A 144,179-nucleotide genomic window follows, 5' to 3' on the forward strand; every position below is an offset into this window, starting at 1 on the left:
ATTTGCTGCGGAGCATGCTGACCGACTACTTCACATCCAGAGATCCTACACTTACACTTCCAAGCTAAACAGAGACTACAGAACTTTGAACCAAGAAGGCCCACTGCAAGCAAAAGTATTTGTCAGCAGGCCCAAAAATCATTGGCAGACTATTCACAGCCAGACCCAGGTGTTGATTCTGGCCTGAAACCCTGTGCCAGAAAGATCCAGAAGCAGTGCTGTACCCAGAGAAAGCAGAGCAGTATCCAGAACCAGAGGCCAGAGATCCAGAGTGAACCAGATCACTGTGAAGTGCCGAGACCAGAACCGGAGTCCAGTCCAAAACCTGACCAGATCCGTGGGGAGGCCCATTTCAAAATCTATTGCGAGTACCTAGCAGAACTGTGCAGAACCAATTCAATCTATTTTAAATAGAACCAGAACTGCCTCCTAACTGTCACCTGTCATTTTCTAGCTGCAAGCTGTAACCTGTCGCTTTGAACTTTTAAAATTTCAAATCCAAAAACTACCTTTATTTAATCGTCTGTATCTCTGGAACCGTTTGGGCTAGGAACTTGGTTCAACTTTCCTCTGAAAGCTTAGAATCTCAGCTTTTCAACAAGCTTAGAACCGACTTGCTATACTTCTGCCGTAATCACGATTCTCGTACTCGCGAATTTTGCCGCGATTTGCGATTTGGCCAGATTTCTTTACTTGTAAAAAGATAGCTGCTTTTGCCTGAACTGCTAAATTTCGTTTGCCTCTTAAGAACCATCCCTGAATCATTGCTAGAGTGAGCCTGAACTCATTAACTAGATATCACTCACCATGAACCTCCTGAAGGGAATTAAAAGCATTTTCAGCATATTTCTCACTGCATTGTCACCATATTCAAAGCATTTTGCCTGTGTTTCAAAACTCCTATCTGTTGTATAAGCTGCTGGGGGGAATTTAACTGAATTCTCTTTGATTGCATTCCTAAGAACTGTCATCTTCATCTCCTTACATTGCATAAAAGGGGGGTGAATTGTCCAAGAAAGTGATTACATTTTGCTGAAACCCTAGCAAGTTTTTTTTTTCTGTACTGCATTTTCATTCCACCTTGCATCCATTTGAAACCATAAAAGTATTGTTGCCATCTTATCCATCCTATAACCACTCATTGATTATAAAGAAGTGTGCTAGTGCCAGAGTATCCATTATTGATTACTGCTCAGCTTAAGTGTGATATTCAATTATTAATTTATTATAAAGTGTGATATATATATGTTTAAATTCTCACAAACCTTTTAACTTGCAAAACAGAACCACTTCTTGGCTCCGTGGGATTCCAAGAGAGGGGTGTTCTATAGGGGTAGTCATCCAGAACTCATGAACTGGACATAATATATCAATAAGGGTTTCCATTCAGTATCCCAGACTAGGCATTGACTTAGCTGTAGTGCTGGATTGAATTCTCACAGACTTCATTGGTAGAAGTGTTGCTACCATGGGAGCTTCCACCTACAGATCAGGCCAGGGATGGACAACACGCGCAGTTACAGTTCACCACCGAGGTCACTCAAGCTTAACTTCTGGGAAACAGGGAGACCAAAACCCCAAGTTGATAAGGGCTAGGTAAAACTTTATTTCATATAGAATTGTTTATATAGAAGTGCATGTACTACATATTTTCCTGTAGCAGGGAGGATAAACTCGAAAGCTGCAACAACAAAAAAAATATACTGAAACAGCGAATCTTGCTCTTTCTTTTGCATCCGCCATGATGCGATGGTTAGCCACATGTCGAAAGTCCATTGTCCTTGCGATGGCTGGTGTGGTCAAGCATGAGGTCTGCTTAATGCTAGGGAGACATACCATCTATAGTGCCCTGTGGAGGGAGAACAAAAAAAAAGTCTTGTTAGTTTAGCTGTCCAAGGGTCCTGCGTCGGTTTAGCACTTTGAGAATATTTTATGTAGCAATGAGACCAGATTACAGAAACCAAAACAGGGAGTCCGGAACCACGCATTGGGGCGTTACTGGATGGAAGGTTTTGGAGTCAAAGCCAAATTAGAACCCATTACTCCAGATAATCCTACAATTTATGCACACAACTGTACATGTGCATGGTCAATTTAGGGCATGCACTAACATACTTATAAATTACCCTCGCACAGTAAAGATGAAGTACTTTGGCTAGGAGGAGAAATCGAGCACAAGTACCCTGAGCCACTGGTAGTTGGGAACATCAGTTTCAAGGGCTCATCAAGCCGGGGCAGGAATGGAGCCCCTCCAGATCACTGCTGTACAGATCTGGTAGTCCTAGGGCCATACGAAAAGCTTCCAATTTCCTCAACAGCCAGGCAGATCAACTTGAACTTCATGCAGAAGGACAATTGGCTGTGCCAAAAACATAGAAAGTTGCTACTCGCATCTATAAAGAAGCAATAGTGGATCCATAGCGCTCCACAAAATTCTATATATACTGGCATCAAGACCTATGACCACCGGCACTGCTGGGAGGGCCAGAGAGCCGGCACCCCTCTACCTCCCCGGTGTCCAGTGCGCCCCCAGCCTCCCGCTGGCACCCTATTAGCTGCCTCCTCTGGCAGTTAAAGCTGCCTCTGCTACGGTTCAGAACTCTTCACACTTTCCCAGTCAGTTTGCTGGTTGTTTGATTTTCCCCCTTTAACAAAGGGAGTGTAACGTAATGTTATGCTTTGCTGCTCAGCCATCCAAGTCACATGGAGCGATAAGCACATTTTAGAATCCCTGAAATCGAAGGGGAAGGTGGCAAAAGCCATGATCTACATAGCCTTGGTGCCAGTCCTCCAATCACTGGTGGCGCCCGACAAAGCCAAACTCAGCAACATGCGGGTTATGGGTGAAGTTGTACTGAGAAGGGAGTCCTTACCCCATCCAAGATCAGTTAAAATTAGTAGCACTTCCCAACTCCTACACCAACTGCAAGTCAAGAGAATAAGGAGCAATGCTAGACAGGCCCACACCACTATAGAGCAAGGGTGAGCTGGCATGTTGGGGGGGATGATTGGAAGTAAATTGACTGCCGTCACAAACATGCCCTAGCCATAAAGTCTGCAGTTGCCACCATCAGTTGCCTCAGATCCTGGCCTGTTAGCCTTGAGAGAAGGCACCCAGGATGCTGGCCTGTTACTTGCAAGGACTTTACCCTCTTCCCTACTTCAGCCTTTGACCCAAATTAAGATATTTTTCATGTGCCGTCTTTGCCAACCATCATCTAGCCTTGGTAGAGATGCCAACCCTTGGCCTCGGACTTGCCTGTTTCGCAACCCCAAAGATGTAGCGGGAGTAGATATCCTTCCTCTTTGATCTCCGCAAAATTAGACCCAGCCACATTTTCCTGACGCCATCTTGCCTGTCGCCAGCACAAGGGAACTTCATTTGGGAAACTGCAAGTAAGCAAAGGTAACTATTTATAGGAGCACAGAAAGAGCAAGCCACGTACAGAGTGCAATACAACCATTTAAGCCACGCTCACAAGTAAGGGCTTCAATGTGGAGGCCAGCATAGCATTCCTTACAATCACTGCGTCACAGCAAGCGCAGTGTAGCCTCACATGAGTGGAAGAGTTTGCCTAGGAACTCTCATCACATCAGTATACATGCTCCTAGTCAGAGAGGCGCCACCAAATGTGCTGCAACGTTAAGGTGGCACCCTAAAGAACCATCTATTGGTCTCAATGTGACAACGTTAAGGTGGCTCCCTAAAGAAACTGGTCCCAGAATACATTCTGCCTCCATAAACTGGACTACAAGAGCACTAGAAACAATGGTTGGATTTCGTGCAAATATCTTCAGACTACAGAATGCACTTGATCTCCATGTTTAAGCTCACAGAAAACCACCGCCACAGAAGACTGCATGCCATGGACCATATGACCAAATACTTTCCCACTCAATGCCCCACATGACTACATATGCCAGAATGCACGGCCTCCAAGGACTGAGCTCCCACTGACTGGATTAGTACTGTAGCCCAAGTACAGGCTCTCAGCACCTTGGAGCTAGTGATGCCTAGGATATTGGGAGGTGGCGAGGGGAGGAAGCAGCCCTGTGCCAACAATGTAACAGTTAGACCCAGGGCACAGTTCAAAATATTGCAAATTAAAATTCTGGGTGGAAATAAAAAAGTCCTTTGCATCTAATACATCGCAAATTAAGATGTTTTGCATAAAGGCAATTTTCATATCAGGAATTCAGTGCCACAGGAAAGCTATTCACTGGTACAACAGTGGGGCTGTGTAGGTAAAGAAAAGGGACCTGCTGCTGTCACTTTCTTGGTCATTGCCTTCTATGGAGCCATTGTATGCCACTAGGGCAGTGCCCATATTGCGAATGGGACAGCACACAGGTGCAGTCTAGTGGTCCATGAACAATTTGGCTCCATAAGGAGGGGTGGGGGGGGGAGAACCGAGTACACAAATAGAAAAGCTCCCATTCATTAGATGGATGTGCGCTGCATACATTCAAGTAAAACTAGTTCAGACATTTAAAAAAATGTCTATAGTACACATTTAAGAAGTCCCAAATCACGAACGAAGACAAGCATTCAGATCTACACAAGGCATGCGTCCATGCCGCTTGTATACTTGCGAACACATCCGCGCCACAAATCACAAATGACATCTTCATCCTCATATTCAAAGGTCAACGTGTGACTGCATGCGAATGCAAACTCTACACTTCGATGCTTTTCTTCATGCATCTGTCTAGCACAGTCCCAAATCTTACACACAAACGTGTTCTGCACTCGTCTGGGTAATGCCATACGCAACCAGAAAAAGCGTGACATCACTACATTTGGCCCAATTTTCAAGGCATCAACCGTCTTAACCTTCATGTAGAATCTGCCAGCAAGGGTCTGCCCCCTTTGGCTCTCCAGAGGTTTGGCTACCACTCGCACCAACAATTAAGGCGGAGGAATCGTGGGGGGTTCTCGTCCACAACAGACCTGCGAGATCCAAAACGTATGCTACACTCATTTTCCCACATCACATGAAGTAAGAGGGTCTTGCCATCCTTTATGTAGACAGGCTTTTGAACATTATGGGCAAACCTTATCCAACACATTTCATGAACACATTTCGGTCTCTCCATCAGGTCCATGACAAGAACTGCTTCTATGGAGCACTTCCCTCATCCTGAACCACTTTGTCTGCTGTACAGAGGACTGTGAGAAAGCCTAACTGGCAAAAAGCATTGAACCAGCCAACACCACAGAAGTTGCACGGGGTGCGGGGGGGGGGGGGTGAGGGGGACGCCATTCCTCTCCAGAAAGAATCCCTAGACCAGGAAGTGAGGAAGGCCAGACTAATCTTTAGAGCTGGGATTTCAGCATTACTAGAAAGTTACTGGCATTGGAGCATGTGCCATTACTTGGTTTGCGCAATAAACACCTCGGTCCACTCATTGAATGGCGATCCGTCCGCTTCACCAGTCATGATTGGAATGCACCCATTTCTCCTGGATGAACCATCATTAAAAGGACCAGACCCAATTCCCTAGATATTTGCCACACGACCACTAAACATGGCTCAAATGCGTAGGAACTAGCATGCAGTGTCCTGTGCAGGGGACCATTGCAGCATCACCAAGGAATGACCAACCCAGATACGGCTAATCACAATACCAGCCCTCCAGCTAGTCTGAGAGACACCTACCCCGCACAGAGCCATGCCCAGGAAGCCAGAACCTTAGCCTGCAGCAACGACTGTATGCACCCCCCGTCCCCATCTTAGCTTCTCAGTGCAACCTAGCAGTGCACCCCCCCAACACTACACATGCCTGCAAGTCACCACGCGTCCAGGCCCCCATGGGTCGAGACATCGGGCTACTAGCCAACATTCCTCACCACCATTTCTACACAATTCACATTTCTCCCCACCCCGTCTCCCATACATCTTGCGGCAGTGTGAGGGGGACCCTTTAATATGAAAGTCTAAACAGCATTTCACATCGTACCTTTGAATTGTGACTGGGCATTTAAATAACATTTTAAACTGCCGTTTGCAAATGACAGATTTATTCTCACACTGGCCACAATACAATTAGTTCATTCGTTTACGAACTACGATTAAGGAGGCTTCCCTCCCAGAGAGCAGAACATCCGGCAATTGAACTGCTCACCCAGGACATTTCCTGATTGTTTTGGGCAGTTGGCACGTCTTGGTCAAAGCCTCCTCCCCTCAGAACGGAAACTCGCCGATTAAAAAGGCACTCGTCAGAGTCAGACGCGTTATGATGGGATTTCAATGGAGGTGAACGGTAGAAAACGGAAGACCAAGTAGATTAACATTTGAAATATGTTCTTGTTAAAGATTTTGACATGGCGAGGGCAGAGTTGCAGGAGGCGGTTCCTGTGGGCTTCAGTGGATGGTCCGAAGCGGGAAATGTAAAGAAAGGCAGAAAGAAACAATAGCTTTGTGCTGGTGTTAAAACCTCAGTAATGGAGCTGACAACGGAAAAATCAGCCCAAAATGGAGGAGGCAGCAGGGTAACCCCTGCGGGGTCATGCCGCCGGGACCTGGGACCCTCCCCCCGGGGTCAAAAGGCGAAGGGCGGAACGGCGCCAAAAGGTCTGATGGTCCAAGAGCCCGCGAAGGGCTGAACAAAGGAAAAGGGGCGGGGCTACCTGGATTTAAGCAGGTAGGACCGGGGTGCCGGGCATCACGCTCCTGCATTGGAACCCGGTCGCCGCCTCGCAAGTGGAAGGAATTTCGTTTTGAACCGACAACGGACGTAGGAGAGCCCAGCTGACCCGACGGAAAAGAAGCGCGACGCAGGCGGAGAGGGAACGAGCGCAGTGATCGGCCGGGGGGCAGAACAGGTGAACAGCCCCAGCGTCGAGAAAGACTGGGCCCAAGCGCTGCAGCAGACAGACGCACGGCCCCCAGGGAAGAACGCGCTTAAAGAGAGGAGCAGAACAGATACAATGGACTTGGCAGCATTTATGGAGATGGCCAGGGTGGCGGCGGCAACCCATGGTCCGGACTGGATGACAAGGATGGTGGCCCAACCGAGCCAGGAAGGGCCCAGTCAGGGAGTAGAAAGTTCCCCCCTGATGTTTCAAGACAGCGGCAATGAAACAGTGATCGAGGCGGAGATCCACGGCGTGGAGGAAGAGGATGAGGGAGAGCCAAGGGAACAAGAGGAAAAGGACAATGACGGCCAAGGCCAAGGCGAGCAAGGAGCAGGCCAGCAGCAACAAGAGACCGCGGCAAAAGGGGAGGGCGCAGGAGGATGCGGCCTTAACGGCTCCTACACCTGCTGAGGCTCCAGGGAACCAGGTGTGCCCACCCAGCACTCCTGTGACCAGAACGGTGGAGGTCGCTGGCGGAGGAACCACATCCCTGGAGGCAGTGAAAGGTATGGTGCTGGAATGCATGCAGGCCTGGGGGAAGAATGCGCATATAGCAAATGTTATTTCTGATTCTAGCATGTTGGGGGGAATGGCGTCTCAAGTGGCGATAGCTACGCAACCAGGGGCACCACAGGGGCCGGGGGGGCCATGGTGCGGAGGCGTGAGTCAAGGCTGGTCACAGCCAGGGAGGCTAAGTCAGCTGCCACAGATGTGGGGGATCCCACCCGGGGGTTTTACAGCAGTCGGGCTGCCTAGTGTGGGCCCACCTATGGGGGGCGGGCAATCGACACAGAGTACGGGGCCTCCGGGGGGACAGGAATGGTTGAGCCAAGGGCCGAGGGCACCTCGGAGCGAGGAGATGGTCCAACAGGCGACGTTAGGGGTACCTGCGGCGGCTCAGGCGACTCAGAAAGGTGTGGGACCGCTGCCGGCGGTGGGACCGCTGCCGGCGGTGGGCACGAGCAGTTGGGAAGCAGGGGGGATATGGGGCCAAACAACCCAGTATGGGAGACCAATGCCTGGGTTTGCACCGATGCGGGCTACGGTAAATTCATTGGTGTGGCACATCCCGTGGGGGGTTAAGGAGAGGTTGTGGAGGAAAGAATTCATCGACATCTTTGACCTATTGGGGATTGTACCCACGGGTGGGGGCCTGAGGGAGTGGTCTGAAAAAGAGAAGAAGAGGGAGAGAGTGCACCAAGGTAGAGCGCTCCATTAACAACTGGCTAAAAGCGTACAGGATGTATATGTCAGTCATGTTAGAGAGATACCCGCAGGATGCACTGGCGATGATTGCGTACGAGCAATATGTGCATGACTTGTACCAGAAATATGGCGGCGAAGGTTGGCTGGATTATGACCAGGGCTTTAGGTTAAAAATGCAAATATGGCCAGCAATGTCATGGGATGAAATGGATGTAGGGGGGTATATGGACAAAGTGGTCCCCTGCAGGGACCCCCAGGAAAAACCCCAGGGGGAAAGATCCCGGGGGGGGGGGGGGGGGGAGAGGCAGGGGCGGGTTCTCGCAACAAGGGAGAGGTTCCTTTCGCGGGCCCTCTCCCTGGGTGTACCGAGCAGCAGCTCACCAGGGGGAGCAAGACATCTGCTGGAGGTTCGCAGAGGGCTACTGTTCATACGGAACGGCATGCAGATACAAGCACCAGAAGGGCGGTGGCACAGGCCCCCGCAAAACCTCACCGGGAGGGGCCAAGGCCGGGGGTGGGGGTAAAGCAAAGGAGTAATCAAATGGTGATGGACATACCGGCAAAACAAGGCATTGTTAAGGGCATGGTGTTTGACAATTGTGTGATTAAAGGGACCCTGCCTACACCTGTTAGCCTGCGTGCCATGACTCCATTCCTAAATATGTACCACAACAAAGCCGACGCAAAATTGTTATGGTAAGGTTTCAGGTGGGGCTTTAGGATCCCGGGGAAGGGCGCCCCAGGGGGGAGAGAGGCGGCCAACTTACGGTCTGCAATGGAGAATCCGGAAGTGTTGGAAAGAAAGGTGAACAAAGAAGTGGGGCTGGGGAGAGTGGCCGGCCCATTTACCGAACCCCCCCATGAACAACTTGGTGGTTTCACCCCTGGGACTGGTGCCCAAAAAAGAGGGACAATTCCGCCTGATACACCACCTGTCTTTCCCCGAGGGTCAGTCAGTGAATGACGGCATCCCGGAGGAACAATGCAGGGTGCATTACGCCTCCCTGGAGGACGCAAATCAAATGGTAAAGGCAACAGGAGAAAGGGCGTTGTTGGGAAAGGCGGACATAGAATCGGCCTTCCGATTGCTGCCAATCCACAAGGAGAGTTTCCACTTGTTGGGTTTTAAGGTGGGGGATAAGTATTACTACGACAAATGCTTACCCATGGGTTGCGCGATTTCCTGTTCTTACTTTGAAACGTTTAGTTCCTTTCTGGAGTTTACGGTTAAACTAGGGATGAAGGGAGGGGGTATATTGCACTACCTAGATGATTCTCTTCATTGGGAGGGAAGGGACGGACGAATGCGGGGCTCTGATGGAAACATTCCAAAAGCGAATGAACAGCTAGGGGTCCCCCTGGCACCGGGGAAAACTATGGGTCCAGCAACATTGACCTTTTTGGGGATTGAGATCGATTCAGTCAAAGGAGAGTGCAGGCTCCCGCAGGACAAGGTTCAAAAATTGAGGGGCCTGATTCAAGAACTACTGGGGAGGAAGAAAGCAACATTACATGAGTTACAGTCACTGGCAGGGAACCTCAATTTTGCAGGCAGAGTGATCCCGGCAGGGAGAGCATTTGCCAGGAGTGTGGAGTTGAAAACTGTGGGCTTACAACACGCCGCACAGCACGTCCGATTGGGTTCGGAGGTTAAGGAGGACCTCCGGATGTGGGAGAGCTTCTTGGCGGATTCCAACGGGGTGGCAATCTGGAGGGCGGATTGGGCGAGCAGCCAGAAGCTCAAGCTGTTTACAGACTCATCTGGGTCACTGGGTTTTGGGGCAATCCTGGGGGGCAGCTGGTGCGGCATGGCATGGCCAGAGGAGTGGCACGATAAAGGGGTCACGAAGGACATTACGCTGCTGGAGCTTTTTCCCATAGTGGTCGCATTTAAGTTGTGGGGAGGGCAGCTACAGAATGCAAGGGTCGCCCTTTGGTCAGACAACCTGGCGGTGGTGCAAATTATCAACACGGGGGCGTCCAGCAACTTGAGGGTTCTTAGGCTCCTCAGGGAACTCACCAGAAGCCTGTTAACATTGAACATCGAGGTCAGGGCACGGCACATTCCAGGAGTAAAAAATACGGCAGCTGATTCTGTCTCGTTTACAGTGGGACCGGTTCCGAGACAGCTGCCCCGAAGCAAAGGAAGAGATGACCCCATTCAAAGAAGAGTGGTGGGGGATGATTGGGGCGACCTGACCTCGCTGGTAGAAACTGCCTTAGCCCCAGGTACAGCCAAAAGGTACAGGGCGTGTTGGGACCGTTTTTTGGAGTTCCAGGAGGAGGTGCTGGCAGGTGGCCAGGAGGAAAACCCGGTGAGGGCATTTATAGGCTGGTGCTGGAAGACTGGGAGGACCCGGGCGTGGGTGGGCCACCACTTGGCGGCCATAGCACATTATGCAAAAGGGGGGAAAAGGACCCCACCAAGGAGCACTACGTCATGCTAGCCATGAGAGGCTGGGCTAGGCAAACCATAGCAAAACCGGACGAAAGACGGCCTATCGATATTGGGAAACTGCACGGGTTGGTTAAAAATCTGGGGAAAGTGTAGCGGGGAGGCGGAGAGAGTGCTCTTCACGGCGGCATTCACGGCAGCATTTTTTGGGGCCCTCAGGATCAGCGAATTGGTACCAGAGAACAAGGCTGGCAAGGGGAAGGGGTTCCTGCGCGTCAGGGATGTCCAGGTGGGCAGCGGTCAGATGGTCATTTTTGTAAGGAGATCAAAGACAGACCAGAAAGGTAAAGGGGCGGCGCTGACCTTACAGGCAATTCAAGCAAGCAGGGTTTGCCCAGTGGCGGCGGCGAGCTTTATGGAACTGCGGCGGCCTTCAGGGGCCGAGGCTCACGCACAGTGATGGGTCCGCAATGAGCCGCTTTCAGTTCAGAAAGGTGATGGACCTGGCCTTGGTTAACATGGGCTCGGCAGAGGGCCGGTTTGGGACACATTCGTTTCGGATAGGGGCCGCCACCACCGCGGCAATAGGGGGTTTGGGGGCGGAAGACATCAAAAAACTGGGTAGATGGTCTTCAGGATGTTACAAGCGGTATGTGAGACCGGAAAAAATGTGAGTTAACAATGGCGTTCCCTCCATTTCATTTCCCAGCAGGACAGCAAAAGGACCCACGCACAGTATGGGTGGTGGGGCATTCATTCATTTCAAGGGCAAAAGCAAGCTGGACGCAACAGCAGGAGGTCTTGACGGCCGGAGAGTTTGAGATCGAGTGGCATGGGGTGCCAGGGATGAAATGGGCTCAGCTGGAGGGACAATTGCAAAGGCTGCTGAAGGGGCGGCGGTGGCCGGACGTTTTGGTGGTACATTTGGGAGGAAATGACCTGACCAGCCTGGGGAGGGGAGTCTTGCTAAAGGACATTACAAACTCTACAGGAGATATCGGCACAAGTGGGGGAAAAGGAGATCTGGTCTGAGGTGATCGCCAGGGCTCAATGGAGAGGGGCAGAGAGCCACTCGGCAGTGGAGAAATCAAGAAGGAAACTAAACGGGGCCGTTGCCAAATTCTGCAGGGGCAGAGGTTTCCATCAGATCAGACACGCCCCGATTGACGGGAAGACGCCCGAGTACTTCTTGGCGGATGGGGTGCACCTATCCAGGAAAGGAACGGAGCTCTTTTTCTGGAACATTTGTACCAAACTACTGGAGTTGTGAGAAGGTGGCGAAAGGGGGAGCCACGGTGGGCGGGAACCCACCGGTTGGCGTGGCGGTGTTTGGGCAACCAAGCACAGAGGATAGACTCCGGACGAGCCAGAAGGAAACGGAATGGGTCTTCCGGACCAGCGCCTCTTGGGGGCCTAAAACGGCGGGGGCGTCTGGTAGGGACAAGTAAGGCTCAGCTTCCCCCAAAACAAACGGCGCTCTCCCCACCCACGGACACCTGCACGGGCAGGATAGGAACAGGTACAATGGGTCGGGGGAGTTGGGGGCCTACTATACCAAGGATAGGGGGAAGCAAAGGAAATCCGGCAAGCAAGCGCCACACGTACAGAATGAAGTTCACAAATGTGTACAAATACTTCTGTTGTCATGGAAATAAAACTGCGGCCAATTTTGCCAATTCGAAATCTTGTGTCATGCCATTTCATGGGGGATAAAAACATTGTGTGCATGCGCAAAGATAATTGGGAATAAAGGCATGGACGGCTGCAGGGGTTACCGTTTTAACTAAAAGCTGTTTTTTGCAGAAATTTAACATGGCTGTAACAGGACATACCTCCTCTCCCTTCCTCCTCTCCCTTCCCACACATTAGTCCAAGTAAATTGTCCTACATACTGTTTCACTGGTTTGTTTCAGGATTGTAAATATGCTTTTCATTATTGTACCTTGTTATATTGGAAAGCGCTTTGGATTAAAGCGCTATATAAACCTAACATAAAATGGCAAGCTTTTGCATAGTCTACATTAAATTGTATGGCAATCTATATTGGTTTGGTATTCCTTATGGCAACATGGTGCACTCGTGTTCACTTCTGAATCCAAGAATGAAACGAGTTGGGACACTCCCAATTGCATTTCCTGACGTGAGTGCTAACTCCCACGTGACCGAATGCAGGTGTGACTGAAGGCACAGCACTGACCGCCTAGCAAGCTACCAGTGTGAGGCGTACAGGGCCAAAAATCAACACCTAGTAGCTCCTTGGCCTTAAAGCTGGGAGGGTGAAGCCAATGGCACGACCTCGTCCCATCTACCATCTTAAAATGTAGTTCACGAATCAAAACCAGGCTAGACAGAAACACAGGCTTGTAGTACATTTACAAAACATGTTCATACATGGACTACCTGATCGATCGACCACGAACGCAACATTAAAACACTTAAATTCATGTTCATAAAAAGACGTTGCTGGAAAATACAACTAGGATGGATCACAACAGCAAGTCATTTTATGAAACATGGAGACATTCGAACAGTAAAGATCTCTATTCCATACGTGTACCAAGCCAGAGACGGTAGCAGAGATTTCGTATTCCATACGTGTACCAAGTCAGTGATTGGTAGCTCAGGAAATGCGATCAGGCAAGCGGGCAGGGAAATCCCACTGTATGATTGGGAAGGCGATCCCAGCTTGCCAACTACAGAAGGTTTAGAATGGTTCCGTACCAGCTGTTCACGCCCAAAGACCTGCAGTTACTCAGTCTCCTGCAATACTTCGACATCTGCAATGGCATTAAGGGTTTCCCCACTGGCAATGTGGTCTCAAGTCAACAGTTCTCCAGCCAATGATGAAAGGGTCCACACAGACACCCACCATCACTCAATCTGCAACCCCAGCCTTCATGAAGGACGGACCACCATTGTGTACAGTCCTTCCCATGTACTCCCACCTGAATGGCGACCCACTGTAAGAGGCAGACAAGTTCTAATCTCTTACTGAGTGCAGATTCTTTGCGCAATGTCTCATCGGAGGATGTGTGCAGACTGAGCAAGTTTAGATTTTATTTTAGTGTGAAGTGAAAGTACCAGTCCCCTTTACACCGGCTTTCCCTGGCAGCGACCCAATGAAAAAGTTGGGAATGGCGGGCAATTATGATGCCAATTCCCATCGGCTCACATGGCCCTCCGAGGGCAAGCTCTGTTTGCATCAGAGTATGTAGAGGATTCGAGGCCCCATTGCCACCCTCATACCAACACTAATGGCAATCAGCCTGGCAAATCCTCGCGTCCGTCCAACACCAAAATGACTGCAATTAAGATATTCTTTCTTGCTTCCATTGGTTCTGCAGATTTAGGCCACTATAAACCAACCTCTGACTTGTAAATCCGTGCAAATCACCACAGATTTGCAGCAAATCCAAAAACAGCAAGGCTTGCATTCACTGCACTTGCAAGGTCAATGGTGGTACAAAGTTGTACTGCACCCACCATTTCCTTAACCGAGTGTGATGCTAATTGTCATGCTATATTGAAGCTTACGTTGATGTGGTATCCAGTCAATACATTTAGTGGTAGATTTCTGAGTGGACCATAGAGAAAAAAAACACCGAATACATTAAAGGGTAGTGGGGTAAAGGGGCTGAAATGGGTTGGGATGGTGTTATAAGGGTAAAAACTGAGGGCCAAGTGGGAACCCCCCCACTTTTTAAAAAAAAGGTGTGCTTTTCAGTATTTTTTCCGAGCGGAAATGTACCACTCTGTAACCCTGATCTGAAGAAAAAAATAAAAAATAAGATATATACATATACCATGCATGCACAAACTTGACCAGGGCCCGTTCAGATAAGAATCAGGGACTGCCGCCACGCGAGCCCCCACCCACCCCCTCCAAGCAAACTATATGCATATATTCCCTCCGGGGGTGATGTGCAGATCATTCCTGTTGTCTTGGCAACTTGGTAGGATTCTGCATGGCACTACAACTTAGTCCTATTAATTTGTAATTCTTTTAAATGCTACATGTCCATGGGTCTCTGAGCACACAAATAACCAAACAATAGGTTTGGGAGTCGGGTAGAGGAGGAGAATAAGCCTGCCGAGTTAGAGGAGAGTTTGGATCATCTTCCTTGGTAGTCTTCAGGAAGCATCTCATGGCCGGTGGGAGGGCATACCATTGGGAGTCGGGTAGAGGAGGAGAATAAGCCTGCCGAGTTAGAGGAGAGTTTGGATCATCTTCCTTGGTAGTCTTCAGGAAGCATCTCATGGCCGGTGGGAGGGCATTCCATTGGGAGTCGGGTAGAGGAGGAGAATAAGCCTGCCGAGTTAGAGGAGAGTTTGGATCATCTTCCTTGGTAGTCTTCAGGAAGCATCTCATGGCCGGTGGGAGGGCATTCCATTGGGAGTCGGGTAGAGGAGGAGAATAAGCCTGCCGAGTTAGAGGAGAGTTTGGATCATCTTCCTTGGTAGTCTTCAGGAAGCATCTCATGGCCGGTGGGAGGGCATTCCATTGGGAGTCGGGTAGAGGAGGAGAATAAGCCTGCCGAGTTAGAGGAGAGTTTGGATCATCTTCCTTGGTAGTCTTCAGGAAGCATCTCATGGCCGGTGGGAGGGCATTCCATTCTTGTGGTGCATGGATTTCAACACTTGTTCTGCCATACATTTTAGACGGTAGCGTTGATACAATGTGTTTTTGTTGCAGCACAGTACACGTGTAGGTTGTTAATCAGGTACTGTGGAGCTGCAGAGTTCTGCCATTTGTGAGTGAGGGAATGGGATCTTATGCAGATTCTCAGTTTAATTGGTAACCAATGTAGGCTCTTTCTGAAGGTGGAAACATGGTCCTGCTTGGAAAGTCCAGGCATTGCCCGACAGCACCATTCTGAGTATAATCGGTGCAGGTTGACTTGAGAACCAGTGAGCAAGCCATTACAGTACTCCAATGTGATGTCCAAGGAGGATTTTTTTGGTCAGGCCTGAGTTGGAGTAATTTGATCACATACAATTCGGAGTCAAAAATGAAAACTAAGGTTTTCATAGATTTACTGACAGGGATCAGATTGCCAGTGCTATAAAAGTGGCAATTTAGGATTATATTCAGAACCATTTTATTAAATGCCTCTTCACCCCGCCCAAGCTTCCTCACCATTCCCGTCCCACTGATCTTGTGACGTCCTCCTCAAACCTACAAACCACAGCCACACTACCCAGCAACAATGCCACACCTAGTCTAGCCCCACCCATGCCTACTGCCAGCCACACTGGCTGGCTCCCTGAAGTTTGAGCGTTCCAAAAAGGTGCGACAATTAAACATGTAACATTAGACACAGCAAACGTTTTTTACCTGCAGTGTTGAGAAATCGGTTTAGTGTTATTTGCCTGCAAACAATTTGGAGAAATGTTTGCAACTACCGAGTGCTTAGTGCCTCCTTTTTACTGCATTCTTGCCTGTAAATAGAAAATAAACTGCAAATACCGACCTTGGCTTTGCCAATACTGGTTTCTCCATTGGTGGGCGCTTTAACACGTTTATTCTTTATATTGTGTTCAGGATTCTATAGCTCAAGGGTCTACACCCTTTGGGTCTCCATATGTTTTGAACTACAATTCCCCATCATCCCTAACCAGCATAATCAATAGCCAGACTTCATGGGGACTGTAGTGAGAAACATCTGGAGAGTCAATGGTTGCAGGGCCCTGATGTAGCTAGACCAACAGACTGAGGATTGCCCACCCAGCTAGGTTATTCAACGAGCCTCGAGTCATTACCCAGTGTGACACATCTCCCGAAATCCCTTCATCGTTGTGGAGATCTTTAAACAAATGTTTCCAGGGCATTGAACAGGAATCCACTGCATTGCTGGAAACTTTTTATCTATAGACAAAGTTTGGCCCTGCTCCAGACAGTCGCAGACGTGAAGGTACGTACCTGAAGTGACTTGTAAACAGAGTTTAAACAAGAGAGATAATGCAACCACTATAAAAGATAGAATAAGTCACACCACACACGTGGGGTGAAATGTAGAGTGCCCTCACAAGAGTTTGGAAAGGCTATAGATCTGGTTACACAAGTAGGATGCGCATAGGTAAAGTTAGGTTGCAGTATACATAGGCAGGGAGCAATGTATGGCGGGATGCAACGCACGAGACACGAAGAACATGGTAGCGATTGAACCAGAGTAATGCCATGTTAAACAGAACTGTGAAATAGGTTTAGGCAGACGCTCGGGTGTGGGGGCGTATCCCAAATTACCTCAACCCAAGTGGGTCCACCACCTTAGTTGGTCGGCCCACTTAATAAACTTGCTTTACGTATAACTAGTCCGGGAGCAGTTACATGGCGCTGTGGAACCAAACTAACCAAAGTCTCAAAGTGCCACATCAGTTGATACATTTTTGCAACAGTTAACACTCAATACTTTATTACAATCCACCCCACAAGCGATTGGACAAAACCTCTCCAGACCATCCCATCTTTCTCCAATTCCTACATTCTCATTGGTAGCCATTATCTTAACTACCATCTGCAGCTCATGTGTACAACCCCTTTTAGGATTTGTCTGGGGTAGGTCCTAATATCACCCACTTAACATTTGTATGCAAACAATTAACTGGCCCAAGCCCTTTTAACCTTAACTCTTAATTGCACATGGTCCGCATAAGTACTCAAATCGATGTGAAGGCTGAGTAAACCAGTAGCGATCTCATCCACAGATCCCCATGCTAATCTAAAGGACTGCCATTTCAGTGCACACGGCACATCTTGAAAATACAATTGAAACGCCTGGGTTTCAATTACTTTAGTCTCATGCATTGACTCACCCCATGTTTTACTGCTGGTCAAAACAAATAACAAAACCCTCTCAAGATCCCATGCATCGATGTGATTACATCTACGATATTTATCAGACCATAAAGACTATTGCCGGATCATTCAGCTGAGATGACCAATGCAAAGGTCGTAGTTACTTATTCACCCCCCTCCTCTGCAGAACCAGTCTCAAAGTCGACCCCTGACTGACGTATTAATCAGTTTCTGAAAAGCCCACTACAAGTCGATTCATAAATACCCTTTATATGTTTCCTCAGTGTTTCTCATGTTTAAAAACCCCTTTCCTTCATAGGGATTCTTGCAGGACAGGCCCCCTTTAACGCATGCGCATTATACAAACTGCTCGTGGGCACTCCATAGCACCTTAGGTCTGACGTTTGGCGGTTTTAGCATTGGTCTTCCTGTGCGTGAGCAAAGGAAATGTGTAGCAGGTTAAAACATCCCATTCACATTTAACTATACTGAATATGAAATGATCACCCCAATTTGCTGCACTCCCAGTCACAAATATGGCACGTGCAACAAAAAGAAAAACTGATTGTGGGGACCTTTCCTGACCACCCCAAAACAAGTGTCAAGGAGAGTAAGAAAAGGGCCTCCAGCCGCCACCACCCCATCTTCAAAACCACCACATTTTACAGAAACAGCATGCAACTACAAAGTAACTATTGGTAGCAGTGCGATAGCTACCGTGCTAGACTGCTGAATAAACAACGCAGCATACATGAGCTAGGATAGAATAGCTCAATTACACGAAAATGAGCCTTGAACAGTGGTCCTCTACCACGTGATGGTACAAGGATCATTTACTCCTAGCACAACTGCACGCACTATTTTCATGGTGCAGACAGGGACAGCACCAACCAAGCCCACAAACAAAATTGGCTGATGAGGTCTCAGGCCTGGGAATGGGAAGGGAGTAATTTCAAAACAGATTCTCGCAGTATGTGCAGCTCTCCTTCCTTGCCACATCAATGTGCCCAAGATAGGATGAACAAACCGACCAATTAGGATTTTGTCATCCAAGTTGGCTGCATCATAGTGCCAAATAAATAGAATTGTAATATTTTTTTAGTAGATGAACCATCAGTTAAATATCCAATAGTAGCCTTTCCCTATAGGATGTATAGAGGTTAGTGTTCTCACTAACCATGACTGATGGGTTTCCATTTAGAAGCTTGCTTTTTACGTTCGGATGCTTGAGAATCTCCCCCACTGTTCGTTTCTTAAATGAAGCCGAGTGTCTTGTGCATGCCACGGGACCACTCTGGTGGGGAGTGCGAGGAAACATCCTTCAACATTAACTTTTAGTCACTCGAGTTATTGATATCGATTGGGACCACCTTAACACTTGGACGCGCTGCTGAGATTACCACATCAGGTTTGTCTTGGGAGGATAGCTCAGGGGCAACGTGCTCGCCTTGGAAGCAAGACAGAGCAAAACGGGTTTGAACCCCAGGTCCGAGCTTCGAAACCTCCGATATTAAGCGCGTTATCACATACCAGTGTCTGGTGGAGGGTCGATATCTCTTGGACATGTCTCCCTGGACAGCAGAGTCCACACAGAAGAGGTTGGCAGGAGGGCATGCAGATGGAGGCTGGATGCCCAATGGGATTGCGAGTAGCCCTGTGCACAATACTACCTGTGGGGAGGGGCGAGATGAAGTTATAACTTGAAGAAAAACAATACTGGGGGCGGGGGACATCTAGTAGGGCGTAAAGCCCGGCATCCTTCAAGGGGCAGTGTGTTCGTGTGGTGGTAGCATAGCAGTTACGTTTGTTTGGAGGCAACAATGGAGTATGTGCACTTGTGACGTGGTGCAGAAAGATCTGGTGTTGTGATGTGTTAACATTGTAAGGAACTAAAGGGGAGGGGTGTGAACATGGGAATGTGTATTTTACGGTAAAATTGAACAGTTTATATTGCTCTAATGCTATACACCCCCATCGCTCATGTGTAAGTTGCTCCCCATGTGGCGAACATTACCATGTGCAATGGGTCAAAGACTGGCAAAATGTTTCAGCCTTGGCTTCAAGGAGGGACACAAGCTTGCTGCAACACATACATACACACGTTGCATAGAAAGGGAAACAAATGGCAAAACAGATTAAGCATCCTTGAGCTATGGAAAATTTTGGAGGAGGAGGTTAAAAAAAAAAATATATAATAATAAAACTGATAACTTGCATAAAGGGCGTGTGCAACCAACCACGCCACCTTTTAATCCACCAGGGATTTTGTCTAACTATGCCTGGGTTATACCCATTGCGAGCATGCGATACAAACAAAAGTTCACCCCCTCCTGCCCACCCCCCAGAGGAACAAACTATTGGTGCACAAGGAAAGAAGGCACCACAAAATAATTGAAAAGGGTGCAAGGTGTGAGAAAGGGGGGCAAGAAGCAGGAATTACCCCACAGGGCAAAATGATGGGGAAAACGCTGAAAATTATAAAACAAACTAAACTATTGGAAAGAGCAGACAAGCTAGAGAAAAGACGACTAGTGGGGGGGGGTTAATGCTTGCATCGGTAGAGGGTTGACAGAAGACAGCATTAGCAGAGACATAAGAAGTGCATGTAAGGGAACGTCTTGAAAGTGTATGCAATAGGTGACAGACAGGGAGAGGGAGAAAGTGAATGAGGAGGCAACACAAGCTCCTCAGGCATGTGTTGCTGCAACGCCAGAGGCAGGGCTGGACTGGGAACCAAAAGAGGCCCTGGAAATAAAGTTCAAAGTGGCCCCATATGAGACATTTTCAGCAAGCCCAATGCTTTTCCTATGAGAACATTTGGAAATACCACAGAAAAGAGGCCCAGGGTGCAGAGGCCCACCGGGAAATCTCCAGAGTGCCCTATAGGCCAGTCCAGAGTGCCCTATAGGCCAGTCCACCCCTGGCCAGAGGGCGTATTAATAGAGCAGCAGGATGACACAAATACATAGCGAGTTTCCCCTTGCTCCCAGGGCTACTCGTAAACTCAGGAAGGAAAACGCCATATGTAAACAGATTAAGGAACTTGCCAAGCCATCTGGCAAGCAGTGAAAGGAAAGTAGGGCGCGATTTGAGTCCGTACAAAAAGCGGGGATGACGCAATTATCTTTGCTCCAGAAAGGGAGGGGGCTGGCTCATATAGATGGCCAGCTTAAGGACTACATTACCAGCAAGAAAGTAGATTTACGAGTTGGAAAAGCAAGACCAGAATGACATGGCAGATATTGGCATATATTGGGGGAACAATCATAACATATATGGCAAACCACCACACACGATGCATCATCCTTTAAAAATGCTGAGCAGACATTGTCCCAGACAGACATGAGCACGATGACGACATGCAAAACTCGACTGAATGAGGACCCAGCTGCGTACATACAGGAGAAGTGTCGTTTGGAGACGAGAGCAAACTGGGACAAGATGTACACGTGTTTTATCATACTTTATGTCAGTCTTCCTGATGTGGTGCAAAAACAAAGTAGCAATTGAGGCAAAACCATGGCCCGAAATACAAATCAACACAAACAATTGCCAAAAATGTCACTAGAGGGGGTGATTAATGTCGGGAAGAGCAGCAGGGGCAGGGAGGTCAGCCGCCAGGTACCAGCAGATATTTTGCAAGGAGAAGGGACAGTATTATCCCAGAGGGAGGGGGTATGTGCCGAAAGGAAGAGGGTATGGCACACGACTTGGAGGGGGATTTGATGGCATCAGGGCACGATTTGAGGGTTCCAGGGGGATCAGTAGGACAATGCTGGGCATGTGGAATAATGGGGTATTATTCACGAACATGCAGGAGCAGTGCAGCAGGGATGGCAACATTATGTTGCAAGAGGGGGGCCTGTATACCCCCTCAGCATACAGTGCTTATGACGCACTACAATTGCAGCAGCAGATGACAAATTCATTAGACAACAGCCATCATTTCCAAATGGTAGTGAACAGCTACAGGCACAAGGAATGCAATACACACCACAGCCACAGGTATTGGTATCCCATATACAGAAACTGCAAATAACAGTCATTGGATGCATTACAGATACAAACAGCAGTTTGGACAGTGGAAAAAACACCAATACCCAGAGTATTGGTGAGTAATAGTTGTGGGAGGAAGAAGTTTCAGAGCTGGGATGAGCATGCATTCACAATAGAACAGCCCACAGACCGGCTTGATGTGTCCAGTACCATCAGTAACTCCCAACCCAAATCAGAAACCCCTGTTGGGAGACAGAATATTTTCCTTTCTAGTAGACAACAGGTTAATACAAGGGAGTTTCCAATGTAGACACACAAGGATTCAGAGGCTATGACAAAGGTTAATTTACAGATGAATTTCCCATAACTTTAGGTGAGCATACATTGGCTGTGCCATGGTTATATTACCGGAGGATACAGTAAACATATTGGTGAGGGACTTAATGAGCAAAGTCAGTATGATCATTTCATTTACTAAGGAAGAGACACCAGGTATTCATTATGTAAACGCAAAGGACTTCATACAAGCATTATGGCCAAATGAAACCAAGGAGCACCATTGACTGCAGATTCTAGCCAGTAAAGGTGTTAAAATAGCTCATGTGGTTAAAAGAGATTGTCGAGCTTGCCTGCAGAGTTTCTATTCAGGGAGGTGTCCATAGGACGCCACACAGCGACTAACTCATGTGGCATACTTATCTGAAGACGATGTTATTGCATGCCATTTGTAGCTACACTACAAAGAAACCCCATATAATATTGGTTAAAACGGTACCAACCTTTATACAAGACTTGTCAACAACCCCTATGGATGTAGGATTATTGAAAGGGGTTGGAGAAGAGAAAATTGAAGAAAGGAGCCATTTTACCCAGAGGAAACCGTACCCAATTTCTAGGCAAGCGAAGGCTTCTACAAAACTATTGTGGCCTTAGTAAAGCAAGAGATAATAGTGCCCTCTGAATCCCCATGTGCACCCTGTGAGAATCAAAACAAAAGGGGTTTTTACACAATATTTTACACAGTTTATAACATTGGGGAGGTAGAATTGCCAGTTGTGCCCAACCCAGCTACCATTTTGTGTAACATTCCACCTACTGCAACACATTTCACAGCGATTGATTTAAAAACACTTTTCCATCCCCTTAGACAAAGATTAACAGAATATGCTTTACCTCTAGGTCGACCAGATTACAACACAAGAATGCCACAGGGGCACTGTGAATTCCATACTGTTTAATAGGGTGCTGCAAAGGGACTTCACAGACTCCCAGTACCATACAAAAAGTAGATGACTTAGTGTGTACCACCACAAAAGACGAGTCCAGGACACTCGTCCAATCTGCATCCCTTTCTAGCCAACAGGGTCAATAACATTGACAAGGAGAAATTGTAGTATTGTCAGGAAGTACTTTATTTGGGCCAGTGAATATCAAAGGGAGAAATGCGACACCTGTAAGAGCAGATACAATATGCCACAACCAGAGAGAGTCAAAGAATTACAGCCATTTTTGGGGCCATTACTGCCATGCTTGGATCTTTGACTACAGCAATTCTGTTCAGCCCCTGGTAGGACTAAAAGCAGCAGAGAAAAGAAAAGTTGTATAGTATGACAGATGCATTTGATGAATTGAAAAAAAAAAAATTGCAGCTCCCGTTTGGGGAACACCAGATAACAAAGTTCTATTTACCAGTTCCCCATTCAAATGGGAACGAGATGCAGTCTTCCCAAAAAACTGGATGGGACACAACCCATAAGCCTATTACAGTGGGATTCTAGATCCAGTGATTAAAGGACCTTATCCATGTGAAGACGCACTAGCTGCAGCAGTGTGCAATAGAAACAACCTCCTCACGGTCATGGAGGGAGGTGGGGGGTATTGAGTGGCGTGTGCACAACGATGGAAGTTTCTGCACATTCACACCAACACAATTAGCAGAAAAGGAGCTTGACATGAGCAATAACATCCTTGAAAGACTTTTATACACAAATGGTGCAGGAGACTGGCACAACAGAAGAGGACTGGTTGGATTACTTATTCTCGTGGATTCCTACCTGGCTGGGTAATGTTGAAACTACACATTTAAAATACTAAAAGCAGTACTAGTGTTAGTACCGATTGGCCTCTGTCCTGCAAATTATATTGAAAGGGCAGGAAAGAAATAGTAGAGAAACAGAATAGTGCTAGGTGGAAATCTTGACGCATGTTCACACTCAAAACAATCCTGTATGCAAGTCATAGAAAGTCCATTGGGACTCCAGATTTGAACCCAGTTATACACTCAATTATACACAGCATGGGTTCGACTGAAAGAGATTTAAAGTGTTTTACATGTGGCCGAGAGGAATATGTGGAGCAGGGAGGTAGCCTGAGGGGGTCTCTAGGGTGTGGATCCTGAAAGGAGACCCGAGAACAGAACACAAGAGTATGGTCAATAAATTGGGGGTGGGGGTAGTGTGATGCAGATAAACCCAATGTTTGGCCAGGCTCCTCACAGAGGTGAATGTATGTATAAGCTGACAAGTGACCTATAAACAGCCAATTTAAACATGAGGGATAATGCAAGTGCCATAAAGGATAGAATAAGTCGGATAGAGTAAGTCACACAATACAAATAGGGTGAGAAGTAAAGTGCACTCCCAAGAGTAGGGAAAGGTTGCAGCATATACAGAGTTACACAAGTAGTGTAGAGATGATATGATTGTGTATAGGCGCTATATAAATAAACTATTTGTTTCAAAGCGCTTCAAGGCAAGGGAGGGAACAAGGGAAAAAACAATGACATTCTTACAGGCCATGAACAGTAAGGATGTGAAATTAACTATCGTACTCGGCCTGACGCCATTTCAGATAGTGCAAGAGCTAAAACATAGATAAGGAAAGGGGGGAGAGAGTGGGAAGGAAATGGAAACAGACAGGAGACTACCGTACTAGGCCTGACGACATTTCAGATCATGCTGGAGGGGTTTGGGGAGGAAAAAACCAGTAAGGGGAGGGAAGAGGAGACAGACGAGGTTACTATCATACTAGGCCCAAGGACAATTCTGATAGAGTAAGTGCATAGAAGAAAGTAAGGGGAAGAGATAGGAAAAGGGAGAAGGGAAAGGCAGAGAGAACAGTTAGCAGTCAAAAGAGTGAAGCAAGAGGAGTGAATACAATTGCAGAAGTCATTAGTAACACAATGTTGCAAGCCAGGATACTAGATAAAGATGGGAACAGCATGATTCAGGGCCCCATGAGTACAAGATGCAAAAGAAGTTCAGCATCAGAGTTGAGAAAGGGTGACGCACCATGAATGAAATCCATAAAAGTCAAATCCAGCATTGTCCACAAGACAGTGATGGTGAAACCACTCCTGCAGAAGTAGGCTTGAGTGGGGTGAGGGGGGAGCAGGGTAGAAGAATCAAGCAAAACAGGCAACACCTGTGTGCGAGAATGGGGGGGCACAAGGGCACATCACAGGGGGACCAGAGGGAGTAACATGTTGGTGCATGCCTACCTGCTGTCTGAACTACCTATTGCTACCTATGGGCATAGGTAGCAATGGGTTGCAGTATGGGCAGGGAGCAATGTATGGCGGCATGCACCACAAAACACATAAAATGGCAGCAATTGAAAGAGTACCACCATTTTAGACAGAAAGGCCTGTATACTGAATTCTGACATTGGAACTGCATTGCAAAATAATCCCCAAGTTTGGCAGATACTCGGGCATCAAAGCCAGTAAGCAAAGCACCCCCAGCAGAATCTAAACCACTAGATTTATTCCAGAAGCACAGCATGCAACTCTAAAGGTTAGTTTCTATTGGTAGCAGCGAGATGTACAGATAGCTTTTGATCTCCAGGTGCAAGGAGCTACCATGCCAACCGGTTGCATAAACAGTGCAGCATACACCGGCTAGGATAGAAGGAAAGCTTAAAAAAACCTGATCTCTAGAAAGCGCAACTGCTATATCCATGATGCAGACAGACGGGGTCCCTGCCAAGGCCTCAAACAAATTGGCTGAAAAGGTCTCAGAATGGGAAGGGAGTAAACTTCAAAACTGAATTCTAGCAGTCATTCCTTACCATGCACCCTGGCATCACAGCGTGCCAATGGTCAGATAAGCAACTACCAATTAGGATTTTGTCCACCAGGTTGGCTGCTTCAAACCATAGAATGATAGTAAGATGAAATTAGGAGGAGCCATGAGTTAAATCACCAATAGCAGTAACGTTTGCTTATAGGATCAGACATGTGAATTAAATGACACCATTTATGACGCATTCCAATTTAAAAGCTTGAGTTTTACATTTGAATGATCGAGAAGGATTCTGTATTCCCAGCCATTCATGTGTGAATACAGCCGAGTGCTTGTGCGCTTGCAGTTACTCTTCGTTTTGTCATCTATTGATTGGGACCACCTTAACACATGGTGGTAGCGCCCTTGTTGCAGCTGCCTGACAGAATGTACCACAGCACACTACAGATCATAGGTCATAAGGCCCTGTTCCAAGTAACATGTCCCACACAACCATCTTGCCACCAGGTACCCAATAGCCCCCCTGCTGCCCTGCGCATATTAGTTCTCTGGCCCATTACATGATTGGGATCAAGAATGAACATGTTCAATGCTTCTTACTCTCATTGTGTAAGAGGCTTCCCTTTGGCCAGGAGCCTCAGTACCAGGGTGCCGAGCCCAACCAGTGGCCAAGCAAAGGGTAACTGAGTAACAGTACTCAGTTAGCCTCCCTCTGCCACATCCATGACCACCATCCGCTCAAGTTGGAGGTCAAGAGTCTTCACCAATGCCCTCAATTGAAATCCTAGACGAAAGTACGTCTAATGAAGCAGTCACTAGACCTGGAGACGCCCAGAAATTTACATCAACACATATCTTTAGAATATCAATGTAAATACACAAGAATCTCAGGCTCCAATCTTCATGGTTTTTCATGTCCGGAAAGGACAATTATTGCGTGATCAGGAGCCTCATCACGCTGGACTTGAACCAATGGAAATGCGTGCCCTCGTGCATGCAGGTTTTGCCACGTTTGTCACCAGAAAGAATGTGAATAAGGCACACTTTTCTCTTGGTCTCTGTGTCCCTCATTTGGGGCACAGCGACAGTTGGGGAGAGCACAGGCCTGTAGGATAGATTATTGGGGTTCTATAGTATTTCACAGTATTTTGCTGCATCTTGCTGTGGTGGCATTTTCTTGGCTCATGTTATTTTTATAGTGGTGAGACTAATTTCAGAATACAGCCTAATAACTGGACTAAATACACCCTGAATAAATGGCTTGTGCTCTCCTGTGATGCTTTGACATCACACTTATGCCCTTTTGGCTGTGTTTCAACAAATGTGAAGCATGCAAAGGCAATGCATGCAGCCTCTCCAAGTAAATCAATTTACTGGAGATAACTTTGCTTTGAGAGTTCTTACCGCACGTTTATCTCCATGTATGTGAAATCAAAGACTGAATGCAGAAGAAATGCACTGAAACTAAATTACCTTTCCAAACTAGAATTAAGCAAGTTACAGAGGGACACGTACACCCACGTTATAATTCACAATGTAAGCGAAGTTTGTCTTGCAAGGACAACGCTCTGTGATAATGTGCCAAGCTCTACCAAATGAACCTTTGGCTTTTTAACTTAACAGGATAAATATACTTTGAATAAAAGCTAAACTTTAATAGTTTTAAATGCACATTTAAATTCAACTAATGCAGCATCTAAACAATTTACTGAAGTATCTGATCTGTGCTATGCATTTCATTCACTTCACCAGCACCTCCATTAACAGATAATTACTTCGGTTAAACTGGGGATATTCCCAGACTCAGCTTGGCAGTGTTCCAGGGTCATTCACAGCTAATGTTGCTCGAGATTTCGCAGCCCTTCTAAAGATTCCCAACCCAGGCAAGAGACAGCCTCAATTTCAGCCCAGCACCAGCTTTCTGCTCCTCCGTCAGTGAGTGCAAGAAAAGGAATGCCTCTCCAACTCCGCCTCAAACCCTTTTCATCAAACCCCTAGTCAGTCAAGAGCACCGCCCCTTGACCAGATCATCCCACTAAATCATGTCATTTCCTCCATTTCCTCTGTGCCTCTCATTGTGATTGCATTGCTGAAGTGCCATAATTTTAGTATAATGGATCTTCACATTCCTTAGCTTACAACACAGACCCAACATTCGCGTTCCATTTTCAGAACATAGTGCATTTAGCTCAATCTGCATCCAGTTTGTTCCATGGACTAAATGGAATATTATGGTAATCCGTCACGTGTTAAATGGGGTTGGGTTAAGATTCAGGGTACTGTTATTTCCTAGTGCAGCTCAGCCCAGTAAAATAGCATCATGGAGCAAAGTGATCATTTTCTATTATGTGCTCTGTGCATTGGCATCTATTTAAATTCAGCCCGAGCCTCCTTAGTCCGGCAAGGAGTCTCACACCCTTGGCCCTAAAGAGTTCAAATCATTGCCGTAATGTGAAAGATGAAATGTGGAGTCTAGATGTTGAAATGCAGAGCCTAGATTCTTCCTACAGGCCCCATAGAAGGGAGACAATTGTGCAGAAGCCCTCACCGATGCATTTCAAAACAAAAGTTATTCAGGGCAGGTTCTACAAATAGGTCGTCTTGTACATTTCTGACCAAACAATGTCCCAACGCATAAATTAACAAATGAATCTCCAATATTAGTAAACACCATGCTAAGAAAGATCCATCACACCCGCTTTGTGCGAGGAGAGCAGGGTTGGCAAAACGTTTTGATAGCTGCTGATCCTTACTAATCAGCTAAGCTAGCACTAGCCAATGTCCTAAATTCACGTCTCTTATAATGTGCATCACCCACCTGGGTTACAGGGCATCCACATTACTCTCAGGTCAGTGAATACATGCATTACATGTCCACTGGTACTCTTACCTAGTGTGCTGCGAGGCGAGAGGAGAGGAGATGTAGGGATCTGATGTACTGCACGTAGTCTAGCGTACGCCTAAAACCAATAGAATAAACCAAAAGTTCACAAGCTGTGGAGTCGAGTCGCAAATAAGTCCCTGTGTAACCCAGTGAACACACCTAATAAATGCTCTTACCTGGAGTGTGATCACGTTATGCTGCTCAGCTCATTTGATGGAAGGCAAACGGTCGGTCCTAAGGGTAAATATCAAAACAGCTCAGATCATTAAAAGCCCCGTGTGGTGGCATCGGGTGGCTCAGGTTAGTTGGACTCGATGCATCTAGAAAGCAGGTGTTCTCACCTCCGGTGTACAGCGGATGTATGTGGCTATGCGTGCGGTCTGCTGCAATTGGAACCAACTTGGTGCTTGCAACAAACTGTTTTTACCCATCTGCTCAGTTCATGCAATGTACCAAGCAACATACAGCCCTCCAGTTACTCTTTATTCACGAATAGCACTGACTAGTTTCACTTCCCATTCGTTGCAACAGGCACACCTACCGTCTACCGCCGTCGTCACTTTCCCCTGTAACGCCATTTTTCTGACCACTGGTCTTCATGTCCTACTCTACTACTGCACAGAAACTCACTGGATTGCCTCTGGTGCGTCATTGCATCCACCACCTGCATCCACGACCCCTTGCCACTTCACTACAGACCCACCTACCCGGTCTATGCATCAAATGAAGTCACTTCTCCCACTCACCCTGGTCCCTACCAGTCAATGGGATCTTGCATGAAATTCCCTTCACACCCAATTTCTCCCTACACCCCCGCCCCCATGCAGAGCTGGCCCTCAGACAGCCTGGCTACAGCCACCACACCAGATCCAAACATGTTGCCTCCCCCCTCAAAGGGGACCCCCCCACCCCATCTTTCTAGAGACCGCCATTTTGCTCTACAAGGGTGAATCTCACAGTAGCCTTCAACTAACCATTTCGATTCCTACAATACTCATATGTATGTGCCCCCGTTAGGCAGAATCCTGTGCAGTTCCCTTGGGGACCACCGCAAGAAGATTAAGACTACAGGAGCAAGCAGTAAACCCAATTGGTAGCAGTCTGTACCACCCAGATTTACCTGGTAGCTGTGACTGAGCAGTCAGACTTCTCTCAAGAAGAGTTAGACAGTATACAGAGGATACACAATAGGGCCAAAAACACAGTAGAACAAGCAAACACTGACCAGAGCTAGTATATCATTATTTAACACCCTTTAGAAAATACACTAGCACTACTAATCAAAAGCAAGTTCCAACACAATCCGAAAAGTATTTACACCTCCCTTAGCAATTACTAGACAAGTCCAAGTTAAAACCACTTTGTCAAAACAGAGGTGAGCGTGTAACTTAGATGGCACTCCAATAATTAGGTTGAAGGGGGAGAAAAAGGGCAGGTCATAAAAATAAAACAGTTCCCAACACTTAAGAGACAAAAATCAAGTTACTGAAGGCAGGGTATACTGTAGAGCCAAAGTTAATAGGCCAGGCCCACTTTGAAAGGAGCAAGGCGAAATGTGCCCAAGATCACACGGTTTAGCAATGCATTCAAGTCTTAAATGTTCAAAAGAGGTTGCAGTGGTTCAAAAGACAAAGTTAGGTCTGGGGGCCAACCCAGTTGGAAAGCCAAGGATTTAAGGGTCACCCTGGGCAAACCGAAGAAAGGGAGGCCAGGTAGAACACAGAGTGAGGAAGCTCCAGCGGTGGTAGTTCCTGGCAGCGGGTGCAGTTTGTGGTTTGGACCAGGGGAAGAGAGGATCTTGTCAGGAGGAAACTTGGAGTCATTGCACTGGCCAGGGAAGAAACCAGCCGCAGAGTTTGTCGGTGAAAGGGTGTGTTCCTGGTATTCGCGGTCACAGTGGTGCAGCTTGGCTATCCGGCAGCTCGGGTGCTTGGCGCGGGCGACTCGACCAAGAGACGTCCTGGAAGGCGAAATGGCGAACTGGTTGATCCCACCAGCTCAGAGGGAGAAGACTCTTCCAGCAGAAGATCTCTTGTCGTCGGGAAAGTGGTGAGGTCGTTGCAGCAGGGCTCCACCGGTGGTGTTGTCGTTGCAGATGGCTCAGCTTCTTCCCTCTTCGGATTGCTTAGGTCCTGTGGCGACTTCTGAAGTTCCAGTCCCAAAAGCCCTACTATACCCCCATTCAACAGCCTAGCTGTCACTCAAACATGCTAAGTGGTGAGCCGGGCGGCTCACCACTGGCCCAATCAGAACAGAGTGCGACTTGAGTTGCTAAGGCAATGCAGTCCAGGGTGCCAAGTCCCCCACCCACACATCATGTGGAACCCAGACAGAGTGGCACCAGTTGGAGGGCTTCTGTGGAAAAGCCCACCAAAAAGTGGAACAAAGGGCCCGACCTTGGTTGGAGTTAGAGACGGACGCCATTTTGGAAAAAAGTTCGGGCAAAAAGACTCAACCTTTGATTTAATATTAAATAAATAAACCGGTGGTATCTTTAACATTGCACCAAAAAGTGGTGCGTTTAAAATCAATGGGAAAATCCCATAGGAAATATTCCGGGGGAATATTTTGCGTGGTAACCACTGCCACCAGCCAGAAACTCGACAGGGGGGACTGGACAGTGCCCCCTTGGAAACTGACCCAGGGGCAATCGAATTAACCCCTTACAGTAATTAAACAATGATTTTTTTACTGGTTCTGTTCACAATTTTGGACTAGTAAAGTCAATGGTGACTTTACATGCCCTGGGAGACAGTAGTCAGTCCCAGGGTATGAGTCTATGTTTGGGGGTCAGCAGGACACCCCTGTGTTACTGCACGTGCTGTGCAACATCACAAAAAACAGATGATACCCCATGGAGTAAAAGACCCCATAGCCCATAAGCACACAAAGTCAGACATACCTCAAAACATGCCTAAGAGTGGGAGGAAAAGAGCCTCACTCTTCGGAGAAAAAAAAACCAACCCCAAAAATCCAGCAAATCTGCTGGGGGACTCGCTAGGTTTGGGAAATTAGACATAAGAGAATTCTCCCCAACAGCCCCTAGCCCACCATGTAGATCTTCAAGGAATGCGTCACCCCCTCACCTCCCACCATCTGGCCGGGAGAGCCGTCAGTGATTCGGTCTTAGCAAGGCACCCTGTAGACTGCAAAATTAAAGTAGTGCCTGCTCTAGTATCACAACTAAACTGCTTAATTTGCAAATCAAAGCCAGGGCTTAAATATGTTCGATTTTCTTGCACGCCTGTGCTTTGTCGGCCACTACTGCCCCGCCGTGTCAACATGTATGGGGCTGCAACAGCAACCCCGACCAGCTGGGGCAGTGTGTGCACTAGACATGGCAGATGTGATGTACAAATACCAAACATCTAGTGTCTCAAGATGACACCAAATATGTAACTGCTTCTTTAAACAGTTTCCTCCACTTCTACCGGTCGGAAGTGGAACACCTGTACAGCCTATTCACAGAGGCGCAAAAGTACCGCTTTATTTCTATACCAAAGTGAAGGACACATTCAGAGAAGAGCCCTAACGGATGGGCGTGGCCACCAAACACCTCAGCAACATCTTCCGTAGATTGGCACTCAGTCCGGAGTCATTAGAAGTGGCCTTTTCCCTGGTCTTGCCAAGGTTGTGGTGCTGTCTGCTAGCTGTCCTGTAATGTGTGCTGGCTACCCCCTTTCTCACTGGGCTGCAGCCATCAGCCACGTGCCAGTGTGTGGTGAAGATGGAATTGTTGTGATGCAGGGAGTACAGGAATGAGTAGGGGGGGGGCGCTAATCAGCCTCACACTACAACACACCAACAGCAATCCCAGTCCAGTGTGAAACAGGCAGTCAAGAGATAACTCCTTTACGTTCGTGATGATGTAGGCATGGGCGTATTTTTAGAGGGTAGAGGGGACAGGGGTGTTCCCCCCCCCCTCAACATTCATGGGTCACCATTTTGTCATTTGCCTGGGGCAATGTTTCCTCATATGTCATGCCCTACCCCCCCCCCCCCCCCCCAACAATTTCAAAGTTACTCCACTGAATGTAGGCCGGCTATACAGTTATGGGTGTGAATGCGACGACATTAGCAATCGCACAAATATTCCAAAGTAAACAAGTCATTGAGGGGACAAGCTTATAAGCGCGAGCCGGGATTCGAGCCTGTGTTGCTAACAAACGCGTTGCCACCGAGCTATCCTCCCGGCCTAATTTATTCTGTTCTTGGGTGGTTTGACAGCATCAAACTAGGCTTCTCACAGTTCTTGCAGCTGGAGCCAGGTTAGAGTGCCACAACAGAAGCCGAGCTCTTTGCAGTTCGATGCAGTGTTTCGTAGACAGTGAATCCAAGGCTTGTGCGGCAATGAACTGTTCGAACCAAAGAGGCGAGGAGCGTGGCTGGTGAGATGCGGCAAACTGATAAGTTACTTGATAACGCCAAAGGCAGAAACCCCCCTGGTAGGCTTTAAAACAGTCAGCAGTACGGGAATATGTTGAAGCTGCAGGTCCAACTCCAAGGGGCCTGGGGTGGAAGACAAGGACTTTTCACTCAAGTCCAAGGAGCTTTCCTGCCCCCTGCAGGGAGTGTGGCGAGTGACCTTCTCAAGTCTGTTGCCCTCCCCTGTATTGCCCTTTTAGCTTGGGACAGGACGGTCATAGCCCAAGCTAATAAAGGAGCCTCTGCAGACAGGTGCACTAGAACGGCTGCGGACTCCCAGAGAGGAAGGACTGAGTCTGTCTGTTATGTAGACCTCCAGGCCTACACGTCGAAGCAGAGGCCTGCATGCCCGATGCCGTAGGACCCTCTTGACAGTACGGTGGCAGAGGTCCGTATGGTCAGGGGAATGGCTGGCTGTGCCCACACTCGAGTGCAATAGCAGCATGGAGCCTGCTGGATGTCCAGAGCAGGCTACAACCCCCACAGGCACTCGGCCTGTCGAGTGCTGGTGTCCATGGCACTACGGGGGCCCACTGGAGGTCCAGAGCGATACCCCTGTACAGTGGGGAGCCATGTTCCAGTGCAGCAGTCACTCCAATGTTCCAGGTGAATGGTTATGGGACAGATCTCTGGATGCACTGGACCTGTAGTTAGGACGTATGGACTGCATGCCCAACAGGGTCCAACCATTCTGGTCTTCTAGGAAGCCCAAAATGAAGGAAGGGGCTGGATACTCCCTCCTTATATAAAAAGGGGAAAGGCCACAGGGGATTGGACAAAAGAACGCCTGCTGCAAGGGGTGCAATCCCAGTCACTGTGACATGTGACCTTTGCCTTCTTGCATCATGCCCAGAGCTCTTGGTTTGACAGGAACGGAAGCTCACAGAAAAATATGGCAAAACCTGCTTCACTTTCCCATATGCCCCTTCTGGCTACTCGAACCTCACCCTATACCAAGCCTGCAGCTTCATGGGCCATTTGAGGTGCAACAGCCTGGTGCCAGGCTGGCCTTGGTTATGTGTGCCTGTGAAGTATGGTTCCCAGGAGAAGTCAAGGAGTCATCTAGCCTCCCAAAAGATCAAAGTGCAGCATCCAGGGTAGAAATGAATCCACATGGCTGACCTGGCTCTCAAGGTGGGCAATGATACCAATAGGATGCGTCTTAGTGTGCACCATCAGTCACCATACCAAAACCAGTATGGCATATTCGAGTTTACCCTGCCAACAGATGGGACAATGTGTGTCAGAGGTTCTGAAGCCTCTTTGCAGTGACGTTTGGTACAGGTTACTTGTGCCACAGGAGGGTGGGTGTTGCAAGTTATGAAACTGATGCAGCATGGAAAATGTGTACAGTAGGATTGTGGCATGTAGCTTTATGGAACGGGGGGCAGATTTGCAGGCACCCTTTTGAGTTCAAATTATTCATATTCTATTTAAGCAAAAAGGCAAGGGCTTGCACACCCTTGCCAGATGGCAATCAAAGCTGGTGGCATGGCACGTGTCTGCATATTGGTTCACCATAGGCTGGCTGAATAGCAGAAGTACACAATCTTAAGGCCCTGCAGGTGCCTGCTCAGTGCCCCTGCCTGTAGAGGCGCAGCAAAACCATCATACTGACATATCCATGCCTGCCTACTAAAGCAGGGAGTTGCACCCAGAAACTTGGCTGCCTGGAGGAAACCCCGCACCTCCCCCATCACATGCCCCACCTTTGTGGCAGTGCTACCAGCTATTAGGGTCTGAGAAACGCCATTGTCATGAAGACGGATTAGGCCAGCGTGCGGCCATGAAAACACGAGCACCCAGATGGCCACCTTCCAGAAAATAGTGACCGTGCGCAGGGTCGGACTGGGAAAAGAAATAGGACCGGTCACCCAAAAAAAGTGGCCCACCCATTGCCGCAAAAAAGTGGCCCACCCCTCACCTCACGACCCTTGACCTCTGATGACATCACCGGAAGTGATGTCATTTGAGCCCTTCCCAAAGTGACATCCCAGGAAGCGATGAAACACGACCTTCACCCCTTGACAAAACAGAAGTGGCATCAAATAGCATTGTACCCAAGTACACTAAATTACTGGGAACCCAAGCAGACGTCCAAGGCCAAATTATAAAATGTTATTGTATAGCACTTACGCGTAAACTCTAACAGAAAAAAATATGCATACAATCACCCAACCTGTGTTGGTACTCATTTATAGATCTAAGAAAGATGAAAGGTTTTTTGAAAAAAATAGACAAAATAATGTTTTTCCCCCAAACCGGCCCAGACATTGGCAGAAATCGGCCCAGACATTGCCAGAAATCGGCCCCACTCCCCAGGGACGATTTCGGCCTGGCCAAAGCCAGAAAGGCCGAGGGCCCAATCCGACTTGACCGTGCGGCTCACATGCTTTCATGTCGTAGGGAAGGGATGAACCGATTTTAAAACCCTGCATATTTTCCTTAAAAACTGCCAGGCAAATTGACGTCTAACGCCCATTTATCTAGTAATCTATTAAATATGCACATCTTGTTTTTTTCTGTCACAAGAAATTCGAAAAACGCTTTGAGTCAGCACCCAGCAGAACTAAAACCAAAGATTGCATTTGTTCTTGCGAATCACGGAAGTGTGAAAAATACCACAACGAAAGGGCTCTCTCAACCAGGAAACCACGTGCTGCAAGGACATTTAGACTAGAACAGACGAGTGTGTTGCTTAAACTAAATTAACATGGGGCCTTCCAAGTTTGTTGCTATGCGGGCCTAAGAAAAGAGTGAAGTGCTCTGGGGAAACCATCAGAAACAGATGACGGACCCGTCATTATCAGGCTAGGAGACAAGTACAAACCATTATGCAAAGTGATCAGATGGATGACATGTTTAATTGCCCATTGATTCAGACAATGCTCACTAACGAGCCCATTTAACCCAACCTGTACTTCAGCCATAAATACCTGTTCCATGGGCTGGAACAGCCAGGTGCAGGAGTCAATAGGCCCAAGTGTAGCAGGGGCCTTCATTTATTTAATTTTATTTTTTACATTTATATAGCGCGCAGGCAGCCCAGGGGCAATGTGGCGCTGTTACTTGCAGGAACTTAGTTACAATATGCTTGAGCGCAGAGATGTAGTACATGTTATACATAAGAGGAACATGGATCCAACGAGGGTCACCACCTGTTGCAGCCCGTGGAAAAGGTAGCACTCCGCATTCACAATCTAAAAACCTGTGGTGCAGACAGGGACACTGCAAGGTGTCCTATTCATTCATACAATAAACAGACTCAAGATGGCTGCCACATAGCTGGACGACAGGTAACCAAGCAGAGCCCCTCTTCCATTTCCATAGCGGGCAGAAGGAAGCGGGCGCAGCAGCATAGCCAAAGACATCAGGTAAGTGGGGGGTGGGATTTGTATTTGTATTTGTATTTAGTTTATTTATAAAGCGCAGCCAGGCCCTGGGGCATATGGGCGCGTAAGGTAGAACTGGTTACAGGGGAGCAGTTAAACAGAGTTACGTTACAGTAAGGTTACAGTTATATAAGTGTGCAGTTACAGGAGGGTTGCAGTTACATAGGTGTGCAATTAAAACAATACAGTCGGCCAGGTTCCAAAATGGTTACAGGTAGGAACTGGCATAATAAGCAAGTGCATGCGCAAAGGTTAAGCTGTCAGGAGTCCGTGTTAAGGAGCCAACACTTCGTGCTATGTTTGAAGCGGTTGAAAGAGAGTTCTGCGCGTAGATGTGGGGGGATGGTGTTCCATAGTTTGGATGCTTGTACTGGGAAACTAGCTCCACCTGAGTTGACGAGTTTAAATCTTGGTATGGTCAAGGTGTTAGTTTGAGCTGCTCTAAGAGGTCTCAAGGCGGAGTGTGATGTGAAGTGGTTAGTGAGGTATGCTGGGGCAAGGTTAGCCCTGACTTTGTGTGTGAGGGCAAGCGTTTTCAGTGATATTCTATGCTTGACAGGGAGCCAGCGTAGGTTACGTCTGGTCTCAGATATGTGTGCTTTTTTGGGGATGTTCAAGGCAGCTCTGATTGCGTTGTTTTGGACTATTTGTAGTTTATTCATATTTTTGTGGCTGGTGCCCAGGTAAAGGGCGTTGCAATAGTCTATCTTGGGGAGGACTAGAGCTCTCGCTAGAGTGATACAGTTGGGTGCGGAGATGAATGGTCTGCATGCAGTAATAAGCTTGCAGGTGTAGGCAGCTGATGACGCTACTGCGTTAGTTTGTTTAGAGAGGGATAAGGTAGCATCAATGTAAATACCAAGAGTCTTAGTGTTATTAGAGACTGAGATGAGATTGCCATCTATGGTGAATGCTTTGAATGAGGGATTGAGATTTTTAAGTTTGGCATGAGTGCCCAAGATAATCAGCTCGGTTTTATCGTCATTAAGACACAAGCCATGGTGTGCCATCCATGCTTGTATGACGGAGTAGATTTCATTGAGGGTCGTGCTGTCTAGTTCGTAGTCGCCCGTGATAGGGAAGAGTATCTGGGTGTCGTCTGCGTAGTTGGTATACGTGACACCCAGATAGTCTAGGATATCGAAGAGGGGTTTCGTGAATATATTATAGAGTGTCGGGGACACGCATGAGCCTTGCGGGACACCACAAGGTACAGGGGCCGGCTCGGCGGAGTCTGAGGGAGAGAAGACTCTCATGGTTCTGTTCGCCAGGAAGGAAGTGATCCAATCCGTGGCTGCATCTGAAAAGTGAGCTGCAGATTTCAGATGTTGGCAAAGTGTTTGATGGTTAACCAGATCAAACGCTGCTGACAGGTCAAGCAATAAGAGGAGTGCTAGTTTGCCCTGGTCTTTCAAGGTGTGGATCTGGGTAGTGAGGTCAATAAGAGCAGTTTCCGTACCGTGTCTTGGTCGGAAGCCTGATTGCCTGAGCCCTAGGAGATTGTTGGCTTCTAGATAAGCCTGTATTTGTAGGTAGGCTGCTCTGTCCAATATTTTTAATAGGAAAGGTACCGTCGTTATTGGTCTGTAATTGGACGGGTTAGCTGGGTCAAGCGTAGGTTTTTTAAGGAGTGGAATGACCCAGGCGTCTTTAAGGTTGTCAGGAACAATTCCAGATTTGAAAGAGGCATTGATGAGAGTGGTAATGAATGGCGCCAGATCGTGTGCAGCTGCTTTAACAATCGGGGCAGGGCAGGCATCGCCTTGGCAATTTGAAGGTTTCAGTTTCCTGATGATGTTTTCTACTTCCCACGTTGAAAGGGGTGAGAAGCTGAAAGGTTTACAAGTCGTTTGGAAGGTAGGAGGTATGTTAGGCAGTTGTTTGTGGTTAGGGTCTGCAGATAGCACAGATTTTTTTGCGTTAATTTTGGATTGTAGACAAGCTATTTTATCTAATAAGGCTTTCTGGATGTTGCTGCACCATAGTGCGTCAGTAATACCTTTGTCAGTCGGGGCAATAGGGGATTCTAATTCTTTGAGTATTTTGAAGAGTTCTTTAGTGTTGGATTCCGCTTGTGTAATCCTTTTGTTATAGGAGTCTTTTTTGGCTAGGAGTATGGCTTTTTTGTAGCTAGAGGATACTAAGATTAGTTCAGATTTGTTCGGAGCTGTGGGATGTTTTTTCCAGAGAGCCTCAGCGGTTCTTTTGGCTTTACGTAGTTCTCTTAATTGTGGCGTGAACCATGAGTTAAGGTGACGCTGTGGTTTCGGTTTCCGCAGTTTTAGCGGGGCAATGGAGTCCAGAGCTTTAAGTATAGCCTGGTTGTAGGTGTCCACTAGCGCTGTGGGGTCTGCATCAGAATCAATACTATTCAATATGGGGAGTAGAATAGGTAGGAGTTTGTCGGGAGTGATGTCTTTTTTGTTTCTCGTGTAGGTGGCAGGGGCGATGGTAGGTGCTAAGTGAGTAATGTTAGCTTTGATAGTAAAGGTAAGTTTGTGGTGGTCTGACCAGATGCATGGGTCATTAGATAGGAGGTCAATGGAACAATTGATGTGTGAGAGCCAGTCTAGAGTTCTACCTTTGATATGGGTAGAATCGTGGATGATGTGCGTGTGACCCAAATCAGATAATGAGTTGGCTAGGTCAAGGGCATTGGTGTCTTTTGGATCGTTGAGACCGAGGTTAAAGTCCCCAAGTAAGATGGTTTGCGAGTTAGGTTTGGTGTTTGTGGATATAAGTGATGCAATGTCCTCTGTGAAAGAGGCGGTGGGTCCTGGTGGTCGATAGATGAGGTGCACGGTGGCCGTGTGATTGGGTGAGAGGGGTAGCTTAATTGACAAGGATTCGGCAGACGGGATTTGCGCATCTTGGATGATTTTGATGTCGAAGGTGTTTCTGTATATGAAGGCAAGTCCGCCTCCCTTTGTTTGAGTGGTGTTTCTGTCAGATCTTATGATGGCATAATCATTAGGTATTGCAAGGGCCAGGGATGGACCGGATGCGGCATTAAGCCAGGTTTCAGTGACTGCGAGGACATCAAGGTTTTCAAAGGTTATAAAGTCAGCAATGTCGAGAGCATGGGCGTGAAGAGACCTGGCATTCACTAGAGCTGCTTTGATGAATTTATCTTTTTTGAGGTTTTTTTCAGATGTTGGCGGTGGATTGTGGGCTAAATTGTTGATGTCAAAGGGGGGAGCAGCATGATTATGGGCAAGATACGAGTGTTTTAAGGTACGGGCTCTGAGTCTGGAATTCCTGCTTAAGATACTAGGGTGGTGAGAGTACGGGGAGGTGGGTGGACTGGTTCGGATGTTCAGACTAGTGTTTCTCTTCAGTGTGCTAGGGTGGCACGAGTCTGGGTAGGTAGGTGGTCTAGTTCTGGAGTTCAGTCTAGAATTTCTGATGGTGATGGTACAGGGTTGGTTAGGTGTTGGTTTGGCGGCAAAGTGTCGTATCCAGAGTGCTGGATCATCCAAGTATAGATTTGCGGGTGTCATGGTGCTAGGCCTCAGGGAGGAGGTGGTGGGTGCCATGCCTAATCTAGTGGAAGTGTGTTGTTTAGAGTGTAGGTCAGGCTGGCTAGACCAATAACTACTGTAAGTGTACAGTAGGTGTATGAGCGTTGATAGGTACCAATACATGATGTTTAACGTGTTACTGGTACACAAAGGTGGCGGGGGTGGTCTATTAGCGAACACAGCATAAATTGATTGAATTTGGTTGCGGCGTAACTATGCAGGGCATCATAACAGGCAGCGTAGTCTGAGGGTGGGCGAGTGACCAGGCACAACGACTGTGAATGGGATTGGATCAGCGACCAGAAGTCACAACACAATGGTAAATGTGGTCTAATAGGCGACCAAAAGGCACAACACAATGGTAAATGTGGTCTAATAGGCGACCAAAAGGCACAACACAATGGTAAATGTAGTCTAATAGGCGACCAAAAGGCACAACACAATGGTAAATGTGGTCTAATAGGCGACCAAAAGGCACAACACAATGGTAAATGTGGTCTAATAGGCGACCAAAAGGCACAACACAATGGTAAATGTTGTCTAATAGGCGACCAAAAGGCACAGCACAATGGTAAATGTGGTCTAATAGGCGACCAAAAGGCACAACACAATGGTAAATGTAGTCTAATAGGCGACCAAAAGGCACAACACAATGGTAAATGTGGTCTAATAGGCGACCAAAAGGCACAACACAATGGTAACTGTAGTTAGGTGGGTGACCAAAAGGCACAACTCAATGGTAAATGTGGTCTAATAGGCGACCAGAAGGCACAACACAATGGTAAATGTGGTCTAATAGGCGACCAAAAGGCACAACTCAATGGTAAATGTGGTCTAATAGGCGACCAGAAGGCACAACACAATGGTAAATGTGGTCTAATAGGCGACCAAAAGGCACAACACAATGGTAAATGTGGTCTAATAGGCGACCAGAAGGCACAACACAATGGTAACTGTAGTTAGGTGGGTGACCAAAAGGCACAACTCAATGGTAAATGTGGTCTAATAGGCGACCAGAAGGCACAACACAATGGTGATAGTTTTTGTTTAAGTTTCAAAGGCGGTAGAGTGCTAATGTAGCAGAACTGAAAGTGCATGTGGTTGTTGAATAAACCTTAAGGCTGGATTTAGTATGACAATCGCTTTAACCAGGACGAAAGAATTGCAGAGGCTTACACTTTTAAATTGGATACATCCAGTCCTGAAAGGCAAAGAAACTGTTCTCTATGCTACTTACTGTGGCTTTTGTTCTTGCAGGGGGGCTGAGGGGGGTGCTGGGGCACCAGCATGCATGCAGGGGTTCTTCCACTACATTGATGCATGAGCAGAGGCAGCGGCGGGCACAGCCGTTACAGGAAGGCAGTACCTCTGCGGCCTGGAAATGGAACGATGTGGAGTGTGAGATCCAGGCGGCGCCAAACCAAACTTTTCACGGTGTTTAGCTACTACACTAATGTGTGCGGGAAGCTTCTGCTTCACCCTGCTCCTGTAGTGGAGGCGAGGCTTCTGATCCTCCGGTGTTTTATAGTGCTATGGCGACCCGGCGCCCATGCGGCGAAACAAGGCCTTTTACTTCTGGCCTTCTGCGACTGGCCGGCTTCCTTCCGCCTGCCGGCGGATGTGTCCTGGGTAAGTAGGTTGCTCAGCAACTGCTTTGAGCCTCGATCTGAGGCCGCATTGCGCCGGCCATTTTGGGACCAGGCACGGCTCGGAAAACAGCTGATCGTCGGGTGCGGGAGACAGCTGGGGGTGGGTGAGGCGCTTGTTGTGCTCACCGTGTGGTGGGGGTGTAGGTCCACTGACCTAGGGGAGCAGGCTCTACTCCTGTAGGATGCCGATGAGACCACGCATGGGTGGGGGAAGATGGATGCTTTGAGGCAGGGGGAGAAGGGCTCCTGCCCTCTCGGACTCCTGATGGCGGCTGAATGGAGTCGACAAAGGCAAACAAGGCCTTTTACTTCTGGCCTTCTGCGACTGGCCGGCTTCCTTCCGCCTGCCGGCGGATGTGTCCTGGGTAAGTAGGTTGCTCAGCAACTGCTTTGAGCCTCGATCTGAGGCCGCATTGCGCCGGCCATTTTGGGACCAGGCACGGCTCGGAAAACAGCTGATCGTCGGGTGCGGGAGACAGCTGGGGGTGGGTGAGGCGCTTGTTGTGCTCACCGTGTGGTGGGGGTGTAGGTCCACTGACCTAGGGGAGCAGGCTCTACTCCTGTAGGATGCCGATGAGACCACGCATGGGTGGGGGAAGATTGATGCTTTGAGGCAGGGGGAGAAGGGCTCCTGCCCTCTCGGACTCCTGATGGCGGCTGAATGGAGTCGACAAAGGCAAACAAGGCCTTTTACTTCTGGCCTTCTGCGACTGGCCGGCTTCCTTCCGCCTGCCGGCGGATGTGTCCTGGGTAAGTAGGTTGCTCAGCAACTGCTTTGAGCCTCGATCTGAGGCCGCATTGCGCCGGCCATTTTGGGACCAGGCACGGCTCGGAAAACAGCTGATCGTCGGGTGCGGGAGACAGCTGGGGGTGGGTGAGGCGCTTGTTGTGCTCACCGTGTGGTGGGGGTGTAGGTCCACTGACCTAGGGGAGCAGGCTCTACTCCTGTAGGATGCCGATGAGACCACGCATGGGTGGGGGAAGATGGATGCTTTGGGATGGATGGGTAAACGAGGAGGGTGGGGGGAGGGGGGGCGGGGGAGATGGTGGGGCATGGCAAGTAGCCGGCTGGTTGCTCAGAACATGGGATCCAGGAACGCGATTGGTTGCTCACCCCAGGTGGCAATATTTCCTAGGAAACAGCCAATCTCACAAAGTAGATTCCAAATGGTATACCTGCTGCATTTAGGACTGCAAACTGCCCTTTAACAAATGATAGGAGAATTATGCATAAATCTTGACAAACAGAAAAAGCACTTTCATAATATCAAAGAAATACAATTGTTCTGCACATTGGTAATTTAGAAAAAAAAAAACTCCCAGCATTTGAAGAAATTCAAATTAATTAGTATTCGAACATTAACATCCGTTTAGCGTTGGCAAATCTCTATTAATACTCGTACCCAGGGATAGATTTGAGGAGGTGTTAAAAATGCACCCGGCATCTGGGACTCGCCCATTAAGCAAGAGCTACCTTTAAGGAAAAAGGAGCAGCACATAGCCAGTTGCCAACTTAACTCACAGTTGTAACTAACACATTGTTGCAACTATAACACATTGTCAGTTATAAATGAGCCATTATAGTTCAAGGTCCAGCTGCTGTCCCAATGTTCCTTTAAGCAGATGTTCAAGCATCGACAGTTGTCAGCTAGTTCTGTTTGGCAGCAGCAGATGGCCTGGGGAGTCACAGTAGCTCCTGGAAGCAGGCGAACCAGGCTATTCTGCACTTCAAGCAAAATAGCTGCCAGCTACTGGCAATGTCTAACCGTGCATTTCAATAAAACATCTGGAATCTGCATATGCCGTTCCACAACCTAGTCTTATGTTCCAGCTGTTCTGGGGGCTGCATTTGAAGTTGGTTTATTGGCCCCAAGACCTGGTGTGCATGCCATATCTGGAGTATGGGTTACAGTAGTGGCCACAACATCTGTAAAATACACCTCAACAAAAAGGAAGTCACTAGATGCATCATGTCAAGAGCCATACCAGCCAATAAGAATGGCCATCACCGAGATGTGGTGCTCTTCAAACAGGGTCCAAAATCTGAAGACTAATCTGTTCTAGCTCGTCTATCCTGAATCTCGGGCGCACCATGGTACCCACTCCCCAGCCCCACCCCTATGACGAGATCAGTGGCGTCATTTCACTCCCAGACTGCCAGGCTGCTGTTCTACCTTCAGAAAGCAGTGGAAGACCCGATTGCTCAAGCTATTAGAAAGATTGTACCGGGTGATCCCAACCTGTGGCTGGACTGAAGCCAATAGGCCAGTCAATAGTTCATCACAAATGTGGACAACAGCTTCCCCTTCACACTGAGGCTCCCACCCATAGACTGTCACTCTGGAGAGCCAATTGTCTGGCATGCACCACTGGCACCCTGGCCTAAACAACCCCATTCTGGTTGGGCAATACAAGGTTAAACATAATTTCCAATTGCATCATCAAGAGCCCTGGTGCATTGCCAGGGCAGCAGCTTGGGAGGCATGGTGGCGGGCCAAGTAGCAAGAGGTCCAACTTGGCCCAAGGACTGCATTGTTGTCGAGTCGCCACCCGGCACGGGAAGCATAGAGCTCGAGGGATCTTTGGCAGGGGCACATGAGGTGTTCTACTCCACCCAAGACAAGTACAGCTCCAGATGCAGCTCAGTTCACCAATTGGAGTCAGCGAGAAGGTGGCAGAGGGCTGCTGCCTCGCTCAATGATTAGACTCCGGAGGAGCGGGGTTTCGACAGCTGGTGTGGTGTTGCATGCGAGGACAATATGCAGGCTTCTGGAGCACGCAGTGTATAACATGGAAATGGGTTTCGTAAGGCAGAGACTTCGAAAAGTGGTTTCTCTGAGTAAAAAGGTTCAATTTGGGTCGGGATAACAGAAGTCTTCGGGAATGGAGTTCCACCGAATAGAACTAGCAATGGCAGACCGCAAACCTGGGTGTGAGGGGTTCGCTGGGGAACACTCGTTTAGGCGGTAGGTGTTTAAGAGAGCCTCTACCAAGAATCGGTTATACATCCCAGATGGGCACACCAGTGGGTTGTAGGGGCTGCAAGGTCATTTGAGGGCCAAGTAGCAAGGTTCCTTGAGTCACCTTAGGTCGACAAGACCGTCTCTCGGGCAACAAGTTCATAGTTTAAGATAGTATTTAGTGGAACGACCTGAATAGACTAGGACATGCAATGGTGGGGGGCTACCTTTGTGGCTGAGAGTGTACCCTGGTTTTCAGTGAGGGGAGAGCAGGAACAAAGTTACGAAAATGAGAGTATTTTATTTGAGGACAGTGCTTGGCAGGGCTCCAACCACCCGACTAATGTCCGCCCAGCTTCAGTCTCGAAATGGCAACATAGCTGCAAATTGTAATTGGTGTATTGTCTATAGCCGGTTTGTAGAGTGGCCAGGGGGTTTGTGGTGGTGAAACTAAAAGATCACAAAGCTGGTTCGAAGCACTTGTGCAAATTATTAGGGGGGTATTGGTTCTCATTTGTGCGGATCATGGTGGGGGCCGTTATGGCGGCTGGTATTGTGCTCTAGCATTCGAAGGCGGCCAGTGAGGCATGGGATGGAGGCCCAGAGGCCTGTACCGCTTGATGGAATAAAGAGCGTGCAGGAACCCCTTTCCCCTCTTCAGGGGCTCAAAGTGGTGGTCTATGAGGGGAGGGGGATTGCCTCCAATTGGGCTGTCACAGCATTTGGCATCTAGAGAAGGTGCAGTCACGGTCAGGGCATGGTGAAGGCTTTGGTCCGACAGGGATTGCGGGAGCCAGGGGTTAGGGATACAGTACAGGCAACGGTGGGGACCCCCCCCTCGGGTATTATTCCCAAGGGGTGTGGGTAGTGGAAGGGTCCATCTGTGATGGTTGGTTTGCCCCCTGGTGGCAGTCCAGTTCTATGGCACTAATGCAGTTGGTAATTACAGACCCAGCATGGCCATGGGGTTCGGGCTGGTGGAGACTGCCCAGGCTGGGGGAATCGGGATCCAGGAGGGGCATTGTGCGGGCGCATGCCTGGGGTCCCCCCTTGGGCATCAGTTCCAAGGGGCTTGGAAGTAGAAGGGCCACCCTGTCTGTTTGAGGTTTGGCCCATGGCAGATTTACTGTTGGAACATGGCACGTGGCTTCAGGCCAGTGGGGACTGTGGTGCAGGGGGAAATCAGGATGTGGGAGGAGCCCTGGCTGTGCCAAGGTGCCTGCTCCCTCCACCCCCAACGGGCTGTGAGTTGATGGGCCCGCCCCTAGAAGTGCTGGTAATTTTGATGTGGGTGGCCAATGCCTAGTAGATGTGCCTGATCGGGGAGGGTCCTTAAGTTTGAGGATTGTTTAGAAGGCTGTGGTGGCCTAGGATATATGTCCCCCCCCACCCCACCAATGTGGGGCGTTGAAAAGGGGCTCCTATGAGGCTAGGGCAGTTGAAAGTTGGTTTTATGTGTCTCGCCGATAGTTGTCCTATGGGGCTATGCAGTGTTAGGACCTTTGTGGGCATGCCAGCAATGTGGCCTTGGGGATATCACCTCTTGCAGGGGTATGGATTGTCTGTTGGTTTCCTGGGTCTAGGTCGTTTGATGCTGGTCCCCTGGCTGCAGTCCCGGTGCCTGGTGTATGCCAAGTGTGAGATCTGTGGAGCTCAGAAAATACATTGTTGGGCTGTTTGGGACTGCGGGGGGGGGGGGCGGGAGATCAGGATCCAGTGGGCACAGGATTCACCCCCATCTGGGCATTAGGGCAGTTGGTGAGGGGCCACCCCCTTCCTGTTTGGAGTTACGTAGTAGGGCGAGTTAGCCGTCTCTGGGCCGGGCTGTTTTGTGCAATTGCTGGGGTGGGTCTTGGTAGAGACCACAGGGCTAGGCCAGTCTGGTGCACGCCAGTGTCAAGGCCATGGTGCTTGGTTATACCAAATTCTAGGGGATGGTCAAGGGATCACGAGGCCCAGTTTCATTGACAGCCACATCAGGATTATTGGAATACAGACTGGGCTGGCATGGGGGTATGCATTACCCTCCCGTCTCCACATCCACCAATATACCAACAAAAACAGCTATACCTCGAGACACACCTTCAAAGACACTCAAAATCTGCCTCTCGCTGATCCAGTCTTAGATGTCCATTGCATACTTGAAGCTCAGCCCCCTCCAAGACCAATTTCCTACTTCTCATCAACATCGCACATCCAGACATTCATACCTGGCCATCAACCATGAACTCTTGAGGGCTTCACACCCGAGCTCACCTCCTGCGCCAAGTCCCACGGATTCCACATCAACTAACATCTCTCCTTCAAGACACATAGCTAAGAAAACTCAGACCGCTTGGTATCAACTCCCTCCAGCCAGACAGGTTAAGATACACCGTTCAAGCACTGGTCCTAGCCTACCCACATGGTGGCAATGCACTCCTCAAAGGCCTCCAGTCATCCTCCCTTATGCCCCTGAGAAGTGTCCTACACAGCCGCATGCCTCAAGGGTCTTCTGAAAAATAAAATGTATTATAAATGCATTATAAATGTATTGCACAGATGCAACCACATCACCCTGGCCCTCATCGACCTCCACTGGCTCGCACTTCATGCATGATGCACCTTAAAGTCTTGCTGCATCAAGGCATTTGCCTTGAAGTCACACAGCTACCTCGTGAAAAAACTCTGCATCTCTGGCGACCGCACACTACCAGAAGCCAGAACACGTGCAGAACACTGCATAAAGGAATGTCCCAGAAAACAAGCCTGCTCTGCCTTCTCCGCCTACGCTCCAAGACTATGGGACATCCTCCCCATCAGACTCTTCCCCCTCCCATCCCCATGCTCCTACAATTCAGAAAAGCACTCAAGGCCCACCTCTTAAGAGTCTCTCCTCCTCAACACCTAGGCCATCACATCACCCCTTGAGACACCTCGCTAGATGCCACCTACCTCTCAACTCCCCACCACCCCGTACAGCTGTAACCCTCCTGTCCCCCCTCAAGATCTGTTGTGATTCCATTGAAAAGCACGCTTATGCATCTGTAATGAAATACACCTCTGTAAAATGCTCTGTTATGTATTGTTGGGAAGGAGAGAGGGTCTTCCCAACCCCACCTAGGCAATACCAAACAAGAACTAGATGCTATTAGAGCACATCCAGGGAATAAGGGGGGGGTGCACGATTACCTTAGTGCATGTATAAGCCATTTGGTAGATCTGGATGAGAAGGTCATCTTGGCAAGGGGCAACCATCTTAGAAGGTAGGCCCAAGCGCGGCAAAGCACTTTGTGCATTAGGCCCCTTGCACGAGTGCGAAACCCACCCCCATTCTGGCCAGGTCTCAAATTCACAACCTCCTCCATTGTTCAGAGAGTTACAGGCCCTTGCACCCTGCAAGGTCACGAGAAGGCAGCAGAGCATCTCTTGGCAGTATTATCCCACGAAGCAGATAGCACAGTCCTCCTGCCCCCAACGATATCCACATGAGAAATACAGCCATGACATGCTGCTGTGGACAGCTGTGGAGGGATTCGATCATCCACATGGTGGGTGCACTCGCCTGGGCTTTTTTTTAGGAAATGGAATGGTGGGAGATCAACCTCAGAAAATAATCTGCACACATTTTCTCATGATTGCCGCACAACTACATTCCAGTACACTGAGGGACAGCCTACAGACGCAGTCCTCCTGTCACATTTGACAGTGAAGTGTGCACAAAAACATCCAGAGTAGAAGGGCAATGCCTTACCCCTCCCATGGCCAGCCTAATTAAATATCAAAGGATCCATGGATCTGCCCTATTCTATTGTCCAAGTTCTGTGTGGTGGCAATGCATACTGGTGGGTTAATTGAAGCAGGCCTGGTCAAAGAACTTATGGGCAGGTAAACTAACACCTCTTTGATATGCAATGTGTCACCTTGAAGCTAGCTCCCACCCCCCTGTATGAAGGGCAGTGAATGTCAGTTTACATCAGGGAACCTCCCTTTCAGAGGGACAAATTATGTGATTTGAGGGAGTCAGATGTCTGTTCTCACCACAAACTTGAAGGGAGACCTGTGCTTCGATCAAGAGCCACAGGGTGCTTGCTCAGTTAACCATAGAGACACTGATCTACAACAGACGGGAAAATGGGTGGCACTTAATCACCCCTTACCTTTTCTGTTGTCTGACCACATGCATAACAGAAGATTGGCGGGGGCCCCGGATTGGTTTCTTAAGCTATGCTTATCCTGCCCCAATCACTGGGGCCCATTTGGCTTTAAAAGGGGGCTTAGCCGCTCAATTAGCAGATCATCCAACAACTTCGAAAGGAGTAAGAAGGACTCATTTGGACCCTGGCTGAAGGTAGTCTGCCTTACAGCTTCTGCCAGTGAAGGAAGGCCAGGATTTCCAAGAGGGAAGCAAGATCCCTCCCCTAAACATCTCCCAGGGAACAGAGTGCGATACCAGAAAAAGGACACATCCAGCATCTCCAGAACAAATACCCATCCAACACAAGGTGCCCTGCTAGGTTGTAGCAGCAAGCTTCCTAGGTGGAATGTGCCAGAGTCTCTGAACAAAGGAGAAGGCAGTTGCCTGCAACCACTCCTCAGCTTTGGGCTGCCGACCTTGAAAGGACGACACCTTGCAAAGAAGCTAGGAGGAGGGACGCCAGCATCCACCAGTATACATCTTTTAAGGACATTTGAGAGTCGAGCCCTCGAACTGCAAACGGCTGCACCACCGAAGTGTCATTCTGCAGTCACTAAAGCCGTCCGAGATGTTTGTTTGTAATGCGCAAAACATACCCTCGGGTATCAGTGCGCGGCCTTTACAAGAAATTGCGAAGTTTTGTTACACCAATCATAATATGTAACAGCAATCTTAATATGTACAAAGCATAGTAAAGATACACAGGATAATATACATATGTGCCATTAGGCACACGTGGTTACAGTGTGTGCAAGTGGTACATGTAGGTGAGACTTGGCAACTCAGTGAGTTAGGGCCTGCGTTATCCAGCCATTGTACTACCTTAGAGCAGAAATTTTGATAAGGCAGGTCCTTTGAGAGCTGGCGGCAAGGAGTTCCATAAGTTGGCTGCTTTTACGGGGAAACTGTTGCCACCAATATTTAGAGTGTTTGAAGTTGGGGACAGAGGCAGTCTTTGTAGGCTGTTCTTGTAGGTCTCAAGGAGGACTGTATGAAATTTGTCAAATAGATTGGGGCTGCATTGTTAAGGGATTTATGAGTGAGTGATGCCGTTTTCAGGAGGATTTTGTTTTTGATGGTCAGCCAGTTATGCTGTTGGCTATGCCCAGGGCTGCTCTAAGAGCGTTGTTCTGAAGAGTTTGTAGTTTGTTCATAATGGCTTTAGAAGCTCCCACATAAAGGGCATTGCAGTAGTCTAGGCGGGACAGTATCGGAGCTCTAGCGAGGGTGAGGCAACTGGTGTCGGACAAGAATGTTTTGGCTGCAAGTATCAATTTGCACGTGTAAGCTGTGGATGATGCTAGGGAGCTCGCCTATCTATTGGAGAAGTTTGAGTCCAGGTAGAACCCTAATGTTTTGACGTCTTGTCCCACTTACCAATCACAAAGGAGCCGTAGGCAGGGCCTAGTTTCTTTAGGCTAGTGGTAGTGCCCAAGATAAGTTCAGTTTTATCATCATTCAGGCATAGTCCACGTTTGGCCATCCATGCCTGGATGATGTACACTCCATTTACCAAGGCCAAATCCTTTCCATAATCTCCAGAAAGCGGAAGGATCTGGGCATCATCCGCAGTGATACTGAGATGATCCAAATCGAAAAGGGGCTTCGTAATTATGGTGTACAGTGTGGGGGAGACACAGGAGCCTTGTGGCACCCCACAGGTGATAGGTATAGGGTCTGCTGCTGCTGTGGGTGAAAAGACTCATGGTTCCGCCGTTGAAGAATGAGCTGATCCAGGTAATTGGCCTCAGCAGAGAAGTGGGCTGATGTGTGCACAAGACGGAATGGTCGACCAAGTAGAAAGCAGCAGAGAGGTCAAGGAGGAGTAGGGCGGCTTGGCTATTATCTTAGCTTATGAGGGCAGTTTGTACAATGTTGAGGACGGAAGCCTGATTGTCTGGCTCCTAAAAGGTGATGTACTTCCAAGTACCGCTGTATTTGTAGATAGGCTACCATACCCAGGATTTTTAGGAGGAAAAGTACGGTCGTCATGGGTCTGTAGTTGGTAGGCGTAGCTGGGTCAAGTGTAGGTTTTTAGTAGAGGGCGTACCCAGGATTGTTTTAGATTAGTGGGGAGGGAGCCAGTGGAGAAGAAAGCGTTAATTAGTTTTGTGATAAAAGGGGAGATGTCACGGGCAGCATCTGTGTCAGGCATAGATCTCCTTGGCAATTGGAGGGTTTCAAGACAGGATGATTTTCCCCACTTCAAGTGTGGTGACTTTGGAGAAATTGAAGTGGGTGATTTCTTATAGTAGGCCTCTCCGGTATTTTGGAGGGGGGGGATCGTTTAATGAAGCTTTTTTATGGGAGATTTTGTTCTGTAGGGTAGCAATCTTATTGGCTAAGACGTCTTGGATTTCTGAGCACCAGTTCTTATCTTTGGTGCAGGTATCTGGTGGTACGATAGGGGTTTCTACGTATGGAGAATAGTTCCTTCGTACTTGATTTTGCTTGTGATATGCGGGAGTCGAAGGAAGTTAGTTTGACTAGGTATATTTCTTTTTTGTAGAGGGCAGTTTAGAAAGTTTGTTTGTTGGCTACTGACAGGAGTTTTTTCCAAGTAGCCTCAATTTCTTTTTTGCTGCCTTAGGTTTGAGTGGTGTGTACCAATTGTTTAGATGCGTTTTGGGTTTGCTTGGTCCGAGTTTTGAGGGCGGCGATGAGGTCTAGTGAGGTGGCCATGATTGTTATACTCCGACCAGAATCTCTGGGTCCGAGTTTTCAGGGAGAGTGTTGAGTGTAGGAGGTGGTTAGGGATAAGTCTCGACTGTAATGCTCTTATTTCTAGTGAGTGTAGGGTGGCCCGATAGTCTGTGGGGGGGGGGGGGAGATAGTGGAGAGAATAAATAATATCAGGTGGTGATCAGTCCAGGCTAAAGGTGAGATGTTGGTGAGGTTTGCTAGGCAGTTATAGTCAGCCACCCAGTCGAGTATTCTGCCTTTAGCGTGTGTGGGTGTCATGCTTCTTTGTACAAAGCCTAATTCAGATATGGTGTTAGCTGTAGTCTCGGCGATTTGGTCTTTAGGGTCGTTGTATCCCATATTGAAATCCCCCAAGGTGAGTACTTTTGTGGAACTTTTGAGGTTACTGGATACGATGGTGTTAATGCCCTCATCGAAAGTGCCTATTGGGCCTTGAGGGCGATAGATCAGATGGATGTTGAGTTTGAGTATGGGTGAGGGGGACTTTAAATGAGTATTTCACATGGGACGTTGATGGTTGTAGCTAGTCGCATGGTGAGGCTACATTTGTGAATAATGGCGACACCCCCTCTGGAGTTAGGTCGATTTTGTCTCTGGATAGAATAGTTATCTGGGACTGCAAGCATAATCATGGGACCTGCTGCTGGATGCAGCCAAGTCTCAGTAATAGCAAGGAAGTCAAGATCTTCAAGAATCAAAATCGGCGATTTCTGATGTGAGCTACCAGTGATCAGGGCTCCCTTGATTTGGGTACTGGCTGTGGTTTTAGTAGTGGGCTGGCAGTGGTCCTGTGTTGGTTCAGGAGATGCCTCGACCAGCATTCCAGATCCACCAACCAGCACAGAGACAGCAATTGTTGACCCCAAGCCACCCTGTAGGTCAGCCTGCAGTCGTCCGTCCAGCGCCGCTTGCTGCCCGATACCCACAGCCGTCTCCCGTCTTGACTCTTGGAACTCTATAACAGGAGCTGCAAAGCATCCTGGAACAGACTGGACACTGTTGAGCATCAAGATCATCTCATGCACCAGGTACAGTGTGTTTCTCTCCCCTGGTCATCAAAGACCTAGTGGCATTTACAATCCCTTGGTACTGAAACCAAATAACCTTTAACTGATTGCGTTACCGACTACCCTCTCGTCAGTATACAGAGTGCATCTCTTTCCTTCGTGAAAGTCTGTCCTTGGTTCCTTTACAGGGTGGGTTGTATTTTGTATTGTACTCAAAATTTTGGTTGTAATAATAAAGTAAATAATTGTATACAACCTTGACTGGACAAGGTATTACCGTTGGGTAATTGCATTTTCACTGTTGTAACTAAGCAATGATCCACGACCTTGCAGAGATAAGCCTACCATTCAGTCCAAGTTACCAAAATTGAACAAGGAGGTTTATAATTGACTTGCGTTTCCAATCGGTTCGATCCCTTCTGGTGTACGAGGTGTGGGGCCAATAGATTGTGAACAGATATTCATCATTGGACCACTGGTGTCCCAGACGTTGATTCGTTAACATGCTTTCTGTCATGCAACCTCTTACCTCTATGGTGCAGAGTCCTGCTGGGGGTCCGGCCCATCATCGGTGGAGGTTGCGCTTGTCCTTGGCCCCCCGGGCCTGCCCGCAGGCCGCACCTGTTGCCGCTGTGCCTCGTCGGCACTTTATCAGCCTGGCGGCATCCATGGCGCATCCGGGACCCGGAGTTCCTGTTCCACCCATCTGTGGCCTCAATAACTGGTCAGCGAGTTGTTGCCATCTCCCTGACTGGTACTTGGGGACGGAGGTATACTAATCCACGTGGACCTCAGATCTTGACACTCATCTGATTAACCCCATGTGCCACAGTACCGTGAAAACTCAGACTACCAACCATAAAACTTTTACACCTCTTGATCAATCACCAAGGTCAGAAGGCAAGGCCATTGCGCCTTCAGGAATTGGTCACATGATTTGTGCAGCAAAATGCAGGGTGGCATCAGAATTATAGCTCAAGACTAGTGACATCTCGGCTCTCCCCCAGAACCATCCCTGTATTTGCCAGGTGCATGGTTACAATCGTAAGAACACTGTTATAGTAGCTAATTGTAGGTCAGATCACCATGAATGACAAGCCCAGCAGCAACCACATGAACAGATGTAAATGGACCAATGGCTTGGCATCCCATATTGAGCAGCCATTACATCTAGAGGCCTCTGCCAATCCGTATTTTAGAATTCAACTGTATAGTATGATGTCATTAGTGCTGCTTTTTATGCTTATAACATACTGCACATGCCAATAGACCTCAGAACGTGGTGGCAGCAGAGTTCTTTGCAGATGCACTCCTATTTTTGTAGAATTAAATACTGGTTATCCTTGCAGGAGTGGCTTGACCTTTTTCCTAGCAGGCTGTATTCTTTCTGGTGTGAGCATGCAGGGGCATGCCTTCAGTATCTGTATTGGTGTATACCTCTAAAGTGCTCCGTTGCTTCTCGAAGCTAGGTCTGTGCACAAAAATAAGGGATTCCTTGGTTGAGGGTGAGGGGGGATCCTCTCCACCCCCAGACATGAAGACCAGTGGAGCAGCAACAGTAGGTGTGGGCAGAATGGTGGTCAAGGGGCCTAAAGGAGACAGAATACCCGAGAGCTGCACAGGACGTGGGAGAGTGGCCGTCCCAATCGGATGCAAGCATCGCTCTGTTGGCTTCAGCCAGGAGTACCAGTGAAGTTGTGGGAATATTATTAACACTCGGACAATCAAGGGCATATAGATTCGTGAGGGACGGGCTCAAGCATCAGGAAGGGGGTGTCCCTGACCAGTAGCCCTGTGGTGGTAGGTTGGGAAGCATTGGATTGAACCGAGTAATGGGATCAACAACTTGGGTCATTGGAAGGGATATTGAGTGCAGATTTATTTTGTGGTCCAAGGTTTGGTGCAGAACAGTGAGGCATCATGCCAGGCGCTCATTGTGTGGTCTAGTACGATTATGGGTCACCTAGTACCCCCCCCCCCGTCCCCAGGCAATGGCCACAGCTACTCATTAATGACATAAGTTCATATGATGTCATTCATGTACGGTGTCGCATTTTGGAAATTTAACAAGTGTAATAAATACAGCCCAATTCCTTCCAAAGAATTGGACTGGCGTCTCACTGGCCCCGCCGCCTACATCACCCACACAACCCTACATTTTAATTTAAGAAATAGGAAGAAGACTTTGCAAGGTCTAATGTCATCCAACATGCCCTCCTCTATCCAAAACACTTGCAGACTGGTGGAATAGGTTGGTTAAGCCAAGCCAGCACTTGGTCCCATACTAAAAATGCTGCCTCTTGGAGGAAAAACAATCCCACGCAGTGGGAACTCATTTCAACCGTTAACTACTTGGTTGCAAGAGGACCGCCTACCCTCCACTGCCCCTCTGCAACCTCAAAAGACCAGGACAGCACCAGACACTACCCAGCTCCGCAACCTGCCCCTTTTGATAGGTTTAACTCTTAAAGGAACAGAAGAGTGCCACCACGTCGCCCTGCTCGTAAGGGCCCCAATTCTGAAGCACCACAGTTAGGACACCCATATCCTGTTTTGGGAAGATGCTTCAGAGAATTAGCCAAGCCACTGAAATTAATAATCAGTGTTCCATTCCTCTAGAAGTACAAAGTCAACCATGACTGAAATAAGCAAAGAACAAGGTCACGCCGTCCAACACAAACAGCATGCCAAAGACGCATAGGATATTGTGGACCAAAAAAATCCTGGTTACATCACAGCAGGAGACTTGGAGAAGGACCTTTGATAGGTGGAGGCCTTTCATATGAAATCCAGCCAGATCAGGCCAGCAGAATGTCTTGAGCTCTGGCACTTTTGCTGGGGATTACCACAAGGATCACTGGTCACCCTCCAGTGCCAGACAGGCTTCACAACACAATTTAAACTTCACAAGATATTCAACTGGTGTGCAGATTGCAGAATACCAAGGAAAGCTACTTGGTAAATACATGCCATTTACCCTCGTCTGAATGCCAGAAAAATCAATGTCCTTATGACACCTTCAAATGGATGGACTAAAAAGCCAACTCAATCTGTTCGGAAAAGCCAGACACTGGTCATTGGGTTACCTGCAATTCACCTCAAACATTCGTTCACCAACAGATCTCAAAATTAAACTGATGCTAGACCAAGTCCTTCCCAATCCCATTCATAATGGATAAGAAAGTTCCACCTAACCCCAGTCACGTTAACCAGGGACTCAGCAGCCGTTATTCCAGGTGAAATCCTTAATAAAGCTACCTCACCTTCCTTTAAGATTGCCCATCTCATGAATGCTTTTGGGGACAGTAGGCTAAACTATGGCAAATGCATCTGGGGCGGTCGAAAACAACTGGCTAAACGCCAATATGTTCTGAAAGCAGCAGCCAGGTTGAATCTTCATCTCGACCGCTGGGATAATTTCTCCAGCACTTAGGACCCTTCACTGGCTACCTGTAGCCCAAGGGTTGAGTTTAAAGCATTATGTCCAGCACATAAGGGCAACTCGTAGCCATCTAGACTTTCCACACTATGCAACATCATAGATCTTCATGTGTCCAAACTCTAAGTGGGGGGAGTTCTCATTTGGGCTTCAGGCATCCATGAAGGAAAAGGAATTCTTTACTACCACCCCTACTTCACATCATCGAATAAGACCTGGATATTTTAAGTGGAATTTAAAGACCAGTCTGTTCACCTGAGAACATCTGCACTGCTGTCTTCAGTGGAGTTTAAGTTCCTAGCACTGTACAAAAATCTCTCCCTACCTTAAACCAACTCCAGACTGGGGCTATTAAAGACCCAGTTCTAATTTAAGAGGCTGCTGAAGTGTCTTGATCACATCTAGAGGCCCAGAATCTCAAGACAACCTAAAAACGCCAGAGTTTCCTGCATTCATTTCCCGAATTATAGCACCTGGACCAGAAGATCTCAGAAATACACCCAGCCATGTTTTCAGGATGTCCACTAGGTTTTCAGGATATCCACACGATAAGTGGACTCCAAGTAGTAAATGGTTATCCCGAAAACAGGGAGTGGACGGGGATCTCGAGAATTGAACTCCCAATTAGTTTCCCCATTTGCCTGGAAAATTTTGAGGAGCTAGAAACTGCCCCATGCTAGTCCCTGCTCCCCCACAGTGACCTTGCGCTCAATTTAGCACCTCCGCTGACCTCCGAACCAATGCCTACTGCACCCTGAAGCATGCTCGGACTGGCCTATTGGGAAATACCGCAATGCCTGGACCAAAAAGGCTAAATGCTTGTGTGGGCCAGTTTTAGGAGTTACTTCCCTATGCAGCTAGTAGTTTTGACCATTGTTACTCAATAGTTTTTAAATTGCACAATTTGCATCACATTTTATGAAACCCCTTTCCCCCCCTGCCCCCCCTTGACGGTACTATTCAAACAATCGGTCAAAAGGCTGCTTTTTTGAATTGGTGCCCGAGACTATTTTATGCCCCATTCCAACCCTGCCCTGAAGTAGCAGGTCCTGCCGTGCAGACCTGTGGACAGTGGCTCAGGAGTAACGTGTCCAGTCCTTGCGATGTTACTCTATTCCCGAATAAAGCCCGGCCAACCCATGCAGAGCCAGTGAGACACCTTTGAGACGGAAGGGAAAAGCAAGACAAGCGTCAATGCCATGTGTGTCAAATGGGACAGTCAGAAAAGAACACCAGACCTGCAGTGATCCTCTGTGCCAGGCACCACCAAGTCTCCACAGCAAGGTTCCCCTTAAAATGGTGCATGCTGGGAGTTAGTCTGCCTTCCTTGTGGCCCCCAGACCACGTGCCCACACTAGAATTGTTTTTTAAAAACGTCCAACTCACATGGGGCACCTTTATCCAATTCTTTAACTTTAAAAAATAGTTCTTTGCACACTAACCACGGGCTCCTTGAATGAAGGTCTGCCTGCTGCTGGTGTGTACTTCAAACAGAAAGAGACCTGGAGGGCCCAGTCTCCTTTTGTTTGAGTAACTAGTCCTCAACAAGTGATACTAGTTACTCAGAAACAAAAGGAGAGCTAGGCAGTCCAGCCCTCCTCCTGTTAAGAGTACAGAGACATCAGGCAGCCCACACTGCACTATTACACCTGCTGCTTGTAGAGCGAGTACTTCGGTTTAGAAAAAAAACAAAAAGGAGTGCTGACCCCTGCAGGCAGCTTGTGTAACCGTGCAGCGTCTACACATACTGCCTGAGATGTTGGCTGGCGCAAGTCAGGAGTGGGCTCCACAGGGCTCTGGAGCCTTTTCTGGAGATAGCAGCGCTCGGTACTGGCCCACTTGGAGCCCTGGGCACATCTGCTGCTATTTCTTCACTAGGCTAGTAGGTACAGCAATTACCTGAGGGCCACTTCTGCTCCCATGCTCGTGCCTGGCTCACCTTCACTAGGCTAGGACGTACAGCAGGAAGCTTGAAGGCCACTTCTGCTCTCATACTCCTGCCTGGCTCCCCTTCACTGGGATGTAGAGCAGTAGCCTGGCGAGGCACTTCTACTCCCTTGCTCGTGCCCGTCTCACCTTCCCTAGGCATTGGACCTAGAGCAGTTACCTGGAGGGACACCTGTGTTCCCTTGCTCGTGTCAGGCTCACACAGGTTAGGACCTAGAGCAGTTACCAAGAGGGACACCTCTGCTCCTCTGCTCCGTTGCTCGTGCCTGGCTCACCTTCACACGGGCAGAATTACATGCAGTACCCTTTGGGAACACTACATACAATTAAGACTACAGATGTAAGCATAATCTCACCTTTGGTATATGTACTACACAGTTTTGTGGTAGCAGGGCTGACCAGCCAGGTTTATCTCAAGAGGGATGTGATCAGTACAAGGTGTTAGACAAAGGACATGTAATCAGTGGTTCAAATAAAACACTTACTCTAGGTTTCTTGGTAAATTAATGTATACAGTTATTTAGAAATCATTCCACTATGAGCAGCTCAATATCACACTATAATACACTCCAGTACCCAACCAATAGGTTTCTGAACAGAAGTGGGAGCAACATGGCACTTCAGTAATTAGAGTAAAAGACACAAGTTAAGAAAACACAATTACTTTCTTAGGCAGGGCAAATAGTTTCAGTTCACTACAAGAGACAATTCAATAGGCCTGGGCCAAAGTCAATGGTTCAGAGTCTTGGATAGGATAGCACAGTTCTGGTAGTAAACTGTTAAATCTTTGCCAATGTGCAGAAGTAGTTTGCATGAAAAAGAGTTAGTCAGATTAGGACTGAACAAGACTCCAAAGTTGGGAAAGTTGCATGAACTTTTACCACGTCAGAGGATTCCTCAACTGCATTTGCACAGTACCTTGGTAATGAAGCACAGCTGTAGCAGAGGCAATTGTTCCTGGCAGTTCCTGCAGAGCTCTGTTCCTGGGCCTCAGTCGTGGGGACAAGAGGGACGTTCCTGCATGGGGGACGTATCCACAAGCTTGGCAAAACGTTGGTTTACGGTGGGAGTGCCTTAAAGTCCACAAGCTGGTAACCCCACTGGCCATCCGGTTTTCAACAGCACTCTGAAGAAACCAGTATGGAGATGGTTTCCAGGTGGCTTGCGAGTTGGTGGTTCCCACCAGCTCAAGTCCTTGAAGGGGCTTCTCTGTTGAGGGAGTTTCAGGCTATTCAGACCTGCAGCAGTGCTTCACCTGGCAAACCAATGGTCCAGGAGTTGCAGCAGTCTTCCTTCAGCTCGTCTTCAGTTCCTTAGTTCCAGTGGTTGACTGTCCTCCGAGTCCCAGAGCCCTGCCTTTTAAACAGTTTTCTCCCATTCATTCCAGCCTAGCTGCCACTCACGCAGCAGGGTGGCTGTCCTTGCCGGACAGTCAGCCAATCATGCTAAAGTGCATTCAGGTCTCCTAGGAGACTGAGCACAGGGAGTTTCCGGCACCTCCCTTACTTCCTGTACACCCTAGTACTGAAGATCGCCAAAGGCAAAAAAGGTACCAAACCTTGTTTGGCGCGCAGGGACAAACACGAAGTACCTTTCCAAAAAGAAATGGTGATTGAACTTGTTTTTGCAGAGGGGGCTCAGACGCCATCTTGAAAAACATGGCTCGGTGGATTTTAGCTACTGGAGCGTTTAAACCAGTTGCGGTCGGGAAAATCATGGTAATACCACTGCCACTCTAGAGGAAAGAGTAGCTTTTGAGTGCTACATGAGTTCTCATCATACTATGTATTCCCTCCAGCACTCTGCTGTAAGGCAGGGTGTGCTGGGTCTAGCAAAAATTTAACTTTACAATTCACTGGGAGACAGTCATTCCCAGAGAAGGTATTTCAACCTTCGGAAGCCTGAAAGACATCCCTGTGCCACAAGAAAAGATGCCTAATGGAGTGGTCTAAAACTCCATATCCAAAGACACAAAAGTAAATATCAAAATATATGAAAGAGTGGGAGAAAGGCTCACTCTTTCCAGGTAAATATATTAGTCCTAAAAATCCAGCTGGGGGGTCTCAAAAGGTAAGGGAAATTAGCACATTTATGAGAAGTCTCCCTAACGATTGTCCCTCCACCCCCAGACAAAGGGACAGGAGGATTTAATCCACTCCTGGATGAATCTCCTTGCTCCAGTCGGTCAAACATCCTGGAGAGACCATCAGCATTTTGGTGGCGACACCCTGACCTGTGTTCAATGGTGAAAACCAACCCTTGCAGGCTTGCTGACCATCTCAATAGTTTAGGAGTGTCCCCTTTCATTTGCATCAACCATCTCAACGGTCAGTCTGAATCACAAAAGTAGATCCATACAAGTATGGTTTAAACTTCTTCAGTGACCACACAATAGCAAAACATTCTTTCAATGGTTGCCCACCTTGTTTCTGGTTCCTACAACTTCCTGCTGATTGGGTTTGCCCTACCTTTCTCATCCAGCTGACTCAGGACTGCACTTATACCTGTATTGGAAGCATCTGCTTTGCACAATGAAGGTTTGGTTGTAGTCGGGAGCTCTTAAAACTGGAGCTTGACAAAGGGCTTTAAGTCCTTCAAAGGATTGAGTGCACTCATTCCGCCTGACTTGGAAATTCGGGTGAGGAGACTACATTCAAGGGAGAAGCAATGGTCCCATAGTTCTCTATGAAGTTCCTATAGTAGCCAGTGAGGCCTTGTAAGGCTCTCACTTGAGTTTAAGTAGTAGGGGTGGCCCAGTTCTGTACAGCTTGTACCTTGCTAGGCAATGGCCTGAGTTCACCTACCTCATGTCCAAGGTAGACCACTTTACTCTGACCAATTTGATGCTTACTTGCCTTTATGTCAGATGGGCCTGCTCGAGAGCCTGCAAAACATAGCCTAAGTGGTCAACATGCTCTTTCCAAGTAGGGCTGAACACGACAATGTCATCCAAGTATGCCATGCAGAAGTCCTCCATCCCATTCAGAACTTGAGTAACCATCCTTTGGAGTGTTGCAGGTGTATACTTTTGTCCAAAAGGCATTACCTTAAACTGGGAGAGGCCTGCTGGGGTGGATAATGCACTTCTCCTTGGCATGCCCTGTCAGTGCTATTTGCCAATGGCCTGGTGTGAGATCAAATGTACTGAGGTACTTGGCTGAACCAAGTTTGTCCACCAGCTCATCTGTCCTTGGTAAAGGATGGGCATCAGTCTTTGTGACTGCATTAAGAGCTCTATAGTCCACACAGAATCTCAACTCTTTGGACCCTGCCTTTGGCACTAGTACAACTGGAGTAGACCATGGACTGGTAGATGGCTCTATTACCCAGATATCAAGCATCTTGTGGACCTCTTTGTCTATGTGGGTTCTTACATGATCTGATATCCTGTAACCTCTGCTTTTAACAGTTAAACAGTCACCAGTGAGAGTATCATGCTGGCCACAAGGGGTCAAGCCTGGCGATAGTGAAAACAGGGAGGGGCAAACTGATTTAACAGAAACTTGCACTCCTCCCGTTTTCCCAGTGTCAGATGGAGAGATTGACTCCTATCTTCTCAAGGTATCTCCTCCTCTTGATCTGAAGCTAGAAGCAAAGCTCTGCTTCTTGTCTTGAGACATAAGCGTTTAGATGGTTGGTGTGAAAGACTGGGAGCCTCCCTAGGATTGCCTAAGTCCACCAGATCGTTCACCTCTGCAAGTTTTCCCACAACCTTTAAGGGTCCTATCCATTTGTCCTGTAAGGCCCTCTGCCTTGTAGGTACCATAACTAAAACTTGCTGGTCTTGAGTAAACTCAACCATATTGGCCTTCTGGTCATGCCAATGTTTCACCAGAGCCTGTCCCGCTTTTAAGTTATGAGGCTTCTGCCATCGTGTGACATTCTCCTCCAGAGACCTATCACATAGTCAGTGACTCACGCTGGCTTGGGAGAAGGAGCACTCTCCAACCTCTCCTTAATTAGGGCCAAGGGACCTCTAACTGGGTGGCCATAGAGAAGCTCAAATGGACTAAATCCAACTCCCTCCTGAGGGACTTCTCTATAAGCAAATAGAAGGCATGGCAGTAGAAGGTCCCACTTTCTTCTAAGGGGTTCCTCTAAAGCACCCATCATGCTCTTCATAGTACGGTTAAACTGCTCTACCAATCCATTTGTCTGGGGGTGGTAGGCAGTTGAGAACTTAAGTCACTCCAGTTTTTCCACATGGCCTGCATGTAGGGGGGGGGGGCATAAAATTGGATCCCCTGCCAGCTGACTTCCTTAGGATAACCTACCCTGGTAAAAATACCAATTAGGACCTTAGCAAGACCCTGAGCTCCCTGAGCTGTAACAGTCCTCATAGGTATAGCGTCAGGGTATCTAGTAGCATGGTCTACTACAACCAGGATAACCTGTTTCCTGAAGAGGTTGGAGGGTCTAAGGGACCAACAATGTCATTTCCAACCTTCTCAAAAAGGGGCTCCCACAACTGGGAGAGGCACCAAGGGTGCCACATTCTTGGCTCCACTCTTGCCAGATGTCTGACAAGTGTGAGCTCCTATAGAATGTATCTATATCAGACCCCAATTTAAGCCAGTAGAAATAAAGAGAATTCTTGAAACTCAAGTGACTTGGCAAAGGACTCGTGTGGGCTAACTGTAGGAACTGGTGTCTAGTCTCTAGAGGTACTACAAGTCTCCTGTAGTCCCCTGGGATAGTCAGTCGGTTCACTGTAGAAGAGGCCTTCTTCCCAGAATAACCCATGCTTCCCTGGCTCTCGCCTTGTCAGCTAGGAAGCTGCCTGTTAGGGAAGGCCTTCAAGAGTAGGACACTCTGACCTCTGCTGAAGTCTGTAGAGAGGTCCCAAAAAAAAGCCTGCACTCCAGTCGCCCATTTTGAAGTACCAGGAACATTGACACCAAAATATGTGACGTATGATGAGCAGATAAACCAGCAGAGAGCCGCAGTAGGGCGCTGCCCAGTACCTATCAGAAGAGCAACACCTATTGAAGTACCAATACCCAGAAAACCATGGGCAGTTATCCATTGAGAAAACCCTACCAGCAAATAAGACGAAATTAAGATTGCCCAAGTACCGTCCCGGGAGAAACCAAAAAGGCCTTAATGTAATATGAATGGTGACGTCACGAAGACCGGACCAGACAGATAGAAGTGACGACCCAACGATGACACAAAGACGAAACACCATGAATTAAGATATTGTGAACCTAAAAGAGAACGTTGAAATACAAAGAAGCTTAAGCTGTAAGCAGGATGAAGACATTCAACAAGCTAAAGCCTGTACATAACTGCAAGAAAGCTAAGAAAACAGTGCGGCTTGCTATGCTAAGTAGAAGAATAGAGCGGCAAGCACCATTATACATAATCTACCTCAAAACGAAGCACAGTATTAAAGTGAGTCCACTTTGCACTAAAAGCAGAACCAACTCTGGTTACTAGAGGCAAACAAGACAAGATTTGTATTCTAGCTAAACAAGAAGGGACGGCTGAATCGAAACTCAGTAGATGCAACTTGTGCCAGAGAACCAAGGTCAGACCAATAGAAAGAACAAACAGTAGCAAAGCATAATTGAAACAGAACAGAATATACTGTCTTTGAAAGACAGATAAGGAGGCGTAGGCAGGTGGCAAGCCGCATAAGAATTAAATGCACAAATTAAGAGAAAGACAAATTCACGGTGTGAGTAGCATGTGAGCAGCCTAGCGAGAAGGAGTACTGGATCACCTACACTTGGCATCCGCCCAGACAGATATCAGAACTTTTCCAGACAGAAGATGCAGTTTTGAGGCCAACCAAAGTAAAATAATTGACATAGTTGCTGAAGCGATGATTGATTGTAACCTTAATTGGAAGGAGGCCTGGTAGCTGGGGCACCCTGCACCTGGGTGACTGTTCTGCATGCTGCTATGATGCCAACCCAATCAAAATGGACCAAATAACCTAGGATCCTATAGTTAGTAGAACCAATGGGACATCATACTCTTGGTGATGTGTACAGTGGTCATGTTTGAAGAGAGGGCGTAGATACCCACCTGATAGTGTTTACCCGATCCCCTCAATCCATTACCATATACAGATATAGTACCTATATTAAAGTTACTTTTTCCTAACCAACAGAATTGCATGTTAACTTTTTATTGTTAACACGTCAATGACGAGTTTTGAGCATAAATATTACCGTTTCTATGAAGTTCGTTGGAGTTGAAGCGAGACGGACTATCGCATCACTGCTGATTTCCATGACTCCCCGTTTTTTTACGGTCATTAAACGGACTCCCTTTGCCAAACCATTGAGTTGTCCTTATTGATTGGTGTGGAGTAATAAAATCTGCACCCGCATCCATCTCAAAGGTGCAGCCATCTCATTTTAAAGTACTTCGGAGCAAACCTCGGCTCTACGGGCCGGCCGGGTGTCTCCCCAGTAACCTTGGGAGCAGAGATTTGATGGTTATTGACTATCAATTGATTAAAGTAAGACACATTGACCATTGACATAAAGTAAGTCTCGGTCTTTGGCAATATCACAAGTCCTTTGCCATTCGGCTGAGTAGACTGAAGCTCCCCGTAGACAGTGGTAGTTCAGAAAAAAACCTGCAGACAGGGCCTGAAGGAACGCATGTTCCCCACACTTCCCTACGGGCATCTGAGCTGGTGAAAAGCTGAAGGCGGTAACAAAGCTGGTGATCCCGAGGGTCCAGAGAGGAACCATGCAAACTGGGAGTGAAACAAATTAATGTTTGGCAAATAGTGCATGCCTTAGAACAAGTAAAGGGAAAAGGTAACAGAGGGAGGAGGGAAAACAATATAGTTTGGAGTAAACACTGTATATAAGGGGATAATGACTCAAAAATAAAGGTTACTGGGGAGTACACCGGAGCAGACACCCAAGAGAGGATTTGCCTTATTCCTACGTTTTAATATAGTGGCTAGAAGTAATATGTACGCAGAGTCCCACATAATGGGGAACGATTAGACTACCACAACGTTTAAAGATGTCGTGAAAGGGGTACGTTTACACTCCATGAAGGGGTAATGATTAGAGGCAGAGTCATATGTGTCCAGCTGGTGTCCGTCTAGTCGGTCAATCCTCAAGTCTTGTTGTGACATCATATGTAGAAGAAAAACAATTCTTGAGAACTGATTTAAATTTTATGCGGTTTAATAGCCGAGATAAAATCACATGTGAATTGATTTTTGAGTAAACCAGAAGATATAAAATTGTATTGGAGCTTGCGGTGTTGGTGCTCACTCATTGTTAGAAATTATTTAAACCACAAAAAACGTTGACAAGTGTTATATAAGAGGAAAGGGAACAGATTTAAGCATGGAAGACCTAGCAGTTGCCAAAACACGCACCAAGCTAAAGAAATCTAGTACTGAGTGGGTTAAAGGTACCACCCACAAGATGTTTATGCCATGGCCACAAAATTATTCTTTTCTTGCAACATATTTGCATGCCACGTATACAGGCAAGAAGTTAGAAAAAAGCCTTGCTGTTCGAGTTATGGAAAATGTATCAACAGGCAAAGGAGGAAGAGCCACCAACAGATTGGTTACTTAGTATGCACAGAGGGGGGGGGGGGGGGAGACGCTAACCGCGCCACCTGCCCCACCCGAAACAAAACTTGAAAGGACGAGTGGCTATACCCACAGAGAACTTGCCACGGGGTATAGCAACCCCGCATACAAGTCACCTACACATAGTAGTGATGAAAATCAAGGGAAAGATAAGGACACTATTATGTCCGCAGTCCCAAGGGACAAGGGGAGACGTGATCAGGCATGGACAAGTACATCTCGACAAAAATAGAGGAGAACTGATGAGATAGCATTTGCAAAAGACGAATGGATGGGAGGACAAATTTTATTAAAACTCGATGGGAAAGGCATTGATGATGCAAAACAAAAGGAAAGGTTAGATGAGACACAGAAAGGGGAAAGGAGTTAAGAGACGAAAGGATAAGAAAGACAAACAAAGGCGAGAAAAGCTATATCGCGAAGAAGACACTCGATCGCAACCCAGGAGCAGCCAACGGTCAAGACACAGAAACAGCAAATGTTAGGATACGTGAGAAAAGAATAAGACGAAGAGATGAGGAAATTCGAAGGGCAGACGAATGTAGAAATGGAGAGAAAGGAAGATAGGGTCAGAGAAGAGGCGAGGCAATGCTAAGAATTTGATGACAACATAGAACGTAAGCGAAGACAGAGCATGCAATCTTAAATATCTGGGGAGAGGTTAAAAAAACCTGCTCCAGTTGTAGACTGGGAAGACATTGAAGAATTCTTTCCTGCGTACGATTCAGTACCAGGCACATCTAGGCCAAATAGTGATTACTTTGACACCAGAAGCATCGGAGAAACTATCAATAGAATGTATGATGAAATGGGGCTAGAGCAAATACCCCAAGGGGAGGGGGAAGACTAGCGCCTGCACCGCACCCAGCTGTACGACACAGAGGATGTCACTTGAAGTAGTGGGAATAGAGAGCTATCCCTGGATAGATTAGAAATAAGTAGGAACAAAGGATACGAGAAGTCGCACTAGTTGGGACAGAATGTACGACTCGAAAGGGAGGAGTGCGAGGAAAATGTGGAAGAGGTACGGAGCGCAAGACTCCCAAGGGAAAAAGGAATAAGGTGGCCAGACAATAGCAAATCTACACCGAGCGCATCAGTCCGCCACGCAGCCTGATCGATATGAAGTATCTCACAGTCAGGGGGGGGGGGTGTCTTCGCCACCCTATGTGGACTGACAAGGGCATTGCCAGGTAGACGGCGATGCAGGAACATTACCCCTGCAATAGACAGGAGAACAATGAGAGAAGAGGGCTAGACATTCCAATTTCCGTTGCTCGAGAAGGGGGGGGGTAAGACTGCAATATATTCCATGGCCACACATGGATCGAGAACATTTGTAAAACAAGCTTCCAATGCTGACGTTGCGAACGGAAAGTAGACACATGAGTTAGAAAAAATGACGGGAGGGAACACGTTAGCTATAGGAGACATCATAGTTCTCCTGATCGCCATACTTGGTGAGAGCAGACTGTTGGCACAAACAGGCTACCCTAGTGTAACCACAATTAATACCTCGCATGACAGAGCTCCATTTAACAATTATAGAGCCGCAGTATGGAAGTACTATACCCAGATACTTCTGATATGGGAGCTATAATGACTCAAAAAATGAAGGATTCTGAGGCTCTGTTAATTTATATACAGAATTTCCAAGACGCATGGGTGCTCCAGACTCGAATCGTGGACAAAATCTATACCTGTGTTTTACCATATATTGTGCCAAGGGCTGCCAGAGCCAGTGCAGACACCACTCAAGAAATTAGACAAGCCTTCGGCTGAAATACAGTTTACCATCGCACATTATTGTAGACTGTTGCAGGAAAAGCATCACAAAGTAAGAAACTCGAAAAGGAAGCGAAATTGGTGCAAAAGAAATTGTCAAAATATGCTCGAGGGAGCCATGATAACTAGCACAGCTGAATCAAGCATGCAGCAGGTGACAGCCCACAGCAGAATAATCAGGGCAATACAGGGTTTTATCCAAAGGGAAGGGGATGGCAGAGCAATCAGGGATGTTTTTAAAATATGCAGAATGGTAACCAAGATATGTCAAATGGGCAAATGATCCGACCACTGCCAGTTTGTTGGCTGTGCAGAATGACAGGGCATTTGGCGCGCACCTGAAATCAAGGCATGATGCAGAACGGCCAAGGAACAGGAGCACGTATAGCAAATCCACCTGTAGTTTTACAGCAGGGTGGTGCACAGAATCACACGGTGCACCAGGAGCACAACAAGGAGTGCAACCGCAAAGCATGGGAAATTTTCCACAAGGACAATTCCCAACAGGTGCCGTTGCAAGGGTCACAGACATGAGCACTGACTCAATGGGAATGGGGAATTCACAGTGGGTCAAATTTGTATAAACTAGGACAGCTCACTGGGAACCCTGATGTGTTCTAGGGAACCTAGGGTGGATGTCGTTCTAGGGGGTAAAGAATACTCCTTCCTAGTTGACACGGGTGCAACACGCTCGTGCATACTTGGAAGGCAAATTTTCCTTGTCCGGCGATGCCATAGATACAGAGTTTTACTGGAGCCATCAGTCGCGTACCCTTCACAAATGCACTTAGTCTATAGGAGAATGTGAAATGTGCCTTTACTATTTCCGTCAGACCGCAGTAAACATTTTGGGTCGAGATTTAATGACGAAGTTAAACAAGACAATCTCGTTCACAGAGGAGGGCGTAGTATGTTCCACTCCAGGAATGCACTACTCAAGTGTATGCGAAATGATAGAGCATACTCAGCACACATAGCCATGAGTGCCATACCATTCGAGCCAGAAATGTTTGCATATGGCATGCGTGTGCTTATGGCAGGATTGCCAGGCCTCGCACACAAAAATATGAGAACCCCTGATGAGTTCCCATTTAGACCAAGAATACTGATGCATGAGGTAGAGGGACAAGTATTTCCCTTGATACACAGCCACAGTGCGAGGGAGAGTGGCATTGATGGTTAGGACGATGAGGGTTGACAATGGTACGCAGTAATTTCCACTGAAGGATATCGATTGACACCAATGACGATCTGTTTGAACAAGCAGAGATAGGAGGGACAATGGTGGAAGCGAATCTCACCTGGGTGAAAATGATTGAGAGGTACCTCAGAGAATGTTGGGACTAAATCGTCTTGAATATTTTGATGACGACATAGCGAAGTTTCCTGTCTCAATATGGACTACAGGCCCCTATGATGTAGGCCTCTTGAAGGGGGTTGGAGAAGTAAAGATTAAACTGAAACCAGGAGTAATTCTACCAAGAGCCCAACAATATCCCATGTTCAGAGAGGCAGAGGAGGGGATTTTTAAGGCAATTTCTGCCATGATGGACCAGGGCATCTTAGTGATGTCAGCGTCACCATGTAATACGTCAGTACCTCAAGTAAACGGAGGTCTTGGAGACTAGTGCAAGATCCGAGGCCAATAAACGATATTGTTGAGGCAGAGTTCCCTCTAGTCCCTAACCCGTCTACAATTCTATGTAACATACCCATTGAGGCAAAATATTTCACAGTGATTGACTTGAAAAATGCATTTATCTCAATCCCGTTGCACTGTGACTCACAAGATCTGATGTCATTCACGTTCAGCCAAATGAGTCTGAAAAGCACGAGGCTGCCACAGGGGTACTGTGAGTCTCCCATTTTCAACAGAGTCCTGCAGATTGACCTAAGCAATATAGCATTAAAACGTGTTGTCCTGCAGTACGTGGATGACATCTTAATTTGCAGCACAACAGAAGAGCTATGCAGGCACGATTCTGTTCAGCTACTGACTATACTGGCTGAGAAAGGATATAAAGTTGGCAAAGAAAAGTTACATATTGTCAACAAGTGCTATACATAGGCCAACTAATCTCACATGATGGGCTGAAGCCATATTGAACACGGCTAAGCCGCACACGATAAAGCAGATGCAGAGCTTTTTAGGCCTATGCAACTTTGTCAGGGCATGGGTCTTCGACTACAGCTCTTATACTAAGCCTTTACTTCAGGCCCTAAAGAAGGCCTAAGTGATGGAAAGAAAAGATTGAATAGTCTGAAACCATGGAGAAAGGGTTTGCTGAACTCAAAGAGCTATTTGCACAGCTCCAGTTCTCGGGATTCCCAATTCTGCAGAGGAATTTTACCTGTTTTTCACACACGAATGGAAGCGTTATGACAGCAGTACTCAAAGAACCACGTTGGGGTACAAACCCCTGGCATATTACAGTGGGAATTTGAACCCAGTAGTGAGAGGTAATTTCCCGTGCAAACAGTTTAGCTGCCGCAGCGTTCGCCATAGAGAAGGCTACAACTATTGTAATGGGATGCTCAATGACGTACGAGCACTCACCATGTGCCATTCTAGAGAAACCAAAGGGCACAATGACATCTCAAAGAGCTTCCGCTTATGAAGTGGTCATATCAAATCCTTCGATTAAGGTAGTTCAATGTAAGATAGTGAACCCAGCTATGTTTATTGCAGAGCCAGTCACTGAAGGAGAAGCGATACAGGACTGTGCGAATTATGAAGAATTCTATGATGAAATCCCCAGGGTGAAAGAAAATGCCTTGGCAGAAGGAAAGATAGTCTTTATTGACGGGTCTTCAAGGATCAATCAAGGGGACAGACAGATACACAGGCATTGCTGTGATGATTATTTCGAGTGCTTCTTAGTGCACGAATACCATCTAATTCAGCACAGGCTGAAGAATTATTGGCATGGATACTCGCCATCGAGAATCATGCAGACCAGGAAGTAACGGTATACAGTGACTCTGCCTATGTGACAGCGACAGTGCATGCAGGCTTAGCACGCTGGAAAAGGATGGGCTACCTCAGAGCAGACGGCACACCAGTGCAGCACGCAGCCTTATTAGACAGGCTGATTAAGGCAACTCCGCTCCCAGTGGCCATAGTGGTTATGAAATACGCAGCCCACACGAAAGGGACAGTTTTATCTCATGCGGAAATCAAGCATCTGGCATCCAAAAGTGAGATTATGGAAGTGGAAGACGCCCATACCAATGAGAGAAAGATGGTTGCACGAACCGACACCTGAAGCCTATAACAGTCTGGGTCAAACGCAGCTAATGGAACTCCAAGGGGAGGCACCACAGGAAGAGAAACCTGTGGAAACGTTGAGGGTGTTCTTTAAACCCCTCTGACATCTTGTGGCGACAAGACAGCACTGGTAAACCAGTAATGCCTGTAGCCCTATTAAAAATAGCACTGAAGCAGTTACATTACCTGGCGCATATGACAAAGAATCTAGCAGCAACGCTCGCGGAAGACTGCTTCATACCGAGTTTATCTGAGCATGTTGCATTCTTTATAGTGAACTGTATAATCATCCAGCAATTCACGGCGGGTACACAAAGGTAATAAGAGGAGTCATCCCAAGGCCAAATGGGCCTTTTCAACACTTGCATGTCGATTAAGTATGTAACGGGTACAGATATTTAATTGTGGTGGGACCATTCTCTAGGATAGAGGCAGGTCCATGTACACACCGACTACCTGTGCGGCCAAATGTTTAGTGAGGGAAGTGTTCCCCAAATGGGGGGATATGCGATGAGCTCAGATAATGGCCCTCACTTCGTTAATGCAATATTTGAGCAGATTAGCTTGCTGCTTGGTATACCAAGTTCTCGTCAGCGTATCATCCGCAAGGTAATGGGATCTGTGAGAAGCTCAACAGCTTGTTAAAGGAAAGGATAGCCAAGTTGAAGTTTACTCTAAAGGGATGGTTGCACTGCCTTCTACTGGCACTGTATACGGAACCAACCAGGTTCCGACCATCTTACGCCACACGAGATAGCCACAGGAAGAGGAATGAGAACTGACACCCCGAGAGAGCCAGATGTGATGCCCAATCAACTGGAGAAATTTTAGGGTCTGGAATGCTGTAACGCTCACCTGATTCCCGTAGAGGCGCCGGTCTTGTCTGGGCATATACCGTATCTTCAAAGGTGATGTGTAACACACGGCTGGCTCTTTGGGCTGGACCTCTGTGCACTGTATGTCTGACTCGAAGGGTAAGATGTCTGCAGATAGAAAATATGGGATTAAGGAACTGGGTTATTGAGTGTCTCTTCCTCCCTTTCTCTTCTCCTGTAGAACCCCAAAGGTTAACACTCTCACCTTAGGTAAGTGAACGCCGTGCTCTCCATCTGCCTCGGGGCAGGGTGCTGTAACCAGTTTCTTCACTGGATAAGGGGAGCAGGCCTCTTGACTTCAGAGGACTGCTGTCCGTCGTTTACTGCACGAACGGTAAGTTTCGAGTAATTCTAATGTCTTTAAAGTCTTTAGTAATGATGTCTCTTGTTTTGCAGGGTTCCGGCGATGGCGGATGACGGGCTGAAGTGAGTTGAAAATGGAGCCCGTGTGATGAATAGAAGCACCTGGAAGCACGTAAGTAAGCGCTTGTTGCCTGCTTCACGATGCGCTCTAACTGTCTTTATTTTGCAGGTACAAGTTCGGAGCGGCTGCAGGGTGCCGGAATACCCACTGGGTTAGATGTGGAAAGGAGTAATGGCACGTGAGTATTAAAGTTCCCCAATGTCTTTAAACGCACCTTGTTTTGTCTTTCAGATGCCGGAATGCAGCGCGAGGCGTTGGTGACAGCCGATGGACCAGGTAAGTGAAGAGCTGTCACTGAAGACCGTAATGCTAACCTGTTCTTTCTTGTCTTTATAGGTGTTGCTGAAGACTGGATTCAGGATGGTAAGCCTTTTCCCTTAGGCCCAGGATCAGATGCAGAAGACACGATGAGCGTTCTGCTGCAGAGGATGCAGAATAACGCAAAGCAAGATTCATCCATTGGGTGTGGTTTAAATAGCCTCCTGTAGTGCTTAGGTCTCTCCTTCCACAGCCACGCCTAGGTAAGAAAAGAGTTCCTGCTTTCCAGAAGAGTTCCAGTGTTCTGAATCTAGGGAGTGGCTCCTGCCCCACCCAACAGGAAAAGTAGTTCCAAACAGAAGAGGATCAGAGGCTCAACTGGCAGGCAAGTAAGCAGCATGGTCTGCTGCAGGTAAGTCCACCCAAGCATTATGAGCCCGGCGCTTCCAGCGCTGGGACTGGGCATATTTATGAGCCTGGTGCCACTGGCGCCAGGACTGGGTCCAAAAGGTCCCAATTGGGACTGGTTGGCACTCTGAACCTGGGTTATGGATCTGCTTCCAAGGGAGTATCAAAACCCTGACCTTTTGGAAGCAGAGATCATGACAAATGCAAAACTCTGCACGACGTCTTGCCTTACTGTAATTTCAGACCAGCTGCAGCGACAAGGGTGCAGCGAAACAAAGAAGGAAATACTACAACAGACCAAGTTAAAGGTCTACTTCCCTGGAGACCCCCTCCTTGTGAAAAGGCATACAAGGAAAAAGTGGGACAAGCCAAGATTCAACGGACCTTTTAGAGTAGGACTGCACTCCATCTGCAGTGAAACTACAAGGCAGGAGAGCTTGGATTTTTCTCGGCAATATAAAACCCTACATTGGAGAAGGCCCCCTGCCTGCACCCCAACGCGAGGAGACGACGAGCGACAGAAGAACCACAGCACGTGCAGCAATATCCACGAGGAAGAAGGACGCATGACCAGCAAAACAAGGACAAATAACCTTTTGAAAAGTTGTGGCTTAAATTGGACACTTCCGCTTTTTTGCGCATACAAGCCACAACACAGTCTATTGACTGCTGAACTTTGGACTGAGGCATACTTAAGCCTCAACAAGAAAAGAATACCAAATTTTGATCAAGAACATTTACAATGGAAGCAAATACAGTATCCCTACTCGTTCCACACGAGACACTATTCGGAATCACTCATTTTGTCCCACAGTAGAGACATCACAAAGAACCGAATCACTTATTTTGATCTAGTGCTAAGATCATACCCGTCTTGGTAGGGAGGCTCACCAGACAGACATTATTCAAGATCCTGAAAATGAAGACAACTCCTTACTGTCATTGCCGAACAATTTATCCTACTCCCCGAATACAGTGAGAAAGCATCAAATGTTCCCAACACAGGTGGAAATAGATGAGCTTATCAACACACTGTTCTTTCGCATAATCGAAGACTGTCCAACTCTCATCTTGAATACACTCACGTTTCTTTGAGATCCAGCAAATACAGAACATTTAAATCATCTTTTAAATAAAGTCATTCTAGCCGCACTCCATGCGACTGGACAGTGCAGACATTGTTAAATTTAGGCGAAAACAGAATCCTGAATCTCAGCAAAGACAGGACAGATGTCCTCGTCACCAGGTTAGCACACATCCTTTTGCCTAGTCGCTGATTTTCCAGAGCTAGTGGGGAGACCGATCGATGTTGACGTCCTCACTTATCAGAGACCAACTAATGTTGCACAGATGGGAATGCTCCTGCATGTTATCATGCTTCAAGTGGATCTTTCTAACCATCAGAGGAGCTCAGGAGATTCTAAAAAGCCTTCTGCCGAGGGACAGATCCAGGAAGCAGAGTCAAGAACTTTACCTGTTATTTTTTCCCTATATCCTCATACTGATGTGTCCAATATGTCCTCAGGACAAGCAAATCCGAGGGGTGGATTGGGAGCTTACCTTCTTTGAACATGCTCAGTTAAAGGGGCTCACTGAAGTGTTTTATTTGATTTTTCCCATAGTCTAGCAAAGGAACTGTATCCTGACAAGAGACAATTTGACACGTGGAGTACCAGACACTCTTACAGAAACAATAAACACTGACATTCGTTGAATGATCAAGATGGGGGTCCAGAGCAGCAATCTGGTCCTCCCACAAGAGAGGCACCCCCAATTCGCTGGAAGAAAATGCTGCCGCCTGACCTACAGGGGCATAATGTACCCATGCATCATATTCATTGTTTTATTGTCATTAACAATCAGAACTGCACTCTTTATTGGTGCACAAAGCGTTCCAATTTCAGTGCACCCACCCAATGATGCACGCATGAAACCCACAAAAGCCCCCAGACCTCAGTCTCTCCAGTCCCTGGTGGAGTGAATGAACTTGAAATGGATGCGATTAGCAATGATGCACACACTTGTGGTAACAAACGAAAAAGAAAGCCGGAGACAGGGTCGGCACGGAATGAAATAAAATCACTGACAACTACATGCACGCAAACACTGAATGTACACAGAACAGGCCTATTGTCAATGACTGCAGAACCACAAAGAAAAGACTGCCTGCCATATGAAACTGATGTTGTGAGAAAAGAGTTAAGAGGAAAACCAACAGAAGCAGTCATATCAGAGACTCTCGAAACTAAGGGCCAACTCAGAGAAACTTGCAAGGACAGAACTAATAGTAGACTCATTTCCACACATAGCCAGAGCAAAGAAGCTGCATGAGGAACTGTAATACAAAACCGCAGAGACTGTATTGCCAAGCATATATATTCCCACACAAGAGACAAGTAACAGTTCCACAATACAGCCATATACCAGACCAGCGTCAAGCTGGTTGTCATGGGCATTTGCATCCAGCAGGTAAAAGATGTATGAAGAGAAGGAAAGAGCTGCCAGACTTATCCACTCAAATAGCGCAGATAAGGAGGCCTGCACCATGGACCAGGATACCTGAAAATCCCCCAGAAGGAAAAAAACCAAACAGACGCAGAGATGTAGTAATAGCAAAGCTACATGACAACCTTAAGAATCAAGAGAAGCATGCATGGAGACGACAATGAACTGAACGACTACCTGGATAGCACACCTATGTAACATTTGGTACTGGCACATGAATGAGGTTGGAAGACGAAATTCTGAAGGGGAATGCTTGTGCACTCCTACCATACAGCATGGGAAAATCTAAGATCTTCATGTCCCAACAGCACACTGTCTCACACGTAGCAACGTGCAAGACTAGAGGCTAGTGCTTGGGAAGTGATGACTCATTGATGGGCAAATGAAACAGCTTACCCCGATGAAGAGGATTATGTCCAAGACATTAAGAGAAGAAACAGAGCTCATACTAGAAATCATGTGATCAGGTACGAGGGAGAAGAAATAAGATGGGAAGTAAATGAGACTAAATGTCCAAAGAACTCCATAGAGGCTCAAATTTGGAAAATAGAGGCCAAATGCAGATTTGGGGAACAGTGCTTTCACCAGACGAATGGGAAAAGGGAGTAGTGATTTGCAGGGCATGGGTGGTCCTCGGAGCCTGCAAGGAAGCAATTGAACAGTCAAAAAGACTGTGCAAGCCATTATGGCCAAAACTTGCAAACTGCTGACATGGGTCGATGACAGAGGAGGACCCTTGCAGATGGGGCCACTAGAAAGCCCAAAATTGTGCTTCAGAAACAATGGCACAAGAAAAATGGGGGAGAATTAGAACTGCGGACAGATTTTTGATGCTCCAGGAATGGTACATGGGACTGCAGTGCACATGGATCATTATTGATGACAGCTGGTTCGGAGCACTGTTATCCTGGGTTCCACAATGGATGGCAGATGCATTCAAGTTCTTTGGAGCCCTGCTAGTGATATTACTAGGATTTTGCGTTATCAAGATAATCTTGCAATGTCGGAAAACTGCAAAGAAAGCCATACGGATGAAGATCACGATTGATGTTAAGCCAGGATGGAAGCCCAAAGATCTGACTAAGAAATAAGAAACTTTGTGAAGGACAGCAGGCACGCACCAGAAGGTACAAAGTTCCTTTATCCCAGGAAACGCAGAAATTATGTGGGAAGATGGATTTACTGCAGCCCAAATGGACAACGTCAACTAATGACATGGAATAAAGACGAACATGTAAGGACATCAGGAAACCAAAAGGAGTAATAAAGATATTGACTCCAAAAAGACTTCTTCAAACCATCATTTACAGACCTAGAAGATGAAGTGAAGATGAATAGAGCAACCAAGTAAGATGAATCCAAAGGAGGAAGTGAAAGGTCGATGAATCGGCCAGATGGGGGAGTGTAGAGGAGGTCCCAAATAAAGCCTGCACTCCAGTTGCCCATTTTGAAGTGCCAGGAACGTTCACATCAAAATATGTAACATATGATGAGCAAATAAACCAGCAGAGAGCCGCAGTAGGGCTCTGCCCAGTACCTATCATAAGAGCAACACCTATTGAAGTACCAATACCCAGAAAACCATGGGCAGTAAGGCATCTATTGAGAAAACCCTACCAGCAAATAACACGAAATGAAGATTGCCCAAGTACCGTCCTGGAAAAAACCAAAAAGGCCTTAATGGAAGATGAATGGTGACGTCACGAAGACCCAGACAGACTCACAGATAGAAGCGCGACCCGAGAATGACAACCAGAGAAGAAACGCCATGAATAAGGATATCGTGAACCTAGAAGAGAACATTGTTGAAATACAAAAGCTTATGCTGTAAGCAGGATGAAGACAGTTAACCAGCTAACGACTGTACATATGCTTATAACCACAAGAAAGCTAAGAAAACAGTGCGGCTTGCTAGAGTGGCAAGCGCCATTATACATAATCTACCTCAAAATGAAGCGCAGTATTGCAAGTGCGAGTCCACTTTGCACTAAAAGCAGAACCAACTCTGGTTACTAGAGGCCAAACAAGACAAGATTTGTATTCTAGCTAAGCTAAACGAGAAGGGACAGCTGAATTGAAACTCCAACAGATGCAACTTGTGCCAGGCGAGCCAAGGTCAGACCAATAGAAGGCATGAACAGTAGCTACGCATAATTGAAATGTAAGAACAGAATATCCTGTCTTTGAAAGGTCGCGATAAGGAGGCGTAGGCAGGTGGCAAGCCGAATAAGAATTAAATGCACAAATTGAGAGAAACTAGACAAATTCACGGTGCGAGTACTATGTGACCAGCCTAGCGAGAAGTAGCATGGGTTCACACCTACGCTTGGTATCCGCCCAGACAGAAATGTCAGAACTTGACAGAAGATGCAGTTTCGAGGCCAACCAAAGTAAAATAATTGACAGTTGCTGAAGCGAAGCGATGATTGATTGTAACCTTAATTGGAGGAAGGCCAGGTAGCTGGGGGGCACCCTGCACCTGGCTGACCGTTCTGCGTGCTGCTAAGCAAAGTGGGAATGTATGCATGTGGTTGATGCCAACCCAATCAAAATGGACCAAATAATCTAGTATCCTATAGTTAGGTGAACCAATGGGACATTGTACTCTTGGTGACGTCTACAGTGGTCATGTTTGAAGGGAGGGTGTAGACCTCACTGCGTTACCATATAAAGATATCGTACCTATATTAAAGTTACCTTTTCCTAACCAATAGAATTGCATGTTTGAGTGTTACACGTCAATTATGACGAGTTTTGAGTATAAATGTTACTGTTTGTATGAAGTTCATTGGAGTGGAGACGGATTATCGCATCACTGCTGATTTCCATGACTCAGCAATTTTTGTACTCGTCATTAAACGGACTCCCTTTGCCAAACCATTGAGTTGTCCTTATTGGTGTTGGAAGTAATACAATCTGCACCCCCATCCATCTCAAAGGTGCAGCCATCTCGTCTTCAAGTACTTCGGAGCAAACCTCGGCTCTATGGGCTGGCCTGGGGTCTCCCCAGTACAAGTCTGCCATACAGGGGCCACCTTCTGCCAGTAAAGACTGCAGCTCAGGATGGTCTGTAGAATCCAGATCTCCAACAGGGGGAAGGTCTTCTTCCAGCCTTCAGCAGCTGATTCAACCAGTCCTGGCTGTTCCTCACTCAGCTTCAGCTGGTGGAAGAGTCACAGGTGTGACTTTGGACAGTCTTAGCGGGGATGTCCTTGTAGGTATCGTATGATTGCATGCTGGCTTTTTCTTGGAGTTTAGGTTTCCCCTTGTTCCTCTTTTTCTTTGAAATAGTCGGTAATTCCTGTGGACTGGGGGTTATAGTTTCCTCTATAATTTCCCTTAGAGATCCTTTTAAGGTACTCTCTCTGGCCTTCCTTGTCTGCTCCGTTTCCTTTTGCTGGGAGGCCTGGGGGTGCTTGATACAACGCAAGAGTTTAAGTCGCTCCCCAACCGGACTCTCCCAGGTACTCCACTCTGCACAGTAACAGGTATCTTAACAGTCATGTCATTGCACTGGATGAGAGCTGGTAACTGGAAGCATTTGCACTGGGCCTCCAGATAGCTTAGTGAGGTATTGGGTGCCTTAGCAACATCCTCAACCTTGATTCATCCACTACAGTAATGCTGGCCCCAGTGTCGCGGATGGCAGGGGTCTCCTGACCATTCACAAGTACACTGTCTTTGTAATATTCTTTGGTATTGTCTGGGATGGAGTTTTAGACATCCAAGGTCCGTTTCACACAACCATGGACACTAAAGAAACACTGGCTGAGACTCATGGGTTCCTCAGCCAGTAGGTTAAAGTTTCCACTTGCCATTTGTAACTCTTCCTCTGGGGAGAAGGCTAAGAAGAAGTGTGGATCCCTGAAGGTTTACACTTACATCTGGGATCCCCTTTCACATGGTCAGTTGACCCACAAGAAAAACATTTTCCAAATTGTTTTTCTAAATGGGAGTTTGGCCTGACCTCCCTCTGGTTTGGCACCAGAGGTTACACTAGCCTGATTTGTTTTCCCAGGTTGCTTACCCTTATGTTTGTGGCCCTCTTTGGGAGTGGAGGTATTGGAATTATTTTATTATCTTTCTTGTGCTGCTTTCCCTTATCCTTTTAAGTAGCCCCATAATCCTTGTGAGTAGCCCTGTTGGCAACCCACAAGCCAGCTGCCTTTGCTACCTTCTTATGATATGATTATGATATGGTATTTGTAACGCGCCTATACACAAGTGTTTCAAGGCGCGACGAGGCAGGGAGGGAGGGAAACAAGGGGAAGACAGACAAACGATCCTACTAGGCCAGGTGTCATTCAGATCGCGCAAGTGCAGAGGTAAGGGGAAAAAGGGGAAAGTGCAGGGGGAGGAGGGGGGGGGGGGGAAGTGCAGTACAAGGTAAGTAGCGTAAAAAAGATAAATAATAAATAATAAATAAAAGGGCCAGCTGGTGGCAAGTGCGAGGCAAGTGCAGAGCAAGTGCTGGGAAGGGGGCTGTAGGGATATAGTGACAGTCCCACAGTGCAGGGGGAGCCAGGGAGGCAGTGCAGGTGGAGAGTGGCTGGGCCCTGGACCGAGGTTGCTGAGAGTGGCCCAGATGCAGGTTTAGTGCTGAATTCAGTGGGGAGTTAAGCAGGATCAATTTCCTTGGAATCAGCCAAGTGCTGTCTGAGCTCAGGAGAGCAGGCAGATACATGAACAGATTTCTCATACCTTCATAAGCGTTAACTCTGAAACCCTTAACCCAACCATCTACGTTTTCAAACATTCACAGACCATGTAGCCCAAGGGGGTACCAACATGCTTTGAGGGATCTAAACCTCAAATTACTGGGAAGGATTTTTCCCAAACCTAGCTATCAAAGCTAGTTTCACATTTTCATACTCCATCCTGTCCATTCCCCCCACCTTCATTACAGCAGCAGTTGCAACCTGGGGTAGCCTAGACAAAAGCCAAGTAATCAGCCGATTCCCTGTAATTTCCTGAATTCCATGGTTATATTCAAAAGCAGCGAACCAATCCAAAATATCAGCTTAACCTCATACATACTTACTGCATCTTTGTGCAAGGCCTCTTAGGACTGGAAGACATAGAAGACTCTGGGAGAGAACCATTCTCAAGAGACAATTTCTTCATTTCAAGAACATGTTGCAATTCCATTCCCCTTAGTTTAAGTTGTGCTTGGAGCCTTTTGAAGTCCAACTCCAAGTCTCATCTTCTCAAGAGAAATTCTGGACTCAGTACTGGACCCTGTGGCTAAAGGTTGAGGCCTTAGAGCAGGTAGAGGTGCAGTAAGGCCTACATCTTGAGACTCCTCGGTCTCTTCCAACTCAACATTTGAGATGGACTTGGGTGTAGCAGACCTATTTCTCAGACTTGAAAATTCCAACAATCTTTATCAATTCATTTTGCCTTCAACAATGAGGTTCCTAGTTTTACACATTTCCTTTAGTAGATTCAACTGTAAAATGACTAGGGCCTCCCGTCTGTAGTTATCAATAGCAGGCATGATAAAACAATTGCTTTTCTAGTGGTGCTTAGCCTTGTGAAGGTTATTTGAACAGCACTCTCAATGTAACTATTCTTTATCATCACCACTTGCCACCAGTGTTAAGCAGAATTACATGCAGTAAGTATCCTTTGGGAACACTACATAAAATTAGACTACAGGTGTAAGCACAATCTCAACTTTGGTGTAATGTCTGTACTACAAAGTTTTGTGGTAGCAGGGCTGAGCAGCCAGGCTTATCTCAAGAGGGATGTGAGGAGTACAAGGTGTTACACAAAGAACTTGTAATCACAGTGGTTCAAATAAACACGTAGAGGAGGTCCCAGACATGGCCTGCACCCCATCCGCTCATTGCGAGGTACCAGGAGCGTACGCCAAGGTATGTGACGTATGAGGAGCAAATGAACCAACAAAGAGCTGCAATGGGACTCTGCCCAGTATACATCAGAAGATCCATACCTGTTAATGCGCCCATAACCAGACAACCCTGGGCAGCACGGTACCCTATCAGACAGCCGTACCAGCCGCTGATACGAAACGAAGAGTACCTACAGACAGTCCATTAAGAGACCCAAAGAGCCCTAATGGAAGGCCAGTGGAAATTACCTGAACAGACTTGTGAATGAACAAAAGTAGCCATCGAAGATAGCACGCCAGTAACTACGAAAATAAATGTAATGGACACAGGAGGCGATGTCAAAACGTGAGGAAACTTTGCTATGAGACAAGATGGAAGCAACCGACCAGTTAAACGTGTGTAACTAGGCTTGGAACGCAAGAAGCTAAATATAGATACTGCTTGCAATGCTTAGTAGAAGATTAGAGCGGCAAGCGCCAATATATCTACCTCAATAAGGCACATTATACAAGTGCAACTCCATTTTGTAAAAGCAGAAATGTACCCAGGCTGCCAGAGGCCTGACAGACCAAGTTTCGTAACCCAGCAAAAGGCAAGAGAAGGAGTGGAATCGAAACTCAGAGCGGCTCATGCCTAGGAAATTGAGGTCAACCAGAGAAACGGAGGAGAGCGTCAGCTAACAAGACTCAAACGAGAGCATACCAGCCTGCCCCATGAAGGTCAAGATAAGCGGGGGCCCACGCAGGTGGTGAGGCCAAAACAGAATTAAATGCACTAAAAGCTGGAAACTGAAGCAGATTCATGGTGAACTAACACGTGACCAGCCAGGCGCGAAGAAGTACTACCGCCTGATGTCATCGAGGACCCGAGGATGCCATAGCTTACCCAGCCAACTAATTGACACATAGCCTTAAGATACTGATTGATGGAAGGGAGGCAGGGTGAAACTTGGGACACCAGGCACATGGGTGTCCATTCTGCATCCCGTCAATTAAAATGGGGATTTATGTCTAGGGGCGTAACCTGCCCAATCACAATGGACCAAGTTATCTGGAGTCCTATAGATAGTAGAACCAATAAGACATCGTACTTGCATTGACGTCAATCACGTGTGGTGTTGTGGGATGGCGTAGACGCCCACCCAATAAGAGTTATCCAATCCGCATGCCCATCATATGCAGATATAGCACCTATACCAAGTTACCTTTCCTAACTCGAGTTTTAGTAGAGTTAGACTTCAATGACGAATATTGCCTATAAGAATTGCTGTTCAACTAAGTTCGAGGAAGTCGGAGCGAGACAGGTGATCACAATGCTGCCGATTTCCATTTGTTTCTCCGTTTGATGTACTTGTCATTAAACGGACTTTCCCTTTGCAAACATTATTTTTGAGTCGTATTAGAGTAAGTGAATCCTGCACCCCCTGTCCTCACATGGTGCAGCAATCTTATCTTGCAAGTTCTAGAGGGGGAGCGCTGACCTATGGGCCAGTCAGTGAATTCCTCTCCTCCTGAACACTTGGTAGCAGAGGATGGTTTCGGCCATTAATTAGATTATATAATACTAAGACACCTTAGACCTACGGCACGAAGTAACTCCGGGTCTTTGGCAATATCACGAGTCCTTTCGCCAATCCGGCTGAGTAGACTGAGAAGCTCCCCGTGGACAATGATAAAGTCCATAAAAAAATCTGCAGTGGGTCTGAAGGAACCCGCCTTTCCAAGCATTACCCTTCTCATTCCCACGGGCAGCGCCAATCGGATGAAAAACCTTAAAAGGCTGGAAGAGGAAGGGGCGGTGATCCCGAAGTTTCAGAGAAGAAAAGATACGATCGGTGAGTGAAACAACTCGTGGCAAATGGGCAAATGTCGTGTAGGCATTAGACCCAGTAAGGGAAAGGCAACGGTGGGTGGCGGAGAAAAGATAGATATAGATTCAGTAGTGACTCCAGCATAAGAGATAAAGAGTGGATACCGGCAGGACACGAGAGAAAAACAAAGGGTACCAGGGGGACACCTGAGAAAAACGAAGGATTACCAGGGGGGCACCTGAGCTAAAAATGTAAGGATTCACCTTATTCCTGCACTTTAATACAGCGGTCAGAAGAAACGTGAACTCTTAGCCCATATAATAAGGGACAAATAGACTACAGTGACGTTTAAAGATGCAAAGGAGTTCGTTTAAACTCCATGACGGGGTATTAATTAGAAGGCAGGTATATGTATGACCAGCTGGTGTCTGTCTAGTCTGTCAAGTGTCTGTCACATGTGTTGTTGTACATCCAATATAATTGCATTATTGATGGTGTGAAATGAAATTTGGTTTTAGGCGATTCTGTAACTGAGGAATCGCCAGTGAATTGGTGGTTTTTGAGTTAATTGATAACACATTTTTGGGAAAATATTGAATCGAAGCATGTGTATTTGGTGCTTGCTCATACTAGAAGGATAACAAACTGTATAAATATTATTGGTAGCGGAATCTAAAATGGAGGAGGTCACCCCACTTGCGCATCCGTGCATGCTACCTAAGCATGCACCAAAAGTATAGCACAGAGTGGGTTAAGGTTACTGCCCACAAGATGTTTATGCCTTGGCCACAGAATGGGTCCCTTTCTAAGGCTGTTTTACAGCATATGACGACCTTCCTACACACCAGATATACAGGCAAGAAGCTAGAGAAACGTCTTGCTGTTCTAGAATTGTGGAAAATGTTTGAAGAAACGAAGGTGGAAGAACCACCCACAGACTGGATACTAAATGTATGTACAGAGGGGGGGTGAGACGCCTACCGCGCCACCAGCCCCGCCTGAGCCAGTCATTGAAGGGAGTAAAACAGAGGGGCTTTACCCACTAAGAGAACATAAGGCAGCCACGGGGTACGGGGTATAGCAACCCCGCCTATGAGTCACCTACAAACAGTAGTGACGATAATAAGGGAAAGGAACAGGAAAACGATATTACCTCCGTGGTCTCAAGGGGCAAAGATGCGACGATGAAGGAAAAGATTGGGCACGGAGTTGTGCACCTCCAGATAAGGAGAAAGAGGGAAATAAACATAAGGGAAATTAATTTTGAGTTGATGAGATAGCATTCGCGAAAGACGAATGGATGGGAGGTCAGATATTACTAAAGATGGATGGAAAAGGAAGTGATGAGGCCAAGGGAGAGGACTGATGAGACGCAAATGAGAGAGAAAGATGGAAGTAAGGGATGAAAGGACATGAAAGAAAGATAGGCTAAGGTGAATATCGTGAAGAACAAGAGAAACAGCTCGATCGCAGACAAGATGGTACAGACAGACTAAGCAAAGGATGGAAGAGCAAAGGGTACGTGAGAAGAGGGCGAAGAGACGAGAAGGAGGAAATTAGAAGGGCAAAGGAACATAGAAACGAAGATGAGGGAAGTAGACAAAGCTAGTGAAGAAGCGAGGAAGCACAAGGAAATAGACGAGGATACGGAACGAAAGCGCAGACAGAGGGCACGGGATCTTGAATATCTGGAGCGGGAAGTTAAAAAACCTAATCCTGTTGTAGAATGGGGAGAGATAAAATTCTTTCCTGGGAGCGACTCGGTGCAAGGTATAAGTGGGACAAATATTGAAGATGACTTCGACACCAGAAGCATCGGGGAAACAATCGATAAAATATACGAAGAGATGGGGCAAGAGCAGATACCCGATGGGGGAAGGGAAGATGAGCGCTTGGAGAGCACTCACTCAGCTATATGACACTTAGGATGTCACTCGAAGTAGTTGGAGCAGAGGACTGTCCCTAGACAGGCTGGAGATTGGGCAGAACGAAGAAGATACAAGGAGTTGTGTAAACTGGGAGTATTCAGGATCAGGTGGGGAAATGGAGGATGTGGCACTCGAAGGGAGTGTGCAAAAAACAGCTCCCAGGGGGCCGAGGGGTACGATGGTCAGATGCTAGCGAGTCCACAAGTAGGACACCGGAGTCTGCCATGCAGTCCGGCCGACATGAAGGAACACCCCACGGTCAGAGGGGGGCGTCAGCACCTACCTATGCAGACATATTAAGGGCATTGCCAGGAAGACGGCAAGGCGGGAATGCCCCCCCCCCCAGCGGTAGACAGGAGCTATGGGGAAGGAAAAGGAAGACTGCACATTCCAATTCCCGTTGCTAGAAAAGGGGGGCAAGACCACAATATATTCCATGGCCACACATGGACGAAGAGAACCTTAAAAATAAGCTTCCAATGCAGACATCTGGAGCTGGAAAGTGGATACATGAGTTAGAGAGAATGACGGGTGATGTCACCTTAGCTATAGGGGACATTAAGGGCCTCCTAATTGCCATACTTGGTGAACGAGCAGATGTATGGAAACGGGCAGGCTATCCTAGGGTAACCTTAACACCTCCCATGACAGAGCGCCATTTAATAACTGTAGGGCAGCAGTGTGGAAAGCGCTGCGAATGCTATCTCCAGACACTTCCGATATGGGGGCTATAATGACTCAAAAAATGAAAGTCAGAGGATCCGTTGATCTATATCCAGAATTTTCAAGACACGTGGGTGCTCAAAACGCACGAGTCTTGGACGAAATCTATCCCTGTATTCTACCACATATGCCAGGGGTTGCCTGAACCGGTGCAGAAGCAGCTAAAAAAATTAGGAGTAGAAGCAAAACCATGGGCCGAAATACAGTTGACAATTGCACATTACTGTAGATTGCTGCAAGAAAAGAATCGGAAAAAGGAAGCAACCTGCAAGGGTGAGGAGGCAAAGCTGGTGCAAAAGAAACTCAAAGTATGCTCTCGAGGGAGCCATGCTGACAAACCCAGCTGAACCAAGTGCACAGCAGGTGACTAACCAAGCGCAGGATAACCAAGGCAGCGCGGGAGTTTCCCCGAGGGGAAGGGGTTTTGGAGGAAGAGGATGGCAGAGTAAACAAGTGGGTTTCGAGGTAACCAGGGAGGCTTTCAGAATAATCAAAGTGGCTTTCAGAACGCGCAGATGGGCGGTCCAGCTATGCCAGATGGACAGATGGCCCGACCACCGCCAGTGTGTTGGCTGTGTGGAATGGCAGGACATGTGGCACACGTGTGCGGAAGCCAAGGCATGTGGCAAAATAGCCAAGGGATGGGGCAGGCATGGTGAATCAGCCTGCTGTCCCGCAGCAGGGCACTGCACAAAATCACAGTGCAGCAGCAGGCGCCAGGCCTGCAGCAAGGTGCACAGCAAGTGGTTCAACCCCCGCACATGGGGACCGTACTGCAGGGACAATCCCAGCAGGCACCACCGCAAATGTCACAGGGCACTAGCTCCAGAGGGGGAGTCAACCCTGGGGCTGGGGGAAATCAACAAGTTTACAGTGGCACGAACTTATATACGATATAAAACAGTTCACGGGGGGGGTACTCTGAGGTGTTCTATCCCATCAGTGACACCAGAACCTAATAGGGAACCTAGGGTGAATGTTGTCATAGGGGTAAAGAATATGCCTTCTTAGTTGACACGGGACCGACGCGCTCGTGCATATGAGAAGGCAAGTTTTCCTTGTCCGGCGAGGCCATAGATACTCAGTTTCACGGGAGCTCACAGTAGAGTTCCCTTTACAGACAAATTCAACTAAAGGTAGCAGGCGCCCCTATCTCGGAAGAGCAAGGCATGATAACCTGTTCAGTGGTTGTTAACCACATTGAGAGTTCACAGCCATCTGCTTTTTGCTCACTGTACCTTTCACAGATGGAAAATATCCGTTTGCATATCAGTCTTTGTCCTGCCCACATGGGCAGTCCAGCACCGAAATGCTATGGCAATTCCTCTCTGAACAAGAGTACCACCAGCAACCTCCTACACGTGTTTCAGCCTTGTTGGGCATCATCAGTGAGGAAGCTGAGCCTCTCTAAGCACAGTGAGCAGGGTGTCCACGTCTGGTTGCCCCCAGGTAACCTAGGGTGACCAACCCCAAGTTCCTTCAACAAGTTCCTTTACAGACACTCCCAGTCTCTGTGGAAGAGCACGAAATGAATGTACCCTTATATTCACATCAGACCCCAGTAAACATCCTGGGTTGGGACTTAATGACTAAATTGGATATGACAATCTCATTTACTGAGAATGGTATAGTGTGCTCCACTCCAGGTATGCATCATTCGAACGTGTGCGAAATGATCAGAGCATACTCAGGGTGCATAGCCATGAGCGCTATGCCGTTAGAGCCAGAAGTCTTTGCATATGGTGTGCGGGTGCTCATGGCAGGATTGCCAGGCCTCGCAGAACTATGAGGACACCTGGTGAGTTTCTGTTCAGACCCAGAATACCTCTGCACAAAGAGGAGGGACAAGTATTTCCCTAAATGATACAATCAGCCGCAGTGCGAGGGAAAGTGGTGTTGGTCGAAGGATACGACGACGAAGGCAGACAATGGTGTGCCATTATCGCCATCGAAGAAGGGTATCGAGTGACTGACGTCACCGATGACGATCTGTTCGAAGAACACCCTGACCTGGAAGAGACGAGGGTGGAAGCAAGTCTCACATTTTGGGTCAAAATGATCAAACGGGAGGTGCCACAGAGAATGTTGTTGGCGCTGCTACGGCCAGAATACTTTGACGACGACATGGCCCAAGTGCCTGCCGCGGTATGGACTACAGGGCCCTATGACGTAGGCCTTCTGAAGGGGGCAGGTGAAAACTGAAACTAGGAGCAATTTTACCAAGAGCACGACAATATCCTATGTCAAGAGAGGCAGATGAAGGAATCGCGAAGACAATTCCGCCATGATGGTGCAGAGCATTCTAGTGACGTCAGAATCACCTTGCAACACAGTGATTTACCCCGTCAAGTAATCAAAGGGAGGGTCTTGGCGTTGAATCCAAGATTTACGAGCATTAACGATATAGTTGAAGTCGAATTCCCTCTAGTCCCTAATCCATCCACAATTCTGTGCAACATACCAAATGAGGCAAAATATTTCATGGTGATTGCCCTGAAAAATGCGTTTCTCAAATCCTGTTGCACCATGATTATCAAGATTTGACGTCATTTACTTTCAGACAAATGCGCGTGAAAAGCACGAGGTTGCCACAGGGGTACTGTAGCTCCATTTTCAACAGAGTCCTGCAGATGGACGTAAACAATATTGCAGTAGACAGTGTTTTGCAGTATGTGGATGACATTCTGATCTGCAGCATCACTGAGTAACAATGCAGGCACGACTGTCAAGTTATTGACTATCCTGGCTGAGAAAGGATATAAAGTGGATAAGGAAAAGTTATAATACTGTCAGCGAGAGGTGCTTTACATAGGCCAGCTAATCTCACACAAGGGAAAAAGGTAACCCAGAAAGGGCTGAAGCTATCATGAACACGGCTAAACCACTCACAATAAAACAAATGCAAAGCTTCTTAGGCCTGTGCAATTATGTTAGAGCATGGGTTTTCGACTACAGCTCGTATACCAAGCCCTTGCTTCAGGCTTTGAAGAAAGCCCAGGCAACAAAAGTAAAAATAGAATGGACTGAGGCGATGGAGAAGGGGTTTCCAGAATTTAAGGGGGCAATTTGTAAGGCCCCAGTTCTCGGGATTCCCAATTATGCAGAGAAATTCTACCTGCGCTCACACTGATGGTAATTTTATGACGGCAGTGCTCACGCAGCGAACTTCGCTGGGGTACAAGCCCCTAGCATATTACAGCGGGAGTCTGGACCTGGTCATGAGGGGCCACTTCCCATGCAAACAAAATCTAGCTGCTGCCGCTTTTACCATTGAAAAGGCGTGGCGTCATCTATTGTGATGGGGTGCTTCATGACATTGTACGTCGAGCACTCGTTATTCGCCATACTAGAGAAGCCAAAGGGCACACTGACATCACAGAGCATCTGCCTATGAGGCGATTATCTCCAAACCATCAAAATAGTTAGATGAATTGTGAATCCATCTACATTCATAGAAGAGCCAGTCACAGAGGGAGAACCCGTACAAGACTGTGCAAATTATGAGGCATTCTATGATGAAATCCCCAGGGTAAAGGAAAATGCCCTGGCAGGTGGTGAAATCGCGATTGACGGTTCTTCGAGAATCGATCAAGAAGATGGACAAAGATATACAGGTGTGGCCGTAGTGAAATACCTGGCGAATGGGGAGTTTCAGGTACTCGTCAGTGCGCGGATATCTCACTATTCAGCTCAAGCTGCAGAACTATTGGCGCTGATACTCGCCATTGAGAATCATGCAGACCAGGAAGTAACTGTACAGTGACTCCGCCTATGTGACGTCCACAGTACATGCAGGTCTAGTGTGCTGGAAAAGGAGGGGTTACCTCCGAGCGGATGGTACGCCAGTGCAACAACCAGCCTTACTGGACAGGTTGATAAAAGCACTACAGCTCCCAGTGGGCATAATGGTCATGAAATGCGCCGCCCACACCAAGTGGACAGATTGTGTCACTTGGAAATCATGAAGCAGTCACAGAAGCAAAATGTATGGCATCCAAAAAACATGGACGTGGAAGTGGCACGTACCCATGAGCGTATGATGGTAGTACGAGTCACAACAGAGGCCTATAGTGACATGGGGCAGACTCGGCTAATGGAGCTCCAGGGGGAGGCGCCACAGGAGGAGAAGAAGCGTCAAGGGTGTTCCTTAAACCCCTCTGACCGTTTGTGGAGGCAGGACAGCACTGGTAAACCGGTAATGCCTGTCGCCCAACTGAAGGTAGCATTGGAGCAGTTACACTACCCTGTACATATGACAAAAGAAAATCTTGCTGCAACGCTCGCAGAAGATTGGTTCAAACCGAATTTAGCAGAGCATGTTCATGGTGAACTGCATTATCTGCCAACAGTTCACCGCTGGGCACACATTAGTGAGAGGAGTTATCCCCCGGCCAAATGGACCATTCCAGCACTTGCATATCGACTACGTCGACATGATTCAAGTGTGCAATGGGTACAAGTATTGCTGGTGGTGTGTCCATTCTCTAGATGATAGAAGCAGGTCCCTGTACACACCCAGACGCTACCTGTGCTGCCAAATTTCTAGTGAGGAAGTGTTCACTAGATGGGGGTGTGCGAAGTAATGAGATCAGACAATGGGGCTCACTTTGTTAACGCAGTTTTCGAACAGATCAGCTTATTACTGGGTATAAAGCACAAGTTCTCGTCGGCATATCACCCGGAGGGAAATTGAATATGTGAGCAGCTCAACGGCCTGGTAAAGGAGAGGATAGCCAAGTTGAAGCTCACATTAAGAAAGGTATGGCTGCACTGTCTACCACTGGCATTGTATGCACTTGGAACCAACCCGGCTCCGATCATCATTTTACGCCGCATGAGATAGTTACAGGCAGATGAATGAGGACCCCTCTCACCCGCCCCTCACACTCCCCCTACCCCCCCCCCCCCCCAAGATGGAGATAGATGTGATGCCCAGCCAACTCGAGAGGTTATGGGAACAGAAATGCAGGAGTACCTTAACTGTATGACATCCAGCGCCATTTCAGGCCAGCGAAAATTGGGCAGTGCAGCACAAAACACATCAGGAAGTACTGAAGATGACCCCGCACAAGGTATACATGTGCCCCTCATCTTCCCTGGTGACAGCGTGCTGGTGAAGAAGATGAGCCACAATTCAATGGCCCTTTCATCGTAGAGGACTCCACCTCTTCCACCGTCAAGCTCCAGGGCAGAAGGGCATGGATCTTCATAAATGACATTTAACCGTTTATAGGGGAGAGCCCTCCTGCTGCATCCAACTGCGAAAAAAACACAGACAACAGGGAAGAACCTCAGCACGTGCAGACAAGATCCATGGCGAGAAAGAAGGACGCATGAGCAGCATAATAAAGGAAAAAGGAACACTGATTTAAATTGTGGCTTATAAACAAGACATTCTCAAACCAGTGAAAGATTAAGGACAAAAAACGAACACGCTGTGCATCCCAGTTGCAGGGTAAAGAGAAGCACATCCAAAGCCACAACAACATTGATAAAACGAACTTTTGAAACCACATCATGTCCAAGTAGCACGAAAAATCAAGACTGATAGACTGCAAATAAAATTGAGTGTAACAGTATCCTGAAGCAACCAGTATTGAGACTTGTTCACAATATATGGTGCATTCCAGCAGAAGTCTCAAGGGGGATGTACTCACCCATTTTCAACTCGTGGTGTTATCTTATCCGTCACTCATAGGGAAAGAAGCCAGTGTACAGACTTTATTCAAGATCCAGCCAACAAAAAAGTGATCAGGCGACTGCTGACTCATCACGGAAGCCTTCGCCGAGCTACCCAAGCACAGCGAGGACACAAATGCTTCCACCGCCAGTAGACATTGTTGAACTCACATTTAATTTGTTCTTTCAAGTAATTCAGAAATGCCCAGGACTTGTCGGGGAGAACAACTGACACACGCACTTTCATCAGAGACCCAAGAAATCTAGCCAAGTTGAATCAGCTGTGGACTAAACTAAATCACCTCGTGGTAGTCCACACAACAGGAAGGTGCAGAGACTGCGCGAATCAAAAGAAAAGATAATGACCAGGACAAGTGTCCCCATCTCCCGAGGACACCCGGCTGGCACAATGTTCTGCTTAGACTAGTCACGACTATCCGGAAATGGTGGGGAGGCCTGCAGATGTTGACGTCATCACCTTTCTTAGAGATCCAGCCAACACCCCACACATGGGCACACTCCTCCAAGGCATAATGCTCCAGGTGGGGCTATCCAACTTCCAGCGAGGGTACCTTAGGAGATTCCAGTAAGCCTTTCACTGTGGGACAGATCGAGGATAGAGACACAGTTCAACCACTCAGCCGCAGGACAGATCGAGGAGAGCAAAGACAAGACTACACCATCCTATTTTTTCTTCGTAGTTTCCCTCTACTCTTCATTTTTATTTTTCATGTTCACTTTATTTTTTTATTTTTACAACATTTTATTTGTGGGATTTTTAGCAGTTCCATCTCTTCATTCCTTTGCATTGAGCAAGTTCCAGCATGTCCTCAAGACCAAAGCAAATTCGAGGCGTGCCCTGGGACCTTACCCATTATAGATATGCATAATGAATGTGATGTACCAAAGTTGCTAGCCTAACCCTTTTCCATAATCTAGCACAGGAACTGTACTGAATACCCAGAGACTACTGTCACTCACATGAGGGGGGACATTTGGAAAGCACTTGTCACGTAATAGTAATGAACTCTCGAACTACAAGACCAGAGCAAGAGAAGGAATAAATAACTGACTATGAACTCCTTTGAAATGGGGGCCCAGAACAGTAACTTTGTTTTACCCCCAGCAGAAGGGTGCCCCCACTTCCCTGGAAGAAAATGTTGCAAATTGTCGTTCCGAACGATTATGTGTATATGTATAGTTCGTTTTTCTGTCATTAACAATCAGAACTGCTTTCTTTATTGGTGCACAAAGTATCCCAATCTCAGTGCACCCACCAGATGATGAACGTCTGGGGCCTGCAAATCACCCAGACCCTATCTACTCATTCCAGTCCCAAGAAAACCTGATAAAAGTAACAAACTAAAATTAAATGTAATTAGCAGTAATTTAGACACATTTGAGGTACGAAATGGAGAAAAGGGTCAGCAAGGAATGACTGAAAATGCAGCACTGACCACTGCATGCACCCACACAGACTACAGTGCCTCCAACGAAGGCTGCAGAGAAGGGGAGGCAGCCTGCCGAGCAATTGGTTCCAGAAAATAGTGGAAGTAACCAAGAGAAGTCAAGTGAGAAACCCAAGAGAGGGGGCATAGCAAAAGCCCTCAAAAGAACAGAAGGAGCCACAAAGGAACTCAGAGAAAACAAGCTCTGATAGATTATTTGTTCCCATTCATAGTCAGAGCAAAGAAACTGCATGAGGAACTGAAAAATAGAACTATAGAGACTAATAACGAGCACGCCAGCTCGAACACTGCTAACAAGCACCAGATCTACGACAGCCACACGTTGGGGAGATGAGCCAATGGCGGCCAGAGAACCTCGATAAAACTGCAAGAGGAGATGAAGAGAAACGAAAAACCTTTTCCTACCACAGCAATGCAGCAAAAGGACCCTGCTCCACCAAGACGCACAGAGTGGAAAAGCAGCACAGATGCATTTAGAGACAGTCATAGCAAACTATAGAAAAACGCTGAAATCAAGAGAAGCCCGTACAAAGATGACAATGAACTCCATGATTACCTGGACAGCACAGCCCATCTCGGAAACAACATATGGTACCAGCACATGAAGGAAGTAGGAGGAAGGCAGTCAGAAGGAGAATGCTTCGTCTGTTCTCTCCTGCCGTACAGCATGGGCAAATCCCAAATCTTCGTGGCTGTAGAAATTAATGTCCCCATAACACTATGTCACACGTAGCAATGTGCAACACCAGAGGACAATTTATGGGAAGAGACGCTTCACTGATATGGGCCACTGAAAAGGACTACCCAGACGAAGATGGCTACGTCCAGGACATTAAAACAAGAAACAGGGCGCACACCAGGAATCACGTGATCCGATACGAGAATCCTGACGTCAAAGGATCAGGAACACGATGGGTGACAACCCCGAGACTGAACTTTCAAGGAAAAACTGCAGAAGAGGCACAAATCTGGAAGAACAGAGGCCAAATGCAGATCTGGGAAACAGTGGTTTCCCCAAATGGATGGGCAGAAGTAGTGATCTGCCGAGCTTGGATGGTCCTTGGAGCCTGCAAAGAAGCAATAGAAAACTCAAAAACTATGCAAACCCCTATGGACAAAGCTAGTAAAGTTACTAACATGGGTCAAAGATAGAGGGGGACCCCTGCAGATAGTGCCACTGGAGAGCCCGAAATTATGCTTCAGAAACAATGGCACAAGGAAGATGGGAGAGAATCAAAACTGCTGATGAATCTTTGAAGCTCCAGGAATGACAAGGAACCGCAGTTATTATGGACCATTACTGGGCGTGTGGATCCAAGGCATACATAAGGCTGCCAAAAAATGGGGAGGCATATGCACACTAGTGAACCCTAAGAATGACCTGAAGTTGGACAGTTTCCCGAAAGCAGATGCTCATCTAAGAAGGAGATCTGTGGAACTGGTATCCAGGATGAAAAGGGAAAATTACTTTTCTCCCAAATCAGAAGAGGCATTCCAAGCAATCCCGTACGAACACAGGCTGTTCAGCCTCACCTCAACAGTATTCACAACCCTACTCCTGCCCCACATCCAAGTTGGAGTGAATGCTAAATGGTTGCAGATAACCAGATTGGAGTTATTGCAGACCAGCAATACCACTATAAAAAATTCAACGCGATCAAAGAAGAGCTGAGAGCAATCAGACTGATGACCCTCCAAAACAGATATGTACTTGACATGATCACAGCAATGGATGGAGGTGTTTGTGCAAAAATCGGAGAATCATGTTGCACATTTGTACCATCACACGATGAAGAAAATGGAACCCTAACAGAAGCCATAAGTATGTTGACAAACCAGATGATAGATGAAAGTGATGAAGTGAACGATGACAGCAGGTTTGGAGACCTATTCTCGTGGGTCCCACAATGGATGGCAGATATATTCAAGTTTCTGGGAGCTCTACTAGCAATGGTATTGCTAGGATTCTGTGTTATCAAGATAATCATTACACAGTGCCAGAAAACTGCAAAGAAAGCCATAGGGATTAAAATAATGGTTGATGTCGAACCAGGGTGGAAGCCCAGACACCTAACGGATGAAGAAATAAGACTGAGGGCCAGCAAATTTGCACCAGAAGGAACAAGGTTCACATACCCTAAGAAACGAAGAAGGTATGAAGGAAAATGGATCTACTGCAGCCCAAATGGACAATGCCAGCTAATGACATGGAACAAACATGTGAAAACAGCAGGGAGTTTGAAAGGAGTGATAAAAATATGGACTCCAAAGGCTCACATTCACACCATGTACAAACCCTGAAGACGATTAACATGACACTGAAGAATCAAACGAAATCAATGCAAAAGAGGTTGCAGAAGTGGTCGGTGAACCAACCAGAGGGGAGTGTAGGAGGTCCCAGACATGGCCTGCACCCCATCCGCTCATTGCGAGGTACCAGGAGCATAATCGCCAAGGTACGTGACGTATGAGGAGCAAATGAACCAACAAAGAGCTGCACTGGGACTCTGCCCAGTATACATCAGAAGATCCATACCTGTTGAAGCGCCCATAACCAGACAACCTTGGGCAGCACGGTACCCTATCAGACAGCTGTACCAGCCACTGATACGAAACGAAGAGTACCTTGAAGAGACCCAAAGAACCCTAATGGAAGGCCAGTGGAAATGACACAAGTGCCTGAACAGACTCGTGAATGAACAAAAGCAGCTATCGAAGATAGCACGCCAGTGCGAGTAACTACGAAAATAAATGTAATGGACACAGGAGAGACGATGTTAAAATGTGAGGAAACGTTGCTACAAGACAAGATGGAAGCAACCGACCTGTTAAACGTGTGTAAATAGGCTTGGAACGCAAGAAGCTAAAGATACCGATACTGCTTGCAATGCTTAGAAGATTAGAGCGGCAAGTGCCAACTATATATATCTACCTCTATAAGGCACATTATAGAAGTGCGACTCCATTTTGTAAAAGCAGAAATGTACCCAGGCTGCCAGAGGCCTGACAGGCCAAGTTTCGTAACTCAGCCAAAGGCAAGAGAAGGAGCGGAATCGACCGGCTCATGCCTAGGAAATCGAGGTCAACCAGACAAAGGGAGGAGAGCATCAGCTAACAAGACTCAAACTTCAGAGCATACCAGCCTGCCCCACGAAGGTCAAGATAAGGGGGGCCCACGCAGGTGGCGAGGCCGAAACAGAATTAAATGCACTAAAAGCTGGAAACTGAAGCAGATTCATGGTGAACTAACATGTGACCAGACAGGTGCGAAGAGGTACCACCGCCTGATGTCACCCAGAACCCGAGAATGCCATAACTTTTCCTAAGAAGCTACAGTTTCGAGGCCATACCCAGCCAAATAATTGACACATAGCCTTAAGATACTGATTGATGGAAGGGAGGTAGGGTGAAACTTGGGACACCAGGCACATGGGCGTCCATTCTGCCTGCTGCCAATTAAAATGGGGATTTATGTCTAGGGGTGTAACCTGCCCTATCACAATGGACCAAGTTATCTGGAGTCCTATAGATATTAGAACTAATAAGACGTCGTACTTGTAGTGACATCAATCACGTGTGGTGTAGTGGGATGGGTGTAGACGCCCACCCAATAAGCGTTATCCAATCCGCATGCCCCATTCTCATATATACAGATATAGCACCTTTTCCTAACCAATTATATTGCATGTCGAGTTTTTGTAGAGTTAGACGTCAATGACGAATATTGCCTATAAGAATTGCTGTTCAACTGAAGTTCGAAGAAGTCGGAGCGAGACAGGCGATCGCAATGCTGCCGATTTCCATTTGTTTCTGTTTGATGTAATTGTCATTAAACGGACTTCCCTTTGCCAATTTACCGAGTCCTCATTTTTGAGTCGTGTTGGATTAAGTGAATCCTGCACCCCCTGTCCTCACATGGTGCAGCTATCTTGTCTTACAAGTTCTAGAGGGTGAGCGCTGACCTATGGGCCCGTCAGTGAATTCCTCTCCTCCTGAACACACTTACTCAAGGTTTCTTGGTAAAACAATATTAATTTATTTACAGTCATTTAGAAATCATTCCACTAGCAACGAGCAGCTCAATATCACACTGATGCACTACAGTACCCAATCAATAAGTTTCTGAACAAGTTAGGCTCCCCAGAAGTGGGAGCAAAAGGACACTTCAATAACTTTAAAAGAGTAAAAGACAAGTTATAAGAATTAAACACTTACTTTAAGCAGGGCAAATAGTTTCAGAAGGCAATTCAATAGGCCTGGGCCAAAGTCAATGGATCAGTGTCTTGGATAGGATAGCACAGTTCTGGTAGTAAACGGTTAAGTCTTTGCCAATGTTCTCTGAAGTAGTTTGCACGAAAAAGAGTTATATGTTGGATTAGGAGCAAACAAGACTCCAAAGTTGGGAAAGTTTCATGACCTACCTTCCCCAGCATCCATTTCCTGGATTGTGCTCCTGCGCACCCCTCCCCCCGATTGGTTGGCGGCCGTGTGCAGGCCTTGAGCCTATGGGCCATTGTGCTCCTTCCTCACCACTTTGGCATTGAGATTTTTTCTCCCATTCATTCCAGCCTAGCTGCTACTCACCCAGCAGGGTGGCTGTCCTTGCCGGACAGTCAGCCAATCATACCAAAGTGCATTCAAGTCTCCTAGGAGACTAAGCACAGGGAGTTTCTGGCACCTCCCTTACTTCCTGTCCACCCCAGACAATCATGCGCCAGAGGCGATCTTCAGTACTGAAGCCCGCCAAAGGCAAAACGAACAAAGGGACCAAACCTGGTTTGGCGCGCAGAGGCAAACACTAAAAGACCTTTCCAAAAAGAAATGGCGAAAAAAAGTCGACCAGAACCTGTTTTTACACAGGGGGCTCAGACGCCATCTTGAAAAACATGGCTCTGGTGGATTTTAGCTACCGGAGCGTTTAAACAGGTTGCGGTCAGGAAAATCATGGTAATACCTCTGCCACCAGCCATTCTGAGAGGAAAGGCTAGCTTTTGAGTGCTACATGAGTTTTCTAAGCAAAGGGAATACTATGTATCCCCTCTAGCACTCTACTGTAAGGCAGGGTGTGCTGGGTCTAGCAACTGAAAAAGATTAGCAAAGCCATTTTAACTTTACATTCACTGGGAGACAGTCAGTGCCAGAGAAGGTATTTAAACTTTCAGAAGCCTGAAAGACATCCCTGTGCCACAAGAAAAGATGATGCCTTATGGAGTGGCCTAAAACTCCATATCTAAAGAACACAAAAATAAAACATCAAAATACAAGAGTTGGAAAAAAAGGCTCACTCTTTCCAGGTAAAAATTAAAGTCCTAAAAATCCAGCAAAGTTGCTGGCGGTTTCAAAAGGTAAGGGAAACTAGCACATTTATGAGAATTCTCCCCAACAGCAGTCAATTTATGTCAGGTTTCGTTAGTTAAGCTTCTTGTGCTCACTAGCACTAAAGGCAGAACACTAGCTCATTGACAGTTCTACAGGAAAATAAAAATGATCAAACTAAAAAGCGTTTAAAGGTTGAATTCTTAACTTTCGGCAAAACACTAATTGAAGAGTTAGTCTTGGAAGCCAAACGAAGGAGCAAGAGCAGGGTCAAACATTAGGGTGTGGCCGTTTTTTGCCAAAGCGGGTCACTTTCACGAGTCACTTAGTTGTGCAGCTCATAGTTTAGACACTGGCTGTTACACAACTTGAAAAACCACATTCCTCACTCTACTAGAGGGGTCACTAAAGCCAATCCCGATTTTCCCTTTGAAATCGAATGCAACGGGCTCCATAAAGCCTGGCTTCCCAACTCCCAGGGCCCAACACTTGAGCAAAAGGCTACGAACCACAAAAGGCACGTTGATATCACAGTTTGAAAATGAAAGCCTATTCGCAGGTTTAAAATTCCCCCTTTATTTAATTGGATTTAATTTTATTGGTTTGTTCAAACTTTAAAAACAAAACATTTTCCCTCCCTACCTCCTAATTGGATGGACTCATTTACAGTCCACAGGTATAGTACGCACACTTACACCCATTTAATATAGAATGTACACAGTCATGCTCGCCGAACTACAGCACCCAGAATGCAATTGCGCACATGTAAAAACCAAGAAAGCCATTTCTTAAAAGAGAGCACTTAAAACAGCAAGCAATAGGGGTGTGGCGTGAGGAGAGATCCTAAAATGTAGGTCACCTCAGGTAGGTCCAAAAACGCCAGGGCTAGAATACATACATTGGAAGACGTACCCCTCCAAACCAAAATATTTCAGGGCTTAAAATATGAACGCTAAAATATAACAATGCTTCACGGCTGACACACGGTAGTTCTTCCACATTAGCACAAACGCTGAACAGGAATAGCTCCACTCACGAAAAAAAGCCATAAAACGAACCCACAACAAACCTTAAACAATCGGCTGCAAAAGAAATGCACACACCCCGCACTTAACAATAATGCGAGCCACGTGTCTTGGAAGCCTCGAGTAGAAAGCGTCTGCTTAGAGGTCCGTTATATAGCCTTAGAGCGAGAGGGGGCGGCGAGGTGGGGCCTATTCCCCTCCCCAAGCCCACCCATCTCATAGATTAATTATGAGCCACACCTGGTTGAGGGGTGTAATAAGTGGAAGCAAAAACAAAAAAGGGCATTGAACAGACACAGTGGCTATTACTCAGAAGAAAGCGAAGACCGAGCTGGAGACTAGATATTACGGTCTGGAAAAATAAGCCCCTTTGCTGCTCCCAGGGCGCACGCCTTCAATGTGTATAACTGGGTGTACAGCCGGGATGTTCATGGAATCAGAGGGGCCATGAATAAGGAGGGGGCGCCGGCGGGCAGTCCTTGTAGCCGAGCCGTGCCAGTGCTAAAAAATGGGGAGCTGCCCCAATAACCTGTCAAAATACGGTCTTTATTTACAAGTACTGACCATGATGGTCCCAGGTACTTTCCAAACATTTTGCCGGCAAGCGGATTGAAAAGCAACTTGCAACAGTGCGTACATGGCTATAACCTGGGCATTTGTCCATCTTTGTACCATCACATTTGCTTATTCTCTTTGCCCCTTTCCTTTCCCTCCCAGGAAGGTGCAGAATGGGACATGTCTTCTTTTTGGCATAAAAATACTGCAGATTTATTTTCACAATATAATAAATTCAAAACACTGCAAACAACACAACTGTGTGAAAATTATTCCGAAGGTGTGGCGACTGCTCCGTGTCCAAAAACCTGCTTCCCCCTTTTCCGAAAAAAGTCCACAGTAGGCACAACTCCCCTAACCCTTTGTGTTCCTGGGCTGGGGGAGTGCCGTTTTTCCAGGGAAAGCTGAGGCCTCATTGCTACCACCAGAAACCCCCGCCGCTTAGGCCCCCAAGAGGCGCTGGTCCTGAGAAGAGCGAAGACCCTTCCGTCTTTCCCATGGCTCATTCGGGGACTGTATCTTGCCACTGATCACCAAAACACTGCCTCGCCGTCCCGCGATGCCATCGGCCAGGCCCTGCCATACCGCTGCCCCTTATGTAGGGTGGGTGGGTGGAAAACAAAAAACAAGTCTTCTGGAGTGGCGGACATTCCTTCTGCTTGGGGCTGGATGCTCCTGCAGCAGGACACTCGCTGGCTTATATGCCGCAAGGCACGCCCCCTTCCTTTGTCGCCTTCGCAGGCTTTTCCTTAGGTTTGGCGTGCTTGCCACTGCCCTCCCCCTTACCCAGGGGGGGAGGGAGGATGACCCTGCCCACATTATCCGGGTGCCTCCTCCATATTTCCTCCGTCGTCACCTCCACATTACCCATTCCAATGGAAGGTGCCAGCCCAGGTTTGAACTTTGCATTGTGGGACTTGTATTCTTGGGTTTATCCCGGGAGCGGTATTCCTGATTTCCCCACTACAAACCCAGGACAGGTAGTTCATAATGGGCACATTGGGAATACCACTCCCAGAAAAATAACAGGACTACAGTTCCCACGATGCAAAATTAAAACCAGGACTGGACTAGCATCTTCCAAATGGAACAGAGCACGTTGGCGTGTATTATGGTCAGCTGCTATGTTGTTGGTGCCCAGGCCTATTTTATTTTTAATCCCAGACAAACTCTCAAGTTTCCCTTTGCCATCCCTGATAAAGCCACCTGCTCCTATTGTTTACCTTGTTATACAGGGACTTGTAGTTTTCCTAAATTTAAATTGGGGAAAAAAACTTACAAATCCCAGAATTCAAGGGAAAAGGGGAACCTGGTGGCATTCTTAAGCATGACAATAGGAAATCTCTGTCGTACTGGATGTCGCCTTTATCTCTGGCTAATCTGAGTATTAGGTTGCGGTCTCTAAAGTTCAGTAATTTGGCAATGATGGGGCGGGGTACTGCTCCCGGGATTGGGCGATTGGTTGGGATTCTGTGCACCTATTCCACAACGAACAGCAGAGAGAAAGCAGCCGCTCCGAAAATATCTTTGCACATCCGTTCTACAAAGTCTTCCACCTTTGATAGGGCTTGTTGTTCTCTTACCCCCACCAGTCTGATGTTATTGAGGCAGCTGGACCCCTCGAAATCCTCATTTTTAGCAACAATTTCCTTCACCTGGTGCTCTAGTGACGTTACTTTAGTCGACAGGGATGAGGTGTTGTCTTCCAAGTCTGAGACCCTCTGTTCAACGGTGTCCAGTCTTTCACCGTGCTATCTAGGCAGTGCTGTATTTGGTCCACTTTGGATGAGAGGGTGTCAATTTTAGAATCGAGATTGCCTATGCCTGCCTCGAGAAGTATTTCTCGTATGTCGAGGGTTGGGGGGCGGCGGCTAAATATCTTGCTCCATATCTGGTGTTAGGGCAGACTCGTGGTTTGGTTGCTTAGGAGTTTTGGCTACGGCCGCAATCTCAAATGTCAGTTTACGTTGTGATTTATTCGTCTTGCCCATAGTGGAGATAGTGTCCTCACGGTGACATGTCAAGGCAGTTAGGGGGGGCGGAAGGATTTCCTGAGTGATGGATCGTGTGCTCTTTGGGTTTGGTTGTCCAGTTATTGGAGGATGTTGCTGTGGGTGTTGACTGGGTCTCCCGGCATAGGGGTTATATTCATTAGGGATAGCTAAGATCTTGTGTCCCGGGTTTGGCGAGTTTCTGTGGCCGGTGCTTTTCAAGTCTGGCCAGTGCGTTGATGGACGCTGCGCGGGCAAGCTTGGTGGGAGATCACGTGGAGCGGCTGATACTCTGCCCACTGCCTGATTGGGTTGGGTTTTGGTGAGGTTTTCAGGCAGTCTCTGATTTGTGGGCTAGGCGCAAAGGGCCTTTCTAATTTCAGTTGTCACAACCTGACCTTCCTTATGTAGTTCTTCTCCCAATGAGGAATCGGGGTCCTATCTCAACTTTTGTGAGTGCTTTTTATTGTAGGAGGGGGTCACAGGCTGTGACGTGGGTGCTGCTGCCACTGGCGGCCGGAGGAGTCCCTTCTCTCCCCTACCAGTCCGTTCGTTATGTTGGCGTGTCGTGAGCAGGTGGGAGTTGCCCGAAATTGTGGGATCAGCTGGCTGTTCTGGCCTGCACGGTGTATCTGGAGGGGGGGAGCCCAAACCGCCTGTCCCTGAGGGACCAGAGGCCCATGGTCAGTAGTAGTGTTCTTGAGGGTGGGGGGGCTGGATGAGGGGTGTAGGGATCCGGGACTGTGCGATCGGGCCGCTCCGCTGCAAGGGCCACTTCTACCCGTGTGCGGCGTGGCTTCAGGAGCATCTCAAGATGGTGCAGGAGGGGCCACACCAGACGTCGGTCCTACCTTACTCCTGGTTGTGTGTCTCTGGGCCACGGTGGACTCCGCCTCTCTGCCACCTCCTCGATGTTATGCAATGTCCACAGGCCGGCAGCGCCCAGCAGTGCTCTGCGCTGCTTTCCACTTGGGGGTCTGGGCTGTCTGTTCGGCTGGGCGGGCTCGTGACTGCCTCCACCCTGTAGGTCGTTTTGGGGTGCGGTCAAGGCACTGCTCAGCGGTTCATGGGGTGACGGCGAGGGCCGTGGTCGGGGGGACCCTCCAGCAGGGGCACGTCTGGTGCTTGGCCTCGATGTCGTAGCCACTCCGTGCTGCAGTAGATTCGAGGCCCTTCCCCCACTGCCTCTACGTCGATCGAGATGTTAGAGGATGGAGCTGCACACAGTGTCCAGCTGACGGTTCACAGGACTTCTCGGGGCGTTCAAGTGGCACCCTTCGATGATTGAGGGGAGTTTGGAAGTTTGCATAGCAATATTTTCAGGTTCTTTCTCTGGGTCTGTACGGAGCTCGCTAGTGAGCCACCATCTTGGATGGTTCTCTAGCGCCCTCTCATACTTAAATATATTGTCAATCAAAGCAGGTGGAAATGCAGTGCTTTGGTTGACAGTATATTTAAGCACAGAGTAGCCGCTCAGTACATGGAGCTGCAGTGTGAGCGCACGCTCCATGCGGAATTAGGTTGCTGTGTTGCTGTGTACCGACAGCAGGGCGCAGGGATCTAGCACCTATCTTCGCACTGAAAAATCTGGCACATGGTGCTGGCAGACCTGGGACAGGCACTGACTGCACTGTAAGTGAACGCTCATGGAGTGTTCACTTGCAGTGCAGCTTCCTTTAGTGTGTGGGCCATGAATTCCTTGAATATACTGTCATCAAAAACACTGTATTACCTCCTCGTCCCAGTGAGTACAAGGCCCGCTGGCCGCAGTCCGATCCATTTCCCAGCAAAAAACAAAACCTATTTTGCCCTGTGTCTCCTTATCCCCACCACATCCAAGGTGGGACCATAGAAACCCAGACAACGTGAGCGCTTCCTGGGTTGTTTTGTCTGTCTTCGGACAGACCCTGCAACACCTGTCAGAAGACACTCAAGTAGCAGTCTCATGGAGTTAATGGGTAAGGAGGGATAAGGCAGCCTGCATAGCAGACGCGCCACACACATGTCACACGGCGGAGCGGGTGCATTGCCAGCAGATGTCGGCCCCTGTTAGGTGGCATGTAATGGTATATTGAGAAGCCACCCTCAACACAGGGAGTCCCTTCCTTCCCCACTCAAGTGTTTATTCAGCAAACTGTTTAACAGGTTATTTTCTTTAGCGCTGTCTCAGACACATATTATGCCCCTTGGATCCCTCTCCCCAGAGCTAACAATGATCCAAGAACCAGGCTGGTGTATGGAAAATATATTGGGATTTATTTAAATTAACAGTAATAGAAATCAGCACGAAAATATCGAAAACATCACTTTATCCATGGCACAACACAATCAACGTCGCTCAGCATAAATAAATCACAAAAGTGAGTTAAAAAGAATACAGACACAATTCTTCCCTTTCTGTAAATCTCACTTCACAAAATAATTACCCTCATCAATAATATAATTTCACCCCAAACATTTGGTTGAAAATAAACACAGGATGATTTATCGCTTTGTTTTTCAGACCCTCCCCCATTGCTTCGGTCTATGTTGGGAAGTCAGACAGATACATTTGAATGCTTTGGGGAATTTGGGATTTCAGACCCACCTTACTGAAATGCCTGTGTTGGGGAAGCTGGATAAAAAGGTTGGACTGATTTAAAAACAAAGGCACCCTCTTCCTTCTAGAAGTCAGGGTCAGCTGGACAACAAGGATTACCCAATTCAATTATAGGCTATAGTTTTCAGCACACACTGGCAAGTGAGCTTTGTTAATTTCGAACATTTTAACAAAATTCACCCCGTAGTCTTCTGCCAAATGGGGAATTCATTAAATTAATATTTTTGGTTACATAGGCTAAGGATCTACACAGTTTTGCCCCCTCCACCCACTATAAAGGGAAATGATTCAAGGCAAGCAGACATCCCCCACCTTCTGGTTTTCCAGGGCTTAGTTCTACTTACATAGCAAGCCTCTGTGTGAGGTTCAGGAAAGCCAGCTGCATGTCATGACACTCTGGAAAGATAAGGCAGGGGTCTGGTCACTCCACTCTGAAAGATGGCCTCCCGCTCTCCACCACAGGACCCAGTCAGCTTTGAGGCCTTCCTAGAAATGAATTGCTCCACCCAGGTGCACTCTCACGAATCTCCTTTGGTGTCTCCTTACAGCTGCCAGATGTCAAATTTCAGCAGCCTTCCTGTCTTTCTCCTTTTTCTGTCACCTGGTTTTTGTCTGTCTCCTGTCCTAGTGTAGTCCCCCTTATATAGCAAAAATGACAACACCAATTTTACAATCTTGGGTAAGTATCCAGCAATAATCCCTACCACTAGGATTGGACAGTTACTCCTCTCTCTCCACCCAACCCTGTCTCCAAGTCAAGATTGGTTTAGGGGTTTGGAGCAGCACATGTCTATTCCCATTTGTTATCACCCTTTTGTTTTCCTTTCAACTTTTTGGCAAAAACTAGTTATGTATCACAACTTCATAATTGTACTAGCAAATGCCATACCAACCATATTTTCTGTTTTAGCTGATCATGGAGAATTAGATAAGCCGACCACCAAATCCGTAAAATGTAACACGGCCATGTGGCACGTTTCTGTCATTTCCATAAAAAGCATAACAGTTATGAAGAGGTAAGTTATTAAGCACATTCCTAATTTCATTTTCCACCTTTTCACAAAGTCTCACATTTGGAACAATTTCAGATCAGTCACAAACCTAGTCTAACTGGCCATTACAGTTCTCAGGGTCACAGGTAGATGCATTTTATATCCCCAAAATCGCCTGGAAATCACATAAAAAAGGGTACCAAAATGAAATCAAAACACAGTATGGTTGCTGCGGAAAAGGCCTAAATTATAATAGTCCTTATAAATGAATTGGGAATGTTCATGTTCAGCAAATGGGAGGTCTGCTTCAAGGCCTTCTGCAGCCTGGGGCCTCAATACCTTCAACTCTCTCTTCCTAAATATCTTCTTTCTCTGATTCTTCACTCAACCACCTCCAACTCCCTCAGGGTCAGTCGCTTCTCCAAGCAATGAGTTGGTTGTAGATCTCTTTCTTCGGCTGGGGCCTCCCTCTGGAACAACCTCCCTACCTTCCCGAAACTTGAGGAGAACCATCTCCGATTCCGGAAGCCCCTCAAAACCTTTCTCTTTGCCTCTGCTTTCTCTCCTCCTCTCCCATGCGGAATCTCCTGGCTGAAACTGAAACTGCACTGGTTACCTGGCCACCCAATGATCTTGGGCCCAGGTCCCCTCCCCAGCCAGTCGCACACCTGCACTGCCCCCTGGAAACCCCTGCACTTGGGGACTGTTTTCTGTATCCCTACAATCCCACTACCAGCATTGACACCTGATGTCTGCACTTACCCTTGCACTTGACACCAGCTGGCCACACTTTTACTTATTGTTATTTATTCTACTATCCCATGTACTGCACTGTCCCCTCCAGCTCCCCCCACACTTTTCCCCTTCCCATGCACTTGCGCGATCTGAATGACACCTGTCCTAGTAGGATTGTTGTCTCTGTCCCACTCCCTTGCCTCGTCGCGCCTTGAAACACTTGTGTATATGTGTGTTATAAATGCCATATCATTTCAGATAATATCATATCCAGCCCATCCATCTGTCTCACTGGGCCAGCCTTGACCAGATTTTTTTTTCATCTCTGTGAAGTTGGTAATTTGCTCTTTGAAGTGGCTGCCCCCATTTTCACACACATTAGTCGTGCTTCAGCCAAGGATGAATTTCATTGAAGCCCCTGCTTCCAGAGCCAGCAGGTTTGGAAGACATTGGGCTTTCAACACCTTCAGCAGCACATTTTATTGTGGCAGTCCTTAGATGGGCGATGTGACATTGTGAAGTATGGAATTATAGTCGGAGACAGGCAATTGCTGAAACAATATTTATTCACTGGTTTAAGGTAGCAATGTTGGAGGAATAACTATCAAGTCTCCCGGTTAGCTTCACCGGAGTCTTGGCCTCCTGTAGTATGGCAACTTTAGTCCTGGCTTGGTCCTATCTCGAGCCGCTGTTCGGATAGGCCCACCACTCTGGTTCTCTCTCTTCTCTCTTCTCCGTGTCCTGTGGAAGGAGAACAACCCATTAGTCTCGTTTGGCGCGCTTTTAACACCCCTGGAGGTTTCAAGCCCCCACCAATCACTGAGGGTCTGGGTTAACCCCCTTCTCATTGGTTCCTGGGACGTGGTCCCGCCCCTCTTAAGGGTTGCCATCCTGAGGTGTCGCTGTTCCCGTTCCCCTTGTGGTGGTGGGTGGTTGCGTTGGCCACGCGGTTGTGGCTGCGCTGTGTAAGGACGCATCCGGATGCTGGGCGTCCATCCCCAGTAATGTGCAGCTCTGGCATCGTCAGGAGTATCACGGGGGTGGCGAGTCGGGCGCCGTTCTCCCGAATCTTGATGTCCTCGTGTGCACTGTTTCCCCGGACCGGGGTGATCAGGTGAGTACCCGACGGCCCTCGCTGCGGTCCTGCCGCGGTTACCCGCAGCGGGTTTCTCTTCCCTTGCCTCCTTTGCCGTAAGTGAAAGGGCGGACATGGCAGCGCCTCCTAACTCGTGCGGGTCGGCAACATGCCGCGGCACCAGTCGAGGTGCAGCTTCACACATCCCCACCCCAATCCCAGGCCGTTCGGGCCAGGGTGCACATCTCGACAGATAGTCAGCCACCAGCTGGAACCTAGCGGGCCTGTGCAACGTGACGAAGTCGAAAGGCTGAAGGGAGAGAAACCAGCGGAGCACCCTCTGGTTCGTGTCCTTATGTTGAGCCAGCCACTGGAGGGGGGCATGGTCGGTGTACAGAGTGAACCGGCGACCCAACAGATAGTACCGAAGTGAGTCAACGGCCCACTTGATGGCCAAACACTCCTTCTCAATTGTTGAGTAAGCCGCTTCATGGGGCAACAATTTCCGACTGATGAAGCACACCGGTTGTAGGTCCTCCCCATTCATCTGGGATAATACAGCACCCAGGCCCTGGTTCGAGGCGTCCGTTTGTAAAAAGAAATGTTTCTGGAAGTCCGGGCAGCAGAGGACCGGGTTGGATGTGATCCTTCGTTTTAGGTGTGCTATGGCGTTCAGGGCGCTCGGGTTATTGGTCAGGTTGGGGTTCCCCTTGAGCCTCAATGCATCCGTCAAGGGAGCGGCTATCGAGGAGAAGTCAGGGATGAATCTTCGGTAATACCCAATCAACCCCAGGAACGCTCGTATTTGCTTCCTGTTGGTGGGAGTCGGTATATCATGGATAGCCTGCGTTTTGGATAACTGCGGTTTCAGCACTCCCCCACCCACTATGTGGCCCAGATATTTGGTTTCGTGGGTTCCCATCGTAGTCTTCCTGGGGTTGATATGTAGTCCTGCCTTCTGTAAATCAGCCACTACTAGTTCTAGGTGGTTTAGATGTGATTCCCAGGATTGGCTGTATACCACAATGTCGTCCAGATAGGCAGCAGCGTATCCGGCATGCGGTCTCAGTATGATGTCCATCAATCTCTGGAACGTGGCGGGTGCCCCGTGGAGGCCAAAGGGCAGGACTTTATACTGATATAAGCCTTGTGGAGTGGAAAAGGCAGTTTTCTCTCTGTCCTGGGAGCGAAGGGGTATTTGCCAATAGCCCTTGGTTAAGTCTAAAGTACTTAAGAAGCTGGCTGCTCCAAGGCCCTCCAGGAGTTCGTCCATCCGAGGCATTGGATAGGCTTCGTATCGGGATACCGCGTTCAATTGTCTATAGTCCATACAAAAACGGACCGAGCCATCCGGTTTAGGGACGAGTACTATGGGGGACGACCAAACGCTGACAGAAGGCTCGATGATATCCATCCTTAGCATCTCATCCACCTCGGAATTGATGATGGTTCGCCTGGCTTCGGGTATCCGGTATGGTCTAAGCCTCACAGGTGGTCCGGGATCTGTTTTGATTGTATGCTCCAGAACATCGGTTCGTCCAGGTAAGGCGGAAAAGGCATCCGCATAAGGGAACAGCCTATCCCTGATGTCCGTCTTCATTTCGAGGGTTAGGGCATCTCCCCAATTGACTGAACCCAGTGTATCAGGAACGGTGTTTAGGATCTCATCCGGTTTGGTTTCCTCGATACATACAAAGGCACCCAGAAGAGGCTTATTCCATTTTTTTAGAAGGTTGACGTGATAGACCTTTTCTGGGGTGGTACGATCAGGTTGGTGTACCCGGTAGGTTACTGGGCTTAGTACATCAGTAATCTTGTACGGCCCTCTCCATCTAGCCAATAGTTTGTTGGCGCTGGTAGGCAGGAGTACCAATACCTGGTCCCCTGGGTTGAAGGTTCTCATTCGGCTCCCCTTGTTATAATTCCTTTCTTGAGTCGTTTGGGCATGTCCAAGGTTGTCTTGGGCCAGTGTACGTAGTGCGGTCAGGTGTTCCCTTAACTCTTCCGTATATTCGGTTAAAGATACTTCTTCAGTGGATTCCCATTCCTCTTTAACCAGGTCTAGTATTGTTCTAGGTTGTCTCCCAAACAGTAGCTCGAAGGGAGAGAAACCGGTGGACGACTGGGGGGTGTCTCTTAACACCATTAACACCAGGGGGATCACCCTATCCCAGTTTTTCCCGGCTGGTCCCGTCACCCTTCTTAACATTTTCTTAATTGTTTGGTTATAACGTTCCACCAGCCCGTCCGTCTGGGGATGATATACTGAGGTTCTCAACTGGTTGATCTGGAACTGTCCACACACTTGTTTTAGGAGGGTAGACATGAAATTGGTACCTTGGTCGGTGATTATCTCAGAGGGTATCCCTACTCGGGCAAAGAATGGAATTAGCTGGTCGCACAATACCCGGGCCGATGTTCCCTTTAGGGGAAAGGCCTCTGGATACCGAGTAGCGTAATCGACTACGACCAGTAAGTATTTATAGCCGCGGCTGGCTGGTTCCAGGGGTCCCACTATGTCCATGCCGATCCTCTGGAATGGGATTGAAATGAGGGGCATTTTCTGTAGCGGTGCCTTTGCGGGTAGAACCCCGCTAGTCAATTGGCAGGTGGGGCAGTTCTTGCAATATTGGGCGACCTCCCCATAAATGCCTGGCCAGTAAAACCTCTTGAGTAGGTTTTGTTGGGTTTTAAGAGAGGCCATGTGACCCCCACATGGATGGTTGTGGGCCAACTGTAGCACTATAAGACGGTGGCTCTTCGGTAGCACAAGTTGTTCCTTTATGACATCGTCATCACCCTTATACCTCCGGTATAGGAGACCTTGTTTTAGTAGAAACCCTGGGCCTCTGGCTAGGTTGGGTTCCCCTTCCCGTGCGGCCCTTTCCATGGCCACTCGTAGGGTGGGGTCGGTTAGGGTCTCCCCCCTTATGGTGTCTTCGTTACCTTCGAGCTTCCAATCGATAGGCCGGGTCATATAACTGGCCTGACACCATGCCATCCGGGTCCGTCTCTTTCGCCCAGGTGGTGTCTCCTGGGAAATGGGGTCCGTCCCTGCAACCTCGGAGCTGGGTGTGGATTGCCCTTCCCTTACATCCCTTAATGTCTGATCGAAACTGGGGAGGTCGGTTCCAATAACCACCGGGGTGGGAAGACAAGGCAGGACGGCAACCCTCAAGGGAGAGGAGGTTTTATTTAAGTCAATCACTACATCCTTCATCGGGTAACACTTGGTGTCCCCGTGAATGCATCTGATAGGTACGGTTATGTTAGGTAAGCAGGGAGTTTTACTCACGGTTGGTGATATAGCGGTCTGCCTGCTGCCGCTGTCCAAAAGTGCCCGTGATGGCCTTCCGTCAACCCGAATGTCCACCACATATGGTCCTGGGGTGCCGTCCTCATCTATCGGGTTCAGATAGCCGATGTCCATGGGTTCACCCGTTCTTCTCCTGGGACAAAACCGGGCTATGTGGCCCCACTCGTTGCACTCATAGCACTGCGGTTGCTTGTAACCAGGGGTCGGTGCTGGGGCCTTCTCCTCGCTTCCTGGTCTCTTGTCCTCGGGTCTCCTGGTGTTCTCATCGGGGGGGGGTCTCCATCTTATCGGCAAGGCACGGTTACCCCTAATCACATGGGGTTCGGGTATTGGGATGGCGATCCGGGCTGACACCCCTGTAGGTGGTAGCCTGAAGTGGCCGGCCTTCTGGTATGCAGATGCAATATCCACAGCCTCAGTTAGGGTGGGCCGATGGTGCTGCCTGACCCATTTCTGCATCTGGCCGGGCAGGGCTTCAACAAATTGTTCCAGAATAATTTTATCGATCAAGGGTTGGTTAGCGGGGTTTGGAGCCAGCAACCACTTCTCGGCTAGATCCTTTATCCTATAGTATAGTTGGCGTGGACTCTCCCCGGTCCTGAGCCTGGTTTCCCTCAGTTGGATCCGGTATGCCTCGTCATCCAGGCCTAAGCGGTCTAGTACGGCAGCCTTGATCTCTCCGTACGGTGTGTTGCCGTTGGGGTTTACCGCCTGGTAGGCGCCCTGCATCACCCCCGACAGTAGGGGGGCGACATACTGGCCCCACCGGTCCGGAGGCCACTGGGCGTTTCTGGCTATGCGTTCAAAACTAGTAAAGAAGAAGGCAGGATCCTCCCCATCCCTATACTTTTGTAGGAGGGCCGAGGGCACCAGTGGTTGATTTCTAGTACTGGCCACTGCATCGGTGAGACGGGACATGGTCTCATGCTGTTTATCCTGTGCGGTGGTCAGTATAGTGCCCTGCAGCTGGATGGCTTGTTGAAAGGCTTGCCGATCCGCAGCTGCTTGTTGTGACTGCATTTGTACCATCTGTTGCAATTGTTGTTGGCCCTCGGACAGGGTCTTTATCAAAGACTCCATAGCGCTGTCTAAAATCCCACCTTCGTCGCCAGTGTGAAGTATGGAATTATAGTCGGAGACAGGCAATTGCTGAAACAATATTTATTCACTGGTTTAAGGTAGCAATGTTGGAGGAATAACTATCAAGTCTCCCGGTTAGCTTCACCGGAGTCTTGGCCTCCTGTAGTATGGCAACTTTAGTCCTGGCTTGGTCCTATCTCGAGCCGCTGTTCGGATAGGCCCACCACTCTGGTTCTCTCTCTTCTCTCTTCTCCGTGTCCTGTGGAAGGAGAACAACCCATTAGTCTCGTTTGGCGCGCTTTTAACACCCCTGGAGGTTTCAAGCCCCCACCAATCACTGAGGGTCTGGGTTAACCCCCTTCTCATTGGTTCCTGGGACGTGGTCCCGCCCCTCTTAAGGGTTGCCATCCTGAGGTGTCGCTGTTCCCGTTCCCCTTGTGGTGGTGGGTGGTTGCGTTGGCCACGCGGTTGTGGCTGCGCTGTGTAAGGACGCATCCGGATGCTGGGCGTCCATCCCCAGTAATGTGCAGCTCTGGCATCGTCAGGAGTATCACGGGGGTGGCGAGTCGGGCGCCGTTCTCCCGAATCTTGATGTCCTCGTGTGCACTGTTTCCCCGGACCGGGGTGATCAGGTGAGTACCCGACGGCCCTCGCTGCGGTCCTGCCGCGGTTACCCGCAGCGGGTTTCTCTTCCCTTGCCTCCTTTGCCGTAAGTGAAAGGGCGGACATGGCAGCGCCTCCTAACTCGTGCGGGTCGGCAACATGCCGCGGCACCAGTCGAGGTGCAGCTTCACAGACATCCAGGCTAGAAGTGGGAGATTTCTTTTATGAAGGTGTGACCACAGCCAGAAACAGGTTTTCCTTGGGCTGACATTTTTTTCATGAAGACAAAGTGGCTCTTCAAATGTCACTGGAGTTTTGTGGGTGAAACATAATATACATTGCTCTTTGTCAACCCACACATCATGATTTGTTTTCCTGACATTGTTCTGTGAGCAGTGATGTTTCTTTCAGTTTTATTTATTTGCAAAATCGTTTTTGTATGCACTTTTTAAAAATACTGTTTTCCATGTGACAGGGATCTTTGATTCCTCCCTTTTTTGTCAATTAAAATAAATGCTGTTTGTCCATTGGTAATGACAGGTAGGCCCCTTTCCATATGGCTCTTTAACTTTACTTGAAAAACAAAAGAAAAATCCAGGCCGTTTTTGTTTCAGTGTTTAAATTCCTACCATTCATGTGAAAGGGACTTGGGGCCTTTAAATGCACCCCACATGCATAAGACCATAAAGGGAGGACGCCACTAGGGGACCATCAACGCGGGCAGGCACTTCCTGTGGCTCTTTAAACAGAGCTTGGCTGCTGTCAGGTAAGTCGTACCATGTGGAGGGTGTGGAAAGTCCTGACTGCTATATTGCCTGCCAAGCCAGAGAGGGGTCGCTCTAGATCCCCAAAGGGACATAGAAAGTGTGAACACAAGCACGGACATTGCTCTCCACCTGTTCCGGCTCAAGCTCCTGATATCCCTTGGGACAAGATTCACGCCTTGATGGAGGCCACAATGGTTTCGCCCTTGGCTAAGCATTTTCCCCAGCCTTTGGGGGCCGGGGAACCCCTCGAAGCCTCAAAGAAGAAAATCCTGGATGAGGGATTGGAGGTGCCCTTGGGGGACCAGAAGGAGGCATTGAATTATGGGGGAGATGAATACATCTCAAGAGACATGATGGCAGAAATATTAAGAGTGTGTGTGCCACAACCTAGACATTTGGGAGGAGGAACTATCCACATAGGTGGATGCAAATATAAAGCAACTGAAGACCCCTCACAAATTGGGTCTACTAGTGCTCACTAGAAATATTGGCGGCTTTAAACAAAGAGTGGGGAGAGCCGGATAAATTGGGGGTGCTCAGATCCCTCATGAAGCTATACCCACTAAAAATGTTGATGGTGAATACCCAGCCACTGTCAAGATTGAGTCACTTGTACCGACTTTCTCGGGGCCGAACAGCAGTATCCTCAGAGGACGCAGCTCCTGGTGACTCAGTAGACACAAAGGTGGAACCAGCCTTACAAAGGTCTCATGCATCCACTAACTTCACCATCAGAGATTCTACCTAGGCTACCCACTGTCACGCACAGTCTGCTGACTGATTTTGCAGCAGTATGGAAGGCCGCAGAGGATGGATCTGCTTGTTCGGATAAGCTTGCAATAAAGGAACAGCAGGAGCAGCTCTTGTCCGATAAGATTGGCCGTGCTGTCATCAGCAGCCACGGTGGGGACTAGACAGCAGTTTTGGCTTAGACTTCTTAAAGTAGATGCAGCCCAGAAAGCATCCCTGTTAAGGCTTCCTTTTCTGGTTCAAAAGCTGTTAGACCCAAAATTGACTAAATTATGAAAACAGGCACAGGATGATAGCAACCTATCACTACCAGTTCAGCCAAGAGAACGATCTGTTTGGACGGCCCCATCAAGATTCCTCAAGACCTCGCCAATGCCACAACCCTAGAGGGTAGTGGTAGGGATAGAGGCACAGTGGTGTTTCATGCCAACAAAGACCCCAACAGTCCTGAAGATAGACCATCCGTCCTGACTATCAGAGGTCCCCCCAGTCGGTAGCTGGTGGGAGGTAGGACCCAGGTTTTCCTCAGCTAGAAGACTGCCTCTGTTTCCAACCAGTGGGTCTTGGAAATCATTCAGGAGGCTACAAGAACGACTTCTGTGGGAAACCACTGTCACCAAGACTAAGGTGTGCACCAACCTCTCGTCTACCGGAAAAACAAGTGGTTCTGCACTAAGACATGAAAGATTTGATAGAGAAGGGGGCAGTGATAGAAGTCCCTCGAGAAGAATGGAGCGGGGAATTCTCCATATTGTTCCTCGTACCAAAATCTTCTGACGACTTTCAATGTGTCCTGATCTAAAGGAGCTAAACGCCTATGCCCAACATACCGCCTTTTGGATGGAGTCAGTGGTCTTCATTTGCACTATTCTGTGCCTACGGGAGTTTATGGTCCTCATAGATTTAAGAGACACACACTTTCATCTCCCTATTTTCGAGTGACACTAGCAGTTTCTATGATTCCTGGTGGGTGTCAATTGTTTCCAATTCGTGGTGTTACCGTTCTGCCAGAAGACAGCGCTGAGGGTATTTACAAAAGTGTTGGTACCACTAGTGGGTCTCTTGCATGAGAAGGGATTGCAGTCCATTCATGCATAGACTATTTGATCTATTCCCCTTCAGAGGCCCAGACGGTGGTGGATGTCTAAATCTTATGCACTCTCCTGGAAACACATAGGTGGAGGATACACTACGAAAAATCACAGCTGACACCGTCCCAACGAGTGGGGTTCATAAGGGTCATTTTTGGTACCGTCCAGAACAGGGTGTTCCTTCGTCCGAGGTGGGCACTGAAGATGAAGAATCGACTAACGGCTCTTCTGGATACCCCAGCTAGCACGGCACATCAGTGGCTGCATGTCCAGTGGGAGTTCGCAGCATGTGTTTCAACAGTGCTGTGGGCACATCTGCACCTCAGGAATTTGGCACACCATCTTCTACATCACTGGAAGCCACAGGAGGGATGTACGAGGCTCAGATTGCAATGACCAAGGAGGTTGCCCAGTCATTCCAGTGGTGGCTGAGGGAATGGACGGTAACAGAGGTCTGTGTCATCTGTCCCCCGAATCCCATCAGAATAATGACTGATGCCAGCCTTCCTGGATGGGTGGTGACTCTGGCTCAAGAAACATTACGATATGATATGATATTTAATTTGTATCGCGCTCGTACACAAGTGTTTCAGAGTGCGACAAGGCAAGGGAGAGGAACAGGGGAGAACAAAACAACAATCTTACTAGGCCCAGTGACATTAAGAACGTGCAAGTGCATGGGAAAGGGTAAGGGGAAAAGTGCATGGAAGGGGGAGAGTGGAAAGTGCGGAGCAGAGGAGAACAGATAAATAATAATAAATACAAATAAATAAATAATGGAGCAATAAACAGGGATATTGCAGTCGGCAAGTGCTGTGTTTACGGCAGCAGAACTGGGTAAGTCTGATAAGTGCATAAAGAGAAAACAATGGGGGTGGGGGACTGTATGGGTACAAATACAGTCCCCAGTGCAAGGGGTGGCCAGGAGCCAGTGCAGAAGGGTCGCAGGGTGAGTAGGTACCTGGGCTCAGGGGACAGAGGGTGTCCAGGTACACAGTGACAAGAGAGCAGATCAGCAGGGGAGAGGGGGAGCAAAGGCAGATGCAAAGAAGAAGGTCTTGATGTGCTTCCGGAACTGGAGATGGTTCTCCTCAAGCTTTAGAGTGGCAGGGAGGCTGTTCCAGAGGGAGGCCCACAAGGTTAGTGGCCAGCATTGGAAGCCTCCAGCTCGCCGAACTGGAGGGAGCTGGTGGCCATCAGCCGAACATCAGAAGGGTTTGCTCCTCGGCTGCTACACCGAAGAGTCCATGTTAGCTCTGACAACATTGTAGTAACATGCTACATCAATCGTCAGGAGGGTGACTTGGTGCACGTCTCTGGTGGATCTGGCTCAGTCGTTTTGCTTCTGGGCAGTGGGTCGACTTGACTCCTTGACAGCTTCCCACATACTGGGGGCAAACAATGTCCAAGCAGATGCTCTGAGCAGGTCTTTTCCGTCAACCCAGGAGTTCATATTGGAGCCCTGATTGTTTCTCCAGGTTGGTAGGTGGTGGGGTTACCCATGGATAGACATTCTGGTATCACACGTCAATGCCCAGCTTGTCCATTTTTACTCCCGGCATAGGGAACCGACTGCCTGGGGATGGGGTGCACTATCATTGACCTGGCCAAAAACGCTGATATAATACCTGTTTCTCCATATCCCCTTGATCACTTGGGTCCATGCCAAAACCCAACGCGAAAAGGCTCAAGTCACCCTGATTATTCCATATTAGAACAGGAAGTCATGGTACCCTCGGGTGATACAGCTTGCCTTGTGTCTCCCATGAGTATTCCCCCCTAGTCCCATCTCTGCTCAAATGGGCAAGATTGTGCCAAACTGCCCTGAAAAAACGAAGTCTGTCAGCTTGGAAATTGAACGGGCAGGGCTGATTGCTAAGGGGATATCTTCCAAAGTTACCAGGATTCTGCAAGAGGCCCGTAAGCTCTCTACCCTTAAGGTTTATAGGCAATGGGCATTGTTTTCCAAATGGTGTTCCTGGGAACGCCTCCCCCCACTGGCCTGCAAGATTCTAGATGTTTTACGGAATGGTTTCTCTTTGGGAATGGCAGTCTGGACTGGGAAGGAGCAGCCATTTCCCCTCACTCGTTTTGGTAATCTTTAATCTTTAATTCCCTGAATTGGCAATCTGTCATCCGTCCTTTCTATCATATACTAATATACAGCCACATATTATATATTTTCTCTCCGGTTTAGCACTGTGATTCTTTTTGTAATTTAAGCAAGTTATTGGTAAGTGTTGACCTTTGATAAATTCTTGCTCAAGTATCTGTGTCCATCGTCATACTTTTGTTATACATAGTATGTTTGATTTGGTTATAAATTTCTTTCTCGCACACTATATCCAATCGGACAAGCATTCGTGGGTAAATATTATGATTCAAATGACCATTTAGAGCACAAGCTAATTACCCTTGAATGTTATCCATGGCTGTCTAATCACTGCACCACACTAATTTTCTTTGTCGCTTTTATTTTCTCTCCTGAATCTGGAATTACTTTGATGCCATCACTGATATGGTAACTGCTTACATGCATTTCCTTTTGCTTATGATTGTTCATTTTACTCATTGTCATGCTAACTTGTAATTAATTTATCTTATGATGCCATGCAATGTGCACAAAAAATTTGGCAATATCTCCCCTCTCTCCCCCCTTCTTTGTTCTACCTGGTTTGGCCGTTATTATATGTATGTAACAATTAACTGCACATGTATTTTTTCAATCAATTGACAATGCATGTACAGCCTCAGAGGAAGAGCCTTGCTCGAAACACGTGTCAGGCTGTAGAACGGAATTAAAAATACATTACAACTGTTTTGATGTATTCTCTGTAACTTGGCTCAGTTCACTGGTTACATTCACTCTGTTTTCTACTGAGGGTTCTTGGTCTAGGCACCCCCAAACTAACAGTTGAACGCTGCCGTTGTTACAACCCTACTAGTAGGCATTAGCGCTGGTGTTACTAGTGGCCTTTTTGGCCGCCCCTCCCTTTTTTGGTTGAAAAGTTGGGTGATAAATTAAAAGCAGAATTATCAATTATGCTGCAAAGCCAGTATGATCAGCAAAAAGTGTGTTTAGAGCAGTCTTTGAAGAATGCTGGACTCTGTGGGTATCAATACTGGCACGACGTGCTCAAACACAGTAAGTGGTAACTCTGGTACCCCTAGAGGTAACAATGTACAGAATGTGGTAGGCCGGGTGGGGGGATATAAGGACCTCAAGACCTGCATCTTTAGATAGAGAGGGTCCATATGAGCCTTCAGATCCAGGGCGTATCCTTGTAAGTGGACTACCCTCATTGTCCAGTAAGGGACTTTGTGAGAAAAAATGGAATGGGGCTAGAGTGGAGGGTAGGACCCTGAGGGCTATGGAGCTGGATGATGAAGGAAATAGGCTTGTGTGCCAGGGTATTTGCTATTAGCCATTCCCATACAGGGCGGACACTGGATCATATGTGAAAACTAATGGAAATTCATCTAGTATATTGAGAGGGGCTCTTTCCACAGATGGGGCTATTTCCGACATTAAGATGAGGGACTGTACCATAAATAAATTTGACTCGAAGTAAAATTCTGACCAGATTGTACGTTCTTCCAATATGTCTACGGCCAATCGTATGGTATTGGAATATGTGGGTTAAGATGCAGGTATCTTCCCATTAAATCACATGAATATTCTATCCTTGTTCGCAGAAATCACTTGCTCAAAAGCTATTACTTGTAGAGGTATTGAAAGGGTTGAGTTTCTGGAATATAAGAGGATAGATGCGATTGCTTTAGAACTTGTATCAGGGGTGATATAACTTAATACTTAAAGAATCTGTTAGCTTAGAACAATATGGAGTGTGAATGCTCTCTTGTGAGTTTGGACCGCTGAGTCAGGTGAATGTGGATTATGGCAATCGTGAGAATTATCGCCCAGGAAATATGAAAGTTACTGTTAATGTGACTAATGAGGCTGGGCATAATGTATCAGTTAACTCACGACAGAACCCAATTATTCATGAAGCTATAGATTGGTCATTGATGGTTGCACCCCTGAACAATAGGAATCAAAATTAGCCTCTTTGATCTACCTCAGCCATGTGGAAAATTAAGATTGCTATGTTGGAATACTAGAAGTAACGTGCACTTATATACCAGCCCAGATTTGGGAGCATTCCTGAAGGGGCATCATGTACTGTTGATACCAGAGCATTGGTTGCTGGGCATTCCTGTATTGGATGGATACAGGATTGTCTTTCAGCCTCGAGTTAAGGTTGTGTTGGGCAGGCCCCCAGGAGACTTATTAATAGCAATCAAATCCCACCTATTTGGGGATGGATCAGTTGAGGGATCTATTCATAGAGGAGTGCTTTATGCATCTATTAAGCTTAATTGTGAGGGAAAATCAACATACTGTTTGATTATTAACATTTATTGTCACAAGGGGATTTGTCCTTTAAAAGATCTATTGGAAAACATTGAGAAGCTTGCCTTGAATTTGGAGGAAGCTTCCAGCAACAACTGTATAATTGCTGCTGGAGACTTCAATGCTACCTTCATAGATCTGGCTCCACTTACTGTAGGGAAGGATAATGGGAGACACCTGAGGGTATTCTCCCAAGTAGACCTCGAGAATCCCTTATTCAGGTGGCCAGGGAAGGGCTGGCACTTTCAGATCCCAACCATGGGGGTGGACGAGCGAGGGAGGATTACCTGGGTAGGAGAGCCTTGGGTTATGCTCAGGGGAATGCCCCAGGTGAGATGCAGTACTATACCGGAGGAAGGGACAAGGAAGACAAGGTCCTCGAGGCTTTTATGGGCTGTATCAACTCGAAATCCCTTCCACCAAATGAACCTCCTTTTCGAGAATCCACCATACCCTCTGCATCTGGTGAATCCATTAGTCACCCTGTTGTCCTTAGAAACCACATTCCCAGATTCCCAATTTCCCTGTTTCCTACCTCAATCCTCCCAGTCATTCTTCTTCACATCCATTTGATTATTCTTTCCGAAACCTCAGTATACTACATTGACAACACACTACCATTCCCATAATCCCCCCTGTTCAGATCACAATAAAAACTTTGGTCATTTTCGTTCATTCCACAATCCATACCATTCTCACTCTTCCGAATGTACCCAACCCCCTGGTACGAGGGCTATAATCCCATATAACACCTTTTCTCCATCCTACCCCGTAGGATACTCAGGAACTCTAGCGCCTTTCTTTTCCAACCCAAACACTTCCTTACATTGTGACAGACAGCGGACAAATGCTAAAACTGTTTTCCTGACATGTCGCAATCCAAGGGTCAGGCAGAGTAAGGCAATTAACCAGAATCACACACACCTGACAGCCCTTTATCTTCCTCACAGGGATAAAAGATGGAGCACGAGAGCACCTTTCCAACAAGGCCTGTGAAACCTCAGAGGAAGGAATTGTAAAACAGTGAACAATAGTTCAAGTGTGTCGCAGCAGATGTTAACGGTACAGTGCCTACGCTGATAAGCAGGACAGAGGGAGACGCTTGCTTCCGTGGTACCGGCCTTGACTCCCGATATGAAGAAAGCCAAGTGGTTCATCACAGCCAGTGAGTGGAGGGGAGAACCGATAAAGAAACCGAACTGTGTTGAACAAAAGTAGGAAACGGCTGATTGCAGAATGTACAAAGAATTGTTGATGTAAAAGGGGAAATCCAGCTGCAGATGAGGCAGGCACCACGTGGGTGCTCACTCGTGAAACTCTGGGAGATTACCCGATTGTTGAAACTACTATTACCAGAAGGCCTTGGGAAAGGCGAGAAGACAGTCAAAGTGGTCATACGTGGGTCTAGTAAAACCCTCTGTAAATTTGAAAGTCTTTGAACGGCAGATGATCGTGAAGTTAAGGGAAGTGAATCCCACATCGTAAGAAAGTAGAAGAAACTGTGTGATTGGCAAGAGTGAACCCGAGGAGGGATGTCCACATTCGGCTGTTCAAAAAGACACTAAGTTTTGTTATTGTCACAGAGAAGATTGTGTTGAAAGCTATAGTGAACCCGACGGAGATAGGCAAACAGTTAAGAAGGATCTGCGCCCGGAAGAGCGGGATCCAGGGTTGAGAAGCCATCACCCCAACAACAAGTAAATACAACAGAGAAATCGTTTTTTTTAATACACGCCGTAGTGAACCCGACAGAGGAAGGCTAACATTCTAGAAGGGTCAGATCCCGGAATAGGGGAACGGGGTGAGAAGCCATAACTCACCAACCCGCGAAAGCAATAGAGAAGAACTTTTAAACTTGTATTGTGTTAAGTCTGTCAGACCCTTGGAGGCAAGAAACCTGACTACCGAAGGTTCTAACATCACTTAGAACATTTGTAGGTCTGAGCCCAGAGGAGTGAAATCCGGGGTGAGAATGCATCACCCAACCTACCATTGCAAAGGAGATATTTGTTGTTATTTTGAATACATCAGGTCCTCGAGGGCAAGAGACTTTTTACACAGAAAGAGACTGGGCTATTGATTGTCCTGATAGCTGAGAACTGAACTGTCGTCTCGTGCTGGGAAAACTCGAGCGTGAGCTGTGCTCCAGAGTCCCGCCTTGTCCCATGCTCAAAACGTGGGGAAGGGAGACCACGACTACCGCATCCTGACATATTGTTTGTGAACACTTCTTTATTTCTTTTGAACACTATCGCACACTCTTTTGTATTTAGCGTAAGGATTGGCAATAGGTTTTTCTTAGTATAGGCCTTTTTATTTGACAAGACGCAACTAGGACTGCCTGTAACGCTCAACTGGTTCCCACGGAGGCGCGGGCGTGGTCTGGACGGCAGTGACCTCTTCGAAGGAGATGTTCAGCACCCTGAAGATGGAGTGGGCTGGATTCCCAAATCCGGCTTGCTGGCTCGGATGAATACCCTTCTGTGAGCGAAAAGGAAGGGTTAATACTCTGCGGGTCTTGTGTTGATCTCCCGTTCCCCTTCTCACCCTCCTTGCACCCCTTCTGTAATTCCCTGTGGAGACTCACCTTAGGGATTGAAAAGGCGAGCTCTCCATCCTGCTTCTGATGCAGGGGCGCGTTGGGATCCAGTTACGTCACTGGATAGTAAGTTCGAGTTCGCTTGTTTGTTCCGGTAAGTACCGTAAATGTTTATGGCAAGCTTGAGTCTAAACTGTTCCTCTTCTCTTTTGCAGGTAATGGAAGACTCCGGTCTGAGGGCACTTTCCGTCGAAAACCTGTTTTCAGGTGAGTTTTGGTTTAGGCCCACTACTGACTTTTCCTGTCTCTTTTTCCTAGGGGCCGGAGTTTGAGAATGCCGAAGAAATGGAGCCGGTACGAAGCAGAAGCTGAGTCCGACCTGTAAGTTGGTAAGTTATAGTCCTTTTGCTATGATCCTTGCATTCACTAACGTGACGTTTGCTTTTTCCACATAGGGGCCGGGGTGCTGAAATGCCCAAGGAATGGCATCGACCCGAAGGTAAGAAGAATTAGCTTGGCGGGTAAGTGCTTCTTGGTTATTTTCCCCTTCTCACCTTGCTTTCTTCTTTTTGTCTCCCCGTAGGTGCTGGAATGCTGCAGGAGATCCGGATGGGCGTCGCAAAGCCGAAGGCGCCACGCGCAGGTAAGAGAAAAGCGCCGAGATGTATGCGACGCGGTGAGTCTTTAAAATAATGTCTTTTTGCAGGAATGTTGGCGCGCTGAATCCCGGAATGCAGCTTTAACAGGTAAGGTTTGTTTTCACCTGTTTTCTTCTTCCCTTTTCTCTACTTGGATGTTTTCAAGATGCTGGCAGGCGTGGTCGAGGACTGGAGCAGGAGCAGGCACGGTGAGCTTCCAGCTGCTAAGAGCAGAACAACGCGAAGCGTGGTTTGCTGTCTGGGCGTGGCTTAAATAGCCTTTCAAGTAGTCCCAGGTATGTATCCTTCCACTGAAGGTATGTATCCTGCCACCAGCCACACCCGTGTGGTTAAGTAGTTCCTTCTTCATCTGGAAGTTGTAGAATGATCTGCCAGGTAAGGAAATTGCAGCATGGTCTGCCAGGTAAGTTTGCACCAAACACTGATCCCTCATATCTTGTATGAGCCTGGCGCCGATGGTGCCAGGACTGTTATCCCTTATGAGCCTGACGCCAACGGCGCCAGGACTGAGTCCAAAGAGCCCCTATCTGGGGTAGCTGGGACTTCCCTAGTATACATGTTGCCTGCCTCTGAGGGTGCCGGGCCCTGTCTGGCTCCTTGGGGGTAGGCATCATGACACTGCCTTATTTTGATTTGATGGTCGTAGCTTGCTCCCATCTTAGATTTAGGTTTAGATTAGGCGTTTTTGCTCCCTACCTATACTTTGAAATCTGTGCAGAGCCTGGTGACGCAATTTCGAAACCCCCTAATAATAAGCAGCTCTCAGATACCTGAAGGTTCGTAGCGCTAAATAAATGCTAAATTATTATTATTATTATTATTATTATTATTATTATTATCCTAACGGAAGATAATATGCATCTGAAGGACAGGCATGGTTATAGCTGGAGCCAACTGCAAGGCTCTTTGGGAATGCAAATGTTAAACAGTCAAATGTTTAGCGATACTAATGTGCAATACACCTGGGAAAATGGTACTTCTGGCACAAACCTGGATTATATATTTGTGGATTATGCCTTATTTAATATGTGTGTTGATTTTAAAGTTATTATAACTAACCTGACTGATCACAACATGCTTGAATCTGAATTCAATAGAACAATAAAAAAAAGGAATAGGGTGAATGAGGTATCATTAGTAGTGAGTCAAGGAAAAAACTGGTTACTATGCCAAGTTTTATGGTTAATTTTTTTAATGATATTATTTGTAAAGAATGGAATTCTAGTTCCTATGAATGGAAGTTGAATACTTTTACCGAGATCTTATTCCATGACTATCTGGACGAGATTATACAGAATAAACTGAATATGAACAAGAAGGGTACTAACAAGAAGGGGTTGAAGGTTGCATCTTTCCTGTCCAATAGGACATCAAGAGTCTTCGCTGGTGACACAGCAGCCACCCCTACTCCCATTCCCTGTGCCGTACTCCAAGGCTCTTGTGTCTCACCCACCTTGTACAGTATTTATACAAAGCCTCTCTTTAAGCTTCTCGACTCTCTCGCCACATCACACACAAACTATGCCGATGACATTCAAATCCTCATCCCCCTATTCGGTAACCACTCCCAAGACACAGCAAAGGTTAATGCCATCTACAAGACCATTCAAACTTGGATCGCTATCTACAGCCTCTGCTTGAACGATGAAAAGACAGAATTACTAATCATTGTCTCTCCAGCACGCCTTGCCAAACTTGACAAGTCCTTCACATTTTTCACTATTGATGGCCACAACATCCCCATTGCACCTGCAGTAAACACTTTGGGGGTCTACCTTGATGCTAACGTCAACATGTCTCGGCAAGTAAACCAACATGTCTCAGCAGGTCAACCTCAAGCTGTCCCCCTCACCTACCTAAACCATCTTTTTCCACCTCATTTACCGCCCTGCAGGCCCCATACTAAACTTCAAGGAGAACCTACTCCACATCCTTGAAGACAACATTCAAGCCTCCTTGAAAATGATCCTCTTGGGAGACCTTAACTTGGGTCTTAACGACCTAATGACCCTCAAGTCACCTCACTGCCTAACCCATTCGGAACCCTAGGCTTCAGGCACTGCACCACCAACCCCACTAACGTAAAGGGCTGTGCATCGGCAGTCACATGCAGCTCACGGGACCTCACAAAAGGAAATATCAGGCCATGGTTGGACACACCCTGTCTTGAAATCCCTTTATCTTCTGACCCCAGTTCACTAGTGGACACCTAGACCTGAACCCTAGACCTGAACCTGAACACCATTGCCCCCTCCAGCTCCTTGCAAGGCCAAACCTGTCAGACACTCCAACCCATGGTTTACCCCTGATCTCCTAGAACTGCGTAACAAGAAATGCCAGACAGAACTAATGTTGAAAAAAAATCCATCCGACATTTTGAGAGGAGAATTCGCCAAAATCTCTAAACTCTATAAATCTGCAATAATCTCAGCAAAATCCACCCACTTCAATGCCAGAATATCCAATGCCAAGTCAGACACCAGAGAGATCGTTACCATCTTTAGGGAACTGGAGACCCCAGCCGCACCTCCCCCTACCCTTACCAAGGATGAATCCTGGTGCTTCAGCATTCAGATGGCAATGCTCGATAAAATTGACACCTAAACAAAAAGATTCTAAGCAATCTAGTTCACTGCCACAAGCACCCCCATACCCTAGCCACAATCACCTGCCCTGACTGCCCTAACTGCCGGATCCCCCAGTTTCACTTCAAGGTGATCTCAGAGTCGTAGCAATAATCAAAAGTCTAAAACCCTTGAGATGCAAAGGAGACATATGTCCAGCGCCCATCATCAAAGACTGTGCAGAAATCCCAACACCACTCATCACTGCATTCATGAATGCCTCCTTCTCAACAAGCACAGTGCCTGTCAGCCTCAAGGAAGCCTGGGTACTCCCCCGCCAAAAGAAAATCCTTAGACCCCTGTATTTCCACCAACTACAGGCTAATCACGACTGTCCCCTTCCTACCAAAGATCCTTGATAGGGCAGCCTACCTGCAAGTTCAGCACTTCCTTGAAACCAACCACATCCTAGGAGTGCTGCAGTATGGATTCTGCCCTGCCCATGGTACAGAAACAGCCCTGCTAGACTTAAAGAATTAGCTGGACGAGATCAGGGATGAGGGAAAGTCAGCACTTCTCCTCCTAGATCTGCCTGCTGCATTTGACCTGGCCAACCACGAAATCTTATGCCATCACTTCAATACCTCTGCCAACTTCTTTTCAATGGCCACTGCCTGGATCACATCCTTTCTGGAGGGAAGAGTCATGAGGGTATTTTCAGAGCATGCCAATGCCTCACCATCCTCTATGCCATGTGAGGTACCTCAAAGGTCGTGCATATCCCCGACCATATACAACATCTTCACTAGGCCCCCATTTAACATCTTGAATTCCCTCGGCATAGCCTACACTAACTATGCCGACGACACCCACATTTTGCTCCCACTCACAGGCAATTATGCAGACGATTTCGACACCCTCAACAATACCTATTCCTTGATACAGTCGTGGATGGTGGCAAACCACCTGTGTCCAAACTGTGACAAAACCAAAATCTTGCTTGTCGGACCAAACACAGCTCTAAAAAATCTCAATTAACAATACACTGCCTCCCAGATCGATAACATCTTCGTCCCTGTCTGTAAAAATCCTAGGGGTGCACCTTGACACCACCCTCTCTATGTCCCGCCAAGTGAATGCCATTGCCTCCTCAGCAGCCTACGCCACCAAAGTATTACATGCTGCTAGACCTTTCCTCTGTAAAAACAGCTGCGCTTAACAATTGCCCGAGCAATCATCGGCTCGATGATGGATTACTGCAATGTCCTCTTTGCAGGCACCTCTTCTAGAAACATCAAAAAGCTACAAGTAATCCAAAATAATGCCCTCCGAGCAGCGTTGAACATTCCTAAAAGAGAACATATCTCATCAGTTAGAAGAGAGGCCCATTGGCTGCCCATCCGAGAACGCATCATTTTCAAAACTTTCTCCATCACCCATAAGTGCCTGTCCAACACAGCCCCCCCCCCTTCCTCTCCCAGAAAATAGCCAAAGCTCACTCACAAGACCTACCAGGACGCCATACACTGACTGCCTACTCCTACCGTAAGTTAAGCGAGCAAAACCGGGTGGCTCCAGCTTCCCTTACATCGCAGTCAAACAGTGAAACTCCCTCCCCCCGTCACCGAGAGCCAAAAAATCTTACTGGGTATTCCGAAAAGCATTAAAAACACAGCTGTTTGATTAGAGTGAACCACTTTCTGTGCTCTGCTCCTTTTACCGAAGTTTGTGCACTTTATAAATGAAATAAATAAATTGCTTCTACATCTGTCTATGTCACCAAGCTGATCAATGCCAGTAAGCCGTTCCTGTCCTCAGAAAAACGCACAAGCCAAACGGGACTATTGTAACTCTCTACTCTGCGGCACGTCAGAGTAGAAATAACCTGAATAAAATGCAAGTGGTTCAGAATAATGCCCTCTGAGCAACCACAGACCTGGGCAAACATGACCATGCTTCTGAAATTAGGAGATCCCTTCACTGGCTGCCGGTCAGCGATAGACTAACATTTAAAACACTTTCTATCACTCACCAATATTTAGCCAGCCACGCATCAACATACCTCATCCAAAGAATCAAAAGACAAGCCCCTACAAGACTGCAGCGGTTGGTCTACAAACACTGCCTGGAGACTCCCAGATACATCTGAAAAAGAGCTGGAGGGGCCAGTTTCCCAATTCGGGCTGCCACCCTCTGGAACAATCTCCCCCGTCAACTGCGGGCAGAACCTTCATACCCGACATTCAGAAACAAACTGAAAAGCCGCCTTTTAAATTATCAGCTACCCTGTTATCATCCTTAGACCTGTACTGTAACTAGCACCAACATGCCCCTGGGCTACGTGTGCTGCTATAAATGCACAAATAAATAAATAAATAAATAAATAAATAAATAAATGTACATCACTTTGATCAAATGGTGGCTACACGGAAAACGCTTATGAGAATGTCTATTCATTTCATACAAAAAAAAATCAAAAGAAAGTAATATAAACTATTTATGGTTAAAATAGTTAAAAGGGATTATAAGCATTGGCTAACCAGTCAGCATTGTATTATGTATCAAAACGATGCAGAAATAATGCTGAAACTATTGAGCTTAAAAGAATACCTCTGGTTTTTGGCAGTTTGTTAATGGACTAAACAACTGTCAAAGTATGTTACAAATGAATCCAATATCTGAGGAAATGTGGACTCAACATTTTGAATGTATCTATAAAAGAAACTTCAGGTGAATTCCCTGCACCCTTATTCTTAGAAACCATTGTTAATTCTGTGCAAGTTGTCACATATGAATTGGTACTTGTAGCCGTTATAAGAGCTAGCTCATGCAGAGGAAAACGGCCAAATGGTCTTAGTAACTTGCTCTTTAAAAGTGGACCTGAGCAATGGGCAAATATCCTTTTTTCCTTTTCGTTTCAAGAGATTGGTAGAGGTTGAGGTATTTCCAACATCCTGGCAGACTTTGCACGTTGTTCTTATCTTTAAAAAGGGGAAAGGTGTGATCCGGCTAATTATGGGCCACTGATGATCATGGATGTTGATCCGAAAATATTTGCTTCAGTCCCATTATCTCATTTAGAGACTTGGGTGGCTGATATGAAGTAAGCCAAAATTATATTCTTTAGGCTTTACATGTTGCTATAAGGACTGGCTTTAATTTCTACATCCTGAATGGTAAACTATAAGTCCCAGAATGCAAGATAATGGCAACCTGAAAAATCTAGTCAACCCCACTGCACTTTCTTTCAGTGATTTAAGACATGCAATAAAATATGTTTTGTAATAAACAAAGATAGATATGCAGATTCTTTGTCACAAACTTCCAGATCGTTGTTATTCATGATGTTGAACACATTTGATTAGTGACTTAAAGCAACTTTTGCATGTCAGGATAGTAGACATCACATATAGATACAAATCTTTAAATGGGTGCTTTGTGTTGCTCACTTTAACTATCACACATTTGCAAGGTAACTCGTGCTTTGTGAGCTCTTTGAGTTGGAAATGTTTCATTATACATATGAATGGCTCTGCCACTGATAAAAGAAATGTGTTTGCAACCTGAGCACCTTAACGACCTGCAGAGCCACAGACTCTGTGTGTGCGCGTCGGTGTGTGTGGAGCGCTTGTGTGCCTAGCTGTGACTGCTAGACAGACAGCCAAACAGCATCTAATGTCACTTGTGAATCTGGCAGTGCTTGAATGACCGGCCTAAGCCAATTCTATATTTGGGTCAGGACAGGAGAAAGAAAAAGTGTCAAAGACATGTTGCTTGATCCTTTGAATTAAATGTATGCTCTGAAAAAAGCGAATGGACTAGTAGTACAGCCTACCAATGATTTATTCCATCTCTGTAAATCAGCAAGTTGTGTTTTCCCAGTTTTCTCTATTTTTTGGGATGTCACACTTGCTAACAAAAGCAGAGATGATTCCAGGGAAAGAGACCTTTGCAGAGGATGCATCAGTCGTCTGAGCTGTCTTACAGGCATTGCTTTGTTAACAGTTTAGTTAAGGTAAGAGTAACCATAAGAAGCTGTATTAAGGTACGAGTGAACTTTTCTTCGGTAGAACACCTGACCGCTCTGATTGTGGTCGTACTGATAGAAGTAGATTATTGTAATCGGGCAAGAAAAAGACTGTAATTTGCCTCTAGTCATCTAGTGCCAGAATATGATCGCAAATGTGATTTGACATTTTCCTGTCTTCAACTACCTAGAGTTCTGCACTGAAGCTGCCTCACCGGGGTCTTTGCTGCGATCGAGGGAATTCAATCAAGCCAAGGTAAGACACGCACTCGGCGCGTGGTCCCTCTCCCCAGCCCACCTGCTTCCTGGTTCCCCTGTGCCCGCCTCCCCACAGTCCCGATTGGTCCATTAAAAAAAAAAAAAAAGAAAAAAAACGAGGCCGTGGCGAGGGTCTGCAGCCGGCGTCCCCGCCATTTGCAGTGACCCAGGCCAAGGTAAGGAGTCTCCCGACCCCCTCCTCCCCAAACCCTGCAATGTAATATTGCATAGTTGCCTAAAAGCACCATAGCGCACTCGGCGCGTGGTCCCTCTCCCCAGCCCACCTGCTTCCTGGTTCCCCTGTGCCCGCCTCCCCACAGTCCCGATTGGTCCATTAAAAAAAAAAAAAAAGAAAAAAAACGAGGCCGTGGCGAGGGTCTGCAGCCGGCGTCCCCGCCATTTGCAGTGACCCAGGCCAAGGTAAGGAGTCTCCCGACCCCCTCCTCCCCAAACCCTGCAATGTAATATTGCATAGGTGCCTAAAAGCACCATAGCGCACTCGGCGCGTGGTCCCTCTCCCCAGCCCACCTGCTTCCTGGTTCCCCTGTGCCCGCCTCCCCACAGTCCCGATTGGTCCATAAAAAATAAAAAAAATAAAAAAAAAATAAAAACGAGGCCGTGGCGAGGGTCTGCAGCCGGCGTCCCCGCCATTTGCAGTGACCCAGACCAAGGTAAGGAGTCTCCCGACCCCCTCCTCCCCAAACCCTGCAATGTAATATTGCATAGGTGCCTAAAAGCACCATAGCGCACTCGGCGCGTGGTCCCTCTCCCCAGCCCACCTGCTTCCTGGTTCCCCTGTGCCTGCCTCCCCACAGTCCCGATTGGTCGATAAAAAAAAAAAAAAAACTAGGTGGTGGCGAGGGTCTGCAGCCGGCGTCCCCGCCATTTGCAGTGACCCAGGCCAAGGTAAGGAGTCTCCCGACCCCCTCCTCCCCAAACCCTGCAATGTAATATTGCATAGGTGCCTAAAAGCACCATCGCGCACTCGGCGCGTGGTCCCTCTCCCCAGCCCACCTGCTTCCTGGTTCCCCTGTGCCCGCCTCCCCACAGTCCCGATTGGTCCATTAAAAAAAAAAAAAAAGAAAAAAAACGAGGCCGTGGCAAGGGTCTGCAGCCGGCGTCCCCGCCATTTGCAGTGACCCAGGCCAAGGTAAGGAGTCTCCCGACCCCCTCCTCCCCAAACCCTGCAATGTAATATTGCATAGGTGCCTAAAAGCACCATAGCGCACTCGGCGCGTGGTCCCTCTCCCCAGCCCACCTGCTTCCTGGTTCCCCTGTACCCGCCTCCCAACACGCCCACTCCAACCGGATTGGTCCCCATACACCACTTTAAGGACATCCAAGGGCAGCCCTCTGCCCGGCAGCCCCGAGGCAAAGGACGGCCCCATGATGTGTCTGCAGGTGTCCGCAGAGGACGCCAAGGAAGCCAGCAGCCAACAGACACCAACAAAAACCGTGAGTGTGGTATGGGTGGGGAATAGAGCAATCACTCTACTCCAGAAAACCCCTGCCACTCTATCTTACCTACCAAGAACATAGACTGCCATAATACTTACATGTCCACTAGATTTGTGATTGTTAACACATCCACTCTTTATATAACTTAAATGTTAGCATGTCCACTCTTAGATAGAAGAGCCAAATGTGATTGTTAGCATGTGCCACACTTGCATGGAATCCTCAAGCTTAGCCTGCGTCGCATCTAGATAGAAATACGATGGTTAGCATATGCCACACTTAGATGGGATTTCAGAAATGTGATTGTTAGCATATGCCACACTTAGATGGGATTTCTCAAGTTTAGTATGCGCCAAATCTAGACAGAAATGTGATTGTTAACATGTGCCACATTTGCACGGAATTCTCAAGCTTAGCCCGCGTCGCATCTAGATAGAAATACGATGGTTAGCATATGCCACTCTTAGATGGGATTTCTCAAGTTTAGTATGCGCCAAATCTAGACAGAAATGTGATTGTTAACATGTGCCACACTTGCACGGAATTCTCAAGCTTAGCCTGCGCCAAATCTAGACAGAAATATGACTGTTAGCATATGCCACACCTAGATGGAATTTCATAAATGTGATTGTTAGCATATGCCACACCTAGATGAGATTTCAGAAATGTGATTGTTAGCATATGCCACACCTAGATGGAATTCTCAAGCTTAGTTTGCGCCAAATCTAGGCAGTAACATGATTGTTGGCATGTGCCACACTTAGACGGAATTCTCAAACTTAGCCCGCGTTGCATCTAAATAGAAATATGATTGTTAGCAAATACCACACCTAGATAGAATTTCAGAAATGTGACTATTAGCATATGTGACTCTTAGCATGCACCACACTTAGAATTATGAACCTAGCTTGCGCGGCATCTAGATAGAAATGTGACTGTTAGCATGTACCGGACCTAGATGGAATCCCACAATTGCAAGGACAGCAATGCCAACTAACCAACCAACTAACAATTCCATCCCTCTGCATACACCTCTCAAACTATAACCAAACACAACCACAAGCCTTAAACGCAGCAATCCGCACAAACTTCACAACAATGCAACAACAAAACAAACCACACATAGACTTGCACAACAGCACACGACGACTACGGACCATAAAACACCCCAAGCCCAGCCGACGGACCCACCGGGCTGAGGCTGCCAACAGCACATCACTGCTCTCCTGCACTTTTCCAGCTTATTCCTACTAACCCACCCCCCCTCCTCCCCTTTTCAGAGCCGCCAGAGCGCCAGGGGACCACTTCGGTGGTGATAGTGCGCGGTACAAATGACCTTTAACATTAACATTAACATTAACATAAATGCAGATGATGACACTGCCCTGAAGAGAACTTGTCTTTAGTTGGGTAGTCAAAATACCGAACCACAGGGAGTTCGATTTATAAGAAAAATATGTTTCAACGAATTTTTAGTTTAAATGTACAGGACCTATGTAGCGTGCAACCTATTTATGTGCTGTGTGGGTTTTGTTTAATTACCCAGTCTATAAAGTGCGGCCTGGCAAATAAACAAGTAAACTACAGGCATTAGGCTCTTTCTGAAAACAAGAGATAGTTAATCTGTTAAGTGTGGGGGCCACTGTTGCTGTTATATTAGTCAGGTACAAACATTGCAATTGTCACTGCAGCGTCTGACCTATCATTTGTCCGTTTTGGGATGTGACCCAGCTACTTACTTTTTGCAACAGGCTTAATTGACCAGGACCGGGAGTGCGCTCCTCACCCACCTTCTTTTTTGTACTGAATGTTATGGGAGTCCCGGGCTCCAGAGGCAGCGCCACGGGGTGACTGTGCCCCACTTTGGAGAATCATATAGATGGTTCTCTCCCCTCCCCCAAATTTGGGAAGGACTTGTACTTTGGAGGGGTGTCGGTTGCTGGTCACCTGAACAGAAAAAAAGTTTTTCACTACAGCTACCAGAATCCTTTGAGTCTAATAAGACACACCTGCTTAACAGCCTCCCTGATGATTATTTGAGATAAGAAAGCGCTAGGAGGAGAACAACTACAGACCACAGAACGGCAGCCAAGGGATCTAACCCTGTTATTACTGAGTACTTGATTTGCAGCAGAAGGGATCTAACCCTGTGAATATTTGTCCGTTTTGGGATGTGACCCAGCTACTTACTTTTTGCAACAGGCTTAATTGACCAGGACCGGGAGTGCGCGCCTCACCCACCTTCTTTTTTGTACTGAATGTTATGGGAGTCCCGGGCTCCAGAGGCAGCGCCACGGGGTGACTGTGCCCCACTTTGGAGAATCATATAGATGGTTCTCTCCCCTCCCCCAAATTTGGGAAGGACTTGTGCTTTGGAGGGGTGTCGGTTGCTGGTCACCTGAACAGAAAAAAAGTTTTTCACTACAGCTACCAGAATCTTTTGAGTCTAATAAGACACACCTGCTTAACAGCCTCCCTGATGATTATTTGAGATAAGAAAGCGCTAGGAGGAGAACAACTACAGACGACAGAACTGCAGCCAAGGGATCTAACCCTGTTATTACTGAGTACTTGATTTGCAGCAGAAGGGATCTAACCCTGTTATTACTGAGCACTTGATTTGCAGCAGAAGGGATCTAACCCTGTTATTACTGAGTACTTGATTTGCAGCAGAAGGGGTCTAACCCTGTGAATATTTGTCCGTTTTGGGATGTGACCCAGCTACTTACTTTTTGCAACAGGCTTAATTGACCAGGACCGGGAGTGCGTGCCTCACCCACCTTCTTTTTTGTTCTGACCTATCAAAGGCTCACTTCTTATTTTACTTTTAAAAGACGCAGAAGTAGCCAGCCAGAGTCACCACAAGAGCAACAGTGTCAAATCACATTCTTAATTTGCTGTCGACAAGATGAATCCAGTTGATCAGCTATTAATAAAGCCATTTGTGAGCTTAACCTCTCAGGAGAAACAGGAAGTGAAATGATTGGCACCCAATCAGCCTGAATAGATATTAAACCAGCTGCAAAAGATCAGGGTAAACAAATAACACGCAAGTTTGCAGCAACCTTGTATGAGAAAAAGACTGGCTTACATGTAGCACTTCCAACAATGCATTATTCTGCTTTCCCTGCTTGCTATTCAGCGGTGAGGCTGCCTGGACAAAAAGAGGAGTTACTGACTTAAAACATCTGTCTAAGAAAATTTAAAAACACGAACTTTGCAAATCCCAAATTGGACAAATCGTTAAAGTTTGGCATGTTTGGACGTGTAAATATAGCGGGCCAGTTAGACGAAGGCTATAGTATACGCATATGGTAGCATAATGAGGAAGTGGACAAAAACAGATACATTGTTTCAAAATTAATAGACTGTATACCGTTTTGTGGTGCCTTTGAATTAGCATTGCGAGGCCACGATGAAACAGAGGGTTCATTGAATCCAGGAGTATTTAGAGGATTAGTGGATTTTGTTTCAAGCCTAGACAGTGCAATGGAGGTTCATTTAAAAACGGCAACTGTATTTAAAGGAACCTTCAAAACTATCCAGAATGAGCTTCTGGATTGCATGATGGATGTCACGAGAGAATGAATCATGCGGCAGATACACAACACTAGATTTGTGGCTATCCAAGCTGATGACATAATTGATTTGTCTAATGAGACTTAATTTGTGCTAGTGTTTCAGTTTCTTAATGACAATGATAAGGTAGTTGAACGATTTAATTGTTTTCTTCATTTAACAGATTCCCCAGCTGATTCTATTTCTACATCTTCTACTTCCAGACCCTCAAAACAGACAAAAACGAATTGTACAAAGTTACGATGATGCCAGTGTAATGCGTGTGTCTGCTGGTGAGGTCCAAAAACAGGTCAGGGATATCTACCTGAATGCACATTATGTCATTGTTACGCACACCAATTGAACCTTGTCATGGAGCAAGCATCATAAAAAAATAGGCAAATAAAAAGGTTCTTTGCTGATTTGGCTGCAATATCAAGCTTTATTTCACATTGCCTAAAAAGGACGGTAGTTCTCCAAGAAGTTGTTGGTAAAAGACGGCCGAGGGGGGCTCCAACTAGATGGAACTTTCATGTACGGACATTTGGGATGGTTTACCAATACAGGGAAGATATCATTGAATGCCTTCATAGAATCCAAGCCTGGGAGGACACTGGCTCAGTCACGATGGGCGAGTCCCAAGGGTGCCTCCGATTCCTGGAAGACAGGAAGTTTATTTTCTTTCTCTTTCTATTCCACGATATCATGCCCCATGTTGAGATTCTCTGCAATCCACTGCAGAAGAGAGGCATCGACACATTGCATGTAGAAAAAGCCGCACAAGACTTTGCCAGCAGCATCCAAAGGGTAAGAGAAGCCACTGACCAAATAGATGCTAAACTGCCACATGATTCTGTGTTTGCAAATCACAGAACACAGCTAGAGCACTTGAACCAAGTGGCAAAGGAAGTGTGTGCTATTATAATTGTCACTGCCACTGAGCACTTTGCGTTTACTGGACATCTAGTAAGTAGCACATCATTGCAGGGTGACCAGTTTCAGAGATATAATGCATCTTTCCCCGTTGAAGCACTAAGTAAAACTATCAAAGCATACCCCATGTTGAATAAAGACAAACTGCACACTGAATTATCCTTAATCTTTAAAAGACCTGAATGTGGATCTATGTGATTACAGCGACACCCAGAATTCCGACCGCCGAAAATGCAGACTTTTTTTTTTCCAACCCCCTTTACACCACATACATGTGCGGGGGGGGGGAGATCCCGGCAGTCCCCCCATATTTTTATTATATCCCATACCCCCCCACATATATATGTGGTGTAAAGGGGGGTCGGAAAAAAAAGTCCGAATTTTGGGAGTCGGAATTCTGAGGATGACATTTTGGGCCATTACCCCTGAATTCCAATTGCTAACAGTGCCATTGCTTTATTTAGGCTATTTATTGATAATCTTGATAAAACATTTTCCGAGACTATCATTTTGTTGAGGATTCTCATGACCACACCAATGACCTCAGCAGAATGCGAGCGATGCTTTTCAACCCCAAAACGGATTAAAACATTCCTAAGAAATACAATGACCGAAGGCAGACTTATTGCACTGGCTATGCTGTCTATTGAAAAGCAACTTATCAATGAAATCCCGGAATTCAATAAGCAAGTTATTGAGAATGACATAAAGGCATGCTTGTGATTGCTTGTGGCCTTTTACAAAGGAAGAGCTGGAATACTTCATTCTTCTTGTTAAGAATTGCCTGTAAAACCAATACATTTTAGTGTTTTTGTTTGAAAACGGTACTGTAAAATGCATATTTGTATCCCTTTTTTTCAAACTTTCTTGTAGGGAGAACCCCCCCCCCAATCCTCCTAGATTAGTTCCGGCTCCCTTGTTGCACTCGGTCACTAAGGCATATCAGGGAGGCATATTTACGACCCACCAGTTAATAAAATTCACCAGCCGCCACTGCCTCTGACCCTGGCTTCTCGGTAGGATGGGACACCAGCCTTCCACTGTCCTGCTAAAGTTTGGCTCACTCTCCACACTACCACCGGCTCTGGGGTTTAGAGTTCCTCTGCCCCTCCAATATGTCTCTTCCACAGAGGCTCACTTCTGCCTAGGATTCACTCTCCTCCCTGCATATGAGATTCCCTCACCATTCACAGTTCTTCCTGGGTATATGTATGTCATCATGATCAAAAGGGGTGTGTCCTTCTTCCTTCACTGCAGCGCTCAGGCGGGATATAGCATTACCCAAAGCCAAAGAGTCTGATGAAACGTCACTATTCGTTGAACCCAACGTGATATCACAAACAATAGGGTTCTGTTGATGCTCTTTGGTGGTGGCGTTCAGGTGAGATCGAGTATTAGCTGAAACCAAAGAGGTAGAGGAACCGACACTGCTTGGTGGTTTCAAAACAAAAGTATTCAAAACAGAAGTAACAGTCTTTCCAATTCCGATGTAGGCAGGTAATGTTCTCTGGGCTGGGAGTTCCTTATTGGAATGGGAGTCCTTGCCCCCAAGAGGTGGGTCACTCCCAGTGAGGATGCACTTCTCCAGGGCCCTAGGGGGGTTTTGTTTAGTGGGCTCATCTCCCTAGCCTGAAAGGGGGTGTCTCCACATCCGGGGACAAGGGACGAAGAGTCCAGATTTGTTGCATCACCTTGAAGGTAGTATTCCCGTTAGCAGTGGCCTCTGCCCACACATTGGATGAACCAGATGTGTTGTCAAGTCAGCCTCCTTGCCTTGTATTTAGCCATTTGTAGTTGGTCCTTTAGCGTCCCTGGTCTTTTTCCGCCAAAGGTAGATTTGTTTTTTCATTCCGCTCAGGAGTTGGTTTTTCCTTCCTTCTTTGAAGAGGATGAGTCTACTCTACACCTACTGGACGTGGGTAAAGGGGTGCGGATTTACTCAGATCGATCGGCAAGGTAGTAGTCCTGCGATTCTTTTTTGGTGTCTTTTAGACCTCGGCATGCAGGGACAACGCCTTCTGCTGCTGTCATTAGCCGGTGGATCCGGGAATGTATTTGGGTTGCTTATGAGCATCAGGATGTGCCATTGCCTCAAATTCCGCAAGGCAGGTCCACTAGGAGAGTAGCCGCTTCCTGGGCGGAGATAGAAGGAGTATCCGCAGGGCAGCTGCTTGGGTGTCCCTTGCTACCTTCATCTGTCACTACAGGTTGTCTCTCACAGACCTCTCATGGCATTCCTTTTGTACAGCTAGCTTGCATTGTGCAGATGTCTGAAGTACTATGTTAGCATGTGGCATTAATAAAGTGTGTTTGCAGATCACTTGCGACTATGCTTTGTAGTTCAGTCATGGGCTTGTTACATCCTCACTTATATAGACTGGAACGAGGAAGATGGACGAGGAGGCAATGCCCCCAAGTCCAAGTCTTCCTTGTCACTGTCTCCATCCCTTCCAACCTCCCTGTTGTACTGATTCAACTACCTACTGGGCAGGAAGTGCTCTAGAGGCAGCCAGGGTTTATAGGGCCTTCCCTGGAAGGGGCGGGGCTTAGGAGGCACAGTGAAAAAGAACTTTGTTTTTTTTTATAGAAAAAGGGTCTGACTCACTTGTATTGACTATGATTCGAAGTTAGACATATGCATCCTGCAAAATGTCCCAATTGTTTGTTCAGAGGATGTAAGCACTTTTTATCGTTTCACCTTTAAATAGATTTAGGCAATATTTGGGAATGTTTCTTTTCTTTTAAAAAGCCATACTTTTCCATTACAATTATAAAAAGATATGTATGCGTTTTTAATTAAACGTTTTTTCAGTAATAGCTTTTTGTCCAACACGCCCAACTTTATAAACAAGTCTCCCAGTTTTATGGTATTTATTTTTTCATCATTTCTGTCTGCATATATCCATATGAATTGTTTGCCCATCTTTTCAGTATTTTTCCACATTTGTTATATAAAAGATCATGGGCAAAAAAAATGCTGCCTTTATTAAAATGAAAAAAATGAATTGATTAAGGCACACACCCAGCCATACAGGACACAAATGAAACTTGGTTATCCACATCAATGTCAGCTCCAGTTTTAACATAACAACAAGTGCCGGCTCCTGTGATTGTTGCTGACCTGAGATATATGCTTACAGCAATTTGAAGAACTTAATCGTATTTTGTAAATAACTTCTATATTTCCCTGCTGCCAGTCTGCAATCTGATTGGCATGCGATATATGATTGGCAGACTTAGGGGGAGCCAAGGAAAAAGACATGTTCTTCTATTTTTATGAATAAATACGGACATATAGCGCATATTTTTAAACAATATCACCCAACCGAAATTGGTACTCATTTATCGACCTCAGAAAGATGAAAGGCAGAGTGGGCATTGCTGGGATTTGAACCTGTGACCTGCAGATCATAGCAGCAATCACTCAACCCGCTGAGCTATCTTACTGGCTCAGCCTAGTGAAAACCGAACTGAAGCTGTCAACAGTACACCACCTCCCACTTTCCTACGCCCTCTTCACCCACTAACCCAACCCCCACCTCTTTGTTTACAGATCCGCCTGATCGCCTGGAGACCAACTCCTTTGGTGGCGTGTGCTATATAAATACCTTTAACATTATCAGAAAGCAGATTGATGTCCGCCCATATCTACGTCTAACATTTAGTAAAAACGGAAAACAGGGAGCCTTATTTATAAAGCACTCATTGTTTGGGAGTTTTAAAAAGTTGGGATTGTTTTCTAAAAAGTTTACAATTTTTATGATAACGGAGAAAACTATCTAAAAAAAAGCTATACAAATATTTGGGCATTTGTGAACATTCGGATCGTTGGCATAACATTTAAATGTATATTTGAATTTTTAAAACGTCAGCATTTTTTGTTAAAAGATGCAAAGTCATCTAAACGTCATGAAGACGCTTTTAAAAGCAAATTTTTTAAAAACTTCATAATAACTTTACTATTTCTCAGCTTTGGGATGTAACATTGGGGCAGGGTGTTCATGATCTTTTGCTGTTGGGAGTCTGATGCCATAATGGCAGGAAATCCCACGTGAAAGGAAGGAGCGTGGCGATATCACCCGCTCCAGTGCAAAACATACCACCAGTTAGAGCCAAATTCAGGCGAGTACTGTGGACAACCGAATCAAATGGCTACATGACGTAAACAGCATCATTTTAAATGAGTCAGTACGTTAAATGAGGTGTAAAAGTGAAGCGTAATGCTTTTATGCTGCCTCATTTTGGAGCACAGATGAGGCAGAGAGGCAGAGCGCGCAGAGCGGAGATAACTTCTCCCTGCGCAGTCCTCCTCTGTCTCGAGTGCGCCTCATTGTACACCTGCATAAGATTTTCATGCAGGCATACAGCGCGACGACTCGAATGGCAACCACCTGGTTCTGACCAGGCAGATTCCATTGGAATCCATAACTATGCCACGGAAGAGTAGGACTGGCAGTAACAATGCTGGCCGATAAATAACCCAAGCACTGTCCCTCTCCCCTTTCTTGGTACTTATTCAGGAGGCCTACCAAACCCAGGGATCAAGGGGCCCCAGAAAACGTGACTCCGGCTACAAAGTATGCTGTGCACCCACCACACCATCTGTTTATTTGTCTCATGAAATGACAGTGTGTATCTTATTGCGAGCCTGCCCTTCAAACAGTTGTGCTAAAGAGCCTGCCCCTTGTGTGTACCAATTCAGGCAGTATTGTGTATTGCACATATTAGGGTTCACCCATGTTGCTGACTTGCAAATGTCCTGAATTGCAAGGTACCGGGCATGTGCCCAGAAAGGTGCCATTCCCTGTGTTGACCCCCACACGCCCCCGCTTTACTGAGGAGGGAAGAACAGAGTGCCAGCAGAATTGTAAGCTATTTCAATTTTCTCTCTGGCTCACCTGTTGATAGTCAGAACTGATGCTTTCTTGCCTTGCTGGGTCCCCTCCAAATTTTATAAATAAGTTCTATGACTTCCTGTGTGATGCTTTTCTTTAAAAGTAACTCAATACAGAGCCCTTTACATCTTATTTGCTCCATTCGACCTGCTGCACAGAAGAGGAGTTCTGAGAAGAAAGATGGTTGGACAATCCCTTGGGAAAGATGGAATTTGGGCACCATATTCGGGATAAATAATGGATCATTTCGGAGATTTAGAGCATCTAATAGAAACGGTAAGTAGGGATCTTAACAGCTGGTTAGATAGCTCAGTTGGTTCGAGGCTCACTGTTGTGATCTGCAGATCACAGTTTCGAATCCCGGCAAAACTAACTATCCTTTTGAGTTTGTTAAATGAGTACCAACTTTGTTGGGGGACTAATAATTGTATACGAAGCTGTTCTTTTTACAGCGACTTGGCAAAGGCGCTATGTAAATAACAAACGATTGTTAATTAAATCATGTGAGTGCTCCAATTTCCCCAGCCTATGTGCTGACATCAGTTGATTCTATTGATTGTATTGGTTGAAAGGGAGTGGTCTGCAAAGCCTTCAGGATTACTGGCAGGTTCCACTAGGGGACTCCAGACACCGCCATTGATCTTGCTATGGAACCTCTTCAAAAGATGGTTCACTAGCTGTCCATTGTCTTTATCTGGACCCCAAGACTCTGTGAAAGCTTGCAGGGCCACCAGTTGGGCCCTCGGGGATGAAACTTTAAATCCTTCCTGAAGAAATTGAAGGATGTCTGGAATAGAACACCCCAGAGCTGGAATATTTTCCCTATCACACCAGACCCCATAATTCTTCCAGTGTATTGTACACCTTTAACCTTTAGTCATGTTGAGCCATGCGGGCCAGTTGAGGGGTGAGACCCCGCCTCCGCAGCCCATACCATTCAACCTTCAAGCCACCCCCATTGAAGGATTTTGGAAATTTGTTCTGCTTGAGCCAACATGAGATGGCAGAATATCGCCGGCTCTAACGCAGGGGGAAACCACAACCTTCGGCCCAGAAAGGATCTACTACTTTGGGGGATCAGAGGCAGTGGAGGGAATGCCTGCAAGAGCGTGGCCACCCACTGCATCGTCATCGCATCTATTCCCCATGTCTCTGGGAACCTTGAGCAGTAGCGTGGCACCTTAGAATTCGTCTGTGAGGCAAACAAATCCAGAACTGGAGTTCTGAATCTCCCGCAGAGAAGTAAGAAGACTTCTTGCCACAACTCCCGTGCAGATGACGGGAAGACCCCTGCTTAGCCAGCCTGCTGCGGAGTTGTCTAAGCCTTTGATGCCAATGGCCTTTAACAGTAGGCTCAATTCCACCCACTCCCCTGGCTCATTTGATAGCGGCTTCAATGCCATGGAGCCAGTCCCCCTGTCTGTTGACGTATGAGATTGCTGAATACCAGTGCTCTCCCTTGAAGCGATGGGGCTAAGACATATAGGGCTCTGGAGGCTGCTGCTTGTTCCCTCCAGTTGGATGACTGTGCTGCCTGCTGCTTCTCCCACTTCTCTTGATGCTGATGCTTGGAGTCTTGCCCACTGCATTAGACACACACACATGCGTCCCTCCACCTGCAAGTAGGTCCTACCGATTGCTTGCTCCAGCTCGAGGCGGTCCAACCGAGATGACTGCAGTCTGACCGGCATGTCCACTGGAAACATCACAATGCCTTTGAGGTACAAAATCATGCCCCATGGCTTTGAGATCTTGAAACTGCGTCTTGCATGATTTCCCTTTTGTTCAGAACGCACCCATTTTCTCCACATGCCTGTTTAGCTGTTCCAAGGTTACTGGTCCTAGGAGCCAATTGTCTAAATAAGCGAATGCCCGAAACCCGTTCTTTTATGCAGAAGGGCGACCACTTTCCCACTTTCCCCGGGACATTCATGAATACCTGAGGTGTTGAGACTGAACTGGAAGTGACGCCCGCCTACTGTGCCTTCTTGTGTTTCTGCCGAATCCCTATGTGGAGGTACACACTACCTACTATATGGAAGTACGTCCAGCAATGTCAGGAAGTAATTCTCCCTGATTTATTTATTGAATCGTTTTTTTTTTTTAACCTGAGTTCGGTTTCTAAGCACAGATCTGGGATTCGAACCTCTGTTGCTCTGTGGTGTCCACGTTGTCCCTGTGCTATCCTCCGTGACCAGTGCGATTATTTGTTCTAGGCTCTCCATTTTGAAGTACTGAGTTGCGACATGCTGATTTGGTTGCTCCAGGTGTAACACCAGTCTGAATTCCTCCTATGTTTTGGAGGCCTGAAAGATTATGGTGTAAACCCCCCCCCCCTCCCACCTTCTGTCTGGGTGGGCACTCTTCTGATTGTCCACTTCAAGAGCAGTTCTTGTAGTATGTTTTGCACCATTGGCCTCCTTTTAGCTCTAACCCTGTGCAGAGGGGTATGAATTGTTTCTGAAAGCGCAGGAATGAAGGCAAATTCAATTTTGTGCCGCATTAAACTTTGATGTTCGGCCAGACATATGTCACAACCCTGTTCCATTCCTTTGACAACCCACTAATCCTGGTCCTAGCAGCCAGGTTTCAGGATTGCCTCATTTTAGGAGGTGAGAAGGCTTCCTCTGGTTTTGGGGCCATTTCTTCTCCACCTGAGTTGTTTCTGAAACCCCTGCTTGATGCCTGCTGGACCTTCCAGTGCTGTTTGACGCTGTTTTGGCCTTTTGCCTGCATGTTTATCAGCTTTGAAAACTTGGTGTACTTTATCTAGAGGAGGCCCCCACCCCACCAGAAAAAACACATCTGACCCAACAAGGGGATTTTCATAACTGTTGCCTTCTGGTGTGACCCAGTTCACCAGCCCCTAATGTGCACCTGACGGCGACCACAAGTGGCTGAACCCGTGTCTATTGCCAATGCTTTTACCCCATCATACGCCAAGTCTGAGAGGAATTCATACATGTCTCATACCATCAGGGGCCAAGTCTGCGTCATCATGCAAGGCTTTTGACCACTTCTTGAAATCTCCAAGCGAGTCTTAAAAGCATATGTGGCCAATCTCAATTGAAGATGGGACACCCCCCCCCCACTTTAAGTGCCAAATCCACCTTTCATCACACCATTGAGGACCGCCCCACCGAACTGGGCAGGATAATATCTATATGAACAGTCTGAGGCAGTGTCTGTTCTTCCCCCATCAGGGGACGTTATTTTGACATGAATCTAGGAGCAGATACTGTTTCCGGGTCCTTCCACTCTTTAAACACCTCATCTGTCACTTCTTGCAGCATTGACGTTGCTGTTTAAACTGCAGGGGAGGGTGGAATGGGCCCTGTCAGTCTTATCCCTGGCAGGAGCTGCTTCCTCTTCTTGAAACCCCATGAAATCCACAACCTGAACCAACTTCCTGACCACTGCTTCACTGTTCCGGTACTTGCCTTTCTGGTCACCTTCCTGGGATAACTCAGAGTCACGTGATATGGATGATGAGGTGGAACAAGAACTGTTATGTGGTCCTTCTTGAAAATATAGAGCATTCTTTGTTCTGGAAATCATCTGGACTCCTTCCTCCTATCACCCCCCTTGCCCTGCCCCTCTGTCTGAGGAGGCAGGGTTTGTGGAATCAGCGTCCTGTTCCTCATACTTCCTTTTTTCTTGTCCCCTTTGAACTCCCGCTTCATAAAGCTGTAATAGTTGCATGAAAGCTCTGCTGTGAAAGCCAAATTGTAGAGGCGTTCCCCGCTGCTTTATAGTATAACATTTTCCCCGTCGTGCATGCACACCATCGCCTGGTTCCCAAACCAAGATGGCCGCCCACTAGTGTCTGCATCAACATTTCTAAACAAATAATTTTTAGCTGCCCAGGAATGGAGCAACACTCCGCCCTGAGTTTGTAGCAGATGACTCCTCCCTCCACTGCGGAAGTTCACAGGGCTGGGTTGAGTGTTTGCTAATCTATGCCCGTTCTTCCCCTCCCATGTTAGCACCTCACTCCCTTGTTTCTCTGCTTCCTTCACCATGCTCTTCCCCCTATGATTGTAAAGTGCACCATTGCTTCCTGAAGCTATGTCTGCGCTCAACAAATACCCCAATAATAATAATAATCAATGCAATAAGCATTCACCAAAGTGGCTGACTGCATTAGACCAGCTTCCTCGACCAACTGTGATCTCTCGCCCAGCAGGGGTCTCAGAAGTTTTCTGCACCTTACTGAGTGACCTATGTCCAGCAGAGGGAACATGCAAAAGGAACACGCAAACATGTTGCCTGTGGCGCTGCCCCTTGAAGGGACGTGTGTGCGGCGGCGTGACGTTGCACGCCGCCGCGTGCAGTATAAATAAAAGGGGCGTTCCTGGCCGCGGCAGTGCGACCGGGAAGCCCGAGCAGTACAGACGTGTGTGGTGTGAGTCTCTGCAGCTGGGGGGCTTACGGGCATCGCGAGGGGGTTTAGGACCAACCCCCAACAGTGGTGACGAGTGGGGGATGATGCCTGGGCCCGGCGGTGATTGAAAAGCAATTTTTGTTCTCGAAGCGGAATTCGGACAGCAGTTCGTTTCATGCCGTAGGCCCTGCATCAACCCCGCGGCTGGTGGCCATTTTGTATTTTCAGCCGTGGAACTTCACAGAGCTCCGGTGTGGGCAGTGAGTGGCATCCAGGCCTAATTTTTGGACACATTGTTGGCAGGCAGTTATACCTGCATGCCAATGCCCAATTTTCGATTTTTTTAAATTTTTGGGCCTCTTACGTCGAGTGCAAGCGAGGAGGAGGGCCATAATGGCTGGGCCTGCTAGGCCCTAATCCTTCTCTGGATCATTTTTTGGGAACTCCTGTGCCTGCAGGGCGCAGCTGAGGGACGGTGTCTTTCTTCATCCTCTTCATCATCAGGCTGGAGATTTTAGCTTTTTCTTCATCCTCTTCATCATCAGGGAGGATTGCTGCAGCTGTACCTCTCCCAGTCCTTTTTCATCCTGTTCATCATCAGACCTGGCTGCTGTGGCTGTGCAGGAGGCTACCTGTGAAGGGGGACACTGT

General features: G+C 47.3%; 1 long non-coding RNA gene across 3 annotated transcripts; it reads right to left on the reverse strand.

Moving 5' to 3' along the window:
- Positions 1–1,586: 1,586 nt before the first annotated feature.
- On the reverse strand, positions 1,587–72,889 carry LOC138489813 (uncharacterized). Of its 3 annotated transcripts, none has more exons than XR_011274919.1 (3): positions 72,845–72,889; positions 3,260–3,390; positions 1,587–1,849 (listed from the first exon to the last, which is right to left on the reverse strand). It is a non-coding gene; the product is annotated as an uncharacterized lncRNA (long non-coding RNA). The 3 variants fall into 3 exon arrangements; XR_011274921.1 differs by lacking the exon at positions 72,845–72,889 and adding an exon at positions 28,165–28,205; XR_011274920.1 differs by lacking the exon at positions 72,845–72,889 and adding an exon at positions 18,787–18,880.
- Between the last annotated feature and the right edge of the window lie 71,290 nt (positions 72,890–144,179).

The sequence above is a fragment of the Ambystoma mexicanum genome, chromosome 9 (genome assembly GCF_040938575.1).
Source record: "Ambystoma mexicanum isolate Mex_15411 chromosome 9, UKY_AmexF1_1, whole genome shotgun sequence".
Lineage (NCBI taxonomy): Eukaryota > Metazoa > Chordata > Amphibia > Caudata > Ambystomatidae > Ambystoma > Ambystoma mexicanum.